Here is a 137279-nt window from a genome sequence, read left to right as displayed (position 1 = left end):
GAACGCTGGAGAGACCTGCAGACGTTGATTTGTTTCCACACAGGAAGGATGGACTGCTGATGAAAGGAAGGGGGCATGAATGCGACCCACCGGATGGGAATGCAAGCCACCCTAAGACAGCCACACAGGAAGGCTGCTGCAACTGACCATCCTGGAGAGCCACAGGGTTCCCACGCCAGCCCGTCGGGTGTTCTTATGAGATCTGTGGTGCCCACCAAGGAAAGCATCATTCATCAGAAAGCAAGAGTTTGCTTTCTGCCCGTCAATTCCGCAGGCTTCCTGCTTCAGGCTCCAGAATCCACCCGACAGACTGCAGTCAGAGGTCCAGCGCTCCTGAAATAGACCACGGCCGTCGTGTCCCTGGCCCCTCGGGGAGAATGGTTTTGGCCCACGGCTGTTGCTGGGTAGTCTTTGGAAGAGATGATACGGTGGGGGGAACACACAGGCCGCCTGGCTGACCCAATCTGACTGCATTGCTTAGCCTCCGTAAGAAGAAGGGAGTGGTCTGGATCAGCCGCAGAAGCAGAGAAGAGCCAGCCCTGGCCTACGTCCAGCTCACTGGGCTTCTCGGCTGCTGCTGGCAACGGTTGCGGCCCTCTTGTGCGGGGCCTCCTTGACAGGCAGTCTCCAGCTCACTCAGCCCCCCCCCCCGTCTCTGCCCCCACTTCTTAAGGAACCAGCAATGCCTGGAAGCCACCTGGGTCAACCATTGGATGCGCAAAGTCTAGAAATGGACCAGACGTTGCTGAGGATGAGAGAAATGATCTGTAACGATCCTTCCCTGGAGCTTCAGCCATGAACAGGGAGTGTTGTCTCATGCCATTCCAGTTGTATCCAGCAAGTGTTTTTTCCTCTCCTGGTCAATTAGAACGCTGCATCTCTGCAGCATGGAGACTGCGGAAGCCACTCAAGATGGAGGATGGACAGGTGGTGTCCTTGCCTGACTTCCACCACTGGGGCAGAAGACGATGGTGGATCCCCTGGAGCCGCACAAGCCACTGGGTTTGTCAGCCTCTTTAGCTGGAATGGGAGGAATCTGCAATGCCCACTGTGGGTTGGGTGAGAACGAATCACAACAAGGCCTTAAACATCCACCTGGGACAGTAAGAGGCCGGACAGAAGTCTTCCCAAGCACTTCAACGACGTGCTTCAGAGCCAGGGGTGTCCTGTTTTCCTTCAGGCATTGCCAAGAAATGCCCAACTCCTTCTGTAACAGGTTCAACAGGCTAATTCCCAGCAACGGAAAGTCACAGTTGAAGAGCCAGCAATGAAGGACGCTTGGATTCCAGACTTTTCCAGCTCTCTGTGTTCTGGTCAAGTCCAAAGAATAGATTCTGGGAAACGAAGCTGGTGTGCACTGGGTGTCTTCTGGGAGATGGGACGGAGGGAGAAACGAGAAACACCCACGGCTAAGCTTCTTCCTGCAACGCAGCAGGGATGTCTTCTTTCTGCCTCCGTTGCTATTTGGAGATGAAGTCCACCGAAGTGATCTTCGTCCATAAAACCAGGGCATGGCTTATTTGAGGCACAATACTTGACCTTCAGTTTCAGCTGTCCTCAAAGGGCTTGCCATCCAAGGTTAGACCCAGAATGTTCTTTGTCTGGGTAGTCCCCAGTTCGGTTGTAGGAAAGCTGCTGTAAAACTGACCACCCTGGAGGGCCACAGTCAACTCCAGCCAGTTGGGTGTTCTTCTGAGAACTGTGGTGCCAGCCAAGGAAGAGTTCCCAGGTAGTGCTGAGAAATCCAGAGCTTGGAGGACCCAGACATACTGAAGATCCCTGGAGGGCTCCTATCAACCTTGCTTCGCTTCCAAGATTGGACTTGCCTGGGAAGGAGAAGCCATGCCTCAGGGCCACTTTCTCCAACTTCTGCCCCTAGAGCCCCCTGTCAGAAAAATTAGGACCTTTCCCCACCTCCCGTCACAGGAGGGAGTCCAGATCAACCTCGTGTAGGATCTCACCCATCCAAGTGAAGACAGCTATTCTAGACTACAGCAACTGACTCCATTTGAAGAGATCTCTGGAGGCAATATGGAAACAAAGAGAAAGAGCAGAGGGACCTAAACCTGAGGCCTGTGGCCATCCTGGCTTCTCAGCAATTCCTCAGCTCCCGGGGGAAGTTAGGGGGTTCAAGTCAGAGCCTGCATGGAGAACTGGTTGCAGACCCAAAACTCATGTGAGAGTTTTCTACTCCTGATTTTGGAGTATCTCACTGAAGCAAGATGAGAAGACATGGAGTGGATGGGGAGGGGGGGGGGGGGAGATATGGAACAGTATTCTGGACCACTGCAGCAGTCTGTGCAGGCCTGGGCTTCTGCCAAGCAAGACTTTGCTGTTCATCACAACCTGGTTGGACTGAAGGGTTTGCTGCAGAAGCAGAAGCGCTGTTGTTTATACCCTGTGTTTTACTACCCAAAGCAGCTGACAACAGCCTACCTTTTCTTTCCCTACAACAGACACCATGTGAGGGCTGAGAGAGCTCTGAGAGAACTGACTGGCCCATGGTCACCCAGGTGGCTGCATGTGGAGGAAACAAACCCAGTTCTCCAAAGCAGAGGCCGTTGTTCTTAACCACATCACCACACTGACTCTTGAGCTAAAACTTTGGGGGACGGACAGACTGTCCTAGGGAAAAGGTCTCTTCCTGGCTACATTCTCTACAGCCTTGTCACGGTCAGAGTGCTCGGTCTCCAGCGGAAGCTGAGGTGGCTCCAGGTTCCACATAGGACAGAGATCTGAATCAGGCCAAGCTAAAGAAGGGCCTTTGCAATCATAAGCTACAGGGGGGAAATGTTTGGATTCTTTTTAATTATTATTTATTAGATTTCTTACCCGCTGCTCTCCGAAACGACTCGTGGTGGGTTACAATGGAATAAAACCCCAATACATAAAAACCCATAAACCCCAAACTTGTTCCGGTGATGAGAAAAATAAACCCGCTGCCTAACCTTCCATGTCCCCCCCCCCCTCCCTCAGCGCCTCAGAGCCCCAATTCTGAGGGATGCTGACAGTTCTTGGTTGTGGAGGGCAGAGTTTTCCTTTACGGAATAATAAAAGCCCTTAACAGACATCCTATGCCAGGGTTCAGTGAAACCCCAGGGTTTCCCAAACGGGCAGGAGTTCATTTTTTATATCTTTTTAAAATGAGTTAAACATCTACCAGGTTATATGCCCATAGCTGGCCATGTCAACCTGCCTCCCCTTCCAGAATGGCCAATGAGTTGCCCTGGAGGGGGTGGGGAGGGGAGGGGCCCCAGGTGGGCGTGGACCCAGCTCTGCTTCCTAACCATATCCTGCACGATCCTGCTCCTCCTGGGGTTTCTCGAAGCCTGAAGCCAAAGTCTTCCCAGTGAGACAATGGCAGAATTGTTCCCAAGAAAAACTTAAGTTAGCAACTACGCTGCATCGACGGCCAAATTTCCAGTGTGTTCCCCACCGCCTCCTTGGACGCTGGACAAGATTACGCACTAGGTCTACATTTATCTGGGACAGGGATTTTTTAATTTATCGTATAGCATGTGTGTCGTATCGCCAGGGGATCCCAGGATCGTCCAGCAGCCAAGCAAGGGATGTCCAGAGGTAGGTTGCCATCGCCTGGCTCTGTGTCATGACCCCTAGAGTTCCTTGGAGGTCTCCCATTCAAATACCAGCCAGGGTTGACTTGGCTTGCCAGGGAAAGGACAACTATGCCCAGAAGACCTCTCCCGTCCCTCGAGCACCCGACAGAAAAATTAGGACCTTCCTCCTCGGTTGCAGGGGGACGAGCTCCTGCTCTGGGAAATTCCTCAGGCAGGCAGGATGAGCAGGCAGAAGGCTGAGGAGACGAGTGGAAAGCCACCAGGATTCCTTGCAGGAAGAAGAGGTATTCTTCACCCCCGGGGACGAGAGCCTCTTGTCCATTCCCCTGAGGGCGGGGGCCACCTCAAGTCCTAGCAGCATCTCTCTCACTAGCAAGGTGAGCTCTGCGGGACAGATGCCTTAGGGTCATTACCTGGATCTCTGGAGGATGTCTGTGAACTGAGAGGGAAGTCACGATGGAGCCGATCTCCTTTGCCCTGCAGAGGCGGCAGAGCCACGCGAGAGCCGCCACCAAGCCGGTTGCCACCAGCAGAAAGCGAGGAAGAACAGACCAGAGCTCAGCTGCTCTGGGGGAGGCATCTGTCCAGCGATGAAGCCTCTGCGCATCCTACATCCATTGTGCCGGCACGACATCAGGCTCAAGCAGACGGCCAAGTCCTGGCGCTGCACCTGCCTGCTCCGAGTCTGTCGACCTGCCTAGAGGTCTGCTTAGTGACCGCTCAAATAACAGCTCTGCTGGTGCCTACCTCCCCCAATGGAAGCAGGAAATCGTCTGGGGAGCTGAGGGGAGAAGCCCCTCCTCCTGCACCTCCAGGTCAAACCTGGAGGCTGCCTCCCCAGCCCCGGAGGAGGGACTTTTCCCCACTGCTAGCTGCCTTCTCCCTTTGAAGGGGGGTGGGGAGAGGAAGGGTGTGGATGTGAGCAGTGGGCAGAGGTTGGGGAGGAAGTGGACAGAGGGTGGGGGAAGGGGCCAGTGGTACGCCATGCAAGCCCGCCCGGGCGCGCCCTTCCCTGGTGCGCAACCCTTTTGCTGCCTCCTCACCTTTGTGAAGCACGGCGTTGGCCGGCTTGTTCCCCGCCATCGACTCCTTGGACAGGTGCTGGTGGCTCTCGGCCAGGCACTCGACTTCGGCGAAGCGCGTGTTCAGGGCCATGGAAGGGTGGGAGGGATCTTCTGACATGTTCAGGTAGGCGGCTCTCCTGAGCTGCTCCTCGATCACCAGCGCCTGCTCCAGCAGCTGAAAGAGTGGAAGAAGCACATCCCTCAGCTCCGGGCCCAAAGCTGGGACTCGGGCCCTCTCCAACGCAATGATTCTGGAGACAGTATGCAAGATCTATGCCCGTGGTTCTCAACTGGTGATGCATCGGCTCTGGCCCAACAGCACTTGCACAGTAACCTGCATGGAATGAGTGTATTTATACCAGGCTTTCTCAACCACGGTTTCGTGATACTCTGGGGTTTCTTGACAGCCCTGGAAGGGTTTCCCAAATGGGTGGACAATCTGCCCGCCCCTTCTCAAAATAGCCAATGATTAGCCTGGAAGGAGTGGGAAGGGGAGGGGTCCCAGGTAGACAGGTGCACTGCGATGCTTCCCAACTATATTTTGCACTATCGCACCAATTCTCGGGTTTCTCGAAGCCCGAAGAATCTTTCTGAACGGTAAAAAACTTGAGGAGGGCTGGTTTATACTGATGAAGAAGATCCCATCTGTGGGATTTTAGTTCCTCCTCCCCTTTTCCCAAACGCAAGAGTCTAATAATTTGACCCCTCCCAAAAGGTTTGCAAATTGATGTCTGAAGGCGTGGCTACTGCCGTTGAATGAGAGAGGTCTTTCTAAGGGCAGCACTACCGTTTATGAAGGTTCTCCAAAACTCCTAGCCAGGTGCTGTTGTTCTTTCTCACACACAGCTTTCGCCCTCCCCCTACAAAGGGAAGCAAACTGGCAAGGAGGGAGCCTTTACACATTCCTTTCCCCGGAAGGCTTGTTTCAGGTTGAGACCCTGTATGTTATTCACGTGGCCACCACACCAGACATTAGGCAAGGTCCCAGTGACTTCTCCTGAAAGCGAAGGCGAGCCTCTCTTTCTTTCTGCCAGAGTGAGTCTTTCCAGTCTGGCATCAAGCAAAAAAGATCTGGCTTTCTGTACTCCACCTTTCACTGCCTGCAGAAGCCCCAAAGAGGCTTACAAACACCTTTCCCTTCCTCTCCCCACAACAGGCACCTTGTGAAGGTGGGCCTGAGACAACTCTGAGAACTGGGACTGGCCCAAGGTCATCCAGCTGGCTGCATGGGAGGGGGTATCGAACCAGATTCTCCAGATTAGAGGCCGCTGCTCTTAGCCACAACCCCAAACCGGCTCTCGAAGGCTTGGAGGAAAGGGCCTGTGCCGGTGGAATGAGTGACTGAATGCCACAAAATATTACAGGCCTCCGTGGAGCGGGATGCCTCATGCCACCTGTGATTCGAAGCCACCCTTTGTGTGCCACACATGTTAAATCCTCATTTTCTCACTCTCTAACAGAATGTGACTCAGCAGCCCACAAGACACCAGAGTGGTAATCCCCAGTGCTTATTGCAGGTCAAGAAAGGTGCACTTGGATTCTGTCTGCTGTTTGGCTTTCTGAAAACCACCTAAGCATAGACCTCCAGGATGTCAGTTCCAAAGCCAGGCTCTGTGACTGACCGACTGGCAACAGAAGGGCACCCTGGCTTCAGGACAAGGCTTTCAAAAAACAAATCTATTCATTGGTTCGATGTACCAATCATGCTTCAAAAGTGGCTGAACGGACGCCTCAACTTTATAGACGGCTGTATGGAGTAAGGGAATCTCTCCATAATAGCTCTTCACATGCCCATGGACTACCATTCCCATGAGTCCCTGCAGGATATGCTAGCAAGGGCTCATGGGAATGGTAGTCCATGGACATCAGAAAAGCCACAGTTTGGTCATCCCTGTTCTACACAATGGTCTTTTCTTCACGCTCACATGGGAAGGAAACAAGCACTCAGCCCCAGAGAAAGCGACTCAGAAAACCACTGTCGGCAAGAAGAGCTGGTGGTATGACGAGAGGAGGAGGTTCTTACCTTAAATCTCCTGGCCAAGAATTTGTTCTTGATCTCCAGGAAGTTCCCCCTGTTCATTTCACCCTTGAAAGGTTCGTTGAGGATGGCGTAACGAGGGTCGTTCTGTATGTCTTGCCAGCGAGCATAACCGTGGCTGATGTTGGCAGAGCTCAGGAGAATATAATTTTGGGGGGAGGGGGGCCCACCCATCCAGCCCCCCAGTGGTGTTTTCTCCCCTCTGTGCTTGCAAGGGGCAAGACAAGAACTAATTCCAGAGGTGCAGCGCCCTGAAATCATTTCAGCAGGGGAAGGGATCCCAGTCTGGCACCTCCCAAACAACACTAGCGCATTTCCTTCTGCAAAAGATGCAAGTCACGCGCCGGGGCCCAGAATCGGTTCAAAGAGTGAGAAGCAGGGCCAAATGCCCCCACCAGCCTCGGCTGCCCGCTTCCCTGGCACGCCTTCCGTCCTCTCGCTGCCAAAATTGCTGCCGCAAAATCTGCTGGAGCGTAGCCTCCCTGCACCAGGCAGAGCGTGCCACTGTCTGCAGGGGGCTCCCAGGACGAGCGTGCCAGGATCAGAGCAGGCCTTGTGAAGAACAAAAAGCAGCCTGGTGTTGCTGGCTGCAGGGGAAGCGAAAACATGGAACCAATGGAAGCTGCCGGAGGAGGAGGAGGAGGAGCCTGGGTAGTCGGGGGATGTGAAAAGCTGCCCAGGGATTCACTCACAAAGACGTTTGCGGAGCGTGCCAAAAAACAGGCCCGAGTCCTGTCGCACCGAGGACACCAAAAGGAGTTTTGAGGCAGCAGCTTTTGAGAGTCTACGCTCCCTTCATCCGGATGTCCAATGAAAATCTTGTTCGTCTCTGAGGTGCTGCAGACTTGAATCCAGCTCTTCTGTCGCTGACCGTCAAGGCTGCCCTCCGGAAGCACCCCACAATGGATCAGGCCAAAGGCCGCCCCAGTCCAACACTCTGTGCCCCACAGTGGCCAAAACTCAGGTACCATCCAGAAGCCCACTGGTGGGGCCAGGATTCCAGAAGCCCTCCCACTGTTTGCCCCCCAAGCACCAAGAACACAGAACACCTCTGCCCCAGACAGAGCGTTCCATCTCTGCCAAAATGTAGGGATCGGCTATGGGGTGCAGACCCTGGCCAGCACGTACACTGTGACTTTGGGAACGGGGGAACAGAGCTCATTCAACCCTTCCAAGGCTTAATCCCCTTGCTTCATTTCGACCCTGAATTTCTCCCCAACGGGGACCCCAAAGCGGCTTCTCCTGTTTTACCTTCACAACGCCACCATGAGGGAAGGCAGGCTGACGTGAGCTGCCCTCGTAACACTAAGCCTTTTGGGCAAAGGGGGGGGGGGAAGAGCACTAACAATAAGCAAATGCAGGGGATGCGCCATCGTGCACATGTATGTACACACCCAAGTGAAAGAACCCCCTTCCCACCCCCCTGGGCACACATGGGCCACCCTTAACCTCTGGCTCATCCAGGAGGAAGAAAGGATACTTGATGATCCCTGCCAGGAGCCAGTAGTCATGGCGCCGATGCCAGATCTCGTAGGTCTTCTTGGTCACGGTCGCAGCCCGCTCTTCGTTTTGCCACAAGGAGTGCAACTCTGCAGCCGGGGGAAAGAAACGTGAGGAGGTGTTCGCCCGTGCCCTTCGGCCGTGTTGGGCAGCGGAGACGTCCCGAGCTGTCCGTTACCTGTAAAGCCTCCGTCTGCAATGTTGAACATGAACCGCTGCTTCAGGGCTTTCTTGTGCCGGTCCTCGGGTGGGTCTTTCAGCGTCTCCCCGTTCTGCAGCATCACCACGTCCTTCTTCTCATCCTCTTTCTTCTCTTCTGCAACGGGGAGAAATCCCTCTGTGGCGGCTTCCTCATGCACCCCACCCAAGCTCAAAAACCCAGTAGGGATCATCTCGGCACATTTTTAGAGCCTGCTTACCTTTCTCATCTAGGTTAATGGTGGGGGGCTCGCTGGGGGGCTCTGCGGGGGTCTTCTCTTCCACCTTCTCTACATCAGCTGCAGAAGGGGACAATTGTGGGGAAAAAACCTTAGGTATCCTGTTCTTGGGGGAAGAATGTTCAGTCCCCAACTCAACTTGAAGGAAATTAAGAGGGCATCAGCTAGGTGTGGCTAGGTTACCTTTGTTATCTGTTTCCATTGGCTCCTCCTTCACCTTCGGCTCGTCCGGCTTCTTATCTTCCGTTTCCACCGCATTCACGGGCGATTTCACCTCCTGAGCGTGGGTCTCCGTTGGAGGGGGGTCCTGCTGCAGAGGGAGGGCAGACAAGGAAACAAAGGTCAGAGGGCACAAGAATGCAACATAACTTGTAGAAAATCTAGAGGAAACCCACTGCCCATTTCCATCTACTGGCAAGCTGCTCAGTGCTGGCCGCCTTAAGAGAGGGGAGCAGCACTAGCTGGATGGCAGAAACCACTGCAGCCTGGGAACTGCAATAGTCTGCAAAGAGGCACATGGTGGTTGAGAAAGGCAGCCTCTAATCTGGGGAACTGGGTTTGATCTCCCCCCTCCTGCACATGCAGCCGGCTGGGTGAGCTCAGGCCAGTCTCGGTTCATTCACAGCTGTTTTTGCAGAGCAGTTCTCCTAAAGCTGTCTCAGCCCCAGAGGGCGCCTCGTGGGGAGAGGAAGGGAAAGTGTTTGTAAGCTGCTGCGGGACTGCTTTGGGTAGTGAGAAGCAAAGCATACAAAACCCAGCTCTTCTTGATACAAAGACGTTTTAACACTAATGGTGCCTATACTTTTGTACTGTAATGATCGGAATGTTCCCTCCCAGTAAAGAAGATCCATCTTTCGCCCTGGGAGAGGGGGGAGGGGAAGACGTCACATGCTCTCCTTTCCCTATTGAGGTGCTGTGGGTCTCACAGTTCTGTCAACATTTACTTTGGAAAACTTTGAACAAAAGGCTGCCAGTTGCTGGTTTTGAACGCAGGATCGCAGAAAGAAAATAAAAATATTGGTTTAATGCTCAGATACCTGCTAAGAGATACCCGAGTGTTACAAACTGCCCCTGGCGGCACTGAAGTTTAACTCGGCAGTCAAACATGCTACCTCCATTACTGGACAACCAGGAACAAGAAGTCACTTTTCCTTTCCAAAAGACAGACCAGAAAATACAGCAAGGCAACAACAGTCCACCAATGGTGCCATAACTCCAGGAGCCCTCCCACTGTGGCTCTCCAAGCACCAAGAGCAACACTGCCCAGATCTCCAAGCACAAGGCAGAAGACCACGGGGTGAAATGGGACCACTGTCAGTCCAGCGATCTCCAGCCAACCTTCCCCACAACACACACATACATGACAGATGCTCACCTCCATGGGGACTTCTTTCTCAGTGGCAGCAGCAGCCACTGTGGCAGCAGGAGGGCTGGTTTCCTTCTCGGTCTCCACGGGCTCCCCCTGCTCCTTGGCGCTGGCTCCCTCCTCCACCTTTACGACCACCTCTTCTGCACTCGGCCCGCAGGACAGACACAAAGGACAAAAGAAGCACTCAGCAAAAGCTCTTTCCCCAAAACCGGTTTCTCTTCACATTTTACTTCCGAGCCTCCCCTCTGCCCACGAGACACCACCACACTGGCTAGACACCCCAGGAACCAGGGTTATAGTTCCCGGAGACCTCCCAGGAATTATGGTTATAGTGTAGAGCAGGGTAGTCAACCTGTGGTCCTCCAGATGTTCATGGACTAGAATTCCCATGAGCCCCTGCCAGCAAATGCTGGCAGGAGCTCACGGGAATTGTAGTCCATGGACATCTGGAGGGCCACAAGTTGACTACCCCTGGTGTAGACGCAGGCCATGGCAAGCCACCTCCACTCATCTCCTGCCTTTGAAACCTGCAAGGCTACCTGAAACCAGCTGTGGCTTGACCCCCCCCCCCCCGCCCATCGCAACACACACGAGCATCCCACACAGATGTCCTCTTGTGCCTTTGAAGGCATCTCAACGCTCCACAGAAGCCCTCCTAAATTAAGAGGCGTTTTATCTGCGTCCACCCCTGAGCTCCCTGCCACAGTTTCGGCAAGGGGAGCGACAGCTGAAGGTTGGACAAGGCCGTTTGAAGACACATGCACGCGCTCGCATGCCCACTGCAGTCTCTCACCAAGTGGAGGCACGGGGACTGGGGTATTAGGTTGCGTGTCTCCTGGCGTGGAGGGAGTTGGGGTTTTGGGGGAAGGCGAGCTGAGCTGCAAAAGCTTCTTGTTCTCTTCTATTTCTGCCAGTTCCGGCATACTCCAGCGACCATTCACGTGTTCAAACTCTTGCACCTAAGGAGTGAGAAAAGGGGTGTCAAAATCAGAGCCAAACAAATATCAACTTGCATTGTGCAGCTCTCTCTTGCTAACCATGGTGCTTTCCCCCAGGGCAATGAGTTGAGGGACTTGGGAATGTTCAGCCTGGAGAAAAGGAGGTTGAGAGGGGACATGATAGCCCTCTTTAAGTATTTGAAAGGTTGTCACTTGGAGGAGGGCAGGATGCTGTTTCTGTTCGCTGCAGAGGAGAGGACACGTAGTAATGGGTTTAAACTTCAACGATATAGGCTAGATATCAGGGGAAAAAATTTCACAGTCAGAGTAGTTCAACAGTGGAATAGGCTGCCTAAGGAGGTGGTGAGCTCCCCCTCACTGGCAGTCTTCAAGCAAAGGTTGGACACACACTTTTCTTGGATGCTTTAGGATGCTTAGGGCGTTGATCCTGCGTTGAGCACTGGGTTGGACTAGATGGCCTGTATGGCCCCTTCCAACTCTATGATTCTCCTAACACAGAACTGACAGATCCGTTGTAATCTGTGCTATGCTGCTGATCTTTAAGGAAAGCTTGGGGGGGGGGAGACTACCACCGTTGTTAAAGCAGCAGTCTAGATCTGCATAAGGGGCAAGTGGGAAGTTTTTGTACCAACCTTCTTGCGTATGAGAGACATGACTCCTATTCGCGTGAGGACATGCTGCCGGGACAGGCCCTCGCGAGGGACCCCATCCGCAAAGGTCTCTGCCCCATCAGCTCCAGGCTCACATAAATGGCGCATGAAGAGAGAGACGTATGCCCTGCAGGAGAGACATAGAAACAGGATGGCCTCAGCTTCCACAACTCGGCTTGAGAAGAGAGAAGTTGGTTTTTCATGCCCCGCTTTCACTACCTGAAGGAGTTGTCCTTTCCTCTTCTCACATTAGAGGGGCTGAGAGAGCTCTAAGAGGACTGCTCTGCAAGAACAGCTGAGAGAACTGTGAGTGGCCCAAGGTCCCCCAGCTAGCTGCAGGTGGAATCAAACCCTGCTCTCCAGAATAGAGGCTGCTGCTCTTGAAGCACTACATTGGCTCTTCCGCAGCCTAGAGCAGGCAGGCTGAGGGCCAGGAAGTTCCCCTAAAGGAGGCTGAATTTTTTTTGCAAAAATCAAACCTATCCCAGAAGAAGGAGACACCATCTCTTCCAAGGATACCTTCCCCACCAATGGAGAGCTCTCCTAGCCATTATCCACGGCAGCTATGCCTCCCTGCAGCCTGACCCAGAAGACTCACTTGAACTCCTTCTCAGACTTCCCGCGGAGGTCCCGCACCAGCCACTGGGTGGTAAAGGCATCCTGAGGGGGCATGCCGTAGCGCATGATGGCATTGAGGAAGGCCTTCCTCTGGCGTGCATTGAAGCCGAGGACCTGAGAAAAGGACAGGGAGGGAAGCCCTTAGAAAGGCGCTGGCGGCATCTCAAAGTACATGGGCACACGTGCTGCGACACGGGATGCTGCTCACCTCGATGTTGCCTCCCACGCGGGCGAGCAGCGGGGGCAGCGGCTTGTCTTTGTCGTTCCGGAGGCCTTTGCGGCTGGGCCGGCGAGCAGCTGGAGAGGAGACAAGGTGGGGGAGAGCAGCAGACGTTAACACGGGAGAGCCTACTGGTTGGATGGCCCTGACTTGGACGGCCTAGGCTAGCCTGGATCTTGGAAGCTAAGCAGAGCTGGCCCTGGTGGGTATTTGGATGAGAGACCACCAAGGAAGCCCACAGTTGAAATGCATAGGCAAGCCATGGCAAAGCTGTCCTGTCAGTCTCTTGCCTGAAAAACCTTATGGCAGGCTAATCTCGACCAAGGTTTCGTGAAACCCTAGGGCAGGGGTAGTCAAACTGCAGCCCTCCAGATGTCCATGGACTACAACTCCCATGAGCCCCTGCCAGCGAATGCTGGCATTCGCTGGCAGGGGTTCATGGGAGTTGTAGTCCATGGACATCTGGAGGGCCGCAGTTTGACTACCCCTGCCCTAGGGATTCTTGACAGCCCTGGAAGGGTTTCCTGATTGGGCGGGAGCTAATTACTTTTTAATGTATATTTAAATATTTATTGTGATTTGACCATACAGATCATGTTATGTTCCCTAAATGGCCAATGATGGGCCTGGAAAGGGTGGTAAAGGGGAGGGATCCCAACCCTATTCTGCCTGATTGCGCCACTTCTGGGGTTTCTCGAAGCCTGAAGAAGGTTTCAGGGGTTACTCAATGGTAAAAAAGTCGGGAAAGGCAGCCCTATGGGGTTTGCCATAAGTCTGCTGTGACTTTATGACACTTCCCCCACCCCCCCAAAAAATCAGGCAGAGTTCTACCATGTCCTAGAAGGGGAAGTCCTAAAAAAAGAAGACTCCTGTGTAGCCCTCCTGGCTCCCCCAGGGCAGAGCGTGGCCACGCGCATGAGTTGCCCACCTTCCGACCTCTCATCGAAGTCCTCATCGCCTTCCTCGGAGGCCACAGAGTAATCCGACTGATTATCCGACTGGTCGTCCTGCCAGTCTGGGGAAAAAGACAAAGACAGCAAGCGTTACGAGGGTCCCAGGCGCTGTCCACGAGGCTCCCTGGGCCTGCTGGGCTTCACCGAGTTGTGTCTCCTCACGTGCCTCCAGAGCCCGTGTGCAGGGACAGGGCGCGCCCGGGCGAGTCGATCTGAATCCACACACACAGCCCCTCTCCTCCGGAGGGGGTCCCTTCTTCATCCTTTCTCTCTGCAGGCACACGTACACACCCCTACCTCTGTCCTCCTGGGAACCGTCGTTGTAGTTGACCTGCTTGCGAATGCGCTTGCCCTTCCCCAGGTTCCTGGCCAAGTCCTCCTGCTGCTGCTCGTAATGGTGACGCAGCAGCTTCTCCCAGTAGTCCGGGTCCACCGACTCCTCCTGCTTGATGATCTCCCGCTCAACCTCCTCCTCCTCCTGCCGCGGGGACAGAACGGGCTCGAGCTCGTGACCCTTTCTGGCTTTCGCCAGGGGGGCGGCAGAATCAAGACACACAGGGCGGGGGTCCGTTCCTACTTACGCCCATCTCCTCCTCGCGCACCACGTACTGGGCCACCTTGAAGGAGCTCAGGTACTCGTTCATGCCCTGCAGCTCGGCGTCCTCCGTCTCGTCTTGGTTCCGGTCCAGCAGGCGCTCGATGGCCTTGTCGTCGTAGTGGATGACGCTGCCGTCCTCGCCTTCCTTGTTGTCACCTGGAGGGGAACACGGGGTTTGCTGTAGCCGAGCAGCGGCAGGGGCCCCGGGAACCCCGGGAGCAGCCAGCTGGGTTACTCACTTTGCGCCACGTTGCGCAGGTTCTTGCCGCCGTCGGTGGCCTCGTCTTTGAAGAGCTCTTCGGTGCCGAACTTGAGGATGTCGTCCAGCTCTTGTTTGGACATCGACCCTGTCTTCGAGCCCAGCCCCGGCCGCACCACCAGATGCGTCAACATCATCTTCTTCTTGGCCACCTGCGTGATGCGCTCTTCTACGGAGGCTCGCGTCACAAAGCGGTAGATCATCACCTTCCTGTTCTGCCCAATGCGATGAGCACGACTGAAAGCCTGGCCAAAGGAAGGACGGTTGGGGGAGAAGCCATTGAGAAAAAAACAGAACAAAAAGCAGCAGTGATTCATCAGTTCTTCTCTCTTCCATAGGAGTCGTTCAGCTTCCCACGGTCCACAAGTTGTCTCCCGTTTCATTCCACCACCACCCCAGCCGCTCCTCCGAGTTTCCTTTCGGCCTGAGACTCTCCCAGGGCGGTCTGGTCCTGCCACTTCGGACTCACCTGGATGTCGTTGTGTGGATTCCAGTCAGAGTCGTAGATGATCACAGTGTCTGCAGTGGCGAGGTTGATGCCGAGACCCCCCGCTCGCGTGGAGAGCAGGAAGCAGAACTGCGGCGCTCCCGGCGCTGAGAAGAAAGGCAGCAGGGGGAGCGGAATTAGCCCCCCATTCGAACAAAAAGAAGTTTTACTTTTCTCTACCCTGAGTCACAGAGTGGTTTACTACAATCATGCTTTCCTTCCTCTCCCTACAATAGGCACCTTATGGGGTAGGTGGGGCTGAGAGAGGGCTGAGAGAATTGTGACTGACAATCCCCTTCCCCTCTGTCCCCACAACTGACACCCAGCGAGGTAGGTGAGGGCGAGGACTCTGAGAACCGTGACTGACCCAAGGTCACCCAGCAGGCCTCATGTGTCTCAGAGGGGCTTACAACTGCCTTCCCTTCCTCTCCCCACAACAGGAACCCTGTGGTGGTGCTGAGAGAGCTGTAGAACTGTGAGTGGGCCAAGGTCACCCAGCAGGCCTCATGGGCCTCAAAGTGGCTGACAATTGCCTACTCCTTTCCCCACAACACACAACCCATGAGGTTAATGGAGCTGAGAGCACTCTGGGAGAACTGTCATCAAGGTCATCAAGCTGGCAGCATGTGGGAGAGAAGCAGGGAACCAAACCTGGTTGTCCAGATTATGGTCCATCACTCTCCACTGTTACACCATGCTGGCACCATTACAGCTCTGCAATACCTAGCCCTGCCTATCCTCTGGAGAAAGAACCTCTTGTGGCGCAGGGTGGTAAGGCAGCAGAAATGCTGTCTGAAGCTGTCTGCCCATGAGGCTGGGAGTTCAATCCCAGCAGTCGGCTCAAGGTTGACTCAGCCTTCCATCCTTCCGAGGTCGGTAAAATGAGTACCCAGCTTGCTGGGGGGTAAACGGTAATGACTGGGGAAGGCACTGGCAAACCACCCCGTATTGAGTCTGCCAAGAAAACGCTAGAGGGTGTCACCCCAAGGGTCAGACATGACTCGGTGCTTGCACAGGGGATACCTTTAACCTTTATCCTCTGGAGAACATACTGAATAGGGCTGCCACAGCAGGCAGGCAACTCAACTGAATTTGAGGAGCCACAGGGAGCAAAGGTGTCCTCTAGCTCAGGGGTAGTCAACCTGTGGTCCTCCAGATGTTCATGGACTACAATTCCCATGAGCCCCTGCCAGCAAACGCTCTAGCCATACCATTGAAACGATCAATGGCTTCCTGGCGCATATTTCCAGTGATCCCGCCATCAATTCTTTCGTATTTGTAGCCTTCATGCTCCAGGAAGTCCTCCAACAGGTCCAGCATCTTGGTCATCTGAGGCCAAAGACATGCATTTTGATTACGGGGCAGAAATACACGTGCATGCACTGCCGACCCAGCAACTTCTGAGCTGCCTCTCCGATACGCCCGGCCACAGAAAGGAGCCACAGCTCTTGGGTACCTGGGAAAAAATCAGCACTCTGTGGCCGCCCTCCTTGAGGTTCTTCAGCATCTTCTGGAGCAAGAGCAGCTTCCCAGAGGCCCGGATCAGTGCGCTCCCATCATACATCCCGTTGGGCATCTTTGGCGCTTCCTGGACGTAAAAGGAAAAAGAAGTGAGGGGTGCAGAACATATTTAAATCGTTGCCCTGCATCATACATGAAGCTGCTGTCTCTGAATCCACGTTCATACTGTCTATACAGATGGGCACATTGGTGGAGATGGCAGGACTAAACATGGGACTTTCTATATGCTGAGCAGAAATTTCACCACAGCCTTGCCCTCCATCAAAATTTCAGAGAGCCTGGCTTTATCCTTCAGGTTCTCCATTTATTCTCTGCCTCGTGACTGGGAGCTTCCCCTGCTTTTTCTTGCTACCGCACCTTTGGGCTTTGAAACACAGGACAATGCTGGCAGCTCCGTCAGAGAACGGCACAGCGAGAAACAGAAAACCTATTAAGAGATATTTCAAACCCTGGACCGGTTGACCGTAGCGCAGGTTTTCTCAACTAGGGTGTCGTGAAACCCTGGGGTTTCTTGATAGCTCTGGAAGGGTTTCCTAAATGGGTAGTATATATTAAAAATTGTTAAAACATTTTCCAGGTGGTATGACTATATCAGGGGTAGTCAAACTGCTGCCCTCCAGATGTCCATGGGCTACAATTCATTTGCTGGCAGGGGCTCATGGGAATTGTAGCCCATGGACATCTGGAGGGCCGCAGTTTGACTACCCCTGGTCTATATAGTCATGTTGGCCCTCTCTCCCTCCCAAGCTGGCCTGGAGGGGGTGGGAAGGTGTGGGTATGTACACAGCCTAGGGTGGGAGCGATGCTTCCTGACCACGTTCTGCACGATCGTGCCACTTCTGGGGTTTCTCAAAGCGTGAAGAATGTTTCAGGGGTTTCTCAATGGTAACAAAGTTTGAAGAGGGGATCATCAAGTGATAAACTTGCCTCCCTGTTGACTGCGTTCAAGCTTGACGCTGGCTCAGTTTCACACCGTCCCGCTCTCAAGCGACAGAACAACGGTTAGAAGTGGCTTATGGACCCAGAACGAGCAAACATTTGCATTGGTCAAATAGGGAATCAGCGTAAAGCTCTCCTGCTGGTGAAGAAGGGACTGCTAACAGAAGTTGGCCCACATCTGTATGCATCTGGAGGAAGTGGAGGATTTCCCAGGGGGAACTCACCATAGCAGCCACGGGGAAGAGATAGGGGTGGTTGCAGCACTTCTTCAGGTCCATGACCACGTTGAGAAGAGACACTTGGTTGCCACCCCCCCGGGCATTCAGCGCCTCGAAGTTCCTCGTCAAGATGTATTTGTAGTACTTCCTGCAAAAATACAGCATTTCCTAACCTCTTCCCCCACACAAACGCTCTCCCTCAGCATTGGCTATCACACAGGCTTGTCCCTCTACCTTCTTGCCTAGCTAGTGCATGGTGGACTACTAGGGGTCCACCTTATCATTTGGGACAACAGGGACAAGGAGAACAACTAACAGCAGAAATCCAGGTGCACAAGAAGCAAGGTCCAATCAGAGCTCTGAAACAAACGACGGGTTGGACGTGCTTGGCTCCACCTTCTCAGCATCGGTACGCTCAATGAAGAAAGGAGATAGGCTCGGCTCCTGGAAGGGCCAGAGCATCCCTCCCACACTCACTTTTGCATAGGGCTCAGTTCCACTCGGACAATCAGCTCTGTTTTGGAAGGCATGTTCTTGAAGACGTCGGCCTTGAGGCGCCTCAACATGTGCGGGCCCAGCATGTCGTGCAGCTTCTTGATCTGGTCCTCTTTGGCGATGTCTGCAAACTCCTCCAAGAAGCCCTCCAGGTTGCTAGGAGGAGATTCAGAGAAACGTTTGGGAGAGACTGGAAGACGGGTGAGCCCAAAGTTGCAGCTGGACACTCTCTGCCCCAGGGGGCACTGCAGGACCGCAGTGGACTGCAGTGGCAGGTGACCCAGGCAGCCACAAGGGGGCTGGCTGGACTGGAAAGGGTGCGGTTGAAGGCACCAAACAGAGGAAGCTGGTCTCCAATTTAATACTGGCTCGCCCAGTGACTTTTTCAGTTGTTGTTGTTATTTTAAATTTCAGGCTAGATGAAACAATTTTTTGTGCATATGCATGGCAAGAATAAATTCAGATCCTGACAGGGATTGGCCAAGCTCACTTAATTAAAGAATACATCTATATTCATTGCTAATTGGAAACCTCTTCTCCACTTCCCGTGTAATACCCACTATTGGCATATAGTTTCAAAGGTTAAGAGGGAAAATATGAGTTTATAGGGCAATAATAGGGATTTCATTTCTTTTACATCTCACACTGTAATGGTATTTTTCACAGATAAAATTTGAAGCCTATTTATTGTTCTCTCTTTCTATTTTTATGTTACACTTTAAAACCCTTAATAAATAAATATATAAATCCAGATCCTAGCTTACACATTCATTGTTTTATGCAGATCGCAGGCATGAAAGGTTTTAACCGATTCAATAAGACGTTCAAGGGCTGAACAAATGGAGAAGTGGGAGGGGGAATTGGGACAAAGTGATTTCTTGGCTGGGGAGCCATTCAGTTCAGGGTCAGGCATACGCAGGACTTACTGAAATCTTTCTGGTGTCAGAAAGTTAAGCAAGTGGAAAAGTTCCTCCAGGTTGTTCTGCAGAGGAGTCCCTGTGAGCAGCAGCTTGTGTTGAAGAGAGTAGCCATTCAGAACCCGGAAAAACTGAGAAGAGCATGAGAAAAGGGTGGGGGAGAACGGAGGGGTGGGTCAGGGATCATCCAATTAATTGCTGCACATTAGAGATTAAGCAGATGGTACACTGAGAGACAGACTTCTTAGTGGTGGCACCTCAACCCTGGAACTATCCCCCCCAAGGAGACCTGCTCCCTTCTATTGCTGTTTTCTGCCAGTGGATGAAGCCTCCCCCCCCCTCCAGTGACCCCTTTTTCCTCCCCAAAGTTTTATCTGTTTCTGCATACTGTATTATTTTAGTTCTGGTTTTGTTTCAACAATGTGCTTTTAAGATAAAAAATTCATTATGTCTGTTTTAATTTGATCACCTAGAACAGGAGAAAGGCACAGGACATTTCTGTAAAACAGACAAACAATTCTTGTCTTCACTCTCCAAGGAAGTTTTCTGCTTGCACACAATCCATTCTAAGGAACACACATGGATTCCTCCACAGTGACATTACAGTGGCTGGAAGATGACACAAGAGGTGCTCATACAAGGCTAAAACACCAACCACGGAGGAAGGGCTGGGGTTTTCATTTGGTTTAAATAGAAATCTTCAGAGAAACAATGTCTTCAGTGTAAAACTATGCTTTAAGTATTTCATCTCTTGCTGGTAAAAAGACCCATGCAACTCTCCAGCAAATGTTAATGTTCCAAAGTAAAAAAGTTCACACAGCAAGTTGCTGCAGAGAGGGGAAACCAAGCTTCCAGAATAAACTGGAGAGAAGCAAGCACATACAAAAGATGAACTTTTTGATCTAGGCAAATCTACACAGTTGGGGTTATGAGATCACAGGAATGATACAGCCGAAGGACTGTACCCCTACCTTGGACTGGTTATTCTTGAGTCTGTGCGCTTCATCCACTATGAGGCAGGCCCAGTCGATGGAGCCCAGAATGGCCATATCGATAGTGACCAACTCGTAGGAAGTGAGCAGCACGTGGAACTTCACGGATGCCTCTTTCTGCAGAGACCAGAGATCACATGTTAAGAAATGGATTGGACACAGGTATCAATTGGGCCAGAACAGAGCCCAGCCAGGCTGCAAAACTCATCTTTCCATCATTCACTGACAAACCCAGGACACATTTTTATTTCTTATATATTATATATTTATATTATTATATTAACTAATTCATTCATTCCTTGGATTTCAAGGCCACCCCTCTGAACAAAGATCTTGGAATGGCTTATAGCAGAAGGAATAATTACATACAGTAAAACCTTTACAATCTTAACATTCCGCTAAAATACTACTAGAGTCCCCCCATCAATTTTATTTATTTGTACCCAGTCTTTCTCCCCGATGGAACCCGAAGCGGCTTACGCAGTTCTCTCCTCCTGCATTTTATTCTCACCGAAACCATGTGAAGAGGGTTAAAGCTGAGTGTGTGTGACCAGCCTGAAGTTACCCCAGCTAACTTGCATGTATGTGCGCACATGTGTTTGAATTCAAGCCTCCTGGATCCTGTTCTGACACTCATAACAACTTGGGATCTAACAAGTTTTGAGTCCCATGACACCTTTAAGACTAACCAAGCTTTATTCACAATGAAAACTTTCATGCTCACAACACGCATCAGACGAAGAAAAGGGAGTCAAAAGTCCACAGATGTAAGTACCGGCTGGGTTATGGGTTAGTCTACTAGATAATGTCTACCAAATACAAGGGCCTGTCAGAGTGGATAAACATCTGGGAAACTTCTTCACTGTGATATTCTAATCCACAAGTCACTCTGTTATACATGTGGTCCTGTAACTTCCATTTCATTGTGCATGCACACGAAAGCTTACACCTTGTAGGCCAGGGGCAGTCAAACTGCGGCCCTCCAGAGGTCCATGGACTACAATTCCCACGAGCCCCTGCCAGCAAATGCTGGCAGGGGCTCCTGGGAATTGTAGTCCATGGACCTCTGGAGGGCCACAGTTTGACTACCCCTGTTGTAGGCCATAGAAGTGCCATGGGCTCCCAACTTTGTTCTGCTGTTTCAGACCAACACGGAGGGAGGCCCACTTGGATCTCTACCGGGAAGCCTGCAAAAGAGGAAGTGAACCGCATCAGTTAGGTGCATGTACCTTCATTCTGGAAGCCTTCTTCCCGCCACGTATAGCGTTGTCTTCAAAGGAAAACTCGTTCTCCCGGATGATGGCCCGGCTGTCTTTGTCCCCGACGTAGGTCACCACGTACATATCCGGGGCCCACATCTCAAATTCTCTTTCCCAGTTGATGATGGTGGACAATGGAGCGCTGACTAAGAATGGTCCTTTAGAATGTCCCTGTGGGCGGAGAGGGAGATGCGAAGATTGCACCGAGAAAGCATTGGAGACGCGGGTTCGAGGCCAGCTTTGGGCCACAACAGAAACTCACCTCTTTGTACAGCGAATACAGGAACACGGCCGTCTGCACCGTCTTTCCCAGGCCCATTTCGTCGGCCAGAATGGTGTCGGTGCCCTGGGCCCAGGAGAACCGCAGCCAGTTCAGACCCTCCAGCTGGTACGGGTGCAAGGTTCCTCCGGTGACGTCCAAATAATCAGGCTGCCTGTCGTACTTCACTGTCGGCTGTAGTGGTAGGAGAGAAGGGAAGTTTGCTGGCTCAATGTGCGCAGTCCCAAGTTGAGAGACACAAGAAAACAAACCTGCTCCCAAACACTATTAACTGTGAAGAGCTTGTATCCTGAAGCCAACCACAGTCAATTCCAGCAAGCTTTCATATGCATGTGCCACAAGGGGGAAAGTGTTTGATCCAAGCGTGGTAACTATCAACTGATCTCCTAAACCAACCCTGCGTATATTTGAGCCATTCTGCTGCTGTATGCACAAGAGCCAGAAATTTATTTCTACACATCACCAAGCAGAGATGAAAGCACACAGCTTTTTTTTTTTTTAAGTGGATCCATGGCATCAGGGTTAGCCAGGCTACGGGCCTTCTGTTTGTGACATGCAATTGGGAGTCCTGACCAAAATCACAGAGAGCTTATTTCCGTCTGTCCGATCCCCCCCCCCCCCAATCCTGACCTTCTGCCAAAGAGTTTAGGGTTGCACGCACAGCTCCCCTTCACCACAGGCCAGCAAATCAAGAAGAAGGGTAGGATTTTATACTCTGCTTTCCCCCATTCTAAGGAGTCTCAAAGCGGCTGACAATCGCCTTCCCTTCCTCTTTCCACAACAGGCCCCTCGTAAGACTGGCGGGAGTGAGAGAGCGCTGAGAGGATTGTGACTGGCCTAAGGTCCTCCCCAGCAGGCCTCATGTGTCTCAGAGTAACTTAGAATCGCTTTCTCTTCCATGTGAGGTGGGCGAGGCTGAGGGAGTTCTGAGAGAACCATGACTGGCCTAAGGTCACCCAGCAAGCCACAAGTGGAAGAGGGGCAGGGAATCAAATTGGGCTCTTCAGATTAGAGTCTGCCTCTCTGAACCACGACACTATGCTGTCTGGATGCTGGCCTTCTCCTCTTCCTTGCTTTCTGAGTGCCACAGAAGGCATTGCCACCGCTTCTCCAGCACCTCGCAGCAAGAGAAGCAGGCCCAGAGCCAAACTAGCTCCCTGTGCTCCAGTCTGAGCCGAGGCTTCTCCTGTGCAACTACGTGGCACCAACAAAACTGGCTGGGGGCCAGGTTTCCACAGGATGCATTAATCTGCAGGCTGGCCCGGATGGCGCAGTTCTCCCTTCGGCGTGAGAGAGCATCTGGACACACCATGTGGTCCCCCAGCCTCCAGCCACAAAGCCAATGTACATCTACTTTCCTTCTAGCAGCTCCCGCACCTGAGAAGGCGTAACTTACATCTACTGTCGGCGTTTCGGGGGGCCGCTCCAGTTTCCGCAACTTCACTTTCTTTATCTTCTTGCCAGGTCTTCCTTCTTCACCCCTCATTAACTCCCTGTGCAAAAGAAGAGGAAAAGCCACACAAGCTGGATCAAGTGATCAGGAATAACACTTGAACATGGGTGGGGGAGCGGTGGGATTACTGCTCTTGAGAACTGTAAAAAAATAGAAAATCACTGATCCTTTCAGAGAGAGGCAGAAAGATCCAGCAAAAGCATAACCATTTGGACTCACTCTCATCCTTCCCACACACAAAAGAACTCTCTCACATTCTCACCTGTGGTTCCAATATGCCTGCTTATAGATATCGTAATCCTGAATTTCTGCCTCCTCGTTTTCCCAAGAGGCCTGGTCATAGGGCAGGTCCCGCCACTTGATCAGGTAGTGAACATTCCCCTTCTTGTCCACACTGGAAGGAGACAAGGTTACAAAGCACGTGTCATGCAAAAGAGGAGCCTGGTCGTCTTGTTCTCCACCCGGGGAAATCCTGCGGGCACAAGTCTGGCTCGACACCCTTCCAAAGGGCAAGGGTGCAGTTTTGAGCCTTCCCCTTGGGATGATAGGTGCATCAGCGGGAGGCAGGGGCCAAGAAGCTGTGCCTCCTACTGCAACGTGTTCTGCCCACAGGCTTGGTAATGGCTCCCAAGGCTTGGAATTATGTGCCCCAAAGAGAGGCTTCCCAGGAGGGGCATTTTAACCCCCCCCACACACACAAACACATTCCAGGCAAAGATGTGATGCATGTCATTTTGCTCCTTGTGGTGTATTAGTGCTGCTCACTATGCGTACGTGCTTTTGTAGAGAGTGCCTTGAAATGCAGAAAGTCAGCACACATCTAAAAATAGAACCATAGAGTTGGAAGGGGCCATACAGGCAGTCTAGTCCAGTGGTCTCCAACCTTTCTGAGGCTGGGGACAGGCAGGGCAGCGGGCTGTGCCCGCGCGAATGCGTCATGCACGGCCGAAATAGCGCATGCGTGGCACTTTCGCGCATGTGCAAAAGTGCCACGCATGCGCGATTTTGGCCGCGCATGGCGCATGCGCGATGCGCAGGCCCGGCCCTGATTCCCTCTCCCCGCCCTCCCGCAGTAAGAAGCTTCCCGGGCCGCAAGCTTGCGGCCTGGGAAGTTTTTTACTGCGGGGGGGGGGGCGGGGAGAGGGAGCCGCGGCCCGGCACCGGGCCGCAGCCCGCAGGTTGGGGACCACTGGTCTAGTCCAGTCCCCTGATCAAAGCAAGATCAGCCTAAAGCATCCAGGATAAGGATCTGCCCAGCCTCTGCTCAAAGACCACCAGCGAGAGGGGGAGCTCACCGCCTCCTTAGGCAGCCAGTTCCACTGAACTACTCTGGCTGGGAAATGTTTTCCCCTAATATCTAGCTGATATCGTTCTCAGTGAAGATTAAACCCATTACTGCAGGTCCTATCGTCTGCTGCTATCAGGAACCTTTCCCTGCCCTCCTCTCAATGACCACCTTTCAGATATTAAAAGACGGCAATTATGTCCCCAACGACTGCACAGACACAAACGCATCCCAGCACACGTTTCAGGCCTCTCCTTGTCCAAGAGTGCTTGCACATCGAATGTAACAAGTACGTAAGGCAGGGGTAAGTCAAACTGCGGCCCTCCAGATGTCCATGGACTACAATTCCCAGAAGCCCTTGCCAGCAAAAGCAAAAGCTGGCAGAGGCTCCTGGGAATTGTAGTCCATGGACATCTGGAGGGCCGCAGTTTGACTACCCCTGATGTAAGGCTTCAAAAGACTGAGGCTGGCTAGATCTTTCCGCCACCTGTGGTTGAGAATCCGGTGGATCATCATCCACTCCGGCTTGATCCCATAGCGGTAGAAGCGCTCCTCCATCTCTGCAAAGGTGGGGTCCTTGTTCTTGCGCTTGCGGCTCTTCTCCTCCTCTCCCCCGAAATCGCCTGCAGGGGGCTCGTCCATGTCGTTCTTGCGTTGGTAATTGCGAAACATGACCTGGCAGTGCAGCTCCAGCTGAGAAACAGACAGAGGAGAAACAACAGGGGGCTCAGCCAGAGTCTTTGCTTAGGCCAGAGGAGGGAGGGAGGGAGGAAGAGACCAGTCTGTTGCGTACCTGTAGTTCAGACACCCACGAACAATGCCAGTAGCTCATGCCCTGCCATTTGACAAAGAACTGTCGCTCTGGTCTTCCCTCCAGGGGCTTTGGAGAAGGAGCATTTGGATCTGCATCGGCTGGTCGGGGTACAGGTGTGGGTAGAGGGGGCTGCCCCCATTTCCAGGTCAAGATCTTCTGCACTTTGCCCTTCATAGGCGGGCACTGAAGAGAGAGACAAAGGTGTTAGGAGCATTCCCCTCATTCTCTTGCTTCCACTCTCATTTGGACGCAAGGAGAGCCCTGCTGGATCTAACCAATATTCCATCCAGTTCAGCATTCTGTCTCATACAGTGGCCAATAAGGGCATACAGGCCGAGGCCTTCCACTGATGTTGCTTCCTGGCCATGTGATTTAGAAGCTTAGTGCCTCTGGATGTGGAGGCTCCCCTCAACCACAACGGCTAGTAACCTCCATGGATTTATCAATGGCCAAGACTGTCTAATCCCCTTTCAAAGCTGGTAAGCTACTTGCTTGAGATACCAGATGTCCGTTGCAAACTATAGCATCCAGCAAAGTTTGAGTGGTTTCCCATTACTCTAATTTTGGGGGGAGCTCAAATTTATACTCCCTTCCCAGATCCTGTGGGCAGTTGCGAGCCCCGGAGCTTCAAAGATCTATTCAGATACTCCCTCGGAAGGGCGCTATTGGGCTTCCTAAGGGAATATGTGACATTTCTCTCTCAGGCAATTACAATGGGGGGAAAACAACGTCTCTGGCTTTTATTTTAAATTCCTGATGGTTCAGCGTGAACAATATTTGCATCTGCCTCATACACCTGAAAGAGCAGGCCGATATTGCCCGCTGTTCCTTGACTCAAGTAAAATCTTGCCCCCAAAATCACACTGATGTTCTGTTAATGTTTTGGGAATCCAAAGCTCCAGCTGCCTTTTGGCTACAATTTGTTGTTTACACCCTGGAGAGAACAGGTCTAACATATCATAACATACATTTAAATCAGGAAAATAGTGTTCAAAAACTAGTTGATACCTAACTAAATCTATAGCCAGGGATCACTCACAACTAACCAAACATAGCCTGCGTTCAGAGCTTGACCCAAACGTTTCAGGTGGGTAGCCAGGTTGGCCTGCAGTAGGACAACGACACACGAGTCACCTTAAGGAGCAACAAGATTTCAACAGTGTAAGCTTTCAATTGTCAAAACTCCCTTCCGAACCTCAAAAGCCTGTACCAGGAAATCTTGCTGGTCTTTTAAGGTGCCACCGGATTCCAATCCAGCTGATCCAGAAGCGTCGCCAGACGCTTCTGATGCATAACCTGAACGTGAGAGGCCTAACGCCTCCTTTCCGTGAGGGTCCCCCAGCATCACCGTTCCCAAAGGGACGCAAGGACTCACCGTGCAGCGCGGGCAAAGCCACTCTCCGTTGGGGATCTCTGGCAGAGGAGGGTTCAGGCAGTGGATGTGGTAGGAAGAAGGGCAGGCGTCACAGCAAAGCAGCTCCCCTCCGTCTTTGCAGACGCGGCAGAACTCCATGTGGTGGTCGTCCTCCTCCTCGGCATCCCCGACAACGTCCTCCATGGCCTCCTCGCCCTCGGAGTTGTCGTCCTTCGCTTCCCACTGGATGCCCTCTTTTTCCTGGGGGAGGGGAAGGGAAAGGGGAAACAGTCAGAACGAGGAGCCACGGACCCCGAGCGAGCGCTCTCGGTCTGCCGCCGCCTCGCCAGCCTGCTGGCTGGCGTAGAACTGAGAACTCACACAATGCGGGCAGCTCCACTTGCCCTCTGGCGCTTTCTCCATATCTGGATCCAGACAAACCATATGGTAGGCACGAGGGCAAGTGTCACACAGGATGATCTCTCCCCCCTGTTGGCACACCTCACAGTAGTCCTGGTGGTCTGTTTCGTAGCCGTCAACGGGGGCAGCGGCATCCTCTTCTCCTGCAAGGCGAGGGAGAAGCGAGACCAGGGCATGAAGCGGTTGGCACAAGCAGCTATTCCTCTGGGCAACAGAAGAGAGCGCCAAGCTGGTCGGGCGGCTAGAAGCGCAGAGGGGCAATCTGGAGTGCGGGATGAGATCCCAGACGGCGGCAAACCACCTGCTGCACACAACAGATCAAGGCCTCGAGAGCCCTGAAGGTCCTCCCATAATACCTGCGCCACACTGCAGGACTTGAACGGAACACAATGCAAGCTCAGCCCATAAAGCTTCGGCACCTCTGTCCTCTGGGCCGCAAAGCGACCATGAAATCCCCCCCACCCTCTCTGTCTATTCAGGTGCCCACATTAGGCTGAGCTGTGCTTTGTACCTTTCTTTTTCTTCTTCCCTGCTCTCATTTTCTTGCGACTGCGGCTACTCCGGCTGGTGGACCCGTCAGACACAGAGTAGCTGTTGATGCTGGCATCGTCAAAGTCTGACTCGACATCCAGGTCGTCCTCCTCGCTCTGGACCGTGGGGAGAGGAAAACGGTCACAGGAGAGCAGCGTGGTGCCGCTGGCCCTCCTAAACGCCCCATCCTGCAGGAGGCCTAGCAGGCAGAGATGAGCTCCCGTCCCGCCACACCCTCTTACGAGGAGAGGGAAAAAACTCACGGACGATCTTTTACGCTTGGAGCCGAATCCTCCCAGCTTGATTTTCAAGGGAGCCACCTTTTTGGTCTTGGGCTTTTTGATGTCCGGGACGCGAGGACTGGGCTTGGGTTTCTTCCGGGCGTTGGGACCTATGAGACAGGCCGCCACCACTCCGTCACTAAGTGTCACCTAGAGCTCGTGGAACAAGCCACTGAAAAGCGGAACACAGGAGGGCTTCGGCCAGAGGAGACCTTGGAAGAGATGACCGGCAGGGTCTCCAAGCACCCGCTATACCGCCCTTGGTCAAAGTAACTATTAGAAGAGAGGAGCAGAGAGCTGGATGCCCTCACCTGTTATGCTCAGGTTGCTCTTACCTTTGCCTTCCTTGGTCTTGGCCTTCCGGAGAGGCACTTCCACGGGGGGCTGAGGCAGGACCGTATCCACGTTCGCCACCATGCTCTCCACCACGGCCACCGCGGCAGCTGCCGCCGCCGCCACCGATGCTCCGGAGCTCCCTTTGAAGGGGTTGTTAGTGCTGAACTCTCGCCACTTGGCCCCCAGCACCATCATCATTTTTGAGACAGCAATTTTGGGATTCTTGGCAGCGATAAGTGGTCTGGGGGGGGGGGAGCAGGGAGAAAGGAGCATTACTGGGCCCTGCTGGCTTCTCAGGAAGCTTTATCCAAGGCAAGACTCACTTCTCGAGAAAAGTAGCTAATCTTATTCCCATGGCTAACTGGAAACCAGTTTACCCAGGGGGGAAAAAATCTTCATTTACGAACACTGAAGTGTTTCTGTTTACTGCAAAACATTGGCTGGCAAAACAGCCTAAAGGAATCGCCCGCCATAAGAATGTCTATTACAATTAAAATGTAATTTCTTAAAATTTCATAAGCTTCAGATTTACCAGAAGTAGCTGCTCTGTGGCCACCCAATTGCTTTGCTGGCTGCATTTCAGTCTTCCCCTCTCTTGCTTACTACAGCCTTGGGGAATCTGCTACCCTGAAAGCATCAGGCCTCCTTACAACACCTTGCATTTATATTGCCACTTCCCCAAAGTGCTGAAAGCGTGGCCGTGGACTTTGTTTGTCTCAGCGCTTCTTACAACAGTGCTCTAAAGTAGGCCGGCACCATTACACAAGCGCACACCATCACCTCCTCATTTTGCAGATGAATCGCTCAGATTCAGAAATTTGCTTAGGGACACCTATCGAATGCACAACAGAGCTGACTGTTGGACAGTGACTTCTGTCTTGTCCCTCTCAGGTCGTTCGCTCTAGATTTAAACCAGGGGTAGTCAAACTGCGGCCCGCCAGATGTCCATGGACTACAATTCCCATGAGCCCCTGCCAGAAAATGCTGGCAGGGACTCATGGGAAATGTAGTCCATGGACATCTGAAGGGCTGCAGTTTGACTACCCCAGATCTAAACACTGGAAGAACTCACCTGACGAACTGGCTGAAGGCTTTGTAGTTGGTGAGAGTGCGATAATCCTCTTCGGTGAAAACGTGGTCGATATCCTCCATGCCCCAGTCCTCTAAGAGCTGAGCGGAAGACTTTGGCTCCTGTTGAAGAAGAACTGGATTTTTTACACCCTGCTTCCAACTACACAAAGGAGTCCCAAGAGAGCTTACAAATTACCCTTCCCCCCTTCCCACAATGGGTACTCCACGATAGAGGTGAGGCCGAGAGCCCCTGGTGGGGCTAAAAAACCCTGCCCTGTGAGAACATCTCTGAAAGAGCTATGAGTGGCCCAAGGTCACCCAGCTGGCTGCAAGCGGAGGAGCGGGAAATCAAACTCAGCTCTCCAAATTAGTGTCCACCACTGCACCATGTTGTTGAGAGGGCAGAGTCAACAGCAAGAGAGAGAGCATATAACCTTAATAAAGAGACTTCCCCAATCATGAGCAGAGTACCTGGCAAAGAATGGAAGGGTTGGAAGAGGAGATCCAGGAAGAAAGACACCCAACATCCCCTCAGCCAGAATCGTGATTGCATCAAGATGGAAAACAACCCAGTTGCAGTTTGAATACTGGATATCCCAACGCTCCGGTAAGCCAGCAAGAAGGAAGGGCAATGGAATCACTCACCCCAGGGATTTCACAGGGCATCGAAAGCCTTCCCTCTCTCACCTTGGAATCGTTGTCTTCCTCTTCTTCTTCCTCTTCTTCCTTGCGCTTCGCTTTGCTCTTCTTCTCCTTCTTAGGCCCCAGTTTCTTCTTCTTCTTCTTGCCAGGGGTATAGTCGCTCCCTTCGCTGTCTGAGCGCAGCAGCACCTCCTCTTCCTCCTCCACAAACTCATTCCCTTCACCAGAACTGTCGCCAAGCTGGGAGGGGGGAGAGAGAGTGAGGGGGATCAGAGCATGCCACAGGGGCTCATCTCTTGCTCTGGCCCCAAGGACAACAAGCTTTGGCCTTCACAACTCCCTCTCCCCCACCACCATTCCAGCTCTTCTCCCTCACCTCTTTTTTCTGGCGTTTACTGAGCTTGGGTACTTTGGGTTCTTTCAGTTTCTTGGGTTTCTTCTTCTTCTTAATTTTTGGCATCTCTGCCTCTGATAACAGCTCTTCCTCTGGCTCTTCTTCAGGCTCTGGGGGGGGGGGAGGGAATAGTAAAAGAAGTTGGGGAGGGGACGTCTAATTTCCCAAAGCCCAGGAGATGCATCAGACCCTGCAACTGTGCTGCTGAGTCAGACTGTTGCACCCTGATTCCACCCCACCAGACTATCAAGCCCCATCGTACAGCGGAGTTCCTCGAACTTAAAAAGAAGAAAACCTCCCCTCCTCCTTCCGCCACCTGGGGCTTCTACAGGGGATATGAGCAATGCTAATAAACTATTCCAGCGAGCCAAGATCCTCACTCATAGCCTCATCCTGCTGCATGAATTTTGCAAATTATACCACCAGCCTAATACTGGTAGAGGAGTGGAATGGGACTCTTTAGTAGAGTCTCACTTAAGGAGCTTCTCCTAAAAGAAAGCAGCAGATGTCGCTGCCATTGCTTCTTCCCAAACCAGATAGGGGCTGCACAATCTTCCAACATCTCACATGAATCACCAAGTGTTTTTGTTTGTTTGTTTTTTTGCCCAGTGATACCCCCTGTGGTCTTGGAAGGAGGAGGAAGCTCAACCTACTTTCCGATTGTATCCCACCTCTCCCCCTTTAAGTGTCTTGGGTCTCCATGAAGGGCCACCCACAGTTTGAGAACTGCCATGCAGTTCAGTTCACTGGCTCTACTGCCCCCTTAAGAACATAAGCCCTGATGCATCAGGCCAGTGGTCGATCTGGCCAAGCATCTTATCTCACACAGTGGCGAACCAGTTCCTTTGGAGCAGGGATAGTCAACCTGTGGTCCTCCAGATGTTCATGGACTACAATTCCCATGAACCCCTGCCAGCATTTGCTGGCAGGGGCTCATGGGGATTGTAGTCCATGAGCATCTGGAGGACCACAGGTTGACTACCCGTGCTTTGGAGGACCAACCACAGGGCACAGAGGCCGAGGCTTTCCCCTGACAAGAACATAAGAAGAGTCCTGCTGGATCAGACTAGTGGTCTTGCATCCTGTCTCACACCATGGCCAACTGGTTCTTCTGGCCCCATAGGGCACAGAGACCAAGGCCTTCCCCTGATAAGAATGTAAGAAAAGTCCTGCTGGATCAAATCAGTGGTTCATCTAGCCCAGGATCCTGCCTCACACAGTGGCCAACCAGTTCCTCTGGAGGGCCAACAGGACATAAGTACCACGCTGGTTCAGACCAGTGGCCCATCTGGTCTAACATCCAGTTTCACATGGTTGCCAAACCAGTTCTCTTGGAGGTCCAATAAGGTGGCAGAGGCTGAGGCCTTCCCATGGTGTTGCCTCCTGGCACTGGTACTCAAAGGTTTATTGCCTCTGAAACGGGAGGATCCTGTTAGGCATCATGGCTTCTAGCCATCAACAGACCTATCCACCGTGAAGAATCCCAATCCCCTCTTTGCTATCTATTTCATAGGGGTGGGAAATTGACCTAGTCCAGGTGCCACAGCAAGAATGAGCCCCACACACCAAGCCACTGCCACTTTCAAAAGAAAATTATCTGAGACTACACAACTGTGTATGTGCGGTGGGAGAAAGCCTAAGAGGTCAGCAATGATTGGGGGAGGGGGGGAATCACGCTCTCCCTCCATCTCTCAGCAATCCTGGAGGGAATTTTCTTTAAAACGTTCAAGCCAACTCAGCCAGCAGCTACCTAGACTCCCCATCCCACTGAGACAGCTGCCGTTCAGAGCCTCCATTTCGACCGCCAGGTGCTTACTCAGGTGCCAGCCGTAGAGATCACCTCCTCTTTATGCAAATGCATTTCAAACTCAGTTGCCTCTCACCCCCCCTCCAAACACAGCACACGTCATTCCTCACCCCCGCAGACCACACTCCCATCTGTTCCCCCCCACCCCCACAAGCCCAGAGGGGCACAGCCAGCCGGCGGCTTCCTTTGTGACAGGATCCACAGCAACCAGCCATTCTCCCTCTCCTCTCCCCTCCCCCCTCCTCAGCCAGCCACCCCCGCCCATTACACGCAGCCGGAGTCACTAGCTCTCCCTCCAAGGGAAAATGGCCTCCTAACCACAGGCGCTGGGCAGGATGGGGGAAAGCCACAGGTCACGGCAGCCTGCTGCAACCCGAAAGGCAAGGAGCACAGGGGAAATTGGGCTGGGTGGGGGCCTGCCTTTCCAAACCGGCAAATATATCCTGTGCCAGAAGTATTTCTCTCGCTTTTCCTCCTGCAGCATGACTTTTCCATCTTCTGCGGTCCAGACTGCCGGCACAGAGGCAGATCCAAGTGCTCTCCCTGGCTCTTCTCTGAGGGCCTTCTAATAATGAACAGTGGTACAAAACCTGGCCTCTGAGTAGAGGAACGCTTGTCGGCCTGCAAGACAGACTGCCCTGAATAAGCCACATCTCGAAACCCAAGGGGAAGCAATTAAAAAATATATAACTTTATCAGCTGCAGGACAGAATCCGTATACAAGAAGCTCTTCCAAAGCAAGCCTCCACAGCCCTCAAACTCACTCAGTGGAAGGCACATCCCTCCAACAACAGATCTCTAACCCTGCTGGAGATGACCAAAGCCAAAAGAGGTGGAGTATAAACATTCCCCCTCTCCAACACACTGGCCAGGCCTCCCTTCGTACAAAGACAGGACTATAGTGAGGCGAGACCCACAAGAAACAGCGCTGGGTGTGGCTGGGGAGAAAAAGTGGGTCATGTAGTAGCCCAGGGCACAGTTCGTTTTGGACAGAGACTATCTGAGCTCTTAAGTGAGCCAAATAGAGGAAAAAAGCCAGGCTGCATCTTTTATCTCATGCTCCCTTCAGCGGCCCTAAATTTGGGTCCCCCTCCCACCAATGCACAACTGTCCCCTCTTCTCCGTCACCGACACATGCTAGGCTCCTAACACACCCCTCCCCAGCAAAGAAATGAACTTTGTCGTTTCACGGATGCAAGCGAGAAGAGAAATGCTTTTCTGCAGCATACACGTGGGCTCTTAGTAAACAGAACTTTCTCTTGTGCCGCGTCTTTCGGCAGCCGCTAGTCAAACCGGAGTGGAATACACAGGCGGAATAGCAAGCTGCTTGTTTGGAACGGTTGGGAGGAAAAGTCTCTCAAGGTGGGGGTGGGGGGAGGGAAGGCCGAAGCAGGAAGCGACAGAAATAGACCAGGCAGCCGGCTAGTAAATACGCAAGTGACAGTCGGCAGCGATTCATCCGAAACCCCAAATGAAAAGTTCCAAAAAAATATTTCCCCCACAATCGCCAACCCCAGACCCAAACTTTGGGTTCTTTCTGCTACGAAAAAGCAATGCAAACCCCCCAGGACCTTCCTGAACAGTCCACAAGGCCAAGCGGCTTCCTCCAGCCCCACTGCAAGAACCTCGGGTGGCGGACACCCCCTGGCTCAAGCACGCCCCCAAGCAAAGCCCGCTTTTGTTCCACGGTTGGGTGAGAAGCCCGGGTGACGTCCTCCCCCACCCCCACCGCACCCCAAGAAGTCACGGGGAGGTCTCACCCTGCGGGATACCTTGGTGCTGGTGGATGCTGTTGTTCATTAGGATCTCCATGTCCTCCTCGTCGCTGCCGGCGGAGCATGGCGACGGCGACCCGATGCCCGAAGCCATGGCCTGCGATTCGGAGGCTCAAGCAGCACCCGCCGCCCCTTGGCACCTCCTTACCGCCAATGCCAGCGATGTCCTGGGGGTGGCGGTGGGGGAGCAGAAAAGTCAGGTTAGAAGCAGCGGCCCGAGGAGGTTCAACAATACAGAGGAGGGTCTCTGCCCTACCACTCACCCCCTCCTCCTCCTCCTCCTCCTCCTGTCAATCCCCCCCATTGCAAAATCCCTGGCGGGGAAGGCGGGCCTGGGGACTTCCAAGTATCCTACAGCTGGGCACTGGGGGAACTGGGCGGCTGACCCTCTCCCCAAAATACCTCCCCATAAGTCCCTTACCCCTTCCAGCACCCCCACCTCCCCCAAGCCTCCCCCTGATTTCAACGGCGCGGGGGTCGCCCTCCCGGGACAGGGCAGGGCCCGAAGGGACCCGTTTCAGACCACTGACCCTCCCCCCGGTCCAAAAAGACCCCCCGGAAAGCGGCCCGAAGGGAAGCCCGGGTTCCCAGCCAGCCAGGGGCCAGGGGAGGCGGGGAGGGCGTGGGGGGGAGGGGGTGGCCCCCAGCACGTGTCCCCCGGGGGGGCGGCGGTTGGAGGGCCCGGGGGCGCCCTCAGGGGTGGGGGTTCCGGGCTCGCTCCGGGGGGGCTCCTCGCCCCTCCCCCCTGTCTCTCTCTCTGCCCCCCCCCTCCGCCCTCACCCGACTCGGGGCGTCCCGGCTTCTTATTCTCGACGCCGCTGAAGGGAAAATGGCTCCGGCTCCGGCGCCGCCTCTTAAAGGCGGAAAAAAAAAGAGGAGACGAAGAGCCCCGGCCAGGCCCCTCCCCCTGCCCCCCCCACGCAGACACACACACGCACTCCCGCCTCCATCCCATAATACGCCCGCCGCCATGGCGACGGGTCCCACCCCCCGTCACCTCAGCAAACTCTCTCCCCCCCCCGTGCGCGCGCGCGCGCCGGCGCGCGCCACCTTCAATTGAGCCATCCCATAATACTTCTTTCGACACCCTCCCCCCTCTAGAACTCGCAGCCCATAATAATCACCTTCCCCCCCCCGCACCCATCCCATAATAACCCTGGCCAGTGACCGTCCAGTAATGCATTCTCTTTCTTCCCTCTTTCTCTTACTCTCTCTCCCCCCTCCCCTCACGGAAATATCCCATAATAACCCGCCCTTACTCATACATACCACAATAGTCACCCTGCCCCCCCCCCCCGCTCCAGGCATCCCATAATAATCACATTCTCTCCTTCCCCCCCCTCCTCCTCCTCCCACAGGCACCGGTCTCACTGCCCCAGCATCCCATAATAGTCATCACCTTACCCCCCCTTCCTCCCCTCTCCCAGCCAGCCCCCCCACTGCTCACCGAGACATCCCATAATAACCGCACACAGACACATACTCTTTTCTGCTGGTCGCCAAGTCTGGCATCCCATAACAAGCGCTCCTCCCGCCCCAATCTGGCTGAAATATTCCATAAGAGCCCCCACCCACCCACCAGGCATGGTATCCCATAATAGTCACACCCAAGACATCCCATAATATGACCCTTTCCACCTCTTTCCCCCCCCTCAGAGAGGCATCCCATAATAGTCGCCCCGGCTAGTGAGGTATCCCATAATACTACCAGCAACTCTTTTAGCGCTGCCTACCAAAGCATCTTTCCCTCCCTTCCCCCCCCCCCGCTGCCCTCCCCCTGGTCACCCAGCCCATAATAATCCCTGGCACACTGCTTCTCCTCTGGCCAGCCAAGCCTGGGTGGGAAGGGGACCTCACTGAATAGTTTGAAGGACCCAAAGAGCCCCTCTGGACCACCGTCTCCCCCCTAAGAAACACCCCCTTGGACATAGGATAACCCTACCCCGCCCCCCCCATCCATGCACAGACCATAATAACCACTGGGGGGCATAGGGCCAATGGGCACATCCCATAATACTCTGGCACAGCTTGCCAGTTTTCTTTATTCCTTCCTTCGGAAGATGCAGACGCTGTGCATCCCATAATCGTTTTGTGCATTTCGGTACAGACACTGGGGAAGTCAGACCTTGCTAGGCCTCTAGGGCAGACGCCACCCGCGATGCACATAACTCTGTGCAACATGGGGATATGGCACGCCAGGGCCTCCCCACATCCTCCGAGCCCTATGAGGAACCGGGAGGCCCAAAAAGACTCTCCTTGGGCTCTTTGGTCACACACATAAGTGGTTCTTTCTAAGGCATACTCAGTGCTTCTTTCTTTAGAGCTGAGATTCCTTAAAACACACACATGTGCACCAATGTTTTGAAACATTGTATAAACATGTCCTCAACAATCGTTGGGATATATATGCACACACATATATGCACAGAATAGCTGGTGAAGAGCAGTGACCTTTGATCTGGAAAGCCAGGCTTGTCTCCCTGCTCCTCCACAGGCCGGCAGCTGGGTGACCTTGGGCCAGCCACAGTTCTGTCAGAGCTCTCCCAGCCTCACCTACCTCTCAGTTGTGGGGAGAGGAAGAGAAGGCGATTGGTAAGCCGCTTTGGGCTTTAAAAAGGCTGGGTCCAAAAAAACAGCTCTTCTACATGGCACATCTGATAGTACTATTAGCATGATCCAACAATGTTGTTTTCTAACTGCTCTTTCTCAGATATCCAGATCGCCAGTTAAAAAAGAACAGCTTAGTGTCTGCATTCTATAAAGCAGCCTTTCTCAACTTTTTTTACCATTGAGAAATCCCTGAAACTTTCTTCAGGCTTCGAGAAACCCCAGAAGTGGCGCAATTGTGCAGAATATGGTTAGGAAGCAGAGCCCACCCAGGGCCCCACCTCTTCCCATCCAGTCATTGGCCATGGGTCAGGTCAACAAGACCATATATGGTCATATATTATCCGATAAGTGTTTAACAAATTTTTAAAAAATATATAAAAAATTAACTCCCAACCGTTCCGGAAACCCTTCCCGGGTTGTCATGAAACCCCAGGGCTTCACAAAACCCTGGTTGAAAAAGCCTGCTGTATAACTACAGTTCCACATGTGCGTATATCCCATCACCTTAAATTTGTTATGACATGCCAATAACCGCCTTGCGAGCCAATTCGGCAGCATTGCAGGGTACAAATGTTTAGATAAATAAACTGACTATCCCATGATTCTATTGCCGTTTGCCCAATGGGTGGATTCAACAGTCCTAAACTATGTGACTTTTTTTTAGATGGGAGAGGTACCGTATTTGCCGGCGTATAAGACGACTGGGCGTATAAGACGACCCCCCAACATTTCCACTCAAAATATGGAGTTTGTTACATTACATTGCAGTACTATGGGCCACTATGGGCAGCTATGTCTATCCCAACTGAAGTGCACCCGGCGTATAGGACGACCCCCCCCCCCCACTTGGAGGCATGTTTTTCAGGGGGGGAAACTACTCTTATACGCCAGCAAATACTGTAATTCAGAAAAGGCATCAAAGTGTGGCATTTGGAAAATGGACATCCATAAATAGGACACCCGTCTATCCCTTAATATAAAGGCAATTCCTCCCTCTCTTACTCTAACCAACTCCCCTTCTTACCATTGTGAATGAGCCACTATCCAAATAATCAATCCCATATACACAAAGAAGGATATATTGTGCATATAGCTGAGAAAGGGCGTTTCAATTTGTTGCGTTTTTAGAAGCGGCCCGCTGACATAAGCTGTACATAAGTGTAGCTAGCATGGCTACATTTCAAAACCAGCCTGCATTGGGAAGTGATGAGGAGAGGGCAGAGAGAGGAACTCAAGTATCGAGATCAAAGCCGGCTTGTGCAACATTTGGCAAGTATAGATCTGCAGAGCAAAAATATTTAGATATTAATCATAGCCACAAACTTTGACAGGGGCTGTGGCATCCGCTGGGCATTCAGAAGGTCTGAGGCCCAGTCCTCAGCATCTCCAGTTAAAAGAGGTGATGGGAAAGACAGCGGAAATGCTGATCGTCTGGGTAGGCAATACTGATTTTGAGGGGCCAAGGGTCAGTAAAAGGCAGCTTCTTGCGTCCATGGGTTCACTTAACAACTTGTACATCCAGTTAATTCTAGCTGGGTTTATGAGCTCACAAGGGGTTTCACCATTATGGCTGTGCTTACAATGAACCATCTAGTGCAGGGGTAGTCAAACTGCGGCCCTCCAGATGTCCATGGACTACAATTCCCAGGAGCCCCTGCCAGCTGGCAGGGGCTCCTGGGAATTGTAGTCCATGGACATCTGGAGGGCCGCAGTTTGACTACCTCTGATCTAGTGCCTACCATAGAGAGCCAGCGTGGCATGGTGGTTAAGAGTGGCAGCTTCAAATCTGGAGAGTGGAGTTTGACTCCTCCTCGTGCAGCCAGCTGGGTGACCTTGGGCCAATCACTGTTCTCTCCGGACTGTTCTTGCAGAGCAGTTCTCTTAGAGTTTTCTCAGCCCCACCTACCTCACAGGGTGTCGGTTGTGAAGAGAGGAAGGGAAAGGGGTTTGTAAGGGCTTTGGGACTCCTTCAGGTTGTGAAAAAAGGGGAATAAAAACCAACTCTTCTTCTTCTATAAATTTTAGGTAAAGGTAAAGGTATCCCCTGTGCAAGCACCGAGTCATGTCTGACCCTTGGGGTGACGCCCTCTAGCGTTTTCATGGCAGACTCAATACGGGGTGGTTTGCCAGTGCCTTCCCCAGTCATTACCGTTTACCCCCCAGCAAGCTGGGTACTCATTTTACCGACCTCGGAAGGATGGAAGGCTGAGTTGACCTTGAGCCGGCTGCTGGGATTGAACTCCCAACCTCATGGGCAAAGCTTTCAGGTGGCTGCCTTACCACTCTGCGCCACAAGAGGCTCTTCTATAAATTTTAGGCATATGCTAAAACTTCCCTTCTCCAAGGCCCCTTGAGACCTCTTGAGTTTTATTATTTTACCCAGCTGCTAGTCTAGTTTTAAATTTGGGAATCTAATTTTACTTAATTATTATTTTTATTCTGTGTAAAACTGCTTTAAGGCAAATGGTGGAAAAGTGACCTAGAAATTTAACTGTCCCTTTAAGCATGCATCAACTGGGCTCACTGGAAAAGACGATAATGCTAGGAAAAGTTGAAGGCGGCCGGAAAAGAAGAAGACCCAACATGGGATGGATTGACTTTGTAAAGGAAGCCATCTCCCACCCCACTCCCCCCCCCTTTGCAAGATTTAAGCTAGGCCGTGAATGAAAGGATGTTTTGAAGGTGGCCACAAACCGAAATTGACTTGACGGCCCTTATACAACATAGCTATCCAGTCCCTGGAAACAGGATGTTTCTAGACAGGGGTTTTGCTCAGATTTGACATCCATATTGGAACACTTTCATTGATTGATTGATTGATTGATTGATTGATTGATTGATTGGTTGGTTGGTTGGTTGGTTGGTTGATTGCAGCCTTTCTCAACTTTTTACCATTGAGAAACCCCTGAAAGGGCACGATGGTGTAGAACAGGGGTAGTCAAACTGCGACCCTCCAGATGTCCATGGACTACAATTCCAATGAGCCCCTGCCAACAAATGCTGGCAGGGGCTCATGGGAATTGTAGTCCATAGACATCTGGAGGGCCGCAGTTTGACTACCCCTGGTATAGAATATGATTGGGAAGCATAGGTGTTTATATGCCCACCCACGCCCCTTCCCTCCCCACGCTCCCCAGGCCCATCACTGGCCATTTTGGGAGGGGTGGGGCCATTGACATGACAATATATGGTTATATCACCCAATAAGTGTGTAACAAAGTTTTTAAATATATAAATAGTTAATAGACTCCCATCCATTGGGAAACCCTTCCAGAGCCATCAAGAAAACCCTGGGTTGAGAAAGCCTGGTCTATTGTAAAACATAGAGCCTCTTGTGGCACAGAGTGGTAAGGCAGCAGACATGCAGTCTGAAAGCTCTGCCCATGAGGCTGGGAGTTCAATCCCAGCAGCCGGCTCAAGGTTGACTCAGCCTTCCATCCTTCCAAGGTCGGTAAAATGAGTACCCAGCTTGCCGGAGGGTAAAATGGTAATGACTGGGGAAGGCACTGGCAAACCACCCCGTATTGAGTCTGCCATGAAAACGCTAGAGGGCGTCACCCCAAGGGTCAGACATGACCTGGTGTTTGCACAGGGGATACCTTTACCTTTACCATGTCCATGTTATGCTTAGGGTTCAACAAGATTTTGGGGATATGAGATCCATCTTCCCAGATACAGAACCACAAACCTTTCTCCTTCTCCTCCTCTCGGAGGGAATGCCTCTTTTAAGGATCAGACAAGAAGCCACCAAGAGTACCACATTCAGAGCTCTCATCTTTTAAAAAATGCAGTAGTAAGAGGCACAGAATCCCAGTTCTCATTAGAACTGTGGCACACTGGATATGAAGGGATTAAACCTCCTTCCCACCATTTTCCTGACCTGAAACATTCCCCAACAGCTGCTTTTTGCTCCATGGGGCAAACGTACAGGTACCAATGGCAAATCTTCAGGACAGTTTCAAGTTGGGCAACCAGCACAGGAGGGAAGGCTTAGCCCTCCACCCCACAGATCCCCTGTGCCCAATCAGAATCGGGGCATGACACACCTGATAATAGCAATTAAAAAAAAAAAAAGCTTTGGGGACCCACGGATTTCCTAACATCTTTGGTTTGTCTCAGAAAGAGGTGACATGTGCATGCCTCTTATACACATCAAGTCTGAAATGTTTCTTTTGCAAGGATTCTTTTCGCCGATTCGTATTGGAGAATCCACCATTACTATCGATCAATTACTATTGGATTAACGGTCTGGCTTTCAGTTTTGGTCAGTGGAAAGCAATGCAACTAGCAGACTGAAAACTGAACTCTGTAATACACTGAATTATCTATAGTTATGCCCTAAACCCCATCTCTGCAGCTCCCAGCGAACAGGGAACAGGATCCTGACCACAGGGTGGGCTGTTTGCATACAGGTGACTAGATTCAGGTACGTCCATTTGCACCTTTTCTCCCCTCCTACCTGCCTGCCATTGATTCTAAAAGGACACGTAGTAAAATGGAGCTAAAACCAACGTGAGGTTTTGAACAGGGATTTACTACTCGGTAGCGGTGTGCCTTCATGTCTGCCCAGGGACCCAGATAATCTTGCTATTAGTTGTCAGATAGACACTACTAAACATGCATGCGACAAATGCAGGCAATGCAATCTAGCTAATGTCGGTCGATTAAAGGAGTCTTCCCACTGGGCGGCACAAAAAGGGAACAAATACATGTGGTTCCCGTTCTTCATAGAAGTTAGTTAAAATGGCCTGATCCATCATCACTCGGAGGATATGTCCCTTCTTCAGCAGCTACATAGCTGCTCCTCACTGTACTCTGTTTCAGACAGAATTCCATCCGGATGTTGCCTTCCGCTTATTTGAGGGAGTTTGGCCGAGGTATCTCCACCTGCTGAGCATGCCTATGGTAGGCTTACCATTTCCCTGCTTCTAGTGGGAAGGTTCTTGCTTGTGGGCTCTCACACGTCCCTCCTTTCTACTCCCTTGCTTCAAATTTCAGGGCTGTGGCTCCACAGCAGAGGATCTGCTTGGCACACAGAGGATCCTAAGTTCCATCCCCAGTATCTCCAGGTAACAAGAGGAGGCAGTAGGTGATGTGAAAGACATCTTCCGGAGAACCTGAAGAGCTGCGTAGTCTGAGTAGGCAATATTGACCTGGATAGACCAAAGGTCTGAGTCAGTATGAGGCAGTTTCATGCACAAAATGGACAGAAAAGGTCTTGAGAAGGAAACAACTTCACATGACACTAGACATCACATCTGCCCCCAAACCCAGATGTGATGTAAATCTGGCAGGGGCTCATGGCAATTGTAGTCCATGGTCATCTGGAGAGCCACAATTTGGCCAACCCCCCCACTAGAGCACCCCAGGACATACTTATGTTACTTCTGGTTATGGGACAGATGTGATGTCACACAACATAGGATGCCCTTTATGCCCCTGCTCTACCCCTAAATCTCCCGTGAATGCCAGTCACGGCATCACTGGCTCATAGAAAAGTTTCCAGGGGTTCCCAACCTTTTCTGAGCCCACAGGTACCATTGGAACTTTGACACATGGTGGCGGACACAACCACAAAATGGCCACCACAGATGGTAGAGCCAACCACAGAATGTCAGGGAGTGAGGATATGCAGAAGTCTAATAGCTAAACACCTTCAGACAAAGGTAATGTTGACTCTTCCACTGCCTCCAAGCAGGGAACAGAGATCTGGAGGAATTAAATGCCAGAGACTTTAGGAAGGACATTTCTGTAGACGTCAGGAAAAGCCTCCCTGATGAGGCCTGATATGGTCAGTGGATGGGAAAGAGAGAGATGATAAAAGAGGAGAGAGGAGGAAAGGTATTTTTGGGGTGCTGAGTCCATAAGGGTGGAGGTCTGGAGGAGGCAGCCATTAACCATGCACTGGTCAGACAAGCTGAAGCAAGCTTCAAGGTAATGGAAACTCTGTACTGTGTAGAGATCTGCAACTTCCTAAGCTAAGGAGCCCATCCTATATTCTAACATCTGATAGGGCGTGCACAGGGAGAGGGACAGAGGAATTGCATACCCATTTATTTTGAATCCCTTGCTCAATCTGGTGCTGTGCTAAAAGTGCGTGATGCAAAAGACATCTGTCTGAGGACTTGGGTCCCCATGGGTGCCATAGTGTCTACAGACATCTTTCCTGGTGCCCAACAAATAGGGATGTCAGGTCCCTAGCTCATTTCCAGGCAACATCTCCCAGTTTTACAGCTGATCTCCAGGCAACAGAGATCAGTTCCTCCAGAGAAAATGGCTGCTTTGAAGGATGGACTCTATGGCATTCTACTCCACAGAGGTCCCACCCACCCCCAAATCCCACCCTCTCCTGGCTCCACCGCCAAAGTCTCCAGGTATTTGCCAACCCAGAGTTGGCAACCCTACCACAAAGTATTTTCAGAAAGTGGGTAGGGCCAGATGATGCTTTTGCACAGGCGGTCTTCTCATGGGTTGAGCAGATTTTTTTTTAAAGTTGCTTTGGGACTGATTGAAGGTAACATGTCTGTATCATACAAGAAAATTAATCTAACGATTTAGAGCTGCAGTGCCAGTTTTATTAATTAACTAAGAACACATTTGATTAATAAGGGGGAAGAAATTTTAACAAGAAGGAATGCAAATTAAGGGCATGCTGATTACATTGCGGGGGCTATTTTGGTGGTTCTTGACTTAGAGTACTAGGGACCAAAACAGGCAATTTTAACAACATCCTTCCCCTGTAAGAACCAAAGCCAGTTTCGTGCTTATTAAAGCTACCCATTCTCCTGCCCTTCTTTACAATACGTCAACATGGCACCTGTGTGAGAAATGTGGTAATATGCAAACTCGTGTAAATTTAATTAAACAATTGCTAGAAATTAGTCAACAGACAAACCGCGGAAGGTTAAATTGCACATTGCCCTTTATGATATTCACTTCTCCAAAATTGATATAGCCCAATGGGGAGGGATGGGTGGTGCATTAAAACTCGGTAATTAAATGAGACCTGGAATCATTCAAGCAGCCTTTTAATATAGAAAAGACAGAAGTGGTGAAAGAAAGGTATTCCCACTGCATATGACCCCCTTCCCCCCTTTCGTCAGCCAGCATGGTGTAGCAGCTAAGAACGGTGGCCTCTAATCTGGAGAACCGGGTTAGATTCCCAGCTCCTTCACATGCAGCTGGCTGGGTGACCTTGGGCCAGTCCCAGTTCTCTCAGAGCTCTCTCAGCCTCACCTAGCTCATGGGTGTCTGTTGCGGAGAGAGGAAGGGACAGCAATTGTAAACTGCTCTGAGACACAAGAGGCCTGCTGGGTGACCTTGGGCTTGTCACAGTTCCCTCAGAGGCCTCTCAGCACCACCTACCTCGTGGGAAGAGGAAGTGTAGGCGATGGTAAGACACTTTGAGACTTCTTCAAGTAGTGAAAAGTGGGATATAAAAACCAGCTTGTCTCCTTTTAGTTCTATGTTGCCGATTCCTCCTCTTTAGCCAGGCTCAACACTGTTGTGCCCTCCTCCCAGACTCCAGGGTGGGCAGCAGCTACCCAAGCATGTAAGGCTCCAGCCTGTCCATCCATGAGACACACCTAGGAATCACCAGTGGTGGAGGGGAACCTGAAGGAGCCCTGGGGCCACCCCAGCATCCTGCAGGGTCGGGATATGAGGCAGTTGTAGGGAGCCCACGGTGACCTCCCTCCTCTCCCACTGTTGCAGGGTACTTTTTGTTGGGATAGGCAAGATCTGCATTGTACAAGACTCAACAGCCTATGTGAAGAATACCCTACAGGGAACATCAGGGGAGATGGGTAGTTTGCATAGTTAAGACTAGGAACTTCCTGATTTTTTCCCCTTCAAATACTCTCCTCCTGTGTCCTGATTGGCTCAACTGGGGACCTCCTGCTCCTTTGAGCACACTTCCTTCCTGTTTGCCTTCGGCTGAAGAGCAGGGAGTCAGTTAGACAGTTAGAACTCTCTCTCCTCTCTCCCTTTACAAAGTCATTTCAATTCCCAATAAAGCTACTTCTTCTTTAAGCAGCAAGTGCTGTCCACCTTTGCATATTTAAACTCTGCCCACCCTTTTCAGGTCTGTTTTTGTCTTCCAACCCCCCCCCCCCATGTTGAGACATATGCCAGCACAGCAAACCACACCCCTGACAGTGATATGTGGGAGGGGGAAGAGGAGGAGAGTGGCAGCGTCCTTCCTGTAGTGTAGGAGGGGGCAGGAAGAGGGTGGTGGCAGCTTCTCCAGCAAGTCTCTCCTTCTGCTTGGCTCCAAGACTCTGCTGGGACACTGGTGGAACAGCACAGGTGAGGGACGTAACAGCCCACACAAGCCATGCCCATCACTTCTTCCTGTGGGCTGCCCTCTGCCTGTGTGGCTCTCATGTAGCTGCTTGGGTGGTGAACCAACCTCGTCTCCTTTCCGGATATAGAGCAGATCTCTGTTGTTCAAAGCATCTCTCTCCAGGTAAACAAGTGAATCCCTCCACAGGAAGCCTCTGCTTCAGTGTACTGAGTGATTTATCCAGCCTGGTTAGATCAAGAATAGATCAAGAATAGATCACTATAGACCAAGTTGCCAAACTCCAGGTGGGGCCTGAAGATCCCCTGAAATGACAACCAAATTTCAGACTGCAGCAATCGGCTCCCTGGAGAAATGGCAGCTCCATAGAAGTTGTTTTTAAACCCCACTTTTCACTACCCTAAGGAGTCTCAGAGCGGCTTACAATCTCCTTCCCTTCCTCTCCCCACTCCACAAGAAAGGTGGGGCTGAGAGAGCTCTGACGGGACTGCTCTGTGAGAACAGTACTATCAGGACTGTGACTAACCCAAAGTCACCTAGCTGGCTGCATGTGGAGGAAAAGAAGGGAAGCAAACCCAGCTCATCAAATGAGAAGCTGACATTCTTAACCACTACCCCATGCTGGCTCTCCATTATACTCCAGCGAGGTTCCTCTCTGCCCCAAATCCTGCCCACTCCGGGTTTCCCACCCCAGAACTGGCAACCTTAATTCTGGACCCCCAGCACCCTTCCTGTGCCCCAGCCCAACTTTGCTGAAGTACCAGGTCTTATGTCTTTATCCCCAAACAGTATCAGGAGCACATGCAGTGGTTGGAAAACTAAAAAGAGGTTGCAGTTTTGGTCCGGGTAACGACCAGAAACGACGAGCGTTTTGTCACCAGCCTCACTTTGTTTTCCGGCCTGCTTTTGAAGGCCTCAAGCAGAGGAATCCAGGCTGATGCTGCCTTTCCCCGGCCAATGTCCAGACCGGAAAAATCTTCCCCTGCTTTATTTCTGAGCCGCAGTCGGTCGTTAGGTTGCCAACCTCTGGGTGGGAACTGGAGCTCTCCCACCATGCTGATGACTGATCTCCAGGCTGCAGAGTTTGCTTCTCCTGCTGGGGGAAACGGTTGCTTTGCCCAGTGGCCTGGGCAGCGTTAGACACCACTGAGGTGCCCCCTCCCTGTCTCTAAACTCTGCCCTCCCCAGGCTCCACCCCTGCCCCCAAATCTCCAGGAATTTCCCAACCTGGACTTGGCAACCATGTGTTAAAGGCACAAGAGCAAAGCTACAGGAGAAGACAGGCACAGGGTGTGCAAATCTTTGCTCCTCAGAGTGTGATGGAGGCTGTCAGTGATCCGAAGGAGCTCCCTGGGCCACTCCAAGCGCCTCGGTCTTCGCCTCCTCCTCCACCTCCTTCCTCCTCAGCGTGAGGGACATGCTGCAAAGGTCTCTCAGCAAACCTCCTGGGCAGCCCCACCCAGCAAAAACTGGGCACATCCCATAATATCTCCCCCAGGAGACATTCCCTGGCAACTGTCCCCACCCCCACCCCTCACAGCAGCCATCCCATAATAGCACGCCTGCTTTTCTGGTTCTGAGAGTTGGAACAGGGAGGGGGGGCCAGGCTGGGCTGGAGATCTGGGGGGGAGATTGCTGCTGGGAGGGGGCAGCTGCTTGGCCACCGTCCCAGCAGACCCGGCCAGACACGCCGTCTGTGCCGGCATCCCATAATAGTCCCCCCTCCCCTCCCTCTTGTCCACAGCATCCCATAGGCAATTCAGAGAGCCAGCCACATCCCATAATGATCTCCCCCCCCCACAAAGTCACGTGGGGGCTCGCTGAACCGCTCCAGACATCCCATAATATTTCAAACACTCGGGCTCGCAGCGCACACACGCACGCACACAGAGCGCACACACCCCTCTGCCTGCCTTGCCATCCCATAATAGCCATGGCCTCTCATGGGGCACCATCCCATAATACTCCCACCAGCTGCAGCAGCCACCACATCCCATAGTACTCTCTCCCACCACCCACCTTTCCTCTTCCCCTCCCCGCCAAAAAGAAGGAAAAAAATACCAAAGGAAAGAAAGAAAAGAAACCTCTGGGCTGCTGCTCCATCCCATAATATCCCCTCTGCTTTCCTGCCCTGTCCCTGAAAGCTTCGACAGCCCATAATAGTGCCAGAGGCCTGACCCCTGTGGGCCAGGCCCCAGCCAGCTCAGCCAACTCGTGCAGTGTGAAGCTGGCGCCCGCGCATGGGGCTTGGCAATCCTGTGCATAGTGCTGATTTGCACGGGGGAAACGGCTCGGTTTCAAGGCCGTGCCATGCCGGTGCCAAGCCCCCCCGCCCCGAAAGAGCGGCAGGATCGCAGTGAGAAATCAAGTGGTGCGGCGTGCATCTTTCCTGCGCGGCCAGGCCTGGGCATGTGGGAGCATGAAACCTCGGAGGCTGGCTGGGAATCACAAACCCCACTAGCCGTTTCCCCTATTCTTTCAGGCCTCTTCTTGCGCACTTCATTTCCCGTGCTCACCTGTCTCACTTGCCCTCTCTTTTGAGCCACTGAATTCAAACGCACAGACTGTTAGGGGTGCCAACTCCAGGTTGGGATGCTCCTGGAGATTTGGGGGTGGAGTCTGGCGAGGGCAGGGTCCTCAGGAGAGTATAATACCATAAAGCCCCCCCTCCAAAGTAGCTGTTACCTCCAGGGGACCCGATCTTTGTCCTCTGGCGCTCTGTTGTAAATTCTGAGAGATCTCCAGGCCCCACCTGGAGGTTGGTAACAGTTTGCAAAATTCCAACAGATTTAGAGGAAGTACCTAGGGAGGGCAAAGTTTGGGCAGGGGAGAAAGTTCAGATGTCAGGGGTGGCCCACTGGCAGCTCTCCAGATGCCCATGGACTACAATTACCATGAGCCCCTGCCAGTGCTGGCAGGGGCTCATGGTAATTGTAGTTCATGGGCATCTGGAGAGCCACGGTTGGGCCAGTCCGGCTCTAGGACTTCTTAGCATTTATGGTATACCACAGAGTCAGTTCACTCTGGTAAACGCTAGCACACATGCTGGGTCTATTCCGTTTTAACCCAACGTCTGACAGACCGAATGAGTTCTGGTTTTCGTGCTTTTTGTGGAAGAGCTCAACCTTCAGACCCTTTTGTTGCAGATTAGGGCCCAGGCTGGAGAGCCCTGGTTGGCCCGGTCTTATCAGGACCTGGAAGCCAAGCAGCGTCGGCCCTGGTTCGTAATTATATAGATGACCCCTGAGAGAGCCAGGATCATTCAGCAGCAACAGAAAGCCATTGCAAACCTTGGAATGGCTCATCCCTTTGAGTCCCCATGGCGTAGCCGTACTTTTCTGCCGTTTCCAGCCTTTGCGGTTGGCACACGCTAACCATGGCCGTCTTGGTTGTTGTCAGGTTTCAGGTCTTTGAGGCCTGGAGGATACAGCGAGGGCCGAAGAGCTACCTTGGATCAGGAGCTCCAACCGTGAGATGACTTGATTCTTGAAGGACCCCACTTTTTACGACCTGAAGGAATCTCAAAGTGGCTGACAATCTCCTACCTTTCCTCTCCTCACAATAGACTCCTTGTGAGGTAGGTGGGGCTGAGAGAGCTCTGAGAGATCTGGACTGGCCCAAAGTCACCCAGCAGGCCTCATAAGTCTTAGAAGGGCTTCCAATCATCTCCCCTTCCTCTCCCTTTTAGATCCGTAGGTTCACAGACAACTGGGAGTTTATTTCAGTTCTTTATTGTGACCCCAACTCTTAAGTACAGAGGGCCAAAACTGAACTAACTAACCCCCTAGAAAACACCCAAAGCCAGCAAGCAGGTCTACAGACAACACCCTCCACAATGGACATCCCATGAGGTAGGTGCAGCTGAGAGCTCTGAGAGAACTGGGACAGGCCCGGGGTCACCCAGAGGGCCTCATGTGTCTCACAGGGTCTTCCAATTGCCTCCTGTTTCCCTGCCCACAACAGATATCCTGTGCACCAGGTGGGGTTGAGAGAGCTCTGAGAGAACTTGGATTGGCCCAAGGTTATGCAGCGGGTCTCAAAGGGGCTTACAGTCTCATACATCATCATTTTGAGGCAGGAAACAGTGGAGGAAGCAAATGTGGCTTTTGGGCCTCACTTTATGCTACTGCGGATGCCTTCCCAAGAGGGGAGGGGGGAAGTGTTTTCTCAGGACTCACCAAAACGCGCAGCAAACAGGGAGCATATTCAGCGCTGCATCTGAATCGCGAAAATTTATTGTGAACGTAATGATATTCCGCAGAACTTTATGAGTGCTGCCGGAAAGTTTTTAGTGACTGCAGAAAGGGTCTGCTTGATTTGTGTGTTTCTCCTGTGTTGTGTTTTTTACAATGATGCTCTTCTTCAGAGGTATGGTTTTCAGCAGAGTACATAGCTGACAACGTCAATATTCTTCTTGAGAACTGAGATTGCATTTCTAGTGTTCAGAGATTTTCCTTTAATCAATAGGCCTGTATGGAAGACCAGGATGGAGAAGACCCAGCTTTACAGCTGGAACAAGCAAAAGGTTCACACCGTTAACATTTCAGTATTGGGCTTCCATCCGACTTCCATCTTGTCTGCCATTAATTACTAACACGGACAGTTTTATTTCTCCAGTGTTTTTGTGAACAACAACTGAACTCAAAAGGACTGACTCTTTAGCAAAGAACTATGTGGCGTAATATGGCTAAATTTGGGCACTATGACACAGTTTACTAATTTGCCACTAATTTACCTTTTCTCTATATCTATACTCTCATGATCCTTGTTCCATTTTGTCTGAGGAGGTGTGCCTGCATACGAAAGCTCATGCCTTGGATAAATCTTTGTTGGTCTTTAAGGTGCTACTGGACTCAAAAACCATGCATGTTCCTCAAAAATCATCCAGGTTACCCATAGCTATGTGGTAGATACAGTGTCTTCTGTATCTGGAGGATACCAGTCTCTGTTTCTCTCTTCATCATCCCAAGGTGAGAAGGTGCCACATCCCTACATGTTCCTCAATTCAGCTCCATCTTTGCTAGGACCATCCTCTCCTTAAAAGGTCAGGTTTGCAGCCCTCAGGACCTTTTGGATTCAGCCTGGCTGCTGGACTCCCAGCCATCTGTAATGGGTGGCCTAGAATGTCTTTATCAACTTCGTCTTCTTAGGCAGTGGTGCCCTCTAGTGGACGTCTTGGATCACTGCTGTTCTTTCCTCTAATTCTTGGCTATTGTCAGGAGTTCTGTCACTCTGTTGGGCAATTGCAAAAGGTTCAGAAACGACAAGGGGTGCAAAATGCCACTGGCACACTAACACTGGGTTCAAAGAATCAGAATCGTATCGTGTCTGTCTTGAAGACGTAAGGCTGGCTTCCACTCCATTTCCAGGCCCGATTTAAGGCGCTGGCTTAGAAAGTCCCTGCGGCTGTAGTGAACTTCCCCATACTGCCAAATATCCTGGCGAGTCCCCATGGCAGCTGGTTAAAATCGGCATATGAAAAACAGGGCCTTTCCGGTTGATGCCCCAGAATTCTGCAATACCCTCCTGCTGGCTGTTTGCTTAGTGGGATTTTATAGACAAGCCAAAAACTTTGCAGGGTACTTTTGCACGTGCTAAACCATGCACTCCAGCAACCGTTTGTGAGTGGATCTTGCCATTTTGCACACAAAAAACTGCAAAGTGGATGGAAACAGCGTTATTTAGTGCGTGTGGATGGAAGTGCCTCTTTTATTCCTATCTGATTTTTGGAAGTGAGCCATTACAGCTCATCTGTTTTTGCTGATGCTCTGTTTTTTGCTTCTTTCTGCATTTTTTTAAACGTCCGGGCTTTTAAAATGTTCTACATAAACCGGGTGTTTTGTTAAATCTTAATGCCGCTTTAATACTGTTATATGCCGCTTTGGTACTTGTCAGGAGTGGATTAAACCTCGTTCAAAAAGCCGTAAATTAAGAACTTGGGAGGAATGGAGGAAATGGCCCTGGTTTGGAGGGTGGATTTCTGAAGAATGATTCCTGGATTTCTCAATGGTTAAAAAGCTGAGAAAGGCTGGATTAGGTTCTCCTATGCAGAACCATTGGATTGCGGTTTTAAAATGATATTTTAGCCTTTTTGAATGCAGAATTAACCATTGAGAAATCCAGGAATCATTCTTCAGGCTTTGAGAAACCCAAGAAGTGGTGCGATTATGCAGAAAATGTTTGGGAAGTAGAGCTGTGTCCATGCCCACCCAGGGTCCTGCCCCTTCTTACTCCCTCCAAGGCTGAATCTGCACAGAGCTTTTATTGCAATCCCAGCTCGATTCAGTCCCTGCCGTCTACACGGAATGCAATTTCCATTTTGATTTTGGGTGATTTAAATTTTCTCTCTGCAACAAACATGATTGATCCGGAGTGGCCCTACCCTTTCCTCGCGATATCCTGGAGTGCTTTTAACCCTCGATATTTTAAAAATTGCATGACTAAAGGTGCAGCTCTCTGCTTTTCCCCAAACTGACTTGCTGCTGAGCCTCCAACATTGTACAAAAATTCTGCTTGGTCGGGGTGTCATTTCAAATGCTTCCTGGTTGCAAAACTTTCCTCCCAAGGTTTATTTTTTCTTTGTTTTCCTCTGGAATCTGTGCTCCAGAACCAGCCTCTTCTCTGAGAGACTGCTGGCTGGCTGGCTGGCTGGCTCCCTCCCCACCATTCCCCCCACGCTCTTTAGAGAAAGAGCCCTCGTGCTGCTTCTTCACCGGCTTTCAAAAGAGGAGAACTTCTCTGCCCTCCCCTCTCCCAGCTCCCCGAATGGTGCAGAGCACTTTCTGTTTCAAGTCAGGGGAAAGTAATGAGGAAGACCCGAGTTCAAATTGATCTGAATTCAACAGGAATAAACTAAGTAAGTGTAGATTCAACCCAGGTCTATCATTAGCCATTTCAGAAGGGGTGGGTGGGTCAACATGACCATATATGATCATATCACCCAAAAAATATTTAACAAATTAAAAATATATACTGGCACTCTCACACTCTCCCCTTGTAGCCTACCACAAAGGGCTGTTGTGAGGATAAAATAGAAGGCGAAGAACATTGTCAGCCACTTGGGATTTCCCTTGGAGCAGGTTTCTCAGCCAGGGTTTCGTGAAATCCTGGGGTTTCTTGATAGCCCTGGAAGGGTTCCCCGAATGGGTGGGAGTTAATTAATTTTAAAATATATTTTTTACATTTGTTAAACATTTATCGGGTGAATTGGCCATATATGCTCATGTTGACCCACACACCCCTCCCAAAATGGCCAATGATGGGCCTGGAGGGGGTGGGAAGGGGCGGAGCCCCAGGTGGGTGTGTCCACAGCTCTGCTTCCCAACCATATTCTGCACAATTGCTCCACTTCTGGGGTTTCTCAAGCCTGAAGAATATTTCAATTAAAAAAGGAAGCTCTGGAGAGAGAGCAAACCCACACAAAGAGAGCTCTTTCCCCCTTTTCTTTAAGAGGCAGCATTTGGCAAGGCAAGAAAATGGCTTCCTCAAATGACCGGCTAGTGAGAGTTTCAATAAACTCATCACTGGAGGAAAAAAAAAAACTTTCTTCCAAAGTTACCACTTTCAGCAGAACGCTGGTCCATTCAGACACCAGGGGGCAGCAGAGAAGCAAAACAGAACAGTTACATTGATGCTTGGGGAAGAACTCGCAGCCGATCATGTCCCTTTGCAACTGGCATAAATAGTGTCCGGTTCTATACAGATTCTAAAACATGTCTGCCATCTACTGGTTGTAAGGAGGAATGCAAGTCTCATGCCCGAAAGGTTCAAGCTGAATGGCCCAGCTGCCTGCATTTACTAGGGCAGATAAAGATAAAGAGCTGTTCTGCTTGTGATTTTCCTTCAGCTTGGGAGCCAAGAAAGGGGGAAAACCGAGGCAATGGGACTTTCTTAAAAAACCGAGATACAGAGAACAGGTAAACAAACTGAGTTCTGAAGAGAGCAAAACCCATGCAGAGAGCAAGCTTGCTGTAGTGGCTAAGACTGGTGGCCTCGAATCTGGAGACCCGGGTTCGATTCCCTACTCCCACCCATGAAGCCCTGTTCGCTGGCCTTGGGCTGGTCACAGCTCTTGAAGCCGGGCTTTCTCAACTAGGGTTTTGTGAAATCCTGGGTTTTCTTGATGGCGCTGGAAGGGTTTCCTGCAATTGGTGGGAGTTAATGCATGTTTAATGCATTTTTAAACTTTGTTAAACATTTATCAGGTAATATCACCATATATAGTCATGTTGATCCACCGCCTCTCCCAAAATGGCTAGTGATGGTCCTGGAGGGGGTGGGGAGGGGCCCCGGGTGGGCATGTCCACAGCTTCCCAACCATATTCTGCACAATTGCGCCACTTCTGGGGTTTCTCCAAGCCTGAATAACATTTCAAGGGTTTCTCAATGGTAAAACAGTTGAGAAAGGCTGCTCCCTCAACCCTACCTACCTCACCGGGGGACTGCGGGGAGACTTTGAGACTGCATCAGGGGGTTAAACAGTGGTGTGCATAAACCAGCTCTTCTTTTTCCACTCCCCAGAGCTGGTCCTACAAGGATAGGCCACATAATACATACGTACATACATACATACATACATACATACATTCATACATACATACATACATACATACATAAATGATAATAATAAGGAAAAAGAAAGCCCCACGCTCCTGTGCAGCGAAAGTGAACTGGCGAGCAGGAAAGGAAAATACATCCGAGGAAAATGCCGGGTAAAAGCCAAAGAAACCACCAGTGCATAAAAAGCCCAACTCTTAGCTGGAATTCATGTGAGCAAACAAGCACTAATCGGAAGGTGTACGAATCCCCATATAACGGTCTATGGGAACGGGGAGATGTTTATGTGAAAGTGCAAAGAACCCGTGACAAACTTCGGCATCCCACGTTCAAAGAAACAATTTCTAAAAAAAATTATATATGTGATGTCCCTTGTCAGGGAGAGGGAGGGGAGAGAATTTGGATCATGGCTTTAGCACTTGACAAAGTGTTTTCACTCTTTACTTTCCACACCGTGTAAAGTATGCCCGGGGTTGCCAAATCCCCTGGGAGGGAATGGGGGCATTTGCCACCTCTAGGCCAGGAAATCTCAGGAAATCTGGGGGTGCAACTTGGGGGGGACAAAGACTTCATTGGGGTACAGTGCCATAGAGTCCACCATCTAAAGCAGGGGTGGCCCAAACTGTGGCTTGCCAGATGTCTGGGGACTGCAGTTCCCATGAGCCCCTGCCAGCACGTGTAGGCAGGAGCTCATGGGATTTGTAGTCCATGGACATCTGGAGTGTCAACAATTTGGCCTCCCCTGCTCTAAAGAATCTGTTTTCTCCAGGGGAACTAGTCTAATCATAGCTGTATAAACCCAGTAATGTTATGGTAGGCTGTGTTGGGGAATTTTTGGGATTGTTTTTTTTGTAATGGAATGATAAAATCATTTTGCCTGTTTTGCGCCATTGTCCTTGCCCTTGTTTTTCTGTACTCAGTGACTGGTGCGGCTCTTAATCTTCCTGGGACTTTCGAGACAGACAACATTTTATTTAAGGTAAAAGTTTGCGTGTGCACGGCTACTTCTTCAGAAGCGGCAACACACAATGTGCTCATGTTGGTTCAGGGGAAGGTGGTTTATGCCGGACTACAAATTGCCTGTAAGGGAGCAGAACCAAGTCTGAGTCCAATGGCACCGTTCAGACCAACAAAGTTTGATTTCGGATGCAAATTTTTGTTTGAGTGCACACTGCTTCAGCCGCAGAGACGTTTGAGTTCTTGAGTGGTGGTTGTGTTTCTTTTTAAGTGGAAGTGGTTTGAAAAGATGACTACTTCTTACCAGCTTGGGTAAAGAGAGTTTTGTATGGTTCCTTCCAGCCCTCTAAAAGATCTGAGCTGAGCAGGACCAAAATGTTTGTGCCTACCCTAGGAAGTGATGCCTAAGCGCTTTCTGATCTATTCAAATGTATCATCTGGACTGTAGACCACACAGCTGAGCATTTGTGGTGACATGTTCCCTTAGGCTAGGGGCAGCCAGCCTAAAAACAAAATGTTCAGAGAGGTACCCATTTCCCTGAAGTTCTCTCATACTGTTTTCTTCTCAGTATCACCTCTGGACAAATGGGTTTGAAGAAGAAGAGTTTTATACACTGCTTTTTACTACCCTAAGGGGTCTCAGAGTGGCTTAGAATCACCTTCCCTCCTTCCTCTGTGAGGTAGGTGAGACAGAGAGCTCTGGGAGAACTGGGACTGGCCCAAGGTTACCCAGTAGGCCTCCTGTGTCTCAGAGGGGCTTAGAATCACCTTCCCACCCTCTCCACACAACAGACATCCTGTGAGGTAGGTGAGGATGAGAGAGAAACTGAAAGAAACTGCTCTGTGAGAACAGCTCTAGCAGGACTGCGGCTGGCCCAAGGTCACCCCGCTGACTGCATGTGGAGGAGCAGGGAATAGAACCCAGTTCTCCAGATTAGAGGCCACTGCTCTTCATCACCATTGAGTTCAAGGGAGGGGAAAAGATGGCACAGAAAGAAAGGAGGGGCAGGATTAAGATGCATCAATATGGGGTAACTAAAGCAGACAGCCACTGAAAGGTCGTGTGCTGAACAGCTGTAAACCTACCATGGTGTGCTTGTCTCTCTGTGGCAAACTAGTCATCCAACACGTTCCTGGTAATTTTTAGTCATCCACAGCATTCATGGTCAAAACCATATAATGGGACACCACAAAAGTCCTCTTCATGTATTACAGGGCCTATCTATCCTGCATGTACATCTGTATGGAAGAAATGCATGTTTCACCCGGCAGCAGTACCTACGTAAATGCAGGGTTTCAGTTGCATGTTCGGCTCTACACATGCCGAATGTCACATGAGAACTATTGAACACAACGAGGCCTTGGGCCAGTCACTGTTCTCTTAGAGCTTTTCTCGCAGAGCAGTTCTTCTGGAGCTCTCTCAAACCCACCTACCTCACAGGGCATCTCTGGTGGGGAGAGGAAGGGAAAGGTGTTTGTAAGCCGCTCTGGGACTCCTTCGAGTAGTGAAAAGCCAGGGGTAAAAAAAACAGCTTTTCTTCTTCTGCAGCTTTCCCACTGTTCCAAGGCACACGACAGGACCGGGGCAGGATTGAAGGGGGCCAGCTTGGTATAGTGGTTAGGAGTGCAGACCTATAATCTGGCAAGCCAGGTTTGATTGCCCACTCCTCTCCCACACGCAGCCAACTGGGTGACCTTGGACTCGCCACAGCACTGAGAAAGCTGTTCTGACCAAGTAGTAATATCAGGACTCTCTCAGCCCCACATCCCTCACAGGGTGACTGTTGTGGGGAGAGGAAAGGGAAGGCGAATGTAAGCCTCTTTGAGACTCCTTCAGGTAGAGAAAAGCAGCATATAAGAACCAACTCTTCTTCTTCGGTAATATCAGGGCTCACTCAGCCTCACCTACCTCACAGAGTGGGGAAAGGAAAGGGAAGGCAAATGTAAGCAGCTTTGAGACTCCTTCAGGAAGAGAAAAGCAGCATATAAGAACCAACTCTTCTTCAGTAATATCAGGGCTCTCTCAGGCTCACCCCCCTCACAAGGTATCTGTTGTGGGGAGAGGAAAGGGAAGGCGACTGTAAGCCACTTTGAGACTCCTCCTGGTAGAGAAAAGCAGCATTTAAGAACCAACTCTTCTTCAGTAATATCATGGCTATCTCAGTCTCACCCACCTCACAGGATGTCTATTGTGGGGAGAGGAGAAAGAAGGCGATTGGAAGCTGCTTTGAGACTCCTTTGGGTAGAAAAAGCGGCATATAAGAACCAACTCTTCTCCAATGCCCGGTGTGAAGTCCCCTCTGCTGGATCCAGTCCGTTTAAACCTGAAACTGACCAATAGCACTGGCCAGAAGATTCATGGTCTGCTCTTTTACATAAGTTGTTTTTTTCTGGTGTGTGTGTGTGTGTATGTGTGTCTCAGTTCAGTTTAGCATCTTGTAGCATCATGCTGAGTTCACAATAAAGAGCGGATTGAATTCCCAGTGGTCCTGGTTTCCTTAAACCCACAGATTTAACAGTAGGGTGCCAGAATACAGCCTGGCAATTCTGTAGGGCCCTTTGTCCTGCTGACGAATCAGGACCCAGCGATGGCCACTTCCCCCTTGCTTTCCTCCCGCCCCTGGCTTCTGCAAGCCGAATTCCAGATGTGTCACCTCAGGGCGGGGGATAGGGGAGTGGGGAGAAAAACAAGTGGGAGTTTCCCCTTGGCTTTGGCTTTATCGGTTGTTTATGCAGAGAATGGGACTGAGCCAGCTGTGGCAACCCATGTGCACATGTGCAAACCAGCCCAAACCTGGCCGCTTGAAGCACACAGGTGTGTCTGCCTACAGGTATGTAGGCATACTATCTGCTGGGTACAGGTGAGCAGGCATAGCATACGGAGCTCCCAGGTGTTAAATTTATTGACTATGGCAGTAACGATGCCATCCCCACCCAGTAGACTTTTGGGGCAGCTCCAGCATCTGCCCTCATTGTTTATTTAATTCATTAATCACGGAGCTCCTGGGCTTGAACGTGGACAGCTTGGGAGAACAAACCGGATATTCCTAGCCACCCCCAGCGCCGCTATATGACCTCTTCAGGTACTTGGAGGGCTGTGACGGAGAGGATGGAGCACAGTTGTTTCCTGTTGCCCCAGAGGGTTGGACCGGAACCAATGAGATGAAATTACTTCAGAAGAATTTTTGGCTAAACATCTGAGGGTAAGAGCGGCTCCTCAGTGGAACAGGCTTCCTCGGAAGGTGGTGGGTTCTCCTTCTTTGGAAGTTTCTAAGCAGAAGCTGGAGAGTCAATTGACAGAGAGGCTGATTTTGTGCATTTAGGCAGATGGTGAGAGGGTGGGCAGAAGGGACTGTGTCTGAGCTTGGCTCTTGTGGCCCTTCCTTGCATGCCCAGGGAAATGCTGATCGCTACTTTGTTCCAGGCCGGACTGGCCAGGGATTTAGGTTTTGGGGGTGGGGCATCATCTGGGCAAGGGACTGAGGCCTCTGTGGGTGGGCAGATAGGTGTGATTTTCCTGCACTGTGCAGGGGGTTGGCCTAGATGACCCTGGGGGGTCCCTTCCAACTTTATGATTCTATGAGAGACAGCCAGGCCCTTGTGGATCACTAGTGCCTCAGGCTGCCAATGCCAACTTGGAGATTTGAGTCATGGCACCCAGAGGGGGTGGGGTTTGAGGACGGTATAGTGCTGTAGAGTCCACCTGCCATTGCAACCGTATCCTCCAGGAGAACTGATCCCCTGGAGATGAGTTGTAAAGCCAGGAGATCTCCAGGAGGTTGCATCATGACTGTAAAAACTCCACATTTTCCATAGTTCCTCCAGCCAAGGTGTGGAGTGAGCCGGCAGCCAGTGGGTGGCAAATCCTTCATTATGTTGCAGATCCTCTTTCTTATGAAGCATGTCTTGCTAAGCAGGGGCAGATCTGTGTGTAGCGGACTCTGTCAGCCCCCACTGCTGTGTTCTAATTGGAGCCACTTACTCTGAGCAGGGGTCCTTTGACTCATCTTCTGCCAAACAACCTCATCAAGGAAGGAGACTCTTTCCTGTGGAACAAGACTTCTCCCTTCATGGAAAGGAACTGCAGAGCCCAGGGGAAAAGGCTGCAGCCTTTGCTCTAGCAAGAGGCTCGAAGGAGGAGGAGGAAGAGGAGAGGGAAAAAGTTGTTGTTTTTTTTTCACTCAAAGTCTCAAAGCGGCTTCCAATCGCCTTCCCTTCCTCTCCCCACAACAGGCACCCTGTGAGGTAGATGAGGCCGCGAGAGCCCTGACAGAACTGCTCTGTGAAAACAGCTCTAACAGGACTGTGACTGGCCCAAGGCCAGATAGTTCTCTTTCAACTTGGTTCTTTCTCCCAGTTGTATACTCCACGTAAGTATTGCTTTGGGCAAAATACTTTCAGTGGTTTTTGTTCTGGGAGATTCTCCCAGACTAGATACCAAGATAGCGTGGTTATTACAAAGACATCAGACATTACGGTCGTGTGTTCCAGAACCAGGCTGTGTGTGCTCACTGGCAGTGTACACTACCTATGATGCTCCAGGTATGTTTCTGGTTGACACCCTACACCAAATTGTATTGCCGTTGGCTTTTGTATATACCAAAACTGAAAATCCATATGCTGACCCCTTTGGGCAACACTGTACCTGCCTCTATAAGGTGAATCTCTGTGTGGTTACTCATGGTTATTCCAGGAAACTCACAGGAGGGTTAAGTGTGGGGACATGGGTGGGGGCACTACATCCTCTGCCCTGATTCCAGTGATTCTAAGTGATTCCAGGCGGAACCTGGAAGTGGTGTCCAGCAGCTCTAGGAACCACTGGTAAAACTTCAGAGTTACCAATAATTCCTAGAGCTACCCTAAAACATTCCCCCCTGAAAGTGACATAGTGATGCAGAGGGTTCTTTTAATGTTTTCCCCCATGATACCTCCTGGAGAAGTGGTGGGTAAACTAGGGGGAGGTCTGGCATCTCCAGCAATGCCTCAAGAACCCTGATGTTTAAATATGCTGTCCCCACTCTTCGAATTAGCCTGTTCACAAATTCAATTTAGCACATAAGCCGGAGGCGTGTGCACCAACATTATGTGAACTGTGGTCCTGAAGGCACTTTCGGATCTTTATGGAAATATTCACGGAAATATCAGCCTCTTGAGAGCTGACACAACCCTCACACCGTACGCCTGCCACAAACACAACCTGAACAAGGGCATAAAAAGATCACATATATATAATTAGTAAAAACAATGTTAAACTAGATGCCTTCCTTCCAGGGCAAGGATCATTAAGCGTGTTCCCAAGATTGTGGCTGGAAAGTGAGCTGTCGCAGCTTGCAGAGTGGCTTACTAAGAACGTGCTCGTACGACTTTCACAGTCCGCAGCAAAAAGCAATAAATAACAACCGCTGAAGCGCATTCACGGGGAAGCAGAACACCGGAAATGGCTGATACAAAATTGGACAGTAGCACCTCTGAGTATTTTTCTTTTCATTTTGCACAGTTATCTACAGTTGGCGTCCACCTGGACAGCGTGAACTTTGAGTACCCACCGCCACATGTCTCGAGGTAATGTTTAATACCCTTTGGTGCTGGTTTCTGGAGGGGAGCGCAGAATCAACTGGAGAGCCTGCCCTGCACATGTCATCCAAGCAAGAACATTGCCCTCTTGCGCACAACATTCATGTGAACAGACCCCGCCCAGGAATGAAAACAGAAGTCTAAAAATAACATCTGAAGCCACCTGGGGAACCTCGGAGCGGCCTCTGCTTGACTTGGTCTAAACTTCTGTCCCTCCCTCTCCATATTCAAGTATCCTCTTGCCCTGTCCTCAAAGTTCCCGGCGCATCCTTATATTTCCGAGTCTTCGATGGGGCTGTTTAAAAATATCTTAGGAGGGGTGAACGGCAAGTCCTTGCGCGGGAGGATCAAGTGCCGGATGGGGAACCGTTTGCTTTCGGCCTTCGTGTTTGCTGTGGGGGGCTTGCTTTGGGTCACCCGAGCCTGTAGCGTTCCCGTCTCGGAGTCCCAAGCTTGCCCCCTCCGCAGTTTCTTCAGAGTGTTTCGGAAGCCCTCCGTGTTGAAGTAGTAGACCAAGGGGTCCAGGGTGCAGTTCATGCTGGCCAAGAGCACTGTGACGACCAAGGCCTGGCGCACGCCGTCCTTGGTCGATTGTTCTGTCGGGAACACGCGGGCCTTGATCACCCCGTAGGCGGCCAGGATGATGTTATAGGGGACAAAGCAGATAATGAAGATGACCAAGTTGACCACGAGCAGGCGGATCGTCTTCTGCTGGCGCAGGCTCTGCTCCCGCCCGGGCTTGCACAGCTTCCGGAAGATTCTGATCGAGCAGTAGGTCACCGAAGTGAGAGGCAGGAGAAAACCAAGGATCTCTGCCAAAACCACCAAGGGGAAGAGTCCTTTCTGCCACAGGTCGTTGCTGAAGCTTTCAAAACACAGCGTGACGTTCTGGTTTGGCCTCCGACAGGACGTGGTTTTGTGAACGACAGCCACCGGGATGGAGCCCATCAGGATGAGCACCCACACCACCAGGCAGAGCAGCCGGGCCACCTTAGGGCGCCGGAGGTGGCGCCAACGGAGCGGGTAGACGATGGCGACAAAGCGGTCCAAGTTGATGCACATCAGGAAGAGGCAGCTGCCGTACATGTTGATCTGGAAGACGGAGCCGGAGACCTGGCAAAGGACGGTCCCGAAGGGCCATTCCCCCACGGCGTAATAGTAGATGCGGAACGGCAAAGACACCGTGAACAGGAGGTCGCTCACAGCCAAGTTCAGCATGTAGATGCTCACCACGGACTTGATCCGCAGGTAGTACAGGAAGATCCAGAGCGCCGCCACGTTGAGAAGCAAGCCGGCTGTGAAAATCATGCTGTAGCCGATCAGGTGAAGGTGGTGGCTGGTGCTGCGGTCCTTACACAGTTCCAAAGTCTGGTTGGCAGAGGACATCCTGGTGGCCGCTAAAGGCCTTCAGAAGGCCTCTTGGGATACCGGGAGAAAGCGAGGAAGCAGGAGGACTTCACCCTCAGAGAAAAGGGGGCCACACAAAATCCACAGAGCCCCACCTGGAGCTCATTTCTTTCAGTGGTGGTTCAGCGGCTGCTGGGCTGTTCCCACGGCATCGCTGCTTGGAGGTCTAGGCCCCAGACGCCTTCAGAGATCCTGATGAGGAAACCTCAGGAGCCATTCTGGTTGGCAATATGATGAACCTGGAGAGAAACAAGAGAGGCTGTTTTTAGCAGGATATTTAATCCCAAAGATAACAGGGGTGGAATGGAGGTGGGTGGAAAAACGTAAAACCGAGAAAGGAAGGAACAGGCAACACAGACAGGATTCACAGATATCAAGGGAGAAGTCACACGGACGTTATTAAAAACTTCAGAGGCGGAAAAAGGAGTTGTCTAGACTCCGCTCGTTATCTGCGCTAATTTAGCCGCTAACTACTTATTAGATGCAAAGACACTTAATTAAACCTGGGGTGCTTTTTAACAGAAAGTTTCAACAACGGGTGGTTTTGTGGGGCGAGACAAAAATTGACAACGAGAACATTGAATGTATTGACGATTTCATCTTTCTTGGCTCTATGATCAATCAAAGTGGTGGATGCAGCCGTGAAATCAAACGGCGAATAAAACTGGGCCGGAACGCAATGTTTAGCATGAACAGAATATGGAAAAGTAAAGATATCAGCCTTAGAAGAAGAAGAAGAGTTGGTTTTTATATGCCACTTTTCCCTACCCGAAGGAGGCTCAAAGCGGCTTACATTCGCCTTCCCTTTTCTCTCCCCACAACAGACACCCTGTGGGGTGGGTGAGGCTGAGAGAGCCTTGATATCACTGCTTGATCAGATCATCAATGCTGTGGCGAGCCCAAGGTCACCCAGCTGGTTGCATGTGGGGAAGCGCAGAATCGAACCTGGCATGCCAGATTAGAAGTCCGCACTCCTAACCACTACACCAGACTGGCTCTCCTTAATACAAAGCACCGGCTAGTCAACCCCATTGTCCTCCCCATAACAAGCTACAGATGCGAAAGCTGGACCCTGAAGAAGGAAGACAGGAGGAGAATAGATGCTTTGGAATTATGGTGTTGGAGACGAATGCTGCGAATCCCATGGGCAGCCCAAGTTACCAACAAGATTGTTTTAGAGAGGAGCAAACCAACTATGTCATTAGAAGGGAAGATATTATGGCTAAATCTCACTTTAGACACATCATGCAATCAAACTCGCTAGAAAAATCATTAATGCTCGGCATGGTCAGCGGCAAAAGGAAACGTGGTCGCCAAAGGATCCGCTGACTCGACACAATCAAAGTTGATAAAGGGATAACCATGAACCAACTAAAAGAAGCAGTCAAAGACAGGGGTGTATGGCGAAGACTTTCCTATAGAATCGCTGATAGTCAGACACTACTGAATCGATAACATCATCATCATCATCATCATCATCATCATCATCATCATACCTATGGCCTCGTTTTGGTTCTGCACTTCAAACAGTCCCCCAACCCCTTTAAGACCTCCAAACACAGTGAACATTCGGGTGACCAGCTCTGGCTTGGGAACTACCTGGATATTTGGGAGGTGCAGCCTGAGGAGGGTGGGATTTGGGGAGAAGAGGGGCTTCACTGGGGCATAATGTCATAGAATCCAGCCTTCTAAAGCAACCATTTTCTCCAGGGGAACTGATCTCTGTCCCCGGAACAGCAGTTGGAGAGAGGAAGGGAAGGTGATCCCGAGCCCCTCTAGGACATCAGAGGTCTGCTGGGTGACCGTGGGCCAGTCACAGTTCTCCACAGCTCTCCTCTCAGCCGCACTTACCTCACAGGGTGTCTGTTGTGGGGAGAGGAAGGAAAGGCGATTCTAAGCCACTTCGAGACTCCTTTGGACAATAAAAATCAGGGTACAAAAAAGCTCTTCTCTTCTCTCTTCTCTTCTTCTGAGTCTCTGAGTGATAGAAAGCCTGGTAGAAAGGGACAATTTTTTGGACTACAATATTAGCATGTAAAAAAAGAAAAAAATTAAGGCCTCATCCAGGCTTCTCCTCTCCTGAAGTGAGCTGATGTTTTTTTAACCATGAAATGCCGGAGACCTTTGCATCAGAGCCTCATTTTATGGTGGGAGATAGCCCTTCCTTTGTGAGTAAATCCTTTTGAAGTCTGTTGGACTCGTTTGGGAGTAAATATGGCTAAGAGGGGCCTGGAATTATAACTTCTTTGCAGGCAACAGAGATCGGTGCCCCAGTTCCTTGGGCGTATGAAATATTGTGCATGTTTATTTTATTATTATTTTATTACATTTTTACAGCACCCTTCCTTGCGGCTCAGGGTTCACGGATATTTATCACCACTGACCCAGCGGATGAACATCTCACTGTGAATAAGGTAGTTATCGCCGTTCCATATATTTAAAAATATTTCAACTGAAAACTTGTTTTTGTTGCTTAGCAGAAATATAATCCCCTCCCACCCCTCATTTTAAGTCCATTCTGTGTACGGTAAGTTGTATGCATATTTTTTGTTAAATGTATGGAGTGTTCAGTGCTAGCGTTTTTGTATTATTTCTTGGATATGACTATAATTTGTACCTCTGAACCTATATTTATATGATTGAACATTTCTCTTTAATTTAGGCCAGGTTTTCTCAGCCAGGGGTTCCTGAAAGCTTGTAGTTCAGGGGTAGTCAAACTGCGGCCCTCCAGATGTCCATGGACTACAATTCCCAGAAGCCCCTGCCAGCATTCGCTGGCAGGGGCTTCTGGGAATTGTGGTCCATGGACATCTGGAGGGCCGCAGTTTGACTACCCCTGTTGTAGTTTCTTGACGGCCCTGGAAGGGTTTAACAAATGGGTGGAAGTTAATTATTTTAAATATATTTTTAAAAATTTGTTAAGCATTTCGGGTGATATGACCATGTATGGTCATGTCGACCCCCCTCCCAAACTGGCCAATGATGGGCCTGGAGGGGGTGGGAAGGGGAGGGGCCTGGGGTAGGCGTGTCCACAGCTCTGCTTCTCAGCCATATTCTCCATGATCCCACCACTTCTGGGATTTCTTGAAGCCTGAAGAATGTTTCAGGGATTTCTCAATAGTAAAAATGTGGAGAAAGGCTAGATTAGGTTCTCATATGCAGAACCATTGGATTGTGGGTTTAAAATGATATTTTAGCCTTTATCGAATGCAGAATTAAATTATATATGCCTCAGCATTTTTGTTTGTGTGTTTTCTCCCCCTTTTTTGGTAACACTATAGCAGTCCTTCATAATTAGGCTGTCCTGAAGGACCAAATATTGACTGAACCAATCTACAGCATGCCTTTCGGCCTTCTGTATTGCTTAATATGTGTGACTCATTGCTTTGACAGAGGCAAAAGTTGTACCAGAGCAAGACAGTAAGAAAAACAACATCCTCAGTTGAGTTTTGGAGGGTGTGGAGATTGAGGCTGCAGAAAGGATCACACATCAGCTGAAAGGATCTCTAGGCAGGGCTGAACTGTCAGATTTTGTTATCAAGTTGGACACCTTCCAGAAGCGTTGGCTTCGTTCAGAATAAACCATCGGATTTCCGTCTCTGTTGGGTACAAAACTGTAGCTTGTGGCCCCACTTGATTCTGGTGGGCTAGCCAAAATTATCATGCCATATTATCGGGTTGCCAGCCTCAAGGGCAGAGAGATTTTGAAAGGAGTATGTGCTTGTGAACACGTCCAAGACGAGGTGTAATTGGAATTCTGAGGAAGCGTTATGATTCGAACTCAGCCTTACCAGAAGCGCTTCTGTTCTACGGAGTTCTTGATAAGCAAATCAAAATAAAGGCGCCTTTACTGAAACTCTTACTACAACAAAATAAACTTGGAACTTTTCTTACCCATTTGCCTCTGCATTAGTGATATCGTTTGGATTTGCATTTTTAAAGGGTCGTTTTTTCATCCATTTCCGCCTCACAGTAAAGGAATCCGCAGAAAACTAGATTTCATCTTTTCACGGGGGATCTAACAGGGTCTAAATTGAGGCCACCGAATGCAGAAATACCTGCAATTGGGTTTTTCCGTATGCCTGCCATTTTGAGTAGTTTGGGGATGGCCCTTTCCTTGTTGTCTTCCTCTTTCCCTTCCTCCCCCGCCCTCCCACCATTCCAAAAAATCTGCTTTTTTTTAAAAGGGGGAAATTGTGTTACAACGCTGTTTCAAAGTTTGTTTAAAAAGCAGTCTTGCAATCTTACACAAACCAGCCCAAAGCCAGGCTGGTTCAAGGGCTTGTGACACTGCCCGCGGCGGCCAGGCCAGGTGGGACTTTTTTTAAAAGCCCTGAGAGGCGGGACATTTCTTTGGAAAGTGTGATTGTCCCGCAAGATGTGGGACAAATGGGCACCTTATTTTAAGGGGAAGGGGGGAGGTGATCAAGGGCACAGAATAGTGGGATTAAGAGGCATAACGAAAACAAAGCTGCAAACGGCACCATTTTGCAAAAAAACTGTCTCTAGACTGCAGAGATTCTGTCCCCTTGGGAAAATGCTAGTTTCAAGTCCAATCTTAGAAACCAACCAGATTTTCAGGGTGGGAGCTTTTGAAAGTCAAAGCTCTTGAAAGTTTCTACCCTGAAACACTTATTGGTTTCTCAGGGGCTACTGGAATAAAATCTAGCTGAACTGATCTCCTGATGACAGAGATCAATTTGTCTTGAGATAATGGCTTCCTCGGAAAGTGGCTTGCATATCATTCAACCACGCTGAGGCCTCATCCCTGTGCAAATCGTGCCCTCCCCATGCTCCCTCCACCCTGACATCTCCAGCTGTTTTTCTAATGCAGAGTTGGTAACCCTACAGTACTACCACCCTCTGAAACGATCCCCTGGACCAAAATGGCTGCTTTGGAGCACAGACTCGAGGGCATTACCTCCTGCTGTGATCACCCCCCTCCACAAACACCACCCTTCCCAGGAACTTCCCAACCAGTCAATCTTGTTGACACATACAGAAACATACATTCACAAGGGACCAGCTTTGCATTCCAGAACATGTCTCAGAATATCATAAAAGATATATCCGCTGCTTTCTGCGGTTCATGCATGGTGTTGTTGTTTTTAAAAAAATGCCTTTTAGAGCATGCTCTTTCTTTCTTTCTTTCTTTCTTTCTTTCTTTCTTTCTTTCTTTCTTTCTTTCTTTCTTTCTTTCTTTCTTTCTTTCTTTCTTTCTTTCTTTCTTTCTTTCTTTCTTTCTTTCTTTCTTTCTTTCTTTCTTTCTTTCTTTCTCTCTCTCTCTCTCTCTCTCTCTTTCTTTCTTCCTCTCCCTCTCCCTCTCCCTCTCCCTCTCCCTCTCCCTCTCCCTCTCCCTCTCCCTCTCCCCCTTCCTTCCTTCCTTCCTTCCTTCCTTCCTTCCTTCCTTCCTTCCTTCCTTCCTTCCTTCCTTCCTTCCTTCCTTCCTTCCTTCCTTCCTTCCTTCCTTCCTCTCTTTCTCTCTTTTCTTTCTTTCTTTCCTCTTCTTTGACTGCGAAGGAGACCTTGGAAGGGTCTTTACCACCAAGGTCCATAATGGGGAGGGGCTCCCCAAGGACCGCCTCCCTCTGGCGCCACTGGCCGGCCTTCCAAGGAGTGAGCCCAGAAGCAGAATGAGAGCACCAGGGAGTCCAACATGGGCTGTCAGGGAGAGCCCACAATATTCCAGCAGGGCACAGCAGAACGAACACCCTCCTTCCCCCGCTGCCCACACAGTGCTCCTTTACCCCAAGGGAGGTTTGTTCCTTTATTCCTGTGCGGAAACAATGATGTATTGTGAAGGCCACTGTTCCGAAAGGGTGTTTGGAAAGGTTTTTTTTTTTTGGGGGGGGGGTAGGTTTGGCTATGCATAAGGCAGCTTTACACATTCATTTTGAAAATATAATTGCGAGGCTTAATGAATCAAGGAGCAGTAGTCAGCCCTGTCCCTGGTCTCCCTTTTCAAATCAGGCTCCTACAGCACTCCTTAATAGTCCTTCCACGGGGAACTCACAGCTGCTGTTGTGCTGCAAGTCCCCGAGGTCAGTTCCCCCACCCCACCCTCCCCCTCCGGCTCTGCTAGGCGCTTGGATGGCAGCCGGAGGGTGGTGGGGATGTCAGCCAGGAAGAAAGCCGCAGTCTGGCCGAGAAGGAGGAAGCGGCCAGGGGAACAGCTCCACGTTACAGCCCAGCTGTAGGAGCAGGTGGAGCCAGCCAGCAATAGGAGTGTGTTTGTGGCAGCCGACTACAGAAGAAATGGCTTTATTAAATGTTCACCTCGATCTTTTATGGCTTGTCTGGTCAATTTCTTTTTCTCAGCCCTCCGAGACTAGCGTTAAACTCATATCGCTAGGCTTTTCCCGGTTTTGCAAAGGAACTGAATTTCTAAATTTATTTATTTATTCGATTTATGTACCTCCCCTCCCAGCAAACCAGCTCAGGGCGATGAAGGAAGGAGTGGCAAAAGGGTGTATGTATTATTTAAACTTCGATTCCAGCCTCCCTCGGCAGATTCAGGGCAGATCACAGTATGATTAAAATCACAAGCCATTTTAAATGTAAAATCTAATGTATATTTAAAAATTTCCAGTATAACTTGAGTTCTAATGTTGCTTATACAATTTCTATCATGGGTGGGGTGTGATGGAAGCCTCCTGAAGAAGTATAGTCTGGCAGATGCCTATGAGATCAGATGCTGGTTGTTAGGTCTCAACCGTAGGCCTGGTGGAACAGCTCTGAGTTGCAAGCCCTGCAGAACTTTCGTATGTTCTGCAGGGCCCTGATCTCATTTGCCAGAGTGTTTCACCAGGTCGGGGCCAGGACTGAAAAGGCCCTGGCCCTGGTTGAGGTCAATTTGATATCTTTGGGGCTCGGGATCCCAAGTAGATTTTGGTCACGAGGCCTTAATGCCCTTTGTAATGATCTGCTGAAATGGCTGTCCGACAGCAAGTACAGCTAGAAGAATCTCCATTTATAATGTCAGAAAACACGCCCTGCTCAAAACGGACCAATATGAAGAGACCAACCCCAAGACAACCTCCCCCCCACCTACCAAACCAACATATCTGCTTTTTCTCATTGGGGTGCAGAACACATACTCTGCTAATCCCAAAGAAAAAGGGATTAAAATTAAAGATGCAGATTGCAGGCACAAAATTTGATTTAAAGGGATACCAACAACTTCTCAGATAATCTGAAGTAAGTTGGGAGTGCAGAAAAGGGGTGTGAAACAGCAAAACTAGTTGAAAACAACCATGAAAACGCATGGAAAGTGGATTGAAAGTGTCTTATTCAATAGATTTATTCAAGGAGAGTGCTTGCACTCGAAAGCTCACGCCTTGAATAAATCTTTGTTGGTCGTAAAGGTGCCCCTGGACTCTGATTTTGGCCTTGAATCAGTGATTCATGCAGTAGTTTTAACTGCAGCACTTATTGTACAAAGCGGGATACACGTGCGCACTTAAATTAATCCCCTTCCTCTTGCAGCAAGGTAGCCATCTTTTTAAAAAAGGGGAGGGAGGACACCACACAATCAGTTGCTGCCACAACCCATGCACGGGCCAATGCCCCCTCCCAAAGAAAATGTTGCCCATAAATACTGGCCTATTTTATATTATTATATTGCTACAAAATGTACCATTTAAAAAAGGTAATGGCGCTGCAGAGTGCAGTAATGAATGCTGGCTGGCAAAACATGTGCCATCCAATAAGAACCAAATAAAACTACTTCTCAATGGAGCTAGTGCCCCCTGGGGTGCGCGGAATGATAGGATGGGGTGGAGAAGTGGGAGAACTTGGGCAGAAGGTTCACAACAGCACTGAACGGTACATGCCAACGAATGAGCCTTGTGGCCCACAACATAAAAAATCCCCACTCTAGCAACAACGATTGCCCAAACAGCCACCAAAAATACGGAGAAAAAGAAACATGCAAACAACTGGCAAACGGTAACATGCATAAGCTTGGGGGACACTAGGCAGACTGTTAGCAAAAAAATTGCTCGCTGTACTCTAGTGTCAGAAAGAACAGAGCCCTGCTGTGGTACATTGAGGGTTGCCATATCCTCCCCCTGGAGTCTTTGGGGGTGGAGCATCATGCTAGAGAGTCCCCCCTCCCAAGCAGCCCTTTTCTCCAGGGCCCATTCTGCACACATAGGATAATGCACTTCCAATGTGCTTTGGAAGCTGGATTTTCCTGTGCGGAACAGGAAAATCTACTTCTAAAGTGCACTGAAACTGCATTATCTATTGTGTGCAGAATGGGCCCAGGGGAACTAGGGTGGTCAGCTCTGGGTTGAGGAATACCTGGAGACTTTGGGGGGGGGGGAGCCAGGAGTGGGTGGAATTTCGGATGGGGAGGGTTCCTGGCCTCCTAAAGCAGCCATTTCCTCCAGGGGAACTGATCTCTTTAGTCTAGAGATGAGCTATAATCCCAGGGTATCCCCAGGCCCCACCTGAGGACTGGCATCCCTCCCCGCATCTCTCCATAGCAGCCCATTTTGCAGGGAGCTGCACCTGATAGCATACATCTCCCTACCTGATGCCATTGTTATGGGTGGCAGCTTCTCAGCACCACTTGCCGCACTGAAGCCGATCTCCCTTCCACTAGCTGTGCTTTTACCTCTTTCGACAGGATGCTTTGGGAGGGATCGCCGGCCTCCTAAACCTCCTCGGATAAGCTGGCAGCAAGCAAAGATGCTTTGGGCTCTCCGGCCAGACTCAGCCGCCAAAGCACCAGAAGTGAGGCAGGCAATTTCCCAGCTTGTGGACTTGCCCAGGTCCTTCCAACCTCACTGCGTCTGACTCAGGGTTTCCCCCCAAGTCTTTACAGGTGTTTGTCTGTCCTTTTCCTCTCCTCTTGTTTTCCATCTTCTCTCTGTGGTGGAATTCGGCATCCCCGGTGACACGCGACTGTGTCTCTCAGGAGCCGAGCGACCTCGTTCCGTGGCTGAAATGCTTCTTGCCTCGGAGCACGTCAAAGAAGGAAGTGTTGAGGGGTACCTCGGCTTTTCTCTTCTCCCCTCCCACTTCCTGATTTCTGTCATCTTTCCGCTGACAGCCGAGAAGAGAAGCGAGGCCCAGAAATTAATCATTAGCCCATCTCTGCCACATCAGGGATCAGACGGGCAGGGAGAGGGATCTGGCCGTGCCAGGGTGCTGGCTTGCCAGGCACCATTCAAGGTGTGAGTTTTGACCTATGTCCTCGACAAACCCCCGAGCCACCCATCCATCTGACATTTTATCTCATGATTCCTTCAAGGAGCGCTGAGGTGCGTGCCTGGCTGTTCTCCCTTCCCTCTTTGATTTTCACAACAGTCCTGTGAGGTAGGCTGGGCCAAGAGACAGCGAGCGGTCCAGTACCACCCAGTAGTTTCATGCGGGGATGCCGGTCCCCAGGTAGGAACTGGGGATCCCCCTGGAATTATAGCTCATCTGCAGGCAATAGATCAGTCCCCCTGAACAAAACGGCTGTTTTGGACAGGCGATTCCATAGCAATCCAAGGTCCCTCCCTGACCTACATCCCGCCTACTCCTGGCTCCACCCTGTCCAAAGTTTCTAGGTATTTTCCAACTCAAAGCTGGCAACCCTAGCTTCATGCCCAGGGGGGATTCAAACCTGTGTTCCATATATCCTAGCCTGACCTACCCTAGGTCACCCTCTAGCCACCAGCAGGGGTTGGGGTGGGTGGATTAGGGTTGCCAGGTCCAGCTTGGGAAACTCCTGGAGATGTGGGGATGCAGTTTGGGAAGGACAGGGACCTCAGTAGGACGCAATGCCATGGAGTCCACCTTTCAAAGCAGCCATTTCCTCCAAGGGGACTGATCTCTAGTCTGGAGAGGAGCTGTCATTCCGGAGAGGAGCTGTTATCCCAGGGGACGGAAACAACGAAAGAGAATATACAGTACTGGTGAGAGGAAGTGTGCCTGCACATGAAAGCTCACACCTTGAATAAATCCTTGTTGGTCTTAAAGGTGCCATTGGACTCAAATTCTGTTGTGCTACTTCAGACCAACATGGCTACCCACTTAATGGTGTGACTGAGACACGAGTTCAAATCCCTTCACCCTGGGGACCTTGTGCCTGTCACAGAGTGGAATCGGCTAGTAAAGGCTTCTTTTAAATGACCAGAAAGAGCCTTCTCGGGTGGAACTGATTCATAGGCTGCATCCCACAACCTTCCAACCTCATTTATCTAACTGGGTTGGTGGGCAGCATCACACACGCTGCCTTAATGCAAACATAAATACCAAAACTGCTCCCCTTTCCTCGCTGTCTAAGGCAGAACGGCCTGCTGAGTTCACCCTCTTCCATTCAAACAGCCAGGCCCACCACAAGATACCTCGTTTGGCACTGTCCGGCCAACCAGCCAGTGGTCAGAGACAGCAGAGTGGACCATCCCACTTCACACTACAGGGGAGGACCTCCCTTCTGAATGCTTCCCTGCCGATCCATTTGTGGTTGTGTAGCTGTGTCGGCTGGAAGCGGCAGATCAAAGTCTGAGTCCGGTGGCACCTTTGAGACCAACAAAGTTTTATTCAAGGTATAAGCTTTTCTGTGCATGCAGATTTCTTCAGATGAGAAACTCAAACTTTTCCTGTTTCCCTATAGCAGGGGCAGGCAAACTGTGGCTCTCCAGATGTCCGTGGACTACAATTCCCATGAGCCCCTGCTGGCACCATGGTGCCAGGGGCTCATGGGAATTGTAGTCCATGGACATCTACAGTATGGCCACCCCTGCCCTATAGCAACCGTCCGTGCAAGATTGACAACTGATTCCATAATACAGAGATTGGCTGTCCTGGGGAAAATGGCAGCTTGGGAGGGAGGATTCTACGATATTATCCCCTCCTGAGGTCCCTCCCCTCTCCAAGCCCCGCCCTCCCCAGGCTCCACCCCCAAACATCCAGGAATTCCCCAACCCAGAATTCGTATTATGCTCTCACCTGGCGTTTCCCTAGGGAGGGAAGCTTGGGGCGGAACACCCTTTGTTCCCATCTGACAGCCCCGATCTGACCATCTTCTTTCCTGCAGTCAAGCTAGAATTGCACTTTGGGGAGTGGGAGTGGAGAACTGGTCTCCCCAGAAAGGGTCAATTAGGATTTTCCCGTAAAGAGCCTAGCTTATCAATGCGGGGAATGGGGGGGGAGGCTCTCTCCCTGCGCCTTTTGTCTTTCTCTTTGCAGCCTCGGCTTGTTCGGATCTCCTCTTGTTTGCCTTTCTCACTCTCTGCGGACATTGCCCTTTCATTCAGAGGGTGACGTGCCCGGGAATATATATGTCCCGGCCACCCATAAATCTGGGAGGAGACAAAGGCTCCTGGACCACTGATCTCATCCCGTCTGATTTTAGTGCCTGTCCCTTTCGCAACCGAGCCTCTTCCCCCACTGCCTCGTTGCCGGGGTCTTTGTTCCTCAACCTTCGACGCCTTGTCAAGAATCCCGACCCTTTAAAAAGGCCTTTGAAGGGGAGAGGCTGCCCAGTAAGGGCCTCAAACAGGCAAGGTCAAGCAGCTGCAAAATTATATATTATAGAGAGAGAGAGAGAAGGAGAAGAAGAGCTGGTATTTCTATCCTGCTTTTCAGTCTCAAAGCAGGTTACGATCACCTTCCCTTCCTCTCCCCACAGCAGGCACCCTGCAAGGCAGGAGGGGGGCTGAGAGAGCTCTGTCAGGACTTCTGTGGGAGAACAGAACTATCAGGACTGTGACTGGCCTAAGGTTGGCTCAGTTGGATGCATGTGGAGGAGGAGTGGGGAATTAAACCCAGCTCGCCAGATTAGATCTGTTGGTCTTTAACGCTTCTGGAGGCTGGCATCCCTATCTTGAGGGCATCAGCAGGCTGATTTTCCCTTCTCCTCTTTCCCCAGCACCCAACTGCACCCAACATTCCATCCTCTGGAGCAGGGGTAGTCAAACTGCGGCCCTCCAGATGTCCATGGACATCTGGAGGGCCGCAGTTTGACTACCCCTGCTCTGGAGCATATGCACTTCTTTTTCTGGAGCAACTTGTAAAGTTTCATTGCTCTGCAAACCCGGCATATACAGCCAGCTGCCTACCTCCCCTATGGGTACTTTCTCCATTCATAAGTTTATGGGCAGATTATAGTGATGGCATCACAAGTGCGGGGTGGGCCGAGCATGGAAGGAAAGCACCTTGCCTCCAGCCACCTTGTGCGTTCATGGCGATGGCACAATTTGAACCTTGGGCCTCTATGCTTGCAGTGCCCTTTTCTGGCGACTACATTCCCCCGGATCTCTAAAGAGACGGCAGCTACAGGGCTTAACGACAAGCTATTGTGACATAGTGGGGAAATTGCATTGCAAAATATTGGTGTAATCAAATCACGGACTTATGGCAGCCCTGTGCGATTTTCAAGGCAAGAGACGTTCAGAGACAATTTGCCATGCATTGACTCCACATATTCATAGAATCATAGAGTTGGAAGGGACCTCTAGGGTCATCTAGTCCAACCCCCTGAAGAAAGTAGGAAACTCACAACTACCTGCCCACCCACAGTCACCCCAATTCCAGCCCCCCCCCCAAAAAAAAACCCCCACAATCCCTGACCAGTCTGGCTTGGAGGAAATTCTCTTCCTGACCCCAAAGTAGCGATTGGCGTTTCCCTGGGCATGCAAGAAAGGGCCACAAGAGCCAAGCTCAGACACAGTCTCTCCTGCCCAGCTACTCACAATCTGCCTAAGTTCCTTAGAAGTCCACCATTCAAACACCAACCATGGTTGACTTAGGTTTGAAGTCTGACAAGATCGGGCTAGCCCAGGATACCCGGGTCAAGACTTGCAAAATGTTGGCCACAAGTTAAGCCCTGGCTTTTGTGGGGAAACAACCACCTATACCTCTCTCTGCATAAGAGAGGTATTAAAATAAAAACCATTTTTGTTGTTGCATGCCGAGTCCTGCTAAGCCGAGAGCTCCCCAAGGCTTTTAAAAGGGGAAAATTGAGGCCATCCTGCCTCTTCCCCTGGGCTGTGGATTCAAGACGCAGGTCTGCTTACCTCGAGTTTGTGGCGGGGAACAGAAGCTGATGGGGAGCTGCCTCGTCCAAACTCCACTCCTGTCGAAAACACGGCAGAGTTGCCCGCGTCCCCTCACCCACTCGCCTGAGCTGGCAGCAGGTAAAACCAGACTCCTGGGGTGTGTTGGGGTGTGTCGAAAGATGCAAATCCCAACATGTCTCTTGGACGAGGAGCTCACGATCTGAAGAAATAATAATATTAGTTAAGTGCAAAAGACCAAACCAAGACGGAACCTCCAACGCGTCCCGGATGAGGTCTTGGGAATTTGGAAGGAGACCACCCCCACATCAGGAGACTCTTTCCTTTTCCTGTTCCCTTTTCTTTCTCAACTTTTTTTACTGTTGAGGAACCCCTGAACCGTTCTTCAGGCTTCAAGAAACCCCAGATGTGGTGCGATTGTGCAGAATGCGGTTAAGAAGCAGAGCTGTGTACATGCCCACCTGGGGTCCCTCCCCTTCCCATCCAGGCCCGTCATTGGCCGTTTGGGACGGGAGGGTAGGTCAACATGACCTTATATGGTCATATCACTTGATAAATGTTTACAAAACATTTTTTCGGAGTCTTCGGGGAGGGCAGAATATAAATCTAAATTAATTAAATAAATTTAAAAATATATATATCAAAAATAACGCCCACGCATTCAGGAAACCCTTCCAGGGCTGTCAAGAAACCCCAGGGTTTCAGGAACCCTGGTTGAGAAAGCTTGCCTTACACTAAGGGTGTCCACTCTAGATTGAGAAGGACCTGGAGAATTTATTTTTGATGGGGGAACCCGAGGAGAACAAGGTGTGAAGAGGGAAAGGATTTCATAGAATCATAGAGTTGGAAGGGGCCATACAGGCCATCTAGTCCAACCCCCTGCTCAACGCAGGATCAACCCTAAGCATCCTAAAGCATCCAAGAAAAGTGTGTATCCAACCTTTGCTTGAAGACTGCCAGTGAGGGGGAGCTCACCACCCCCTTAGGCAGCCTATTCCACTGCTGAACTACTCTGACTGTGAATTTCCCCCCCCCCCTGATATCTAGCCTATATCGTTGTACTTGTAGTTTAAACCCCATTTCAATGGGGTATGATCTTATAGAGCAGGGGTAGTCAACCTGTGGTCCTCCAGATGTCCATGGACTAGAATTCCCATGAGCCCCTGTCAGCGAATGCTGGCAGGGGCTCATGGGAATTGTAGTCCATGGACATCTGGAGGGCTACAGTTTGCCCACCCCTGCTGTAGAGCCACGGCCGGTCGAAGTAGAATTCCAAATTTGCAGGCCCTACCTGGAAATTAAAAGAGGCGACTAACGAAAGAACCAATATATGGCCGTACAATAACAGTCAGGTTTTTGGGTGATTTCGTCTCACATTCTTGTAGATCCAACGTCAGAACAGAACTCAAAACGCCAAAACGAGGTTCCGGATTATAAATTGCTTTTCAAACACCTTCATCCATCCATTCCACGGGCGTACATGAGGGTGGTATAACAAGTCATAAGAAATAATTTCCATCCCAGCAGCTTCCATGCTGTCAATATAACCTCTTGCTATTTGTAATATGTTTTCTTCCCCCCCTTTCCCCCTGAGCCACATCCCATGCAGTTGAGGGGAGAATAAGAACAAACTTGTAATAAACTTACCTGGAAACCGTGACTGAAACAGAAATCGTTTCAAGGTGAGCTTCTCTCCACCCGGTCGGGATCAAGGGAAGATCACTTTGATTTCGGGAAATGTGGTTAAGAAGACTCACAAAATGGGGGAGGGAGAGGTTTTGTTCCATTTTCCACAAATGCAAATTCCCAGAGGTGCCTGAAGCAAGCAGTGCCGGGACCGCACAAGGGTTAAACGTCCCTTCAGCGCCCCAGGAGGAGGGTGCCTGTTACCCAGGGGAAACAATCCCCGTCAAGATACATCCACCGCTACCACCCCTCCGTGAGTTTAAATTCTCCTTGTTTCAGGAGAGTTCCCAGTCCTTGCCTGGGGGAGGGAGAGCAAACGGACCGGCCAGAAGGAGGGCACTGAGGAAAAGCTTTATCTCCTGCGGCTGGGTCCAAATCTAGCATCTGAGGGGGCTGAGCCGAGCCCAGCGGAATAAGAAGGAAGAGACCTGGAGGATGGCGGTCCGAGGTGTTGCTTAATGTCACCACCAAAGTGTAGGATAGGAGCAAGGCAGGCAACAGAGACTCCCCAAAGGGCTCAGGCACCACCAGCAGGGCCAGCTGGAGCAGCTTTCCGCTCTTCTCTGCCTTGGCCTTGGAAAAGACGGAGCAGTGAACCGAAAGAAAGGAGGAGCGGAAAGCCACCCTCCCGAACTGGGTCTTGAAGCGCCAGCGGATCGGGGCCTGCAGGACGGTGAAATGCCGAGCGGGTCGCGTCCCGCTTGGAAGCCTTCCCCTTTCTTGATCTGAAGGAGCGTGGCACGAACATTCAAGAAGGAGCGCATGAGAGAAGCGACAAACCTTCTCCCTGACTTGAGGTCTGTTGGCTTCGGAATCCAGATGTCCCTTGGTGGACCAGCCGGCACCACAATGGAGGACCCTCAATTCGGCAAAGAGAGCGATAGGCTGGGCGCCTCTCTGATGCTCGCCTGGGGTGATCCCGCTCCCCAAGCAGGGGACAGGAATTGACAGCTGTCGAGAGGCGGCCTGTTGCTCGACAAGCGGGCAGGGAAAACTGCCTTCCTGCCCAGAGGACTGGTCCTGGCCGGAGACGACAGCTTCTTCAGGGGAGTCCAAGCTGGTGGCACAATGGCAGGGCTCCACTTGTGCTCCGTGATGGTTCTGGTCCACCACACCCTCGCCGTGACCTGGTTGTAAGTATGCGGCCCTCTGCCTGATTTCTGAAGTCGATCGAGGTTGATACAACATGGTGGTTTCTTTTCTATGCTGGAATGGAAACCACATCCCTCTTTGTTTTGGTGCTTCCACATGGTGCTGCGCACTAATCATGTGCTGATTATCCTTGCCCTGTCCTGAGAGCCAGCTTGGCGTAGTGGTTAAGAGCAGCGGCCCTTTAACTGGAGAACCGGGTTTGATTCCCTGCTCCTCCCTGTGCAGCCAGCTGGGTGACCTTGGGCCAGTCACAGTTCTCTCAGAGCTCTCTCAGCTCCACCCATCTCACTGGGTATCTGTTGGGGGGAGAGGAAGGGATAGTGATTGTAAGCTGATTTAAGATACACAAGGCCTGCTGGGTGTCCTTGAGCCAGTCACAGTTCTCTCGAAGCTCTCTCAGGCCCACAGGGTATCACAGGGTGCCTGTTGGTGGGAGAGGAAGGGATGGTGACTGTAAGCTGCTTTGAGACACATGAGGCCTGCTGGGTGACCTTGAGCCAGTCACAGTGCTCTCAGAGCTCACTCAGCCCCACCTACCTCACAGGGTATCTGTTGGGGGAGAGGAAGGGATGGCAATTGTCAGATGCTTTAAGACACATGAGGCCTGCTGGTTGACCTTGAGCCCCACCCACCTGACAGGGGGGAGAGGAAGGGATGGTGATTGTAAGCTGCTTTGAGACGCCCTTCAGGAAGCGAAAAGCAGAATTCCAAAAAACAGCTGCTCTTAGATATCTAGCCAAGCAGCCACCCCTGCAAGGGCTTCAATGGGATCCTTCATGTAGTCAAAAGCAGGATACAAAAAAACAGTGTTTCTTCCTTCTCAAACCTGTTTCACCCCCGGCTTTTGAGGAAGTGTCAACCAGGTGTGTTATCACCATCTGGACAGAACTTGGTGCATCCTCTTGGCCTGTAAAGGTCCAACCCACCTCGGCACTATTTTCCTGCCTTCAGTCCCACGTGGAAGCCTGTTTTTCCCACTGTTCTACCAGACGGATTCCGATAAAAGTCATTGCTCTAGCACACGATTACTATAACGCAAAAGCTCTGTAATGCTATCGCAATTGGTGATTTTTGCAGAAAAACCCTCCAGTAACACAGCAGGGGGGAAACGCGTGCGGTCGATGGAGGAAAACCAAAGAGAGCTCCCTTTACCACTGCACATCACAGCTGCGATGAACGGCACATGGAGCATCCTTGCTGTGTAGAAACAGCCCAACAGATAGAAATGCTGATTCTGCGCAATTAGGCAGGTTGTGAGTAGGTGGGCAGAAAGGACAGTCCGTGCTTGGCTCTTGGGGCCCTTTCTTGCATGCCCAGGGAAATGCTGGCTGCCAATTTGAGGTCGAGAAGAGAATCTCCTCCAAGCCAGACTGGCCAGGGATTCTGGGTTTTTTTTGGGGGGAGGGGGGGTGGCATCATCTGGATGTGGGATTGGGGACACTGTGAATGGGCAGGTCATTGTGAGTTTTTTGCCCTTTGCCATTTCCCTTCCAACTCTATGATTCCAAAGGGGCTGGGAAGGCCAGACGGCAGGAGGGTGCAGGTGGAACTGGGAGGAACAAGATTCAGAACCGGACTGCCAGCAAAGCCAGCCTGAGACATCTGGGTATTCGGGATGGACGCTTCTGGACAGTAGCTGTGCAGGACTCCCAGACAGTGGGGAGGGCTCTTGCAGCAACCTTACTGCAAACTATTTGGAGCTTCACAGGAGCGCTTCCGTTGTGGTTTGTGGCTCTGCTCTGTTGCCCTAATTAGCACCCCACATCCTCTCCTGGCTTACAGAGTCCTCCTGTGGGGCATGATCAGACTCCGATCTCCCCGAAAGACAGGAGCCAGCAGTCGTTCTGCGATGTGTGTGTCAAGCCGACTTGCGGTGACTCTGGAGGGTTTTTAAGGCACGGCAGATGCCCAGGAGGGTTGGCCATTGTGTGACTGTCCAGCAACCCTGGACTTCCTCAGTGGTCGCTCATCTAGGTACTAATCAGGGCTGCCCCTGCTTAGCTTCCCAGATCTGTCTGGATTGGGCTAGCCTAGGTTGGGCCAATCATATACCTAGTTGCTTCTGTATTTATCCCCTTTTTCCCTTTAAAGGTAAAGGTAAAGGTATCCCCTGTGCAAGCACCGAGTCATGTCTGACCCTTGGGGTGACGCCCTCTAGCGTTTTCATGGCAGACTCAATACGGGGTGGTTTGCCAGTGCCTTCCCCAGTCATTACCGTTTACCCCCCAGCAAGCTGGGTACTCATTTTACCGACCTCGGAAGGATGGAAGGCTGAGTCAACCTTGAGCCGGCTGCTGGGATTGAACTCCCAGCCTCATGGGCAAAGCTTTCAGACGGCTGCCTTACCACTCTGCACCACAAGAGACTCTTTAGGGCCCCCTTAATCAGTGGTTAGGAGGTATAGGGTAGTGGTTAAGAGCAGCAACCTCTAATCTGGAAAACCGGGTTCAGGTCCACACATAGCTGGGTTAGTCACAGCTCTCTCAGAGCTCTCTCAGCCCCACCAATCTCACAGGGTATCTGTTATGGGGAGAGGAAATGAAGGCAATTATAAGCCACTATGAGACAGATGAGGCCTGCTCGGTGAGCTTAGAGCACTCTCACTCTCACCTACCTCACAGAATGTCTGTTGTGGGGAGAGGAGGCCTGCTCGGTGACCTTGGGCCGGTCACAGTTCTCTCAGAGCTCTCTCAGCCCCACCTACTTCACAGGGTGTCTGTTGTGAGGAGAGGAAGGGTAGACGATTTTAAGCTTCACTGAGACTCCTTTGGGGAGTAAAAATAGACCTCCAAAATTGAGCTTTTCTTCTTCTTCTTCTTAGATATCTGGCCAAGCAGCCAGCCCTGCGAGGGCTTCAACGGGATCCCAGGGCCTGCGACGGCCTGAAGGGTTTGGCCGAAGCGCAGGTGAGAATGTGTCACCGCCAGGCGGGAGCCATGGACACCGTGAAGCGTGCTGCTGAGCTGGCCCTGGAGGAGTGCCAGCATCAGTTCTACAACCGCCGCTGGAACTGCTCGACCCTGCAGGGACTGCCGGTTTTTGGAAAGGTCATCCTACGAGGTCAGATACGGAGACCAATCAGCGGACGTAACACTCCGTGTAGGCCCATCTGCCCGCCACATCCTGAATCCTAGCTTTGTGCATCTCCTGGCAGGCCCTCATACCTTCACCTGTCTGGTAATAGGACTTCCTGCCTGTGCTCATGGCACTAAAGGCTTATATAGCTGTTATGACAGAGGGCTGTGAGCCTGGTAGTTTCCGGCTGCAGTCCTGGGTTCGAGGTTTGTGGATCAGAGCGGGAGAGGAGAGGGGAGGGGAGGGGAGGGGAGAGGAGAGGAGAGGAGAGGAGAGGAGAGGAGAGGAGAGGAGAGGAGAGGAGAGGAGAGGAGAGGAGAGGAGAGGAGAGGAGAGTTGGCTTCCCTCTGGAGCACATGAACCCGTGATGCTGCCTCATCTAAATCCCGCCACTGGTCCAGCAAGGGCAGTATTGTCTACTCGGACGGTCAGCAGCTCTAGGGCAGGGCTTCCCAATTGTAGTGCCAAGGTACTGTGGATGACCCTCAATGGTACCACAGCCTGTTTTTTTTTCAAAATGGCAGCTGGGGAGACCCCCCTCCCATCTTGTGAAAGAAAAAGGTTTTTTTTTTATTTTAAATCTACCCTTATTTGGACTGGTTGACCCGCCCCCTCCCAAAGAGGCCATTGGTGGGCCTGGAGGGGGTGGGAAGGGGAGGGCCCTGGGCCATTTAAACCTTTGCTGCCCAAGGCGTCTCTTATGCCAAGGCATGGCAGGGAGGGGTGGCCAGCTGACCTCACTTTCTGGTACCTCAAAGCCTGAAAAATATTTCTGCGTTAATTCCATGGCCAAAAGGTTACTCTACAGCAGGCGTGGCCAAACTGTGGCTCTCCAGACGTGCTGGGAGGGGCTCATGGGAATTGTAGTTCAAGGACATCTGGACGTCCCTAAATCTCCAGGAGTTTCCCAACCTGGATCTGGCCACCCTACCCCTTCCCCATCCCCCTGCTGGTGGCCAGAGGGGACCCTGCAACTCTAGGGAGTGACGTGCGTCTTTTGGAAAACGCAAATGGGCACACACACTTCCCATGTGCATCTGTATCTCCCCACCCCACAGAATCCCCGTTGGGGATGAGGGGGTGACCCTGCGTTGCGGGGAGCAAAGCAGGTTTTTCTCTGGCCAGACCGGCCCTGCCCTTTTCCCATGCAGGAGTAAAGGCTGCTGGAGGGTTGCTATGAGGGATAAATGGGCAAGAACTGCTGCAGCAAAAGATTTATGGTGTGCTCAGGGTTGCCAGATCCCCACTGGCTGCTGGTGGGGGATGGGGGAGGGAGGGCTGGGAATCTCCTGGAGGTCTCGGGATGGGGAGGACAGTGGGGAGCAATGCCACAGAGGCCACCCCCCAAAGCATCCATTTTCTCCAGGGGAACTGCAATCCATTATCTGGAGATGGGCTGTAATTCTGGGGGGTCTCCAGGGCCCTCCTGGAGGCTAAAAATATGAAAAGGTGCTATAAGCAAAATCCTGGGAAAGATTTAACATCTCCTTTTCCGGAGAAATGAACAGCAGAATCAAAAATAATGATCAAACGGAGAACTTGCGAAACTCCAGATGAATATAATTCCTGTTCCAGAACGTGAATTCGAAAACGGAGGCAATTCATTCTCAAAAGTCAATGTTCACAACTGAACAGCATCCGGTATCTAACTGTTTTCAGACTAGTTCTTCTTGAGAATCTGTGTCCAAGAGGTAGTTGAAAAACACCCTTCTTCCAAATTGCTCAGAGGTCTGTTTCTCAATCAGCTCTTGGACGTTGATAGGGCAATAGATTCCGATGAAGAACTATTTTGAAAACGGTTTGATACCGGATGATGCTCAGTGGTGAAAATTCAGCAGTGGAAATTCCTCCTCGTTTCTGTTTTGTAGCTTCGCAGGAACCCGGTGAGATAGATTAGGCTAAGAAGCCTAAGCAAGCTCCCATCAGACCCACATCTGACCCTCTAAACCAGGGGTAGTCAAACTGCGGCCCTCCAGATGTCCATGGACTACAATTCCCATGAGCCCCAGCCAGCAAACGCTGGCAGGGGCTCATGGGAATTGTAGTCCATGGACATCTGGAGGGCCGCAGTTTGACTACCCCTGCTCTAAACCATGGGAGATCAAACTGTGGCTCTCCGGATGCCCATGGACTACAGTTCCCATGAGCCCCTGTCAGAATGGCAGGGAATTGTAGCCCATGGACATCTGGAGAGTCACGGTTTGGTCACCCCTGCTCTAAACCCAACAACCAAGGGTGGCCGAATTGTGGCTCTCCAGATGTCCATGGACTACAATTCCCAGGAGCCCCTGCCAGCTGGCAGGGGCTCCTGGGAATTGTAGTCCATGGACATCTGGAGAGCCATGGTTTGGTCACCCCTGCTCTAAACCCAACAACTGCTCTAAACCCAACACCTGTTTCCCTGCAGGAACACGAGAGTCCGCTTTCGTCCATGCCGTCTCCTCAGCTGGGCTGGCTTTCGCCGTGACCCGGGCCTGCAGCCGGGGAGAGCTGGAGAAGTGCGGTTGTGACCGCAGGATCCGAGGAGTCAGCCCTGAAGGTATCCCCGAACCCAGCCCGAGGGAACTCAGCAAGCCAGCCAGGGCGAGAGGGCGGGGAGAAAAACAAGAGGGAACCGGTCCTTGCAACATACACAGTGGGAGAGGAGAGATTGCCCCGTGTTTTTAAAATTTCCCCCTGCAGCGTTTTCCTGACCTCTGAAATCCCACTGGGGCTGCTACTGCCTTGTGAGAGGAAGTGAACGTTTATAATAATTATTACTATATTCTCTGCTGTTTTTCTCACCAAAGGAACTCACTCGGACCACCTTATTAGAGCTGCCTCTGACAGATCTGCTACTATAAGAGTTGCCGGGGTCCCGTTCCCCGCCCCCCCCACTGACAGTGGGGATGCCAGTCTCCAGGTGGAACCTGAAGAATCCCCTGGTTTTATATCTCATCTCCAGACTACAGAGATCCCTGTAGAAAATGGCTGCTTTGCAGGGCAGATTTTGTGGTCTTGTACCCCGCTGAGGTCCCTGTCCTCCCCAGGCTCCATCCTCAAATTCCCAGGAGCTTTCCAGCTGGGATTTAACAACCCCCACTCCCACCCCCTGAAAACCCTAGCTGGCAGAGGGTTGGGGGTTACATTTGCAAGATTCAGTTTAGGAAACTCCTGGAGATTTGGGGATTGGAGCCTGAGGAGGAGAGAGACCTCAGTGGGATACAATGCCGTAGAATTCACCCCCCAAAGCAGCCATTTTCTCCAGGGGAACTGCTGGTCTCTGTAGTCTAGGGATGAGCCCTGAGGCTGCCATCCCTACCTGCTATGGTGGGACAATTCCTGCCTGGCAGCCTGGATTGCCCACTCCAGTTTGGTAAAGCTGTGGGAGAAGTCGGCATTGTGCCAACACTGCAACATCACTTTGGGCAAAACCCTGAAAGTTATGTTGCGGTGGAACATCCTGCCATATTAACCCTGGACTTCCTCGGTGTCTCCCATCCAAATCCTCACCAGGACAAACCCTGCTTAGCTTCCTAGATTTGACCAGATCTGATTAGCCTGGGCAACCAAGATCAGCGAGAAAGTAACACAGAGGTACCTATGTTAGAGATGGGGTAAGGAAGTGACATCACTCAGGTCCTGAAAATCTGGATGTTGCCTTGGGGCATCAGGAGACACTCTGGCTGTCCATGAAAATTCTATGGTCAAAGCCATAGAGTGTCTGGGTTTTGGGGAGGTTCCAGCCCCTGCACTGTACGTTTGATGTGTCTTCCTTAGAATTTCTAGGGAATCCTAGAGTCACTCATCAGCACAATGATGTCACTTCTGCATTCTTCCAGGAAGTGATGATGTGGTGTTGGTTCAATGCCTATTGGCAGGTCCCCATCAGTTGCCAGACCTGTGCTGGCAAACCTAAGGACATGTTGTATCTGCAGTTCTACCGAGGATCAAGCTTGAGGTCAGAGGCAAGATTGTAAGCCTGCACTGTAATTGACTAGTGTGTGGCTCAGGGGTAGTCAAACTGCGGCCCTCCAGATGTCCATGGACTACAACTCCCATGAGCCCCTGCCAGCATTCACTGGCAGGGGCTCATGGGAATTGTAGTCCATGGACATCTGGAGGGCCACAGTTTGACTACCCCTGGTAGATCCCAGGCCAGATTCAGTCAGTTTCAAGTGAAACTGACCAATAGAGCACACTGGTGAGAAGATCTATTGTGGGTTTTTGGTATGTAAGTCGGGGATGGTTGTGGGTTTCTTCGGTTCAGGTTTCGCCTCTTTGCACCATCCTGCCGGCACAATCAAGAGCTGAAATGAACTCCAAGTGCCCTGTGAGTACCATGCCAGGGTTAAAAATACAACGGTGCGATTTCAGTGGGGAAAATAGTGCTCCATGCGGAATTCAGGGGGGAAAACGTTTTTGTGCAGTTTTTGTGAGGTCCCCCCCCCCCAGTGCATGGTTCCCTCTGGTCTCTGAACTCACGGATCTAACAGGACATATTTCCAAAATATAAAGCAACCCAATTCAAATAGACCTGTTGCTGATGTGGCAAACACGTTTTGCCGTTTTTTAAAAAAATATATTGAATTTATAGGTGTACAGCTTAAGGGCTATTAAACCTTGATAGGACTGAAACTAAAGCTAACAAAGAAAACAAAATCAGAGTCCAGTGGCACCTTTAAGACCAACAAAGATTCATTCAAGGCGTGAATAAATCTTTGTTGGTCTTAAAGTGCTACTGGACTCTGATTTTATTGTGCAACTTCAGAACAACACGGCTACTCACTTGAATCTATTCTTAAAGAAAGCAAAGACATTCCCCAGAGGATCAGATTGCACCTTTTGCCCCCAGGCCATGCCCTAAGAGCCAGTGAGCAAGTGTCCTTCGGCTTGTGCCTCTGACCACGCCGTGGAAAAGCGTCCTCCCATCAGGGTTGCCAATCTCCAGGGGGTGGCTGGAGGTCTGCTATTACAACGGATCTCCCGGCGATTTCACCTGGAGAAAATGGTGAAGTTGGAAGGTGGACTCAAAGGCATTGCACCCCACTGAAATCTCTCCCCTCTCCAAGCCCCACCCCTCCTCGGGTTCCACCCCCAAAACATCCAGCTGTTTCCCAACTTGGAGCTCCCAACTCTGCTCTCAGCCGGCCGTGGAGAACACCACCCAATTCCTCCCATAGAAAACGGCTGTTTTGCAGGGTGGATTCCATAGCATTTTACCAGGAGTAGTCAAACTGCGGCCCGCCAGATGTCCATGGACTACAATTCCCAGAAGCCCCTGCCAGCGAATGCTGGCAGGGGCTTCTGGGAATTGTAGTCCATGGACATCTAGAGGGCCGCAGTTTGACTACCCCTGCATTATACTCTAATGAGGTCCCTCCCCACCCCAAATCCCACCCACTCCCGGCCCCACCCCCAAAGTTTCCATTCCCCAAGACTCCCACCCAGAGCTGGCCTACTCTTCCCAACCCTAGTTCTTCCCGTTTCCCAGTAGGTAAGAAATCTGGAGTGAGGGAAGGAGAGTAGAGAGGGGGACACCCACCTGTCCCTCACAGCCTTGGGGGTAGAAGGTGGGCAATGCTCGCTTTCCGCATGGGATCCACGCAGCTTTGCTCCCGGGCTTCCTCCGACAGGGTTCCAGTGGTCCGGCTGCTCCGACAACCTCTCCTACGGCATCGCCTTCTCCCAGGCCTTCGTGGACACCCCGGAGCGGAGCCGAGGAGCCTCCTCGAGCCGGGCGCTCATGAACTTGCACAACAACGAAGCCGGGAGGAAGGTAAGGGACCGCCTGGGACCGCCCTCCCCCCCCAATCCCTCAGGGCGACCGCTCTGAAAAAGTCACCAGCTAGCTTGGAGGGCACTGACCCTAGGACGGCTCCTTCAAGCGATGAGTCAGGGCGTTGGACTGTGTAGCTCAGGGCTGATTCTCACCTGGTGATGTTTTCCTGGTGGGTCTCCTATGAGGAGGGATGCCAGGTGCCTCCTGGACACAGTTGGGGGAGGGGAGCGGTAGATTACCTGATCCAGGATGAGAGATCTCACTGGGGACAGTCCCCTGGAGTCCACCCACCAAAAGCTGCTATTTTCTCGAGAGGAACTGATCTCTCTAGTCTGATGAGCTGCAATTCGGAGACATCCCCAGATCCCCCCTGGAGGTTGGCATCCTGACCAAGGGGAACATGAAGGGTTTTTGTAAGATGCAGAGAAAGGTCCTTGCATGCACCTGCTCTTCTGATCGTTCAACTAGGGATGCCAATCTCCAGGGGGGACCAGGCAATTTCCCATAAATACAGCCCATCTCCACACTACAGAGACCCCTGAGAAAACAGCTGCATCGGAGAATATTCTATAGGGTTGCCAACCTCCAGACAGTGGCTGGAGATCTCACGCAATTCCAGCAGATCTCCAGTTGGCAGAGGTTGGTGCTGTGGGAGATAAATCGCTGCTGTGGGAGTTAGACTCGAAGGCATTATTCCCCTAACCCCACTCCGCCTCCCAAATCTCCAGATATTTCCCGACCTGCAGCTGGCAACCCTAGAGTTATCCCTGGTTACCCCTCCCCAACCCCTGCTGTACCGCCACCCCCAAATCCCAGGGATTTCCCAACCAGGGTTGGCAACCCCAGGCAAGGACTGAACTCTCCAGCACGCAAAAGCGGACACTGTGCCACTGAGCCACGGCCTGCCTTCCCCGTGGACTGAGAGCGGAGCAGCTTCTCCTTCCATTATTGGGCATCTCTGAAGGTGGCAGAGCTGAAAACAGACAGATGCTGATTCACGGCGGAGGGCAAGGGCCCCTGGACAAGCCCCCCTGCAACGAATGGGCTGCGGAAAACCATGGCCATGGGGAACTCGCTAGTGGAGGCCGTCCTCTTGGGAGGGGTTGGTCTTCCGCCAGCAGTTGATGGTGTGGCTGATAGAGGGAGTGGATTTTCCAGTTCCGGCACCAGGATGTCTGAGGCTGTGGCCGTTCCAGAGGATCACCCCCTACCCGCATGCCCGTCCCGCTGCTGTAGCAGGTCCCATCCCTCCTCCCCCCCACTTCAGCCTTCCAGTCCTGACAGTCCTAAGGGCATAGTTAGGGGAACGGCTTGACTGAGCATGCCCGGATGTTGTCACTGGCCTCACCCCATGCCCAAGAGCCAGATGGTAGCACCCTGAGGGGGTGGAGTAGACCGTACCACTCCAGTCTGTAGGTGGGGCGTGTGTGGAGGTGGAATGGAATTCATAGTTTCTCCTCTGCAATTGAAGAAGAGATCAGAAGAGATGGGTTTTGGTACCCCGCTTTTCACTGCCTGAAGGAGTCTCCAAGCGGGTGACAATTGGCTTCCTTTCCCCTCAACAGACACCCTGTGAGGCCGGAGGGGCTGAGAGAGCTCTGAGAGAACTGTGACTGGCACAAGGTCACTCAGCTGGCTGCATGTGGAGGAGTGGGGAATCAAACCCAGCTCTCCAGATCAGAGGCTGCCGCTCTTAGCCACTGCCCCAAGCTGGCTTTCCCATCCCCGTTGAGCTAGTTTTCCAATTTCAGGGTTTTGTTGTTTTTTTTACAGAGAGGGACATTAAAAATCATGCTCAGAGTCTCACAATCTGAAACTAAAATGCCTTCTCCCTCCTCGGCTTCACACTGCCTCCGTCTCATGCATAAGATGAGTGCGTCTAACAGCAAGGGAGCAGTAAATAAAAGGCAAAGGAAGCTGCAGGGGACCCTAGACACGCACACAAGGTGCTGCCTGCCTCTCTCTGCTCATCGGTTCTCTCCTCTCATTCGTGGCGACTGCTTAATGGTCCCCCCCAACTCCTAAAGAAGAGTAGCTGCTCAGGAGAATCCTAACCACTCCTTGCTTGACTCTGATCTTTCAGGAGAACACACAATCTGTGAAGGCCACAAAGTTGTAGGCGAAGTTGTAGGAACAGAGTGGGTGACTCCCAGCCCCACTGAGACACCCAAGGCCTGCTGGGTCACCTTGGGACAATCACAGTTCTCTCTCAGCCTCACTGACCTCACAGGGTGTCTGTTGTAGGGAGAGAGAGGGAAGACGATTGTGACCCACTGTGGGATTCCTTTGGGTAGTGAAAAGCGGGGTACAAAATAACAGCTCTTCTCCTACTTTGTGTTGTTCCGGGATCTGGAGCAGCTCCACTGACTACCTTAGCGAGAGAGAGAGGCACCCTGTTTTCTAGAGTCCAAATTCTGCAGTTCCCCACTTTCCGACACATTTTTTCTCCATGGCTTTATACGCTGGAGCTCCTCCCCTCCGAAACCTTTTCGTGAATAACGGCGTGGGTTAGAATGGGGACTGCTTCCTCCTTGTCCTTCTCCATGTGCGATTGTTGCTTAGGTCCTCAAGGCACCTGTTCACGATCCTGTCTAAGAGGGACGGGAACCCACCCAGAAGTCCCACCCGATTCTGTGCTCTCTGGTTTCCAGGCCATCCTGTCCCACATGAAGATAGAATGCAAGTGCCACGGGGTCTCGGGCTCCTGCGAGGTCCGCACTTGCTGGAAGGTCATGTCCCCCTTCCGCCAAGTGGGCAGCAGCCTGCGGGACAAGTTCGAAGGCGCCACGGAAGTGCATCCGAAACGCGTGGGCTCCCGGAAGCTGCTGGTGCCGAAGAGTTCCCGCTTCAAGCCCTACGGCACGCACGACCTGGTCTACTTGGCGGCCAGCCCCGATTTCTGCAACTGGGACCCGCACGGAGGGATCTTCGGCACCTCGGGCCGGCACTGCAACCGGACTTCCGCCGCCACGGACGGCTGCGAGCTGCTGTGCTGCGGCCGGGGCTTCCGCACGGCACAGGCGGAAGTGGTCGAGCGGTGCAGCTGCAAGTTCCGCTGGTGTTGCGCGGTGAAGTGCAGGCAGTGCCGGAACTTGGTGGAAGAGCACCGATGCCGGTAGGAGAAGGCTAAGCAAAGAGGTGCCGGGGTGACAAGAAGCAGGTTAGGGGAGGCTGCGAGAAGAGGGCCTGAACAATTCTGGGCGCTCCTCTCCCAAGCGTTCGACAGCAATGTCCCTCAAACAGAGAGGTTGAATGTCTACTCTGCTTTGCTGGCACCGTCCGGAAAAACAGGGGTAGCCCTCTTGGCCTGAAGCAGCAGAACAGTGTGACCCTGAAGTTCCGTTCTGGGGAGAAGCTTTCGTGTGCAGCTGGCTCGCCCCCTAGTGGAGTTCTGTGGGCATGCATGCAAAAACTCATACCCCAAATTAACCTATGCTGGATTCTACTTCTGTTCAGGTGTTGACATTGTATTAGGGGACTAGGGCTGAGCCCTGGAGCAAGCTCTTTCTAGAGGAGAAATAAAAAGCATTGAACTAAAGAGGCATGCTGAGCTTGATTTCAAGGCCCAGGACAAATTCGCCACATTGGCCTGACACACATACTAACATCTAGGGTATCAGCTCTGCGGGCTCTGCCAGTGGGGAGTGGGCACTTCCAGGGGAGCAAAGAGGAATGATGGAATGTGCTGATGTCACATCGGCACATCAGGGATGTGGGGGGTGACACTCTGGGTTCTAGGCAAAGCCCTAAGGGAGATTTAGCTTCTAACCCTAGAATTTTGCCCCAACACCAGACAACCCCGACATCACAACCCCGAGAACAACACACTGCGGCATTCCTCCAGTTTGGGAGGGGTTGGAGGGGGTGAGGTGTGTCCAGAAAGCAGGGACCTGTGCTCGGTCCAGGAGGGTTGGCAATCCCGCTGACACCATAGACCAGGGGTAGTCAAACTGCGGCCCTCCAGATGTCCATGGACTACAATCCCCAGGAGCCCCTGCCAGCATTTGCTGGCAGGGGCTCCTGGGAATTGTAGTCCATGGACATCTGGAGGGCCGGTTTGACTACCCCTGCCATAGACCTTCAGCCCATGCATACAATCTCATGAAGGAAGCTTTAGTTAATCTCATGAAGGAAGCTTTACATATTTCCCATTTCTGATGCATGCCCACTTTTGCTGTTTTATTTAACAAAACCCACTGGACTTATCAAATACCTGCTAATGGAGGGCAAATTCCCAGTAATTCATTCCAGGGCCCACCATCACTCGTGTGGTTGGCAGGCGGAAGGAAGACAGTAAAGTTAGTGGGGATCTCTGTGTGTGTGTTTTTGTGGTTGTGATTGGACACTTAGACATATACATTCCGATGCTCTTTTCTTGGGGCAGTGATGCTTTGTATTCTTGGTATTTGGGGCAGACAGACAGACAGACCAGCCATTGAAATGTGTGTCTCCCAACCCCAAGCAGAACTAGACAGAAAGGAGCAAGTGGGAAATTGTGTGTTGAAAAAGCTCTTTATGAAAAGGAAAACAAAACACACCAAGATAGTATTGTTGGGTATCAAAGGTCATGGCGGAGAAATAGCAATTCCTCAACAACAGCCTTCCTCTTGCTGACTCTATCCCTACATGAAGAGCTTCAAATATTCAGCAAAGGCAGTTTTTGCTGAAGAAAGAGAGACAGGTTTACCTGTGCAGTCCTCGTGAGACAGATTCCACGGAAGTGGGAATAATGGTGGAGTTCCTTCCGATACCAAACAGGGGGCAGAAGAGGTGGTGGCATTCCAGCCTCAGAAGGCAGGCCGTGCAGAGTATTCTGGAGGAGGGAGCCGGGGTCCGGGAAGGGGGCACTGGTGTTCTTTCTCAGTCCTTCTCCCCACACCCCAGCCCTCCCTGTGCAAAATGACTCCCTGGCGTTCTTCTGGCATTCACCCTTCCGAAAAACTTGAAAACTTCCGCCTCCAGAGCAGCACCTCTTCTTCCCCTTCCTCGTCGCTCAGCACGTGGTAGGTCTCATTCTTGAAGCAGCCACGGCGCAGGACCTGAGAGCAAAGCAGGAGAAACTGAGGCAAGAAGGCAGAGGGGACTCCGGTCATGGTCCACCAACTAGGCGGCCTGCGGGTACGTGGGCCTGGCGATCGCCATTTGGTATGAACTGGGCAGTATGTTGATTTCTTGTGCACTTATTATGGAGGCGATACACACATGAAAAAGCCCATGCATGCCCCTGAAAAAACCCATGCATGATATCGTGACCATACATAAGAAGCGCATTGCAGAGATTGTGCACTTCAATGTGCAGTGGGGATTCTGCTAGTTCAAGTGAGTGCAAATACGTGAGTGTAAATGCTGCCAGCAGAGATCCAAGCCCTGTAAAATGGCACGATTCTACCAGGTGTACGCCGGGCCAGAGCAAACAAAATCAACAGGTCTTTCCCTCCTCAGAATATACCCCCTTGTAATATAGCCGCCCCCCCCCCCCCGGACAAAATATAACAGAATAGATGGCCTAATGAGACAGATACAAGAGGTGAAAAACGGGGCATTCAGGGTAATAGTTTTATGGTTTTACTGCTTTGTGGTTTTATTAGGTCTCTCCCTCCCCCTCTTCAGGATATACCCCCCTATAATACATCCCCCCCTGGACAAAATATAACAGAATAGATGGCCTAATGAGACAGATACAAGAACAAGGCCAAGAGGTGAAAAACGGGGCACTCATGGTAATAGTTTTATGGTTTTCTTACTTTGTGATTTTATTAGAACGTATATTTTCAGAGAATTTTAACATGTACACCACGCTGAGCCTATATAGTGAGGGATGGTTTATAAATCCAATAAATGAACAAACAGGGTACCCAGACATAAGCTCAATGTTGAAAAAAACAAACTCTGGATTAAAGACATCAAAATAATCAAAAGTGAAAGCATCAGTGTTTGATGCTTGAAGCCAGAGCAGCGTTATGGAAGAGTGTGTGTGTGTGTGTCTTTTTCTCTTCCTCTTATCACCATCTTGATGTTAGTTTTGATGCTAGTTTTAATTGGGGATGGGGAACGTTTTAATGTTGTATTTAATGGGGGTTTTATTGTTTTATCGGCGAGCCGCACCGAGCTGACACTAGTTGGGAGGGGTGGGTTATAAATTCAAAATGAGTAAATAAAATAATAAAAACAAACTGATGAAAATTCCAGGCATAATCTAATGCAAGGAATTGTGTCCGCCATCATCAGCCAATGGTCATTCTTAATACCCATAATTCAGAAGCAGAGATATAATACATCCCATGAACACAACCAGAGAGTCACAAGCATCTTAGATGCAACAGTTCCCCAAACAACTACATAATGGCAAATGTCCAAAGAAGTATTCAAAACTGCAATGACTACATTTTCATGAGTACAATCTGTGTGGTGTGTGCGTGTGTGTGCGCGTGTGTGTGAAGGCTCCTTTTTGTCCTGGAATGTTCTATGGATACTGCCCAGTGAGTGGTTGGGGAGGTCAGGAGGTTATGGCCAATGGTTTTTCTATAAAGCAGGTTTCTTGAAGGCCCTGGAAGTGGTCAATGATGGGCCTGGCGGGGGGGAGGGGGTGAGGGGCCCCCGTTGGGCGTGTCCACAGCTATGCTCCCCAACCCTATTCTGCACTGTCACGCCACTTCTTGGGTTTCTCAAAGCCTGAAGGATCTTTCAGGGGTTTCCGAATGATAAAACAGCGGAGAAAGGCTGCTCTAAAGCATAGTTAGAAGAATCCTTACTCCATTTACCTTTCCTCTCCTTGCTGCCAAGAAGACATTTGTATGATGCTTTGACAACCACCTGCACTGTGTTTGGACTCAAGGATGTGACAGCTAGTCGTTTTTGTTATTTTTGTGCATCTGGAGCCTCCGGGAAGGGCGGTATATAAATATAATAAATAAATATGCCTCGCTTCTAATACCTTTTCTTAAATTGCTTCAATAAAGCCTTCTTTTGCTTTCTGGCATGTGTTTCACTGGCAGACACTGAGATCAAACCCAGGTGAAACCTCCTTATGTTACCACACTGAGGTTAGGTTCGCCATCACCAAACTGGGAAATGCCTGGAGATTTGGGGCATGGGGCCAGAGGAGGGTAGAGTTTGGGGCATAACGCTCTAGAGTCCAACGTCCAAAGCAGCCATTTTCTCCTGGGGAGCTGATCCCTGTCCCCTGAAGATCAGTTGTAACCATGAAGATCTCTAGCACTACCTGGAGATGGGCAACCTTAGCCGAGCCCCCTTCAAGGATCGCTGCCTTGTTGTGGCAAGGGGGCTTGCGTAGTTCAGTGAAGCTATGAGCTATGCCGTGCAGGGCCACCCAAGACGGACAGGTCATAGCTGAGAGCTCTGACAAAAGGTGATCCACTGGAGAAGGCAATGGCAAACCACTCCAGTATCTTTGCCATGAAAACTCTATGGACAGTTCCAATAGGCATAACGATATGACGCTGGAAGATGAGCCCCTCAGGTCGGAAGGTGTCCAATATGCTACTGGGGATGAGCAGACGGCTAGTACGAGTAGCGCCAGAATGAATGAAGCGGCTGGGCCAAAGCCGAAAGGACGCTCAGTTGTGGAAGTAACTGGTGGCGAAAAGACAGTCCGATGCTGTAAAGATTTTTATTCCATAGGAACCTGGAACGTCAGATCCATGAATCAAGGCAAGCTGGACGTGGTTAAACAAGAAATGAGAAGACTGAACATCGACATTTTAGGAATCAGTGAACTAAAATGGACAGGAATGGGTGAATTTAATTCAGATGACCATCAGGTATACTACTGTGGACAAGAATCTCGCAGAAGAAATGGAGTAGCATTCATAATCAATAAGAGAGTAGGAAAAGCAGTCTTGGGATACAATCCCCAAAATGACAGAATGATCTCAGTTCGAATCCAAGGCAAACCATTCAACATCACAGTGATCCAGGTCTACGCCCCAACCACTGCTGCTGAAGAGGATGAAGTTGATCAGTTCTATGAAGCCCTACAACACCTTCTAGAAGCAACGCCCAAAAATGATGTGCTTATCATCATGGGGGATTGGAATGCTAAAGTAGGAAGCCAAAAGATAACCGGGATAACAGGCAAGTTTGGCCTTGTTTTGTATTGTATTCTCTTGACAAAATTCTACCAGCCTGTGCCCTGCTTCATTTGGCCTTGGAGTACAAAATGAAGCAGGGCACAGGCTGGTAGAATTTTGTCAAGAGAATACAATGGTCATAGCAAACACTCTTTTCCAGCAACCCAAGAGACGACTCTACACATGGACATCACCAGACGGTCAACACAGAAATCAGATTGACTATGTGCTCTGCAGCCAAAGATGGAAAAGTTCTATCCAGTCAATAAAAACAAGACCAGGAGCTGATTGTGGTTCAGATCATGAGCTTCTTGTTGCAAAATTTAGGCTTAAATTGAAGAAAGTAGGGAAAAGCACTAGGCCACTCAGGTATGAACTAAATCATATCCCTGACGAATACACAGTGGAGGTGACAAATAGATTTAAGGAATTAGATCTGATAGACAGAGTGCCTGAAGAACTATGGATGGAGGTTCGCAACATTGTACAAGAGGTAGCAACTAAAACCATCCCAAAGAAAAAGAAATGCAAGAAATCAAAATGGCTGTCTGAGGAAGCTTTACAAATAGCTAAGGAGAGAAGGGAAGTGAAAGGCAAGGGAGAAAGAGAAAGATACACCCAATTGAATGCAGAATTCCAGAGAAAAGCTAGAAGAGATAAGAATGCCTTCTTAAATGAACAGTGCAAACAAATAGAAGAAAACAATAGAATGGGGAGGACCAGAGATCTTTTCAAGAAAATTGGAGATATGAAGAGAACGTTTCATGCAAAGATGGGTATGATAAGGGACCAAAATGGTAGGGACCTCACAGAAGCAGAAGAGATCAAACAAAGGTGGCAAAATTATACAGAAGAACTATACAAGAGCGAGCTTAACATCCCTGATGACCACAATGGCGTAGTTACTGACCTGGAGCCAGACATCCTGGAATGTGAAGTCAAATGGGCCTTAGGAAGTCTGAGCAACAATAAAGCTAGTGGTAGTGACATCATTCCAGTTGAACTATTCAAAATCTTAAAGGACGATGCAGTAAAAGTGCTACACTCAATATGCCAGCAAATTTGGAAAACTCAACAATGGCCACAGGATTGGAAAAGGTCAGTTTACATTCCAATCCCAAAGAAGGGCAATGCCAAAGAATGTTCAAACTACCGCACCATCGCACTAATTTCTCATGCTAGCAAAGTTATGCTCAAAATCCTACAAGCTAGGCTCCAGCAATATGTGGACCGAGAACTTCCAGAAGTACAGGCAGGATTTCGAAGAGGCAGAGGAACTAGAGATCAAATTGCCAACATACGCTGGATCATGGAGAAAGCTAGGGAGTACCAGAAGAACGTCTACTTCTGCTTCATTGACTATGCTAAAGCCTTTGATTGTGTGGAGCACAACAAATTGTGGCAAGTTCTTAAAGAGATGGGAATACCAGAGCATCTTATTTGTCTCTTGAGAAATTTATATGCAGGTCAAGAAGCAACAGTGAGAACTGAACATGGAATCACTGACTGGTTCAAAATTGAGAAAGGAGTTCGGCAAGGCTGTATACTGTCGCCTTGCCTATTTAACTTGTATGCAGAGCACATCATGAGAAATGCGGGATTAGAGGAGTCACAAATTGGGATCAAGATTGCAGGGAGAAATATCAACAACCTCAGATATGCAGATGATACCACTCTAATGGCAGAAAGTGAAGAGGAACTAAAGAGCCTGTTGATGCGGGTGAAGGAGGAGAGTGCCAAAGTTGGCTTGAAACTCAACATCAAGAAAACAAAGATCATGGCATCCGGCCCTCTCAATTCCTGGCAAATAGAAGGGGAAGAAATGGAGATAGTGACAGATTTTATTTTCCTGGGCTCCAAGATCACTGCAGATGGGGACTGCAGCAAAGAAATTAAAAGACGCTTGCTCCTGGGGAGGAAAGCTATGGCAAATCTAGACAGCATCCTAAAAAGCAGAGACATCACCCTGCCAACAAAAGTGCGTTTAGTCAAGGCTATGGTCTTCCCAGTTGCAATGTATGGCTGCGAAAGTTGGACCATAAGGAAGGCCGAGCGTCAAAGAATTGAGGCTTTTGAACTCTGGTGCTGGAGAAGACTCTTGCGAGTCCCTTGGACTGCAAGGCGAACAAACCAGTCAGTCCTAGAGGAGATCAGCCCTGACTGCTCTTTAGAAGGCCAGATCCTGAAGATGAAACTCAAATATTTTGGCCACCTCATGAGAAGGAAGGACTCCCTGGAGAAGAGCCTAATGCTGGGAGAGATCGAGGGCAAAAGAAGAAGGGGACGACAGAGAATGAGGTGGATGGATGGAGTCACTGAAGCAGTAGGTGCAAACTTAAATGGACTCCGGGGAATGGTAGAGGACAGGAAGGCCTGGAGGATCATTGTCCATGGGGTCGCAATGGGTCGGACACGACTTCGCACATAACAACAAAGCCGAGCCAGGACCACCTGTGACAGGGTGCCTGAATGCCAATGAAGTTAGTTGCCTTGTCCCTATGGAAGAAAGTGTTAACTGAAGGGAAAACCTCAGGGAAAACCTCGCCTCATCGTGTCCTCACCTTTTCTCCGCTGAGACTGGTCTCCAGGCATTGGTGGCTTTTGAAAGCACAGTAACTGGGATGTTCCACTCTTTCGGAGTCACAGACCTGGGAAAAGGAACGCCATGACAGAATTGGGAGGACTCCAAGGAGCAAGCTGATAAGGGGTGGAGGAGAGGGGGGCGGTCGGCCACACCGTTCCTTCTCACCTTGTCCGGGTAGTCCCCTTGCTGGAAGAAAGAATATTCCGTCTGCAACCAGAGATCGACACGGGGATCGTCGCAGCCGTGAGTGGCCAGGCGGCCGCACCAGTGCTCTGCCTGCATGCCTCCGTAGACGTCCATCCCGTAATACTCCACTTCCGGGGAGTCAAGCTGATGGTGCAAAGAGGAGACCCAACATGGTGGCTACAGTCCTAAAGACTCTTTTTCAAGGAAGCAACCCCCCACTTTAAAATAAAAGGGACCTGCTTCCAAGATAGGGTTGTCGACTCCAGGTTTGGAATATCTAGGACAGGGGTAGTCAAACTGCGGCCCTCCAGATGTCCATGGACTACAATTCCCAGAAGCCCCTGCCAGCGAATGCTGGCAGAGGCTTCTGGGAATTGTAGTCCATGGACATCTGGAAGGCTGCAGTTTGACTACCCCTGATGTAGGAGGTTGAGGGGGTGGAGTCAAAAGAGGGTGGAGTTTTAGGGGACATAATGCCATCCTGCCCATCCTCAAAAGGGGCACCTTCTTTAGGGGAACTGATTTTAGTCATCTGGAGATCAATTGTAATTCCAGGGGATCTCCAGGCCTAATCTGGAGGTTGTGCAAACAAGGAAAATAACATGTGGCTCAAAAAATCTTTTCAGTAATAATAATTATCACACAACCAAGAATAGCATCCTCGGTAGTAGCTAGTTTCGCTATTGGAATTCCTCAGTGGTATAACAATTACATGGTGTCAATAAATTCAGGCAGAGGTCAAAGTCCCTTGAGTAACAGAATAGAGGTCTAGCTAGGATACTAATTTTGGTTGCGTTTGATGATGATGATTATTAAAGGCTAGTATCAAAGTCCATTACAAAAACAGGCTCTAGAAATGGACTGATCTCCTATCCCTCCTCGATGGGCAGGAGGCCTCAGAGCACAGTGGCCCTACCATGGGAGCCAGCCTGCTGAGGCCAGTGCAATGCCTGCAGTGCCTCCCGGTGTACTCCGCCACCCTCCCCCTGCTTTCTGGAGCAGCGACTTACCATGGCCATCCCATTCAGAGAGTGGCCAGTTCTTCTCCCGCCCTGCTTACTGCCCAGGAGTAAGAAGGAGGAGAAGATCATGGAAACCCCCCAATTGGCCCTCAATAGGGGAGTGTCCTCTTCCTATTGGGTCCATCTCCCCCACTGCAGGGCCAATTGGAGTCAGTTTTACCTGGTGTGTTGTCCGCACACAAACCAGGTATCATTAGGGCTACAGAGCTTGAAGACAAGGAGGTTTTCTTCTTACTCTGCTTAACGTGGATCTCTAGTTGAAACATTGATTGATTGATTGATTGATTGATTGATTGATTTTCTTAAATTTTATACCGCCCTCTCATACAGCCCAGGGTGGTTTACATCAGAACATTGTGGGATACATAGAACGTTACACATTAACAGTAACCACAATATATCAACAATTCCAACAGTAAATATAAGTTTTAGAGGTTACCATAATTAACTCATTGAACAATTTCAACAAAGCCCCTAGGGAGGTCAGAAATGTTCAGATTATGGAGGGTATGATTTGAAAGGGGACTGCCGGATGTTTCGAGGTTGGATTAAACATCGAATGCCTGGTGGAAGAGCTCCCTTTTGCAGGCCCTGCGGAATCCTGGGAGTTCGGGAAACAAACGAATCCTTCTGAAACTTACAGGGTTTCTTGAGCCGCAGGGTTGTTTTTCTCATTTGCCCAGACGGAAGTGGGCAAACCTATTCCGAGATGACCTGCTTAGCATTGTGCCCTGAGCCTTCCGCAGACTCCCTAAAACAGGGGTAGTCAAACTGCGGCCCTCCAGATGTCCGTGGACTACAATTCCCAGGAGCCCCTGCCAGCATTCGCTGGCAGGGGCTCCTGGGAATTGTAGTCCACAGACATCTGGAGGGCCGCAGTTTGACTACCCCTGCCCTAACACCTCTCGGAACCCCCTCTTTGCTTACCTTGGTGCCTGTGTTCTGGTACTGGGAGATGATCCCGGGATTGATGTATGCTGTGTATGTGGTCTTGCCCTCACAACGGACACGCCTCAGATCGGGGGCCCGCTGGCACTGCTCCATCTTCAGGGAGCAGAAGCCGCACATGAGACACAGGTCCGTGTGACGTCGGCCCAGGCTGTCACACACCTGGAGAGCGGTGGACCAATGAGAAGGCACAAAATAGCATTCAAGATTCCGGAACAATCTTTCTCTCTCCCTCTGTCTCTCTTGAGGCGTCTGAGATGGGAGGCCTCGGCCCTATACCACTTGCCCTCCTGGATCTGGATTAGACCCAAAAGGAGCATTTGCCTTATCCAATCGCTCTACATTCTCCCATTTGGAGATATCGTAGAAAGCAAAACACAGAAGTGTTGGGGAAGTCTAAGCTAAGAAGAAGAAGAAGAGTTGGTTTTATACCCCACTTTCTACTGCGTGAGGAAGCTCAAAGCAGCTTACAAATCTCCTTCCCTTCCTCTGCCCACAACAAGCACCCTGTGGGTAGGTGAGGTCGAGAGAGCTAACAGTGAAGAGTGAAAGGTCACCCCGCTGGCTGCATGTGGAAGAGCGGGGAATCGAATCTGGTTCTCCAGATTAGTGGTTCTTAACCACTACACCACAGTGGCTGCCCGGATACTCTGGATCTTGCCCTAAGAAAGATTCGGTGGCAAGGGAGATGCAACGGGGACCTGGTGTTGAGGTTTACCTGGATTAAACCAGTTCCTGGATTAAACCCAGTGTTGATGCTTATCAGCAGGCCCATAATCAGAATTGCTTTGTTGGTGGAGGACAACTTTTTGTTCAGGGGGCAGTTTAGCACCATGGAATTCTACATCCTGAGCCCACTGGGAAAGGATTGGGTCGACCTTCTGACCTTAGTCAAGTGGAACACAGCCATGCAGCTCTGGGCCCCTGGGCATCCCTGCCAAGTGCAGCCCACAAAGCATGGTGCTCCTGGGCAGGGAGAGGGTCTTTTTCATTGAGATGCCCCAGTGATAGCCCCCTCCTGCATCAGCCCCTCCACCCCCCTTTTGGGTCTGCTCAGTGGACTCACACCTCCCTGCCGATGGGAGAAGAGCCTGGAAAGCGATCGCTTGCCCCCACACCTCCCTTCCTTCCCCACAGCCAAGATCTGGGGTGGGAGTTTATGGCAGTGCATGGGAGGCACGCAATCCACCAGTGCAATGCCAGGGGTGGGATGGCTGCAGGAAGTCTAGTCCCACAGGGATCGGATTCTTCCCTGCCTTGCAACCCAAGACTGGCGAGGCCCAAGGATTCGTGCACCCTCCCCTGCCCTCCAGCAGCCCAGCGGCTTTGAGCAAGAGGGGAGGAGAGCAGCCCTTTGGGGGTCCTCCAACTCTCCCTGGCCTTTTCCTCCCCATGGGGGCATTGCCCACAGAGAATCTCCTGCCAGATCCCAAGTGCCCCCAGAAGGTAGACCAAGTGCTCAGGAAACCTCACTGTCACCTCGTCCACCGAGGCTTGCAGCACAGAGCTGAATGGGACTGCATGGAAGAAGCATCGTCGAATCTGCCAATCTGCTGCCCCTTTCGCCGCAGGAGAAAAGTGATTGGGGCAGGGCATGTTTGGGGGAGGTGCATCACCCCTCTCCGTCCCCACCCCCCACAATGGCTATAGGTCTGCTTACCTGGTCGCCATAGCCAAAAGTTTTGTCCTCCATTTCCTTCCAGGCCTTGCTGACCACAGAGGAGATGCAGATGTCTTCGAGCACCGCATAGCAGAGAATCAGCAGAGCATCGTCCTTCTCAACATCTAAGAGGCTAAATGCAAGAAAGGAGGGAAAGAATGGAGCAAAGCGTGAGAGCCCTCTTGATTGGATAACGCAACTATTCGCCATCTCCATCTCTGAAGTTCTACATGTGCTTTTTTGCCTCAGGTGTCTCCACATCTTGAAAAGACCTTTTGGGAAGCATGCATTTGTCATCAAAGATGACAGCAGCTTGCCTCCTTGTCACATTTACGAGCCCTGACCCTGCCTTGGTGCTGGGATTGCAATCAACAAGTAATTTTGTTAAGTCACCCCTGAAGGGCTGTTGTTAAGCTGTTGAAGCAGCTGAGCTGCCCCTGTGTGCTCATTAGTGCCTCAAGTGGCCACAGGTGAGGCTACAATGGAAAAACTCCAAGCACATGTCCTGGGGATTCCTTGGTTTAAGTTGGGCTTCTGCCCCTTTCCTGCTTCTTCAGGAAGAGCAGACCAGTGTGCGTCCTTTGCTCATGCAAGGAGCAGCCATTAACGCCCTCAGCTCTTTCCATCCGCTGACATGTGGCATGTAGTCTGCCTGCAGCCTAGCCACAAGAGGCTTACAATGTGCTGCTTTTGTAACTACTCTTTAAGCTTTTGGACTCTGCTTCAGTAAGGAGACGGAAGCAGATTAATATGATCTATTTCTGTAAATAAACTTTCCAGTAAAGATTTATTCTCTCTTTTAAACCTGAAAGTGCTATAAGTCTGGATCTGCGACTCATCCACAAAGGTAACGAAGAACTGTATACTTTCAAAATGTTCTGCAGCTCTAATACAGTGCCTTATAGATATACAAAGCCTCATAGAAGAGTTGACCAGAAGGATCACGAGGAATCAGATTCCCCTTTAAGGACCAGGTTAGTCTTACCAACTCTGACAGATGATGGCCCTCCAGAGCCACCTGTAGAGATCTTTCACATCTCCTAATATTATACTTTATAATGGAGATACTGGCAACTGAATCCGGTGTCTTCTGCAGGATTTGACACTGCCCACCTCTGTCTAGCACCCTGGACTCCCGTAGTGGTCTCCCATCTAAGTACCAACCAGGTCTGACCCTGCTTACCTTCTGCTGTCAATTTCGGGCTAGCCTGGGCCAACTAGGGGAAGGGGGACGGGCGCTAGCTGTCCCCCTCCCCAGGACAACATTCTCAACCATCCAACTCCTATCTGAGCTTTGTCCTCACCTGCCCCTGGATTTCGTCTCTTCTTGGAAGCTAGAGGCTTTTGTGTGTACAGGTGCTTCGGTGTTCTCTGTTTTCTCTGAGGAGGTAGTTGTGCTCAGACGATGGCGGAGAATTTTCTGGAGATGCTGTTCTGCCTCCATTATCTCCTCGGTTGCCTGGGCAGCCGAATCAGGGACGGTCGTGACAGGCCAGGCTGTGGTGTGACCTGGGTGTTCCTCATCATGGGGGGTTTGGAGAACTCCTGCAGTACTGCTTGCCACGGGGAATTCCTCCCGGGGCTCAGGCTCCTGGCCTGAGACGGAAAAGGAGTATTTCAAAATGGAGTCAATATCAGAGAGGAGGTCCTTGTCATGGATTGGCTCGGAAACCCGGACCGGGTAGGTGACGTCAGAAACTGTAGGGGAGACAAGACAGAGGGCCAATGGGGTAGGAACAAAAGTTTGCCACTCTTTTGGAGAAAAAGATCTTCAGCAGGGTCGAGGGTGCAGGCACCTTTGGAATTCATCCACAAAATGGTTGATGCCACCTCAACGTGTCAACACTAACAGCTGCTGGAGAGGCACAGGCAGCCTCAAAATGGCTGCCACACAGTGACTGCTGCAAAAGGCAGAGCCATCCTCAAAATGGCTGCCACGGCTTACTTCCAGACTGCTTGGGGGGTGGTAAGAAAAACACAGAATGCCCGTGTCAAGAGCCTTAACAACCGCCACCAACAAAATAAAACCCAGAGGTCATTCTGGCTGGACTCTAAAGAAGAAAGTTTTGAGGGTTTTTTTTTTCAAGAAGTTGGTTTTCATACTCCACTTTTCACTGCCCAAAGGAGTCTCAGGGTGGCTTACAATAGCCTTCCCTGCCTCTCCCCTCAACAGGTGAGCTGTGACAGGACTGCTCGGTCAGAACATCACTATCAGGGCTGTGACAAGCCCAAGGTCACCCAGCTGGCTGCATGTGGAGGAGCGGGGAATCAAACCCGGCTCACTAGGTTAGAAGCCACCACTCTTAAGCACTACAAAATACTGTTGTTTTTAATTAACTTGGTAGCCTCTTTACACAGATATTCCATGTTTTTTCTTACCTATGGCTGATCTGTGGTGCTTCTTCGTCCTTGGGTGCACAGCCGATCAAGTCTCCCGTGGCCAATGAGAAGCCTTGCTGGTCCAAAGACCCACCTACTAACCGTGTCTACTTTCTAAAAATACTTGGCAGGTTGCGAAAGAAGGTGTCTCAGGACAGTGGTGCCCACATTGGGAGCCTCTGACCTTCAGCCTCTACAGTCCCCCATAGAATCCACTTTTACATCAAGGCAGTTGGGTGCCTTAACTTACTTTCCCTGAAGAAAGCAGATGCTTTGGAGGGCAAACTCCATATTGCACAGTAGATAGCAGGTGGATCCCACCTTCACAGGATTGTCCCCAAAACTCCAGAGATTTCCCAGAGATGCACTGCAACTGAAGGGGGCCGGGGATCTGCCAGATCCAGGATGAAACCCATTTCTCCAGATTAGCGGTCGCTGCTCTTAAATGCTACCCCAAGCTGACTCTCAATAAACTCTGCATCTATCTGGTATAAAATTTCCCATATCTGTGGATGGGAGTATCATCAACTATAAGTTGCAATAAAGCGGAGGGAGAAGTCTCGTGTGGGGGTCTGTCCGTACCTGATTCTTCCATGGGCGTAGCCGATGGTTCCAAGTGATCCGGAGAATGGGGCATCTCTGTGGGGACTCCAGTCATTTCCTCAGCTGCCGAAATAGGACACTCGATCCGCTGTGCGGTGAAGAATTTAGAGAGGATGAGGAAACTGATTGGCTCTCGCTATTTTTTTAAAGATAATTATACTTATCTTCCACCCCATCTCCTGAGACACTCCCTGGAACCATCTTCACTCCTCCCCCCACAAACATGACCATCGTGGATGCCGGTGAACAGAATTGCAGAGTGGGGACCGCGATTCAAACTAAGGGGACTTTTAACAGTATTGGTCGGCTTGCAGGACTCGTCCTGCTGTTGGGTCTATTCTAATGGATCCATCAATTTGCACCTGGGGAACCCACATGGGCCAATCAGAGGCTCGGGCAGGAATCCCCAACTGTATATAAGTTCAGGGGGGTGGGCCGTTGACTTAATTCTGGGCGTGAACTTAATAAAGAGCTGATGTTTCACGCTATGAGCGACTTTGTGCCGGATTGAACCCACTATTCAATAATGACCATCTAATTAAAGGATGGCAGCTGTAGGTTGGGAAATTCCCTTGCTGGGGGGGGACATAATGCTATAGAGCCCCCCCCCCTGAAACCGCCATTTGCTCCAAGGTGTCATATCCGTCCTCCTGCCGGAGCCAGGAGAGTTGAGTTAGAAGCTTGCTGAGCTCCACCACCCCCTTTTTCTCCTCTTTGAACCTTCCCCAGCCTTTTTGCCAAACTTTATGGCTCAGGGAAGCTCTCCCTCCCCTCCCCCTGAGAATTTTCACTTCTCATGCCGCTAGTCCTTGGATGCTGGAACTGTACTGCCGAGAACAACTGTAAGGGCAGACCAGATGTCTCCAGCTGTTCCCACCTTTTTAGATCAATATTTTCTCCCTATGTGAATCCTCTTTCCCATCTGAACTACCCACTTATTCAAAACCCCTACAGGGGTGACGTGTCCCCATCTCAGTCAATGCATCCCCTGCACCCACCATTGTTGTGTGTCGCATCACCTTATGGACCCTTCCAATAAAGCCTAGCTTCTTTGCACCATCTGTGTTTGGAGCAGTTCTGTTCGAGGGAGTCACTTCTGGTTGAGCGTCTCAGCCACAGTTCGTGACACAAGGGAACTGATCTCTGTATCCCGAAGATCAGTTGTTGTTCCAAATTTCTAGGCCCCATCTGGAGGTTGGCAACTGTACCGCTCCTCCATATTTATCCTCTCCGATAACAGTTCTTTGGCCTGACCTGGATAGCCCAGGCTAGCCTGATCTCAATAGATTTCAGAAGCTAAGTAGAGTGGACCCTGGTTAGTATTTGGATGGGAGGCCTTCAAGGAAGGCCAGGGTTGTGACGTGGAGGCAGACAAAGGCCAGCCACCTCTGAATGCCTCTTTGCCTTGAAAACCCCTCAGAGGCACCATAAGGCAGCTGTGGCGGCACTTTCCAGCACCAAAAGAGTTTTAAAAAATTCTTCCCAAAGGTTTTGTCCTTATGATCATCTCCTTTCTTCACAGCTCGTACCCATCACCAGATTCTTTTCCTTCATAAAAGCCCCACAAATTTATCCAAAACTAAATTCTACAGTCCTAACAGTGCATCCTGGTCTGGTCTGTGGGGCATCTTAATTTGCTCCCAGCATTACTGGCCCTTGTTCCCTCTTCTTCTGAATGGACTTCTCAGCTCAGACCCTCCTGTCTTTTGCCTGCACTTGGCGCTTGGATTCGTCCTCTCCCAGCCAGCTCCCAGAGGCCGATGCATCCAGAGCTGCCACTTCAGCTAGGCAGGCCTGCCTGCCTTCACCTGCACTCTGACCCCACCGCAGTCCTTTCCCCCTCACCTTGGCGTAGAACTTCTGATCTAAGCATCGAAACTGCGCGAACAGACAGAAGGTCTCGAAATGATGGGTGGATGAGTCAGTGCAGATAGGACCTGAAAGCAGTAAGCGGGGAATAGGAGCCATCAACTTCACCATGGAAAGCAAAAACTTATCTCCTCCAACACAGAAGAGAATCTCATGAGCATACCTGGGTAGAATCTGCACTGGGCTCTTTATCCTCGGTGGCCCCAAATTAAAGAGAGTAATCTATACGTTATTCGAGTTCCATTTTGATATTTCGCACTTTAATTTTTCCCTTTGCAACGTCTATAATTGATCTGCAGTCACACTACTTTCCCCCTGCGATATCCAGGAGTGGGTATAACTTGCTACATTTGAGGAAACCACTCAGAGAGCCCCAGTATTAAGTGTTGATGTTCTGCATTTTGTTGGATTAACTTCCTTCCCAGTGCCTCCAACAGTGACATAGTGAAGCAGTCTGTCGCTGATGGGTCAGGGCATCAGTTCAAGGACTGCCTCCTTCCTGGTTGCCATTCCCTTGCAAGACTTTTTACCCTCATCTTGGAATATCTTTTAAAGTGACTGTGCTCCAAAAGGCCACACTTCTATGACCAAAGATTTGCCTCTTGGATTTACTTCCCCCTCCTCATTCTCTGTGAGGCTGCTGCCTCTCCTCCCACCCACCCCGCTCATGCAAGAAAAAAAAAAGATGAACAAGCAGACTTTCAGATCACGAATCAGACAATTCAGCTGTGATTTGGCCATACCAATCTATGGCATTTGCTGCTTTGGACCCTATTTGGCCGATCTGTGTCAGAAGCAGCCCTGATTTAGACTTTTTTGGCCAAAGCGGTCCGAAGTGCATTCACCTAATCAGGATTTGGTTTGAAAACAAAAAAGCCATTTGCAAATAACCCGTGGGGTGAAAGGGCAAGTACAGTCCATACAAAAGTGTGTGTCGCTGAGAGGCACGTACCCTCTGGGATCTGGCCGTGGTTCTCAAACTCATCAAGCTGCTTGATTTTCGGACTCTGGCAGCCCTTGTTGCGCCGGATCTGACACATCATGCTTGCCTTCCACTCGGGCCTCAGAGCGGAGAAGAAGACTTCGTACTCTTCGCCTGTGAGGTGGCTGCCTGGAATGGGGGACGATGTACCAGGCATCAACTGTGACAGCAAGAAAGAGAATCCTGGAGAGAGAAAAAACACATGAGGAGAGAAGAATTCTTCCGCGAAGGAAACTTGAATGAAGCCAGTTCTACAGTATTGTTGGTCCCACCACCCTGCCTAATACCCCTGGATAGGGGTGACAGTCCTCCCAGCCAAGCGCTGGCAGGGGCTCATGGGAATTGTAGTCCATGAACATCTGGAGGACCACAGGTTGACTACTCCTGTTCTAAGGCATGGCGTTCACTTTCAGACGGGTCACTATGGTAGTCTATTGGAGCAAAAGAAAACTAAAATATGCCCCCTTTCAGAAATGCACTCCAGATGGCTTCTTCTTGATTACTCATTGTTTATGTAAAGTACAGATTCTCAAAGTGGGTGGTACACCCCACCTGGGGACAGTGGAAGGATCTAGGGGTGGTGGTGAGGAACTTGGGGGCAGCAGGGGGGCAGCAGTCTGACTCTTCCTGCTGGTGTTGCAAGTTCCTAGCAAGGGCCGTTCCAAGATGGCCTGCAATTGCCTCCTTCTGGGTAGTAGTGACTCTGGACTTCCGTGGTGGTCTCCCACCCCAGGGCTCACCAGGGCCAACCCTGCTCAGGTTCCTGAAGGACACTGCAGCTTTAGAAGGTGGGCTGGATGGGATCCTCAGGAAGGGGTCCCATCCAGTGTCCCATCCAGCCCACCTTCTAAAGCTTCCTGAGCTCCTTCCCCTCCTTGGGCTCTGTCCCTCCAAGGTTGCACCCCAGATCTCCAGGGATTTCTTCAAACAGGGTTGGCACGCCTTCCCCAATGGTCTCCATCTTTGGGAGGCTGCAAAAGCTCTCTCCTGCATGCATCTCTCTCTCTCTCTCTCTCTCTCTGTCTTTGTCTCCAAGGACATCAGGGAGGCAATGCCTCTAACCCAGTGGTTCTCAACCTTATAATGCTGCGACCCTTTAATACAGTTCCTCATGTTGTGGTGGCCCCCAACCATACAACTATACAACTGTGCTTTCACAGAAATTAAATGGAAACTGACCAATGGCGTGAAGATCCATTGTTCAGGATTGTATCTAAATTGGGTCGTCCCCCCCCCCCGAGTTTCTCAGTTCAGCTCTGCCTCTTGTCCCACCCTACCGATCTTGCTCTTTTCCGCTGCTCCAGACAGACGAACGCTCTAGCTCAATCTACCCCGCAAGGCTGTTGTGCGGATGGCGCCCCCTGGCCAAGCTGCTTGCCCTGCCGCGACCCCTGTGCAAGGGTCATTCAGCCCCCAAAGGGGTCTGACCCCCAGGTTGAGAACCACTGCTCTAAACCATCCTTTCCCTCCAGGGGAAGTGATCTCTGTAGTCCGGAGGTGACTGTAATTCCAGGGGCCCCAGTAGAGGCGCCCTCAGGACAGGTGCTCTCTTGTAAGACAGGGACTAATCAAGCACTCACCCACCAGAAAGGCCCATAGTGAGATCTTCAACTTCAGGGTCTCCTCCATCTTGCCTCGGGGCTCCTCCTGATCCTCACTAAGAAACCCTTTGCCATTTTAAAAGCCAACGCAGCCAGAGTCCAGTGGAATGAGAACACGATGACCTCACAGTCGGAGCTAGGGCAGGAGGACAAGAGGGATGGGGGCTTCCGTGGGGGGAGAGAACATGAGGGTTGTGCCCCCGTGGGGAGAAGACATGGGAGGCGTATCTAAGGGGAGAAGAAATGCTCCTAGAAGGCAAGGGAAGCGTCCAGCAGGGGACCAGCTTGGCATAGTGGTTAAGATCAGGGGACTCTTCACTGGAGAACCGGGCTGGATTCCCCATTCCACATACAGCCAACTGGATGACCTTGAGCCAGTCAAAGTTCTCACAGAGCAGTTCTCGTAGAGCTCTCTCAGCCCCACCTATCTCCCCGGGTGTCTGTTGCGGGGAGAGGAAGGGAAGGCGTTTTTAAGCTGCTTTGGGACTCCCTCAGGTAGTGGAAAGTATTAAAAGTATAAAGTATTTAAAAAGCATTTAAAAACCAGCTCTTCTTTGCTCTGCGGTGACAATAACAGAGGACAACCCCACCACAAAATCCTCCCGTGCAGTAGCCACATTCAAAAGGGCCAAGAGCCAGCAATGCGCATGCGCGAGCTGATGATCATGCAAGAGAAGTGAGTAGAGGATGACTCATGCTGATGGCTCCTCTATAGCAGGGGTAGTCAACCTGTGGTCCTCCAGATGTCCATGGACCACAATTCCCATGAGCCCCTGCCAGCGTTTGCTGGCAGGGGCTCATGGGAATTGTAGTCCATGGACATCTGGAGGACCACAGGTTGACTACCCCTGCTCTATAGCATCTCTCTTTCCTAGCTTGACAGAAGGTCCGCTTGCTTGCGAGAGGCAGTGTGAGAAGGATAAGCATGACATGCCAGGATCTGGTGCTTTTCTACTTTAAGGAACTAAAATTCCTTGGGCAAGCCGTAGCAAGGGTAATGCTTATCTAGGGGGGAATTTGGAGGGGGTGATAGGTCTGGAGGAGACTAAAGGAAAACGATTTCCTGAATGTTTTCCCCCCCTTCCATTGGCGAGGCATTGGAATTAAGGCTATCATCTCAGTCTTCTGTAGAGCCCGGGCTGATGAACAAGCAGATAGAAAGGAAGGACTGCACAATGGATGTCCTCCGAAGGCAATTGGCTAAAGATAGTATATTGGATGTGGTGATACCCAGAAGCACTGGATTCATGATTTCTGTGTTGTCCTCTGTTGGTACGGAGATGATAAGTGATTGTGAGTCTTGGCTGAAGCAATACAAAAATCCTGAGGATCTGTGCTATGAAACCATGGATTTCCACCGTGGCAACAACACAAACCAGTGGATCCATGATTCTCGTGTTGAAATATGAGGCCAAGAAAACCCATGAAACAATTGCTGGTACCATTTCCCAATTTCTATGCAGGACTGATCGTATACAAAACACATTCTCACCCTCCTTATTCCCTGGGCCAGCTCTTCACTCCTGGCCTCATAGCAACATGTCCTTGTCTCAGCATGGACAGCGCCCCCACCATTGGCAAATCATTTTTGCATGAGAGTGAAAAGCCTTCCCATAATGAATCTGACCCTTTGCCTATTGAGGTCAGTGTTGTGTTCTTGGACTGGTAGTTCCTCTCCAAGGCAGGGATTCCCAACCAGGGTTCTGGAGAGCCCTGAGACCCCACCAGAGCTCCCCAGGGGTTCTGCAGCCTTTCCAGAAAGTTTGGACAGGGGGTCCTGCATGTCACCCACCCCTCATTCTTTTGACCGGACAGGCCAGAGACTAAAGCCTCCTGCATGCCAAGCAGGTATTCGAGTACTGAACCGCAGCCCAGCTTCCCAAGGAGTCAACTTAATAAATGCAGTTTCCTAGGCTGAACAGAACAGTTTCCTAGGCTGAACAGAACATGCAACAGGTTCAGTTCTCCAGTCCTCCTCCACATGCAGCCAGCTGGGTGCCCTTGGGCCAGTCACAGTTCTCTCAGAGCTCTCTCATCCTCCTCACCTCCTTCACAGGGTGTCTGTTGTGGGGAGAGGAAGGGCAGGTGATTGTAAGACACTTTGGGCCTCCTTCAGGTGGTAAAGAGCGAGGTACAAAAAAACAGCTCCTTCTCCTTACATATGCAAAACCATTTTGCATAAACACGCAAACCATTTGCCCACCAAGGTCAGACTTGTCTACTTAGACATGCAGTGCATCTCCAGGTCTTCAGGCTGAGGTCTTTCACATTGTCTACTACTTGGCTCCCTTTGAATGGGAAGCCCAGGGATTGAATTTAGGATCTTCTGCATGCCAAGCAGATGCTCCCCCATTGTGAACCCCCACGGACACTTGCAAATGAAACGAGGCTGGAAGGCTCCAGGCAGGAAAAATAGCGGTGAGCACAAAGACAAAAATACCTTGTTGGTCACTTTGAACTCATTTAGTACATCCAATAAGGGAAACAGTCTAACTCCAGTTCTCCAGACAAACCAGCCTCTGAGCATGTCATAAGTAGTATCTACATGTTTTTGCATTGCAGGCCACTTTCACCCTCCACACCCCAATAGACAAGCAAAAACCTTCCTCCATACTTGAACTGAAATATTTGAGTGCTTCCAGTTAAATACACACGACTGCTGCTTGCTCACCACTCTACCCTTCCCACTCATTACACCTTTCTCCTTCCTTCTACTGCCACCACCTTTCACTTTGTCCTTCTGCTGCCAAAACCTTTTGCTTTTTCCTTCCGTGGTCACTACCTTTTGATTTTCCCCCTTCTACTGTACTGCCCTTTGCACTTTCCCACTTCTGCTACCACCACCTTTCACTTTTACCCCTTCTGCTGCCACCAACTTTTGATTTTCCTCCTTCTACTGCTATGACCCTTTGCTTTTTCACCCTTTGTTACCGCCCTTTGCGCTTTTCCCCCTTCTGTTGCCACCACCTTTTGCTTTTCCCCCTTCTGCTACTGCCCTTTGCTCTTTCCCTTCTGTTGCCACTGACTTTTGCTTTCCCCCTTTTACTGCCACCATCTTTCACTTTTGCCCCTTCTGCCGCCCTTTGCTCCTTTCCCCTTCTGTTGCCACCATCTTTTGCTTTCCCTCTTCTGCTACCTCCCTTTGCTCTTTCCCCCTTCTGTTGCCACTGACTTTTGCTTTTCCCCCTTCTACAGCCACCACCTTTCGCTTATACCCCTTCTGCTACTGCCCTTTGCTTTCCTGCCCTTTTACTGCCACCAACTTTTGCTTGTTTCTTTTCTTGACTCCCACCTATGAATAGCTTAGGCAACAGTGGGCATGGCTGCCGAAGCATTGAACATGGGCATTATGTGCAAACATTTCCTGGGATCCCCCAGAGGATTCTATGATCTGCACATGCACTGTCAATCACTGGGTCAATTCAAAGCCCCACCCTCTGCCTGAACTTGAGAGAATCGCTCCACAGGTTTGCTTCATTGACTTTTATTTAATGCTGTATCTTACAACACCGGGTTTGGACTCTCTGCCCCCCTCCCCCAACAAGCAGCACCAGGAGAGGAGGAGAACCCGGCTGGTCTCCGTGATGGAAGTGTGGACTGGCAGGTCACAAATGCTTCATTTGGCGGGGATGGTGGGAGAGGGTGGAGCTCACCTGACAAAGGGTGACCCCTCTCCCCAAGAAGACGAGACATAATGCCCTAAAGAGTTTCTTTTCCTTCTAAAGAACAATATAGGTAGGAGAAGGGAAGGAATACCAGCTTGTGAACAACCAGGTACGGGCTGACGTGGCTGCTTCTCCGACAGGGGCATCAATCAGGAACTTGAAGGGAAGATTCGGCTAGTCTCCTGGGTTATCCGGTTGTCGTTTCCTCCCCCTCAAGAAAGTCTAGATTTCTTCAAGCGGATATGGGGTTTTGGAACAAAGACGGCCAGATGAAGAGAGCTTGCCACACCCTGTGGAATCTCCCCTCTCCAAGGTAGCTGCCGCAGAGTTACTTCCCGGAGGAGCCAGGAAGCAGTCAAAGTTTCAGTCCACGCAGGAACTGTCTTGAGGATACCAACCATTCACGGGCAGCCCTGCTCACCCAGGGTTAGGTGCCCCCTAACTACAAGGGCCCAGGAACTAGGAGAATGCTGAAGCCCAGGGGCAGGGGCGGGTGTTCTGACAACAGTATCTGGACCTCAGAGGACTGGGAAAGTTTACTTTTTCTTCCTCTCCTGGGAACAACGGGGGCAGAACCTAGTGGTGAGCGGAAGAAAGAGAGAGAAGATAAGTTCAAACACTATCTGGAAAGGTAGTCTTTATTAATATATAGTCATATATATTCTGTATTAATATATAGTCAAACTGCGGCCCTCCCGATGTCCATGGACTACAATTCCCATGAGCCCCTGACAGAATTTGCTGCCAGGGGCTTATGGGAATTGTAGTCCATGGACATCGGGAGGGCCGCAGTTTGACTACCCTTGATATAGCCCATGTCCTTGTATCAGGAACCAAACACAAGAAGAATGGATTGGACAAAGTGGTATATGGAAATAGCCTTGGCCTATGAGGTCCAATCGCCTCACACAAATGTCTTCCCATGAGGAAGACGATCGCCTCAGGCGGCTGAGAGCTCACAGCCTTGACTCTCCATTACACAAGAGCATTTGCCTCATTATATTCAAACATTAACAAGGACGGACTCATTGCCACTGACGAAAGCCAGACTGAAAACGGAAAACAAATGAATCTAGAGACCGTTTTGGCAGAGTCAAAGTCTAAATAAATGAGATAAGAGACTTTTTATCTTCTTATACTTAATTAAGCCACTGGACAGATTCTGTCTCTCCTTTGTTAGCATTGAACATCACAGCATTTCAACCTTAAAAACCATTTAAAACAATATACGCTCGTTCGATAAAACGTAAAATCACGTTAGCACCAAAATTGCAGGTGCAAGATAATGAGAGAGAGAGAGAGAGAGAGAGAGAGAGAGAGAGAGAGAGAGAGAGAGAGAGAGATTACTCCCTCTGGGGATGAAGGGCTCCCACAGTTCCCCATCCTCTTTCAGAAGAGCCTGTGAAGGAAATAATTCAGGGTGGCCTCGCGCTCGCCAAAGATGTCCATGGCTACCGCAATCTTGCTATTGATTACACCCCGTTTCAATATTGTTGATTTATTTACTCCCTGCCTTTCTCCCTCCCGGGAGCCCCAAGGCAGCTGATCGCATTCTCCTAGCGACCCGGGACTCCCTTGGTGGCTTCTCCCCCAACTACTAACCAAGTCTGACCTTGCTTAACCTACCCAGTCTGATGAGATGGGGCTAGCCTGGCCCATCCAGGTCAGGCGGCCTTTTGATTTAGAGGAGGAAATAAGAGTACTGCACTTGGGGATGCATCTGAAGCGAGGGCCGGATGTGACCTCCATCCCCAGGTGAAGACCAAGCGGACCAGGAGTCCCCGAGCTGCCTGAGCCCCTAGGCATATTTGGTATTCTGACATGGCCTGGTGGGCAGGGCAGCAAAAGGGAAGCAGCAAAATGGCTGCTGCAGGGGCTGGAGCCAGCCACAAAATGAATGCCACAGCATAACTTCAGTAACACAGTGTAGACCAGGGGTGATAAGCTGGCAGGGGCTCACGGGAATTGTAGTCCATGGACATCTGGAGAGCTGCAATTTGAATAGCCTGTTGTGCTGCCAAAGTAGTAGTTAAAAAAAAATCTGCACAGCCAATCAAATCTCGTCGCCAATCAGAAGCCTTGGTGGGAAAACCCCTATTTGATCCCACCCACTTCTGGAAACCACTCAGCAAGCACCAGAGGTGGTAACTGCGGGCACCATGTTGGGGACCCCTGGAGGAGACAGGTGTGCAACCTGAACCGCACCTGCCAGGGATCCTTACTCTGTAAAATCCTTCTTCCACTTTCCCCACCCACCACCTGTGTACTGTGCTAGTGCTTCTCAGCAGTCACTCGGAGACCCTCGGGGGCAGACATTCCTCCACTCACGCTTTTGAGTCTGCCAGGCCCCTGACTCCGGAGAACAAAGGGGCTTTCTTGACAGTCCGGGGCCACTCACCATTTCCCTCGCGGCTTGGTCGTCAACCCCACGCAAGCAAAATGGAACCACTCGATGGAGCACTGCGGGAGAGAGCAAAGAGGACAGACAGACAGACAGGTGGGCGACCTCTCCGGTTTCCTCCCTCCCCTCCCTCCCAAGTCTCTCTCCCACCCTAAGAGGGGGCCGTCATTGTCCTTGGAAGCCAGCTTGTCTTCACCGTAAGGTTTCCTCTACTCTTGTCTCCCCCAGAGTGTTTCACTCTCCCGTCCATGGGACTTTCCTCCCCTCCCCCCACCTAAAAATAAAGACCGCCCAAGTAAATGGTGATCGCCACTTTGGCATCGGGAGGGGAATGTCCTCCAGGCCTGACTGGCCAGGGATTCTAGGCATCATCTGGACATGGAATCGGGGCCATTGAGAGTGGGCAGGTAGCTATGAATGTCCTGCACTCTGCAGGGGGTTGGACTAGATGACGGGGGTTGGACTAGATGACCTCGGAGGCACCTTCCGATTCTATGATTCTAAGGAAAGAACCAGAGGTTTTTAATAAGACTTATAAATGTATGGGAAAACACAAAGAGGCCCACCCCAACCTGTTTTGGAAGCTCCTTACGAACCCTCCCAAACACAGTGGAAAACTGAAAGGACTTCACGCTCACTGTTTTCCACGGGCTTCTACTTTAGATAAAATAACTAAATACAGGAAGATGAACCACCAGCCAAATAATAATTTGTTAACTGAAAAATTTTATATACTTAAAAGTAAGGGTACCCCCTGTGCAAGCGCCGGGTCATGTCTGACCCTTGGGGTGATGCCCTTTAGTGTTTTCATGGCAGACTCAATACGGGCTGGTTTGCCAGTGCCTTCCCCAGTCATTACCGTTTACCCCCCAGCAAGCTGGGTACTCATTTTACCAACCTCAGAAGGATGGAAGGCTGAGTCAACCTTGAGCCGGCTGCTAGGATTGAACTCCCAGCCTCATGGGCAGAGCTTTCAGACTTCATGTCTGCTGCCTTACCACTCTGCGCCACAAGAGGCCCTTTTATATACTTGGGTGCAGCCAATTGGCTAAAATGCCATTGTTTAAAAATAAATAAGCACTTTGGAAATCTTCACGGCCCTTGGAAGAGTTTCCTGGAGTTAATCGTTTTTTTAATATATTTTTAAAATGTGTTAAATATTTGTCGGATAATACAACTACATGAGATCATGTCGACCCCCCTCCTCCCAAAATGGCCAGTGATGGGCCTGGAGGGGGTGGGAAGGGGAGGGGCCCCAGTAGACATGGACAAAGCTCTGCTTCCCAACCACATTCTGCACGATTGCACCACTTCTGGGGTTTCTCAAAGCCTGAAGAATATGTCAGAGGTGTCTCAATGGTACAAAAGTTCAGAAAGGCTGCCTTAACTCCTTAAGAGGTATTTAATAAGGCCTTCAAGATGCCACATCAATACAAGGAGGTGCCTTGTTCTGAATCAAACTACTGGCCCTTAACGCTCGCTAACATGTACTCTTGCTGTCAGCAGCTCTCCAGAGTAACGTCTCAGGCGGAGGTCTTTTTAAACGCCTGCCACCAGATCCTTCCAGCTGGAGATATCGGGGATTGAATGAGGGACCGTCTGCATGCTAAGCGGATGCTCTGCCCCTCCCAGCCACCCACATCAGCAAATGCTGGACCGTCCTTTCGTTAGCAGGAATGTAAACATCTACCAGTGACCATTATGCCTGCATCCCTCCCTCCCTGGCTTCTACACCCGGAGAAGCGCTTACATCTGGGTTGTCGCAGCCGATCATCTCCCCGTACGAGACCTGGTGGCAGAGGCAGTAGGTGGGTTCGTTGGGGTCCACGGGCATGTCGAGCACGTCGGAAGGATGCACGTTTCCAAAGGTCACCGAAGGCATCCCGTACTCTGTGCTACTTCACGGGGTCGAAAAGGAGAAAACGAAGCCGGTTTGGTCCCTGGCAAATGGCTGGTGCCTCTCCCAACCTGCACCTGACCTCCTCGGAGAAACCAGGGGCTGGGAAACCACGGCCTAGAGCCTCAGCCAAGGATTCTGGGGACAAAAGTGACTCTTCTTACTCAGGAACAAAAATGGCTAGAGATTGTGGTCCTGAACCTTCCCAGGCCAGAGACTCGCCTGTAACTCCAGACCACAGGGACCTACTGAGCTTGGAACACTCGGCAGGAAGTCACATGACCTTACTGTCACTTGGCAGGAAGAGGAGGAGCCAGAATCTCCAAGCCTGGCTGCACTCAGCAGGAGTAACGCTTCTCTGCCCCCATGGCTTCTGATAGTATGTACACAAAGAGGCGTGGCAAGCATGGCATTTTCACCCTCTGTGCACGTGAGGAAGTGGCAGGTCCTTCCCAAAAGCAGCCAAAAAAGGCCCGTGAGATTGTCTCTGTGAGCCATCAGAGGGTCCCAACCCACCGGAAAACCCCTGCCCATGTTCAGCTGGCTGGAAATTGAGGTCTGTCAGGTCAGGCCTGCCCCGTCTTACGTGCGGACTAATTTGAGCTTCTTCTGGGCTGTCTTTGGCGCCTCCTCGTCGGAGTTCTTCCCCTTTGAGCGAGCCCGGGCAGCCTTCTTTTCCTTCTGGGCCCGGCCTTCTGCAGACACAAGGCAGGAAAAGAAGAGGAACATGTAAACCATGGAAGTAATGAAACCAAAGAATCCCCCTTATCTGATGAGTAGTTTGGGGCGGTCAAGAACGACACAGCTCAAACGGCTGAAGGTGTCCGTCCACCTGGTCAAATTGGCACAGCCCTCCGCCCCCCCCCGAAAAGTGCACCCCTTCCAACAGGAAGGGACAGCCCAGCGTTGGAAAAGAATCCCCAATCAGCTTTAGCCAGGGACAGTAAGAGCCACAGCAAATATGAACGACCTGAGCCAATGGGTGCAAACCTTTCCCTTTCACAGACTGAGCGTCCGTGAACAGCGTCCTGCTGGATCTGACCATGTGCTCCTTTAGCCCATCATCCTGTTTCCAACGGTGGCTGCCAGATGCTTCCAGGAAGAACACAAAGGCCACATTTGTCCCTCCTCTTGCTTGCTTCCCAGCAACCAATACTCTGAGGTATACTGCCTCTAAGTGTGGAAGCTCCATTTAGGCCCGGCAGCTGACAGCTACTGACTGTTCAGTCCTCCACAAATTGGTCTGGTCTTCTTTCAACCCCATCACCCCCATCCTGCTGCAGAATTTCCAGCAGCTCCATCACCATGAAGGGAAACAGACCTGCCTCTGTTACCTGAGCTGCTCTGTGCTCCTGTTCCCCTTTTTCGGCTCAGATCTCTAACCAGCAGAGAATTAATTTCACCGGCAGAGAGATTAATTCAGGAGGAGGGCGGACCCAGGACTGCCAGCCAATGTAGGGAGACATGGATGGAGCAGTGCTTTAGATATGGCCCCAGCTCCAGCCTGGTGGAACGCTCTGAGCCTTCTGGGATCTTGAACAGTGAAGGCCTAAAATGCCATTGAATTATACTGGCCTCCTTGGGTTGGGAGGACTCCCTACCTCCTCTCTGCCTCCTTTCCAAAGTACCTAACAGAATCAGCAATCAAGAATTTAATTGCTTTAGGCTTTTAACTATATTTACATCAATGTTTTTCTGTATTTCTATATGTTTTATTATGACGTATGCCCTGAGTCTAAAGAGAAAGGGCAAAAAACAAGTAGGATTATAAATAAAGATTAATATTAATTCTCCCAGGGAGCAAGCTAGTGGGGTCATGGATCTCCAGGCCCTTTTGCAACACCCCACATCACATGTGGCATCCAGCCTTCCTCCCAGGACACCAGGACAACACTCTTCCCTCAGACAGGTCACTCGGGAGCATCTTGATGAAGCTGGGGCTTGAATCCAGGTGCACCAAATCAAGTCCAAGACGTCACACGGGCTTTTGGAGTGCCCGATCTCCTTCGGCAACACTGCCTCAAGCCCTTGCTGGTCAATGCAGCCAATCCCACCAGGGGCCCCTGCTGTTTCGGTTGCCAGCCCCCTCTTCCCGCTCCTGCCCCTCTTGGTGCCTCCCCCGCCCAGTCCAGGGCTCACTTTTTTTGCCTTTGCTGGAGGAGCTGTCGTAGTCGCTCGACTCGATCTGCTTCTCCTTCAGGTCGGCTTCGAACCGGGCGAGGTCTGTGTCCAGCCGGCGGATGTGCTTGTCCACCTGAAGGCACAAAACACGACCAGAGAGGACACCATTAGCCAAACAAAACTCCACCGTAGATAGGCCAGGCGAATCTGGCGGGAAGCTAAGCAGGGACGACCCTGGCTAGCATTCAGATGGGAGACCAGCAAGGATTGGGTGGTAGTTCCTCCAACGAACACTAGGGGTCAACATGACATGTGGCAGGCAATAGCAAACCATCTCCCAACGTTCCTAGCCTGGCGGCCAGATAATCCTTGGATCTCCTTGCAACATTACGCACACCAGACAATGGACAATAACGTTATCCAAAAGGGTCTATTGCCCGGTGTGCCAACCCCCAACAAAGAACCCAACAGGGAGAGTCTCGAAACAGAAATAACTTTATTCAAGGAAAGGGGACTCCGAACCAAGGAATCCACCCTAAATCATGTTGCCCTTAATTTTTACACCTTTGTCACGCAAGACAGTCAAGCAGACATAGGACAGTCACTTTGGGGTCGCTGGTTTTGCAAAGGGCACTTTCCAGCACTAATTACACAAAAGGGACTGGCCACTGGCGTTAAAGAGACTTTCTGAACCAATTCTGCAAAAAGGGACTTGTCCCCCCCACTCCCAAAATGGCCAAATGGAGGGGTGAGAAGGGGAGGCAGGCATGCTCACAACTCTGCTTCCCAACCATATTCTGCATGATCATGACACTTCTGGGGTGTCTTGAAGCCTGAAGAATGTTTCAGGAGTTTCTCAGTGGCCAAAAAGTTGAGAAAGGCTGCCTTAGGCCAATGGTCCCCACCACAGTGCCCACTGATGAGATCCCCAGCAACCACTTAAGAGTTGGATACGTGGGTCTCCCTATGGCCCTTTTACATGCTCAAGAACCCTGCGAGGTAGGGTTGCTGAAAGAAAGCACCTGGCTCCAGGTTATCCAGTGAGTTTCATGGCTGAGTGGGGATTCGAACATGGGTCTCCCCAGTTCTGGTCAAACCCTTTGGTGCCCCACTACCCCCCCCCATCACACTGGACCCCCCAAGGTGTCATCTCCCTGGCTGTCTCATACCATCTCGTATGTCTGCATGGCTAGTTGCACTTTATCGTCCCCAAACTCCTTGCACTTCCCATAGGCCTCTTGGATTTGCTTCAGCAGCCCCAGTTTCTCCTCCGAGGACAGCGTTCGCGCATTACTGATATACTCGGTGGCCAATTTATCGATTTCCGCCTTAAGATCTGAAAGCAAAGGAAGAAGCTGGTTTCTATACTCTATTTTTCACTACTCAAAGGAGTCCCAATGTGGCTGGCGATCACCGTCCCTTCCTCTGCTCACAGCGCATTATAACTTACCCTGTGAGGTAAGTGAAGCTGAGAGAGCTGTGAGAGAACTGTGACTGGCCCAAGGTCACGCAGCAGGCCTCATGTGTCCCAGAGGGGCTTATAATCACCTACCTTTCTTCTCCCCATAACAGACACCCTGTGAGAAAGGTGGGGTTGAGAGAGCTCTGAGAAAACTGGGACTGGCCCAAGGTCACCCATCAGGCCTCATGTGTCTCAGAGGGGCTTGGAATCGCCTTCCCATTCTCTACTCACAACAGATACCCTGTGAGGTAGGTGGGGCTGAGAGAGCTCTGAGAGAACTGGGACTGGCCCAAGGTCACCCAGCTGGCTGCATGTGGAGGAGGGTGGAATCAAGCCCAGCTCGCCAGATTAGAAGCCGCTGCTCTTAGGCAAGGAAAAGCATTGTAACAAATGCCATGCTTATCAGGCACTAGATTCCTGCCAAAAGGAATGGGAAGGCCTCGTACACTGCTCCTCAAAAGTGTCACAAAGGGTGCATCCAAGCATGATTGGATACTGGGCAACTGCTGCACTTCTAGCAAAGGTCTGCAATGGGGCTGCTTGGCCCATGTAAGGAAACCTGGCTGCAAATGACAGCTCTAGCGCCTTGATGGCACAATCGGCAGCCCTGCATGGCTGCAAGGACATAAGGAGAAACAGATTCATCCAGACTCTTGGTTCAGTCTCCAGGGCTCACCTTCGGTCCGCTGGTCCAGATCGCGCATGAGTTGGAAGTTCCTCTGCAGCTCAAATGGAAGGTTCTCAATGCCTGGGGGGGGGGGGAGAGAAAAGAGTCACAAGTTAATCAGAGAAGGGGATAAGGTGGGGAGGGGGACTCTTGGTGCAGCTGCTTGGTACAGTAGCTAAGAGTGGCAGCCTCCAACCTGGAGAGCCGGGTTTGATTCCCCCACTCGGCCACACGCAGCCAGTTGGGGGACCTTGAGCCTGTTACAGTTCTCTCAAGGCTCTTCCAGCCCTACCTACCTCACAGGGTGTCTGCTGTGGGGACAGGAAGAGAAGGTGATTGTAAGGCACTTTGAGATTTCTGCAGGGAATGAAAAGTTGGGTACAAAGAAACAGCTCTTCTTCTTCTCTTTCTGCACTGCTCTTCGCATCTTATAGTAAAATCGCAAAGTTCATGTTAGCTCCACGCTGACTGAATACTCACCGGGACACATTCCCGCCAAGTTGCTGGGTTGCGATCCACAAATCATTTCAGTGGAGACCAACACGGATGGCTCACTGAGTGAGAGCTCAACTGGGAGCCTCAGCCTAGACAGGCTCTCCCAAGAAGCATCTCTGAAAGATGCACACGTGTCCAATAGCATAATAACAGCAATCCTACTTTTACGGCTGCAGAAGAACATCCTGTCCCTTGCTCAGATGACTAATGGGTGGAAAGGGGCAGGTGATGCTTTTCTTTACATGGAGGTCACCTGGTAATTAACATTCCATTCAGGCTCCTTGGAAGGAGCAGGGCTTGTTCTCTTGGCCAGTTGGCAACCGCACCCTGCTTTCTGGTAGGAAGGGGATCATAAACTGGTGGCGAGGCAAGTTTGACAAACCTCTTCACACCCCTTGAAAAATGTCGTTTTAAATCAATATTCACATTAAAAAAACAAATAAACCCCAGCGCCCAACGGCACACTTCGTCCTCCCACCCAGCCGCCTTCGAAAGAAGAGCAGGGCGCCACAGACGCCCAGGAAACGCCCCCAAAACATTTCACACGCTTCATTTTTCAGGGCACACCCAAGCTAAAAGGCGAGGACCTGCAACACCCCCGGAGCCTGCCGACGCGTGTATCGCACAAATACTACCGTCAGGGAACCCTGATTGGCTGCAGGTCCCTATTACGTAAGCAGCCGGGACCAAACCCGGGTTTACCCCCTTCGTAACGTGTGAATCCTGCTCTACGTGTAAGCAAAACACCCTTCCACCTGTGTTCCCCCCGGAAACGCCAGGCAGAGGCTAGGGCTGGGCTTTGCGGCTCTTTCCCCTCCCTGCAATCCCCAGAATCCCGCGCCGCGTCTTACTGTCCAGGTAATGCTCCAGGTACATCCCCGCCGCCATTTTGGGTACCAAGCAAGCGCCCGGGCTGTAGCCTCCTTCGCCCCGCCCATCGTCCTTCATTTCCGCCAATACTGCGAGCCACATCCGCTCCCAGGAGAGGCGCTTCCGCCCGGCTTCCCCGTGCTCTTCCGCTACTTCTCTGTTCTCTGGGTTCAGCGCAAAGAATTACAGAGGCTAGGCGCTTATGGCGGGTGGTCAGGATTTTATTTTTATTTAATTCCTTAATTTGTATTTAATTCCTGCTTATAGGGAGGGGCCATATATAAAACCAACGAATGAAGAAAGGCCAGTTCAGTTTTGTTCCTGGAACATTGTGTGGACTAGCAAGGTCTCTGTGTGGGTCCCCGTGGTGCAGTCATTGTATGTAGGCGGTATAAAAAGACGGGTGGGGACAGCAGGATGAAGGAGCCTTGGGTGGCAAGTAGGCCAAGGAAATGTTAGGCTATGGTGGTTGCCAACCTCCAGGTGAGGCCTGGACATCTGGGATTACAGGTGCATGGCAAAGCTCAAATGCATGTAATGAGCTGAAAAGTGAGATGAGCATTTCTTGGGGCTGGAATACTTAAATGTAATTTTTCCTGTGAAAATGTTTGGAAATGTCTTGTTTTTATTTTGATGGGATCTTTGTTGCTGCAGCTTATTTGCTGACGCAATGAAGACAGTCTGGCTATTTATATCCCACCTTCTGATCTGGGGGAGGGGGGGGGGCTCCAGAAGGCCGCTTACAAAACTTTATCAAAAGCAACTAGACCAAATCAAAACACAATCACCACTGCAGAGAAGTAAAACAGGCAACCTCTCCTTCTCACCCCCCAGTCAAGAAGCAGAGCTCTCAAAACAGGGATAGGAACAAGTAGCGTTTTAGGAGTGCCCTTAAAACGGACCACCTAAAAGTGATCTGGAGTTGCCAATCTTCAGGTGGTGGCTGGAGATCTTCTGGGATTACAACTGATATCCAGGCGGCAGAGAAGAAAGGTTTTTTTTTATACCCCGCTTTTCACTGCCCAAAGGAATCTCAAAGCGGCTTACAAACACCTTTCCCTTCCTCTCCCCACAACGGACATCCTGTGAGGTGGGTGAGGCTGAGAGAGCCCTGACAGGACTGCTATTTGAGAACAGCTTCTAACAAGACTGTGGCAAGCCCAAGGTCACCCAGCTGGCTGCATGCGGAGGAGCAGGGAATCAAACCCCAGAAGCTGCTGCTCTTAATCATGATACCAAGCTGGGTCTCCCTACACCAAGAACAGTCCACTTGAAGAAAATGGTTACTTTGGAAGGTAGAAACTCTGGCATTATACTCATTTGAAGACCCTCCCTTCCTCAAAGCCCTCCCTCCTCAAGCACCAACCCCCAAATCTCCAAGTATTTCCGAACCCACAGATGGCAACTGTAGACCGGAACCTGGCAGATTTTCAGTGAGGGAAGACAAACACTTCATTTCAGATGGGATGGAAACGTGGACAGTCAGGAAATAGAAAGCACTGATTTTCTCAGAAAACCACTTTGCTCAACCCGAAGGAGATTCAAAGCAGCTTACAATCGCCTTCTCTTCCTCTCCTCACAACAGACACCCTGTGAGGTAGGTGAGGCTGAGAGAGCTCTAGGAGAACTCAGAAGAGCTCTGAAAGTACTGTGACTAGCCCAAGGTCCCCCAGCTGGCTGCATGTGGAGGAGGAGTGGGGAATTTGAGCCTGGTGGCATCTTCCAGACCTACCGGAGTCTCAGGGTGTCAAAGCCCCCTTTGTTAGACCCAGTGTGTTGGCCTCTAAGGTGCTCCTGGAGTGAAATCCAGCTGTCGTATTGAGACTAAGACAGCTACCCTCGGAAACCAATTCTTTCAGTGCTCTGAGGCGAGAACATTCAAGATATGAGCATCCCTGTGCTCCTGCTCATCTGGGTGTTTGTGACCGAACTGCGGAAAAGACCAAGAAACTGGGAAACGCTCCCACCCCTCAGTTAGGGTGAAGAATTTATTTACAATCATTTTCCTGTCAACACTTCAAAACCTGCAAGCAATGGGAAGGAGAGTGTGAAGCGAAACCCAGCAAGGAAATGTGGCAAAAGACACAGCGCACAGCGCACAGCACACAGCGGCGAAAGGGCCGTGAAGAGAGAAGTGGAGGGATTGTTCCGGTGGATGACAACAGAGATATTCCTTCACACACCGACCTGGACACGCTGGCATGCTTTCGTGAAAATAATTTCCCAGTGCTAAATAAATGAGAGGCCTTGGTACACAGAGCAGCGTTGCCAATCTACAGGTGGCCCCTGGAAATCTCAGACTATTACAGTTTTTCTCCAGACAGTTCCCTGAAGAAAATGTCCTCAAACTCTCCTCCCAAAACTCTCCAGGTATTTCCCAACCAAAAGCTGGCAACCCTAGCTCAGAAGATGCTTTTTTAAACACACACACACACACATACCCCGTTTAAAGTTTTAAAACTTCAGGTAGACCAAGGCCTCCAGAAGAGCAGAGGGCCTGCTGTGTTTGGGGTCGAAGGAGGGTCAGACCTCACAAAACACTTGAGGCCAGCAGGGTTGCCAGTCCTGTGGGAGAGGACTTCCGACTTCAAGGATGCCAAGGGGGTGGTCTCATGGGGGGACACAGAGGCTGATGGATGGAGAGGCTCTGGCTGCTGCCTGGTTTCAGAGATGAGGAAGGCGCGGGAGGGAGAGGCACAGTATGAGTAGCCGGTGTGGTAGGCCTTGTCCTCGGCCACTGCGGGGAGGAAGAACACACACCAAAGGGTTCTTTTATGAGTCACACGGAAAAGGAAAACAAGTCCAGCATCCAAATAACTTGCATTTCTGAGTGGAATGGCAGGAGGGCTGTCACCAGTTGCAAAGTTAACTGGCCCAAGGTCATCCGGCAAGCCTGGTGTCTCAGAGGGGCTTACAACCGCCTACCCTTCCTCTCCTCATAACAGACACCCTGTGAGGTAGGTGGGGGGGAAGAGAACTCTGAGAGAACTGTGACTAGCCCAAGGTCACCCAGCAGGTCTCATGTGTCCCAGAGGGGCTTACAATCTCTTACCTTTCCTCTCCCCTTAACAGACATTCTGTGAAGTAGGTGAGGCTGAAAATTCAGCAGATTTTAAAATCTGTAGGGAAGAAGAGTTGGTTTTTATACCCTGTCTTCCCCTTCTCTCCCCATAACAGGCACCCATGTGTCCCAGAGGGGCTTACCTTCACTTCCCCTTACTCTTCCCATAAAAGACACCCTGTGAGATTGGTGGGGCTGAGAGAGCTCTGAGAGAACTGTGACGCCCAAGGTCACCCAGCTGGCTGCATGAGGAGGAGCGGGAAGTCCAACCCAGTTCTCCCAATTAGAGGCCTCTGCTCTTAACCACTACACCAAGCTGGCTCTCTAAGAAGAGTCCTGCAACTGTTTTCACTATTCCTCTACGAAAGTCTAACTTTGCATCAGGTGACAGCATTTGGGAAAAAGCAGGAAAATAAAGTGAGCCAGCCAGATAGGAGTTTCCCATCTGAAGTCCAACAGCCTTAGACAACATAAGTCACAGACAACTTGGTGCAGTGCTTAAGAGCAGTGGCCTCTAATCTGGAGAGTTGGGCTTGATTCTCTGCTCCTCCATGTGCAGCCAGCCGGGTGACCTTGGGCTAATCACAGTTCTGTCAGAGCTCTCTCAGCTTTACCTGCCTCACAGGATGTCTGTCGTGGGGAATGGGAGGGAAGGTGATTGAAAGCCCCTCTGAGACATAGGAGGCCTGCTGGGTGACCTTGGGCCAGTTACGGTTCTCTCAAATCTAATGAAAAGCAGGGAATAAAACCCAACTCTTCTTCTTTTCCCCCCTCTATTGGGGCTCTCATAGGCATAGCTCTCACCTGCCAGTTGCAAAGTTTGGATCCGCTGCACTGTCATTTCCAGGAGAGCTGCTTTGTCCATACGAGAATTAGGAAGATGCTTATGGGAGAGAGAAAAAAAAACAGAATAACTTCAGATTGGCTAGGATCTGGCAGGGTAAGGGGCAGAGAGGAAGAGGTTAGGAACCAGAAGATAGAGGAGAGATCCTATTGATCAAAGGCTCAACGAACACTCCAGCCAAGACACATTCCTGGGAGGCAGGGGCATACCTGCACCTCCAATTATTTAAATATTAAAAATCCCTTTAACGTTCATAATCACCGAAGTAAAACAGCCCTAGTAGTGCGGTCACAAATGATGCAAAGTTTACTCTGCTGGCCCACATCTAAAGCAGCTAGACCTCAGTAAGGAGCGCAATTCCTCCTCCCCTGTACAACTGGGACGATTGTCTGCTGCCACCACCAGCCAGTAATTAGAAGCGCATTTGGAAACACTCGTTCTGTACGAAACTGGGGAATCCCTGCTGAGAAATTCTCAAGACTCTTGCACAGCGTCAGGGGCTCCCTTGTGGACTCTGCCAGAGTCCTTTGTGGAAAGCCTGGGTTTAGTCAAACCACTTTATCCTGCAAATTTAGCTCGAGAGTGAAGGGAACATTTCCTTTGAGCTCCTCTCGGCGAGTTGAGCCAATAATGGACATATGCACAGCATCTTTTTATTTCTTTGTTTTTGACATTTACAAACTGCCCCTATTGAACCTGTCATCTCGGGACGTTTGACAGCCATTCGTATAAATATCATTACAAACAATTAAAACCAAACGTTTGTTATTAATAAATACAATCATACTATCGACTGGATGTTATTGGCTGGTCCATTCGGTAGACATGGGTTTGGATGTTTATTGTCCTTGCTTGAAGGAGGGCAAGCAAGAGAGGGGAGCAGAAAAGCCCATGGATATTCAGTTTATGAGGTTGTCCGAGCTGGCCTCAGCCATAAGCCTGGTGGAAGAGCTTTGTCTTGCAGGCCCTACGGAACTGTGCCAGTTCTGTTAAGGCCCTGATGTCCTCTGGGAGCTCTTTCCTCCAGCAGGGGCCAAGGCAGAGAAAGCCAAGGCCTTGGTTGAGGCCAGTTGGACTTCTCTGGCCCTTGGCTCCTTTGCAAGTAACCACGTACCTTTGGAAGGAGTAACTGGATAGAGCAATGAGTGCCAGAGATACGTTAGGGGTTACCTCCTCTGTCTTTGGAAATCCCTGGAGATTCGGAGGCAGAGCCTTGGGGAAAGATTTTGGGGAGGGGAGGGGGGAGTTTAGCAAGGATGCGATGCAACAGAGTCCACCTTTCGAAGCCTCTGTTTTCTCCAGGGAAACTGGTAGTAGTCTGGAGACCCGTTGGAATTCCTGGAGAACTCCAGCCTCTGCCTGAAAGTTGGCAACCCTAAGCCCCCGCTCCCCAGGAAAAGTCAAGGTTGCCAGGTGCTTGATTGGATGAAATTATTGTTGGTGCATTCCAGCTCCTTCGGGAAGCCCAAATCAAACATTTCTCCTCCACAAACGCCAGAAATAACAGGAGACGGATAAGCTGTGCAGCTAGAAATGCTTCATTCTAATGCAATTCTCCTTCCAAGAAGGGGAAACCAAATAGCCAAGGGTTGACAGCCTCCAGGTGGTGTCTGGAGATCTTGTGGAAGAAAAGCTAATATCCAGAGGTCAGCTCCCCTGGAGAAAATGGCTGCTCAGGAGGGTGCCTCTAGGGATGCCAGCCCCCAGGTGGGACCTGGGGAGCCCTTGGAATTACAGTTCATCTCCAGGCAACAGAGATCAGTTCCCCTGGAGAAAAGGGCTGCTTTGCGGTGGGCCCTCTGGCCTTAGACTCCATTGAAGTCCCTCCCCTGCCCAAACCCTCCCCCCTGCAGGTCCTACCCGCAAAGTCTCCAGGAATTTTCCCAACCTGGAGCTGGCAACCCTAGGTGCAGAACACAGGCAGCACCTTGTGCAGAGAAAGCCCATTTTAAATCTGCAGTATTAGATATGCTCACATGCCGTTGTGGAGGGAAGGGCAGTGTGGTCCTTACCTTGTGGTCTTGGTCGGGGGCATCCACGAGCAGCATCTTCAGCTGGCCCAGGCAGCGGGCAATGCGCTCCCGTCGCCTTCTCTCCATTAGTGGTTTGATAAGCTACGCAAAAGGAAATCCCACATCAGTGCAGGAACGGACCGAGAGGCTGTTTGTCATGAAAAGGAAGCCATTAACCAAGATCGGCCCAGTAGGTTTGCCCGGTGTGGCTTGGGAAACTCCCAGAGGTTTTGAGGGTGCAGCCTGGGGAGAGTGGAGTCTGCAGGGGGTCTTCAGCAGGGTATAATACCGCAGTTTCCCCTGTCCAAAGCAGCCATTTCCCCCAGGGGAATGGAACCCTTCAGTCTGGAGATCAGCTGAAATCCCAGATCTCCTGCCACCACCTGGAGGTTGGCAGCCCTATTTAATGCCTGTGTCAGAAACTCAAGCACCCAATGTCATGGACAGACTGACATAAGGGGCAGTCCTATGCGAAATTCTCCCACGCAGGCCTCAGTGAAATGACTGGGTGTTAAACAGCACATGTATAGCGGTTGGTGTGGTGGCTAACAGCGGCAGCTTTCAATTGGGCAAGCCAGGTTTGATTCCCTGCTCCTCCATGTGCAGCCAGCTGGGTGACCTTGGGCTACTCGCAGCCCCGATAGTGCTGTTATGAGGGAGCAGTCCTCCCAGAGCTCTCTCAGCCTCACCTCCCTCACAGAGTGCCTGTTGTGGGGAGAGGAAGGGAAGGCGATTGTAAGCCACTGATAGATAATCGCGGGGCATAAAAGCCAACTTGTCTTCTTCTTTATTCTTTCCTTGGGACTTGCACAGGAGAACTTTGCCCTGGATCCTTCCAGTGGTGGGTCCCTTAGTTCATCCATCTGCCTTGTACTTCATTCCAGCCCAATTTATCTTTTTTCATTTTGTAGGTAAGCTGGATTACCAACCTCCAGGTGTGACCTGGAGATTTCCAGGAATCACAATTTGTCTTGCTAATTTGGAAAACGGACTCTGCAGCTTTACAGCCCTCTGACGACCCCCCCCTCCCCAAACCCCAACTTCCTCTGGCCTCACCAGTGCAGTTCCAGATATTTTCCAACTTAGGGTTGGCTACTTTACCTTCTTGTAGACCAGATGTTTAGGCTGTTCCAGCTGTGGCTTCCACCCACTGTGCCTCTTCAGCGCTTGCGTTTCCGTCAGCAGGGCTTCACTCTGCACTCTCTGGAGGTCCATTTTGCGCCTTGACTCTTTTCAAATTTCCCTCCGTCTCCCCTCCCGGTCCTTTATAGGGTGCCCCTGGGACAACTGTCACCTGTCCTGCAAATCTTTCCCACCCACCTCTTCCCTCCACCCCACAGCGGCAGCCAATGGGCAGCTTTCATTTGTTTGCCTATGGAGGGAGGGGGGTCTTTCTCAAAGAGGGGTGGGCTCTGTAAGAGACAGCGCTGTCTGGGCCCGTGAGCGGTGAGGCGGGGAGCCAGGAGGGAATTTTAAAAAGCGGATTTGATTTCAAGCCGGCCAGCTGCCCCTTTAGGGATGGGAGAGGGGGAGGAATAAAGATGCTAAGAAAAGCAAGGAGGGTTTGAATGGAGAGAAGGCCGGGGTGAGACGCTATTGAGATGGGAACAAGAGGAACAGATGGTGTATGTGGGCCTTTTTTTTGCGGGGGGGGGGGGCGGTCTGTGTGGTGTCTGGCCTTGGGGATGGGCTGCAAGATTCCACATGCCAACATGGTTTCATTGAAGCTGAACAATCGGATCCTCCGCTCCGCTTCGGAGGGTTGCCAGGGTAATATCAGGCAGCCTCCTGCCCTGGTCTCCGGAGCTTGGGGGTTGGGGGGGGGGATGAGTGCTTTGTCCAGAGGAGGAGAGGCTAGGCAAAGAGCCCCACATCTTGGGGCTTCAACCTCTCCCCCTTTCTCAACAGCAGGAGACGCAAAATGGGCAGGGTAGAACCAGCGCGAAATAAAACAAGTCGGCCCGGATTCTGCCACTCTGCTCGGCTGAGTCTGAAGCCTTGAGTCGGCTGAGACAAGATGGAATATAAGTCTAAAGCAGCAGCAGCAGCAGCAGCAACCCAGATGGAAGAGCCTTTTCCACTTGCCCAGGTGAAGTGACAAATAAGAAGTCCTTGGAAATATGATCAGCTGCCTTCCCCTGCACAAGGCAGCTTGCAACAATACAGAGTGACCAACCAACAGGTAGGGTTTGGAGACCTCTCTGAAATCAAGTCCGTAGCTACAAAGGCACGCAAAGGGGCCGGGCCCCACCCATCATTGGTCACGCCCCTCCAATCCCAATCAGCAATTGGGAAACCTGAGTCTTTCGCATGGCATGTGTGTAATATGGCCAGGAGATCCTCAGATGGTCTGGCTGTCTGGCAAGAGAGGTTTGCCATTGCCGGTCTTGGGCCCAAGGTCACCTGGCAAATTTCATGGCTTGAGCGGGGATTTGAACCTGGAAATCCAGATTTCCCAGATCCGAGTCTGACACTTTAAGCGCTGTCCCACACTGCCTCTGTTGACAACACCAAGCTACATGGACCAGCGCTGCGACTTTGTATAAGACGGCTTCGTAGGGCCAGATGCTCACGGACTTCCTGCTTGCCTCCAGAACAGCAGTTGCGCAGGTGGGACCTGGGGATTCCCTGGATTTAGAGCTCATCTCCAGGTGACAGAGATCAGTTCCCCTGGAGAAAATGGCCACTTTGGAGGGGTGAAACCCATAACACTCTACTCCACTGAGCTCCCTCCCCACGCTCAGCTCCACTCCCAAAATCTCCGGGTATTTCCCAACCCAGAGCTGGCAACCGTAGATGTCCCCATTGTTCCAAACTGAGTGTCTGTTCCACATAGTATGAAGGGCCGGCAATATAAAACAGTGGTTGTTGATGAAGCTGATTCTGGCTGTGCTATGTGAGAAGGACTGGTCTGCTTGCCTGTTGGAGCATCCATCCAAAAAGTCCCTGAAACATGTTGGCAGGTTGCCAAGAGATCACAAGCATTACCTGTTACACCCCTTGGATCCTTACACATTGGGGAATCCGTGGGATTTGAACCAGGGTGTGTGCGTCTGTTAGTTGAGCAACCTTTCCTTCCTTGTCTGCCCCAGTTGTCCTCTCCACTTGGGCTTCTCGGCGCCTTGGGTCATCATTAGAGGGAGTTGGGGTTCATGGGTGTGAGCTGGTGCCATCTTACCTCTTGGCCTGTGTGTTGGAAGATGCATGATCTGCAGTGTGCATAACTGAGCAGAAATAAAGGCTGCCCTGCAGGGGGCATCAGAGGACCTGTATATTTAGCATGGCTAGAATAGGAACTTCCTGGTGATTTGGAAATGATCTCCTCCAACAGGGGGGCTTCCTGTTTGTTTCAGAACACTTCCTCCCTGCTTGCTTCCAGAACAGCAGTTGAGAAAAATGACCGCAGTCCGCAGGCAACAGCGAACACTTTGTTAGGTCCCTTCTCTCCTCTTTCTATACCTGGTTGTTGTTTCTCTTCCTCAAAACAATTTTATTCTTAGTAGCCTGGTGCTCCGATCTCTCTGCGGACTCAAACTCTGTCAACACTGTGGGCTGTTCTGGGTGGTCTGCCTGTCCTTTGTGCATGGGAAAGGCTACAGGCCCCATCTTGGTGCTTCCACTGTTTGCCACCTGCAGCTTCCACGGAGGGGAGGTGCAGCAGGCATAGCGACGACAGCTATATCCTGTGCAGGGCCATGGAGTGGGTTAGGCCTCCCTGGGAGTGTCATTGTTAATTTCCTACTGCTGCTTCTGCTGCGGGGAGGCAGGGGATCTCCTCAAGTGCCAGCAGTGCAAGCAGCCATTTTAACCAGATGGTTGGTGCCATCTTCACAGTCACCAGCAGGGGGTGCCCAGTGACCGTTCCTGTCAGCATCATCAGGACACCAAAATTTTCTTCCAGGGAACGAAATACAAAAGAGCTGAGAGACCACAAAGCTAAAGAACAGAGAATGTCTGGATTGTTTTTTAAGCAGGAACATACACACATGGGAAGGTGCCGACAGACCCTGGGCAGGATTCAGACAGAATTAAGCCCTTTCAAGTCCTGTTGTGCTCCCACGAGAGCATGTGGGGTGTAAATTTGGCTGTCTTTCTGCCCATTGGTATTTCCACAGCTAGGGACCACCCCGGTGGGTGAGCAGTTTGTGGTATTTATGTCCACTGATGAAGATTGGAGGGGGGGGGATTTTATGTCACGGGGCTAGCTAAGCCCTATTGCACCCAACAAAGTGGGTTGGATCCGCATGATTTTTCCATTTGGCCTTGCCCAGTTCTTCTCCTTACTCCAACCCCCGCTCCACGTGGCTTTTGTTCCTGCATTTCCCACGACTGTTCCCCAAAATAGCCTTTTTGAGTGATTCAAGGAGTCTCCCTCCTTCTCTTTCCAAGAGCAGAAAGGCAGTTTGGATCCAAAGTGACTGCTACACCACAGAAACTGTGTGTGTTTACAAGAGGCCCGGTGCAGTGTAGTGGTTAGAGTCACAAGACCAGAACCTGGAAGACCTGAGTTCAAATCCCATTCTTCCATGGAGGCTTGCTGGGGGGGCCATGGACTGGTCACACTCAGCCAATCCTACCACACAGGGTTGTTGTGAGGGATCAAGCAGAGAAGAAAGGGACACAAGTCATGTTGAGTTCTCGTCAGGGGGAGAGAGGTAGGTTATGGAAGGGACCGAGGAAGGAAGGGACCGTGGTGGAGTATAACCCCATCTTCTGGATCACCCATTGGGTTGAATTTAACTGTGGAGTCAGGGGGATTACAGATGACGGTGGTTTTGCATGGGTTGTTGTTTTTTTTAAGAGTAGTGTTGGAAGAGAGGGACTCAGAGTGGAGAAATGGCAGTAAGCTGACAGGAAAAAAGGAGATTCGGTGGAGCTGTGTTGTTTGAGGAGAGATGCCAGAGAACGCCAGAATAATGCACTCTCAATGCACTTTAGAAGTAGATTTTCCTGTTCCGCACGGGGAAAATCCAGCTGCCAAAGCACATTATCCTATATGTGCAGACTAGGCCCTCGAGAACTCACCCCTCAGCATTACCTAGCCTGGGCTATCCAAGTCTGGGCCAGTGAGTTAAGGACAATCGTAATAACAATTAAGTAGCAACCCCTCAAGGGGTTTTCAAGAGAGGTGGTTTGACATTGCCATTCTCGGCACAGCATCCTTGGTCTTCCTTGGTGGTGTCCTATATGGCCAACGCAGCTTAACTTTCAAACTCTGATGAGCTTGGGCTTATCCGGGCTATTCAGGCTTTGACTTGAGAGCTGAGGTGAGCGTAAACTCTATGGCCTATCTATATTGACAATTTATATTCTTTTACATATGTTTACTTGTCATGGCTTTCCCAAGTAATTATGGGAACTGGAACTGAATGGGGTCATCTTCGGTCCTCAGCCCTGCTGTTTTCTGGGTTCCTTTCATATTATATGGACACACATTTTAAGTTGACTGGAGTCTGACTAGCCCATGGAAGCTGCACCCTGGAGGAGAAGGTTCCTTGGTATAATTCCGCATGACTCTCCTGCTGTTCTTACACATAGAGCTGCATTTGTGTCCAGTTTAGGAATTGACTTGGACGGGAGATAAAATCTGGCACAGGCCCACAAGAGGCAAGATCCCATTTGAGCTAGGGCATTTTGATCACTCCCATCCCCTCTTCTGCACAAAGGACCGTCAAAACTGACTGGAGAGCCCTGCTTACGGCCATTTGGTAGGCAGGGAAAACATCATGCACATGGTTGTACCTGCCCTTATTACCACTGCTATTGTATAAGACTTTGTGGCTGGGGCAGGGTCTATAGTGTAGCCCAGGGGTAGTCAACCTGTGGTCCTCCAGATGTCCATGGACTACAATTCCCATGAGCCCCTGCCAGCAAAGCTGGCAGGGGCTCATGGGAGTTGTAGTCCATGGACATCTGGAGGACCACAGGTTGACTACCCCTGGTGTAGCCACTATAAAATGACAGCAAGACATCTGGATGCCTTAGCATCACCTAGTATCTGCTTCCATTGGCTGAGCTGAGCATCTGATTCCACCGCCTTTTTTGCAGAAACAAAGGGACAATTTTTAGGCAACTGTGACGAATCCCTGGATTTTATTGTCCCTGCACATGAACGAGCAAACCCCCAAAACCTAAGGTGCTGACCTCGGAAAGTAAAACTTGGAGAAGAAAAGCTTATGTTGCTGAATCAGGGTGCAATTATTGCCGATCCGGATCATCCCCATTTTAATTTCCACAACACACACCCTCGGTCTGGCTGGGCCCCCCTGTCCTTTTCTCCTCTGGAGTTTTTGTTTCTGCTCTCTGCAGTTGCCTCTCTGCATGTGGGTGGGCTGCAGTCTGCAGATCCCAAAACCCATCACCACCATTCCCTGCACCAATCCTGGCTCCTGACCCTATCCGTTGCCTCCGCTGAGAGCCACCGGTTGCCATAACAACATTCGGAGGGCAAACACAAGGAGCCCTCCCATTATTAACAGCGCAGGGAAAACAAACTAATTTCTGCGGGAAGCATTTCGGCTCCCTCTCCCATTAGGCACCCTAGAAATTAGGCAGGGCGCTTGGGCCCAAATTGGAAAGGGCAAGTTAGGAACATGTACAGGTCACTGGTCGTTTTGATCTCCTTTCTCCCAAATCCCCACCTCCACCAAAAGCCATAATCTCAAATTATCTGGGAAGAGACAGCTAATTGGGTGGATGCTACGTAAATACAGAAATGGACATTGCATTCCTAGCTCTACTGGGTTGGTTTTCTGTGAATGTTTTCCTCTTTTGTGTGAGCGTAAATAATCATTTTTAGAAAGACCACACAAGGTCTTCCTCTGCATCTGAGGAAAAACCAGCATATTCGCAATGGGACATCTTGTGAGCAGCGTGAGAAGAACAGCAGGGTATAGGAGGACACGTATAACATAAAAAGAAATCTCTTTAATTACATTTTTAATTAGGATTTTAAAACTTCTGCTCCTTGATCTTTTGGCACTCCGTTGAGACAGGATGCGGAGGAGTTAAGGGCAGGCAGGGGTAGGGGGCTAGTCCGTATCACGTTCCCTAGTTCTCACTGTTGGGTTCTGCATTTTAGAAGTGACCCCTTTACACATCTGATGTGTTCGTGGACTGGGGCCTTACCTTTCGAGGCAGCTGCACCAGAGGGCCTCTTATTTAGAACCTCAGAGCCATGGGCTTGTCTACTCTAAACAGGCCTTCCCATTTGCAAGCACCTGACAGCCCTTTTGGCCTTCCATGAGGAGGTCCAGGGAAGTTCATTGTTGGCCCATAAACTCTCACAGCTTTTACTTAAGGGTTTAACCAATTTGTTCCCCCTTACACCCAGAGTGACCCCTCAGTGGTCCCTGTCAAGGCAAGAGATGAGCAAGAGGTGGGCTTCCCAGAGCCTTCCTCTACCAGCATCCCAGGCAAGGGATCTTGGAAGCTAAGCAGGACCGTCCCTGGCTAATGCAACATTTGGAAGGGCAACCAACAAGGTATGCCAGGGCCATGATGGTGGGGGGGGGGGAGGCAATGGCAAGCCATCTCCGAACATCTCTTGCCTGGCATCCAGACCATCTTAGGACCCCCTGGCCATATTATAACATGCCATACGATAAATAACCCACAGCCCCAGTCTCCCTTCGTGGTCTCCTGTCCAAGGAGCAACCTTGCTTGGCTTCTGAGCTCTGAATTCGGCTAGTTTGGCCTGCTAGATTAAAACAGTGTTAAAACAGTGAGCTTAATGGCTAGGAGGGAAATGAGGGATGCCAGGTTCCCCCTCTGGCTACTGGCAAGGAGGGGTATAGAGTGCCATCTTCTGGTTGGCAAATTCTTGGCGATTTGGAGGGATGGAAGGTGGGATACAGGACCGCTGAGGCCTCCATTCAGGGCAGGCATCCCGCCCAGGAATCCTTGAAGTCCAGAGCTGTAATTCCAGATCCTTAGCCCCTGCCTGGAGGTTGGTAACCATAAGACCCAGGAACAGAACCGAAGGAACATCTTGGGCATCTAGCGCTGAGTCTGTACCTCTGCAGGAAACAAAGCATTCTCCAACAACTGGCTCAGTGCACCTGCTTTGATTTCTATATTTAGTGCATTGTCTGAAAAACTAATTATCGGGCCTCGTCGTGGCTAATCTGTCTAAAACGTCCCTTTGCTTCTGCTCTCTGCAGAACGGTGCACTCAAGCTTGTGCCATAGTCCAATTTAAATACTTGCTTTTACTGTAAGATCCTAGAGCCGGGGGATGGGGGGTGGGGGAGGGAAGCACTGATGGCTTGTGCCCACACACTTTGGCACAACTTCAGATCTTTGGTGAAGGACACCGAACTAATTCATCTGCAGGGAGCTGCTCCAGCCTGTCCTGGATTGCAGAGAGGCCTCTGCTACGACCGGGGCTGGAAATATCTCCATGCTCACCCTCTGCGCCCCCGGCAGCCACGACACATGAAAGCTAGTTGGCTACTCTGCACATTGCAGTGAGCACCTAATAAAGGTGCTCCTGCCCAAGCTGCCGACTTGAATTTTGCCCTTTGAGCACAGGCCAAAATCCGAGGCGCCTTCATTTCCGAAGTTCGATGCAACCTTTTGGTCCCCGACACGGCTCAGGTCGTCCTTTGCTCGAAGGCCCGTGGGTGGGCGGGTGCTCTGTCGGCAGAACCAAATTAATTTTATTCTCGCTGTGTATATGGCTGTGACTCCCACATATGTAGGCAAAGCTACAACACACGTTTTTGTGCTGAAGGTTAAATGGCCTTTGCTTCAAAGCGGCGCCCCTCAGTTCGGGTGGGATGTTTGACTTAACCTTTGCCACCAAAAGCGCTCCTGCGCGGCCTGACCCAGAGATGTCAAGGCAAAGTGCACAGATGCGTCCTTGCAGCACGTGTGAAGACAGAGGGTTAAGATACTGTGGATCTGCAGTAGCACTGCCCTATGGGGCAAAGAACCCTACTCCTACCGCAACACAAGAGTCTCTTTGATCCATGGACTCCTGCCCATACTTGGCCTGCAAGGTTGCCTTCAGCTGTGACCTAGTAACCCAGGTTCAAATCTCCACTCTGCCATAGAAGCTTGCCAGGTCATCTTTGGCTGACCGCCCACTTTCGACCTGGCCTTCCTTGCAGGGTTGTTGGGAGGATAATAAAATGAAGAAGGGGCAAAGGCAAGATGAATTGGAACCCCTGGATGGGGGGGGGGAGATAAGGTATAAATTTATGTATTTCAATCCTGCCTTTCTCCCCAGCGGGGATGCCAAAGCAGCTTATGGGTTTGATCCTCTCTACAGCCCTTTGAGGTAGGCTAGGCTGAGAGGGGATGTGATCCTGTTCCCTAGCCAGGCACTTTCAACCAAAACACTACCCTGGCTGCTGTAGCAAAGGGACGGATGCCATATTCCATCTCTTCCATGACAAGAACCGAGAAAGTGACAGATGGATGCAGGACAGGTAAAAAAATGCGAACTTGGGGTGGGGGGAAACGGGACACAAAAGCTAGGGACTCAGCAAGTACATCCCAAATTTATACAGAAGTAGTTAAACTGTGGCCCTCCAGATAATCAGGAACTACAATTCCCATGAGCCCCTGCCAATTGGCCATGCTGTCAGGGGCTGATGGTAATTGTAGTCCATGAACATTTGGGGCGCCAGAGTTTGGCCACCCCTGTCAGGAGATGCTCTTATTGGATGCAAATACTTGTTTTGGTCTGAAGAAAGCAGAATGGGGCAGAGGGAACTTATTTCCACATGCCCCATAAAGAATGGTATTCGGGTTAGCTCCCTCTGTCACCAGGGTTGCTTTCATGATCAGCCAAACTCCTTCCGTTCGACCGGAACCTAAGAGGAAAATGTAAAACGCAGCACTGGAAGCAGAGTTCGGTTTCCTACTAAGCCAGCCTTTCTCATTTTTATTTTTTTTTTACCGTGGAGAAACCCTTGAAAAATTCGTCAGACTTTGAGAAACCCCAGAAGTGGCACAATCGTCCAGAAAATGGTTGGGAAGCAGATCTGTGTATATCCCCCCCCCCCACCGGGGACCCTTCCCTTCCACCCCCTCCAGGCTCATCATTGGCCATTTTGGGGGGTGGGGTTAACATGACCATATATGGTCATATCGTCTGATAAACGTTTAACATTACAAAAAATATATAAAAATTAATTCAGCCCCATCTATTCAGGAAACCCAGAGCTACTGAAAAACCGCAGGGTTTCATGGAAGCCTGGTTGAGGAAAGCCTGCCCTAAGCTTTGCTTTCATTTAGAACAAGACC

At 50.9% G+C, this 137279-nt stretch overlaps 6 protein-coding genes and 1 non-coding gene across 29 annotated transcripts in view; 1 reads left to right on the top strand and 6 right to left on the bottom strand.

Moving 5' to 3' along the window:
- The window catches only part of CHD4 (chromodomain helicase DNA binding protein 4), a 36727-nt gene extending 1714 nt beyond the window's left edge, over positions 1-35013 (bottom strand). For 2 of the 10 annotated variants that reach the window (XM_077345814.1, XM_077345821.1), the window contains exons 1-38: positions 34295-34433; positions 33500-33681; positions 29915-30042; positions 29584-29778; positions 28898-29016; positions 27825-28066; positions 27472-27599; positions 27189-27324; positions 26639-26820; positions 26279-26518; positions 24883-25086; positions 24577-24782; positions 23067-23198; positions 22748-22844; positions 21334-21525; positions 21042-21242; positions 19792-19929; positions 18830-18951; positions 17886-18059; positions 17415-17556; positions 16187-16318; positions 15942-16059; positions 14713-14837; positions 14224-14488; positions 13968-14140; positions 13678-13864; positions 13362-13448; positions 12422-12510; positions 12194-12327; positions 11578-11722; positions 10780-10945; positions 9993-10126; positions 8801-8927; positions 8600-8677; positions 8359-8496; positions 8161-8269; positions 6666-6801; positions 4622-4817 (exon numbers count right to left, since the gene is read on the bottom strand). In XM_077345814.1, coding sequence (XP_077201929.1) covers positions 4622-4817; positions 6666-6801; positions 8161-8269; positions 8359-8496; positions 8600-8677; positions 8801-8927; positions 9993-10126; positions 10780-10945; positions 11578-11722; positions 12194-12327; positions 12422-12510; positions 13362-13448; positions 13678-13864; positions 13968-14140; positions 14224-14488; positions 14713-14837; positions 15942-16059; positions 16187-16318; positions 17415-17556; positions 17886-18059; positions 18830-18951; positions 19792-19929; positions 21042-21242; positions 21334-21525; positions 22748-22844; positions 23067-23198; positions 24577-24782; positions 24883-25086; positions 26279-26518; positions 26639-26820; positions 27189-27324; positions 27472-27599; positions 27825-28066; positions 28898-29016; positions 29584-29778; positions 29915-30042; positions 33500-33608 — 5626 coding nt within the window. In that variant the 5' untranslated portion in view covers positions 33609-33681; positions 34295-34433. Of the gene's footprint in view, positions 1-4621; positions 4818-6665; positions 6802-8160; positions 8270-8358; positions 8497-8599; positions 8678-8800; positions 8928-9992; positions 10127-10779; positions 10946-11577; positions 11723-12193; positions 12328-12421; positions 12511-13361; positions 13449-13677; positions 13865-13967; positions 14141-14223; positions 14489-14712; positions 14838-15941; positions 16060-16186; positions 16319-17414; positions 17557-17885; positions 18060-18829; positions 18952-19791; positions 19930-21041; positions 21243-21333; positions 21526-22747; positions 22845-23066; positions 23199-24576; positions 24783-24882; positions 25087-26278; positions 26519-26638; positions 26821-27188; positions 27325-27471; positions 27600-27824; positions 28067-28897; positions 29017-29583; positions 29779-29914; positions 30043-33499; positions 33682-34294; positions 34434-34997 lie in introns of those variants that run through there. The other 8 variants (XM_077345815.1, XM_077345816.1, XM_077345817.1 and 5 more) reach the window with 8 other exon arrangements.
- LOC143842531 (small Cajal body-specific RNA 11) lies at positions 10592-10728 on the bottom strand. Its single transcript, XR_013233169.1, has one exon.
- Positions 35014-59140: 24127 nt separating the features above from the next.
- On the bottom strand, positions 59141-85517 carry LPAR5 (lysophosphatidic acid receptor 5). Of its 6 annotated transcripts, XM_077345806.1 has the most exons (4): positions 85371-85514; positions 84615-84824; positions 73934-74135; positions 59141-61159 (listed from the first exon to the last, which is right to left on the bottom strand). In XM_077345806.1, exon 4 carries the CDS (start codon positions 60897-60899, stop codon positions 59784-59786), a length of 1116 nt encoding a protein of 371 aa, XP_077201921.1. In that variant the 5' UTR covers positions 60900-61159; positions 73934-74135; positions 84615-84824; positions 85371-85514; the 3' UTR covers positions 59141-59783. The 6 variants fall into 6 exon arrangements, with proteins under 6 accessions (XP_077201921.1, XP_077201923.1, XP_077201924.1 ...); XM_077345808.1 differs by lacking the exon at positions 84615-84824 and having other exon boundaries at positions 85371-85517; XM_077345809.1 differs by lacking the exons at positions 84615-84824; positions 85371-85514 and adding an exon at positions 75581-75856.
- Positions 63273-89145, top strand: LOC143841470 (protein Wnt-4-like). Of its 2 annotated transcripts, XM_077345811.1 has the most exons (7): positions 63273-63334; positions 75528-75615; positions 75902-76752; positions 79593-79831; positions 82254-82385; positions 85462-85604; positions 88259-89145. In XM_077345811.1, the coding sequence occupies exons 3-7, from the start codon at positions 76688-76690 to the stop codon at positions 88724-88726; spliced, it is 1047 nt and encodes a 348-aa protein (XP_077201926.1). In that variant the 5' UTR covers positions 63273-63334; positions 75528-75615; positions 75902-76687; the 3' UTR covers positions 88727-89145. The 2 variants fall into 2 exon arrangements, with proteins under 2 accessions (XP_077201926.1, XP_077201928.1); XM_077345813.1 differs by lacking the exons at positions 63273-63334; positions 75528-75615; positions 75902-76752 and adding an exon at positions 71284-71461.
- Positions 89146-90094: 949 nt separating this feature from the next.
- Positions 90095-107634, bottom strand: ACRBP (acrosin binding protein). 3 transcript variants are annotated; one of them, XM_077345804.1, is made up of 10 exons: positions 107511-107634; positions 105901-106113; positions 104925-105016; positions 103059-103167; positions 101402-101693; positions 100098-100230; positions 98417-98599; positions 96447-96611; positions 96259-96345; positions 90095-90646 (listed from the first exon to the last, which is right to left on the bottom strand). In XM_077345804.1, the coding sequence occupies exons 1-10, from the start codon at positions 107557-107559 to the stop codon at positions 90533-90535; spliced, it is 1437 nt and encodes a 478-aa protein (XP_077201919.1). In that variant the 5' UTR covers positions 107560-107634; the 3' UTR covers positions 90095-90532. The 3 variants fall into 3 exon arrangements, with proteins under 3 accessions (XP_077201919.1, XP_077201916.1, XP_077201918.1); XM_077345801.1 differs by having other exon boundaries at positions 90097-90646; positions 101402-101795; XM_077345803.1 differs by having other exon boundaries at positions 90097-90646; positions 101402-101795; positions 107515-107634.
- A 3349-nt stretch (positions 107635-110983) lies between these two features.
- ING4 (inhibitor of growth family member 4) lies at positions 110984-121209 on the bottom strand. 4 transcript variants are annotated; one of them, XM_077345798.1, is made up of 8 exons: positions 120225-120895; positions 119754-119825; positions 118785-118951; positions 117634-117748; positions 116081-116189; positions 115348-115492; positions 113595-113656; positions 110984-111772 (listed from the first exon to the last, which is right to left on the bottom strand). In XM_077345798.1, exons 1-8 carry the CDS (start codon positions 120421-120423, stop codon positions 111733-111735), a joined length of 909 nt encoding a protein of 302 aa, XP_077201913.1. In that variant the 5' UTR covers positions 120424-120895; the 3' UTR covers positions 110984-111732. The 4 variants fall into 4 exon arrangements, with proteins under 4 accessions (XP_077201913.1, XP_077201915.1, XP_077201912.1 ...); XM_077345800.1 differs by lacking the exon at positions 120225-120895 and adding an exon at positions 121091-121209 and having other exon boundaries at positions 110985-111772; XM_077345797.1 differs by having other exon boundaries at positions 110985-111772; positions 115348-115495; positions 120225-120871.
- Positions 121210-123192: 1983 nt separating this feature from the next.
- LOC143841874 (transcription factor HES-2-like) lies at positions 123193-128273 on the bottom strand. 3 transcript variants are annotated; one of them, XR_013232917.1, is made up of 5 exons: positions 128128-128273; positions 127027-127128; positions 124975-125053; positions 124162-124228; positions 123193-123846 (listed from the first exon to the last, which is right to left on the bottom strand). XR_013232917.1 is itself a non-coding variant. In XM_077346449.1 (4 exons), exons 1-4 carry the CDS (start codon positions 128239-128241, stop codon positions 123572-123574), a joined length of 570 nt encoding a protein of 189 aa, XP_077202564.1. In that variant the 5' UTR covers positions 128242-128273; the 3' UTR covers positions 123193-123571. The 3 variants fall into 3 exon arrangements, 2 of the variants coding, with proteins under 2 accessions (XP_077202564.1, XP_077202565.1); XM_077346449.1 differs by lacking the exon at positions 124162-124228; XM_077346450.1 differs by lacking the exons at positions 124162-124228; positions 127027-127128.
- Between the last annotated feature and the right edge of the window lie 9006 nt (positions 128274-137279).

Source organism: Paroedura picta, chromosome 7 (assembly GCF_049243985.1).
Source record: "Paroedura picta isolate Pp20150507F chromosome 7, Ppicta_v3.0, whole genome shotgun sequence".
Lineage (NCBI taxonomy): Eukaryota > Metazoa > Chordata > Lepidosauria > Squamata > Gekkonidae > Paroedura > Paroedura picta.
The sequence above is the reverse complement of the archived record's forward strand: the minus strand, read 5'-3'. Positions and strand labels throughout refer to the sequence as shown.

Excerpts from the sequence above, each read along its gene's own strand:
- LPAR5 (XM_077345808.1), bottom strand. The coding sequence starts at position 60,899 with ATGTCCTCTGCCAACCAGACTTTGGAACTGTGTAAGGACCGCAGCACC.
- LOC143841470 (XM_077345811.1), top strand. The coding sequence starts at position 76,688 with ATGGCAGGGCTCCACTTGTGCTCCGTGATGGTTCTGGTCCACCACACC. Across the intron at positions 82,386-85,461 it reads CCGAGGAGTCAGCCCTGAAG|GGTTCCAGTGGTCCGGCTGC; the intron begins GTATCCCCGAAC and ends TTCCTCCGACAG. Across the intron at positions 85,605-88,258 it reads ACAACGAAGCCGGGAGGAAG|GCCATCCTGTCCCACATGAA; the intron begins GTAAGGGACCGC and ends TCTGGTTTCCAG.
- ACRBP (XM_077345801.1), bottom strand. The coding sequence starts at position 107,559 with ATGGAGGAGACCCTGAAGTTGAAGATCTCACTATGGGCCTTTCTGGTG. Across the intron at positions 103,168-104,924 it reads ATCAGAAGTTCTACGCCAAG|CGGATCGAGTGTCCTATTTC; the intron begins GTGAGGGGGAAA and ends TTCACCGCACAG. Across the intron at positions 96,612-98,416 it reads ACCAGAACACAGGCACCAAG|CTTGACTCCCCGGAAGTGGA; the intron begins GTAAGCAAAGAG and ends TTGCACCATCAG.
- ING4 (XM_077345797.1), bottom strand. The coding sequence starts at position 120,423 with ATGTTCTTCTGCAGCCGTAAAAGTAGGATTGCTGTTATTATGCTATTG. Across the intron at positions 116,190-117,633 it reads CTCCAGCAAAGGCAAAAAAA|AAGGCCGGGCCCAGAAGGAA; the intron begins GTGAGCCCTGGA and ends TTGTGTCTGCAG. Across the intron at positions 115,496-116,080 it reads AAGCTCAAATTAGTCCGCAC|TAGCACAGAGTACGGGATGC; the intron begins GTAAGACGGGGC and ends GACCCCGTGAAG.
- LOC143841874 (XM_077346449.1), bottom strand. The coding sequence starts at position 128,241 with ATGGACCTCCAGAGAGTGCAGAGTGAAGCCCTGCTGACGGAAACGCAA. Across the intron at positions 127,129-128,127 it reads AACATCTGGTCTACAAGAAG|CTTATCAAACCACTAATGGA; the intron begins GTAAAGTAGCCA and ends CCTTTTGCGTAG. Across the intron at positions 125,054-127,026 it reads CCCCCGACCAAGACCACAAG|CATCTTCCTAATTCTCGTAT; the intron begins GTAAGGACCACA and ends CTCTCCCATAAG.